This window comes from Eretmochelys imbricata, chromosome 10 (genome assembly GCF_965152235.1).
Source record: "Eretmochelys imbricata isolate rEreImb1 chromosome 10, rEreImb1.hap1, whole genome shotgun sequence".
In the NCBI taxonomy this organism is placed as follows: Eukaryota; Metazoa; Chordata; order Testudines; family Cheloniidae; genus Eretmochelys; species Eretmochelys imbricata.
This window is the reverse complement of record NC_135581.1, coordinates 58,615,075-58,759,253: the sequence shown is the minus strand read 5'-3', so window position 1 is coordinate 58,759,253 and position 144,179 is coordinate 58,615,075. Positions and strand designations below refer to the sequence as shown.

The window sequence follows — 144,179 nt, the reverse complement described above, 5'->3', positions numbered from 1 at the left end:
GGATGCATACTGTGGAAACTGCAGAAGACATGCATCCGATGAAGTGAGCTGTAGCTCACGAAAGCTTATGCTCAAATAAACTGGTTAGCCTCTAAGGTGCCACAAGTCCTCCTTTTCTTTTTGCCTTAGTAATGATTATTCAGATATTAGTTTGGAGAAACACCAAATGAAACTTGCTGAGGTCACCCTTTCTGTAACTAGGAAGCGTGCCCATTTGTACTGGGACTGCATTACACGACATCTGCATTGACTGGAAGAGATGTGCCTACACGTGCACCTTTGGAGACAGGGACTTAGCCCTGATCAGTTTTCCCATGGACCTCAACGGGCATTGCGACAGACTCTTCAAGAAATGTTTGGGGAGTGTATAGTGCATGCACACCACGCCAAACACAGCAGAGAAAACTTGCCTGTAGAAAAAAGATTTTAATTTGGCAAACGTTCCAACACCAGGAGACCACCAGTTACAAGAGTAGGGAAGGACAGTCAAGAGGTTGAACTTTGCCTGTGAAAGGCTCTATGCCAGCATTGTTTGCTGAGAGTTTGGTAGCATAATGCTATTTGTTTTTAAAAAATTAATAATAGGGAAAAAATCCCTTAAGGCTCTGACTTAGGCCATCTCTACACTAGCACTTACGTTGGCAAAACTTACGTTACTCAGAGGTGTGAGAAACACTCCCCACCCTCTCACTGACATAAGTTTTGCTGGTATAAATGGTAGTGTGCCTAGCGCCATGTTGGCGGGAGAGCTTTGCCCGCCCACATAACTACACCGCGTATTGAGGTGGTTTTATGTTGTCGACGGGAGAACTCTCTCCTGTCGGCATAGAGTGGCTACATGGGTGATCTTACAGTGGCGCAGCTGCATCGGTACAGCTGTGCCTCTGGAAGCTCGCAAGTGTAGACATGGCCTTGGTAATGAACGATGGTATTGTATAAAATGACCAAATGTTTAGAAGGGTCCAATAGCTCCAAACTGAACACTGAGTGTAACAGTAGCATACTGTGTTGCGGCAATTCAGCAGTATCTAGGTGCTTGGATGGCCAAGAGATCCTTTTTTCTCTGTATGATCCCTTGGAAAATATTCATCTGGGGTAAAATTTGCACCTGAACAGATGGCCAGCACAAAGTGAATATATTGCTTTCAAGTTACACATGGCCTGATTTTGAGGCTGCAGTGTGTTGTAGAGCTTCAGTTTTAGTATTGTGCTCAAACATATCAGCACGACCAGCTAGGTGCCTGAATATATTCTGCCAAGTAAGCAGCTAGGTTAGAAACAAAGCCTTGTCTGTTTTAATAAGGGTTGTTAATTACTGACTGCTTCAGCATATGAAAATGAACTTGGCTATTTCTTTTGAACTGTGCCTTTAGAAGTTCAAGATAGGGAAGTACAGTGTTTATTCAAGAGGCCTGTGAATCTATGTATCCTCAGCTAGATTATCACTTTGTAACATTCACAGATAGTTAACAAAACAAATGGCTTTGACTGTAATGCAGGAGCTGAGTTCTTCAACTTCTTCCCAGCAACCAGACCTGCCGTCTGATAATCTAACAAGGTGTGCTCCATTTCAGCAGTGGGAAAGGGGGCCCACTGTCCGTCATTTCTCTTAAGAATTAACTTTTGGTCTGAACGCAGAGCTAACTTCAAATATTCGTTACAAAATATTGCTAAACTCTCTACTCGGTTTGGAAGTGAATGCCATCAATCCTGCTCTGAAATTAATTTCTCAGTGTGAAGATGCTTATTATTAGAATTATGAGTCTTGAAAAGTCTTCCTCACAGGAGCAGCCCTGTTGAAGTCACCAGTGTAACTATGGGCAGAATCTGGCCTGTTGTCTGCATGCATGAGGAAGGGCTTTCTGAATCAGGTTCTAGATTAGGAATGAGCAAATGAGTTAATAAAAAAAGAAAATCTTCTTTTCTTGTAGCCCTGCTGGTTGGTACAGTTATCCCTAAAGTGTAAAATTGTGGCAGATATACACAGCTATCCTTTGGGGGCAATGCTCGTTTGGATGCTCCGTGAAACTTTCTGAAACATCTAAATATTACCCAAAATATCACTGCTATTGTCAGTAACATCATGATGTAAAAACAACAAGGAGTCCTTGTGGCACTTGAGAGACTAACAAATTTATTTGGGCATAAGCTTTCGTGCATGCCCAAATAAATTTGTTAGTCTCTAAGGTGCCACAAGGACTCCTCATTGTTTTTGCTGATACAGACTAACATGGCTACAACTCTGAAACCTGTCATCATGATGTCAAAGTCCCATATCTCATGAAGTTCCAGGGCTGGTAGCAATGCTTATCCTATTTCTAACCCAGACAGTTATTAGACATCATACCTGTCACCTTTCAGGCATTGAATATTGCTCTACTGGGGTTGGACATTTATATGGATAACCAGAGTTAGCATAATTAATGATAAAAATGTGAAAAGGGATAGTAAATCTCATGCTTCAAGGTTTAAACCAACCCCTGAGTATTAGAGATCAGGATGAGACCGAATGTGGAGGGCAGATTATCCCACATCTCCCTAGCGCATCTTCCTCTGAAGCATCTAATACTGGCTGCCGTCAGAAACAGGATACTGGGTTAGATGGATCTCAGGTCTGATTTAATCTGACAATTCTTATGTTCCGAAGCATTGCACCAGTATAATTTGGGGGGGAAGAACAAAACATTTTTCAAAAGTTTTAAAAACAAAGAGAAGTTCATTGATAATGCTTAGATGTTATTAAAATTTGGAATAAAATTCTAGTGGGGAGGGATTAGTGGGCAGAGTGCAGGTGAGAAAGGCAAAAGAGCATACTAAATTCAATTTTATAATGAGAATATTCCACCTTCACTTTAAGGAGAAAGGAGAATGACATGAGGTATCCGTGATGTGCAAGGTTTTTTACTAATGAAGGAGCAGAGGATTCTGGGAAGTTGGGGCTATTTTCTCCTTTCCCAAGTGTCTATGAAACTTACTCTTCTGTATACTTATCTAAATCTATAAGGTTTAGGTAATGGAAGTGGCTGAAATTTTTTGAATGAATTTTTTTTCATCCTAAAATGCCCTTTAATATAGTAAACTTCATAGTACAGTATAGTTTTTTTTTTTTGTATTTTTAAAAAATATTTAGTTGCAAAACCCTAAACCAAATCTTTTTCATATTCTTTTTTCCCTCTTCTTCTTCTCCCTTTTTCAGTGGCAAAATGGAAAAAAGAAGAGTAAAAAGGAGAGAGAGGGGCTAAAACTAAAAGTCCAACTATTTCTGAAACCAAAAATTTGATAAAATCTTCAAATAAACAAAAACTTGTTCCCTTTCAACATCTGTGGGATAAATTACTTCGGAATTTTCAAAATTTGTTGTGAAAACTCTTTATAATTTTGAGTAGATTTTGTTCTAAAGTTTGTTTATGCTTTTTGAACTCCCACCCAGATTTCGGGTAACTAGAGTGGGTGGCTAGGTACTTTTTATTTCCCCTCGTCATATTATAACAATTACGATAAACTATGTGGATCAGCTTTTCATAAGTGACTAATGGTTTTGGATACCTCAATTTTTGAGTGTCCAACTTGAGAAACCTTAAAGGGATCTGATTTTCAGAGAATGTGTGCACAACACTTTCTAAGAATTGGACTCCTTTTCACTAATTACTCCTGAAAATTTTGGCCTATAACTGTAAAAATCTGACCAGAACATCTCAAAAAACTGGAGGAATTTCAGACTGACATAACTGTTTTAGAATATTTTCAGTACATTCTAAATGCCTGAAGATAATACATACATTCCAGCTATGAGCCTTATTAAATGAAAAGTAAACTGTCTATGTCATTTGCAAGTCTGTTTTCTTGTGATGTTTTTTGATGAAAGGTTTCTGTGGCTTAAAGAGCACCACCCCATCCAAAGCTGGCATGTTTTCTGCAAATATTGATGCCCAGAAAATCAGCTCATAGTACAGAAATCCGAATCCAGCTTCTGATTAATAGCACTAGATTTTTTTTTTTTTATGGACAGCTCATGCAGAGAATTCAAAAGAAAAACAAACATTTCATGGAAAGCACTTGGTATTTTGGTGGATAGAATTCAAGCAGGTGCAGGTTTACAAGCAAATTCAAATACAGGAATGAGTAAACACTGCTGTTTTGCCTGTAGCAGAATGGATCACACAGACCAGCTGGAATTTAGATGGATTTTTTTTTAAATGAAATAATAATAATAGGCAACTTTTATTATATTACTAAGCCAGTAACCCAACAGAGGAATGGGAAAACACCATGGATTTCAGTATTTTTAATTTTTTCAATCAAATTACTTAATTTTGTAAGAAAATGAAACAGCACAAGGAAAAAGATTTTACGTGTGCTGTGTTTCCAAATAATATACCTCTCATGAGATGAACTTTAAGCAAAGGGGAAAAAAGTGTTTATATTTTTTTTCTTTATATGTTTGTGCGGTGTCTCAGGGTTTGCATGACAAGTTACATGTTTCTTTATCTGTCATAGGAATATATTCTTACATTTTGGAAGAGGGATTAGACTGCTGACTTTTCAGAACCTCGACATTTGGATTTTGAAAGTTTAAGAATACTATGTGGAGTAGTTTTCAAAATGGGTGAACAATAAGCCATCGTCTTAAACCTGGATCTCCCCATTGTGTGATACAATTCCTGCTTATCTGATCTTACCAAAATCACCTTCATGATGAATTTCGGGATCCAACAGACCTCCGTGAACTTTAGTTCAATATACACTTGGAGGATTTATTGTATCCGGTTTTGTCTACTAGAAGAAAATGAGAAAACCAGACAAATCAACTATTTGTTAATCATCTCAATAGCATGGGAATTTAAACAAATGTTACATATGCCTTCAAACAAATGGTCAGCTTCTGAAGCACATGTTTAGTTAGAACACTTCTGGCTCTCGGGTGATATTTCTCTCATGGTCTTTCTAAGAATACTGACTATGCCTAAATTTCTTCCGAGAGTTAACTTACAAGTGCCACTGAGCTAAAGAAATTGTCACATCTGACATTACAACTGTTCTTTACTATTCTAATGAAGTAAAAAATCACACTTCTTCCACGGGGAGAAATTAAAGTGCTTGACCATCTGCATATGCATCATTCACAGGTTGGGCCTTGTTCCCGTGGTATCTGATTTTGATGTTAACAAATATAGAGTTTTGTTCCTGAATTGATACTTTTTGAACTATGTTGATAGAAATCAACTCATGTTTTCTTTTTGTTCCCTGATTTATTTACAGCACATGTTCTTAATTTGGGTACATGCAAACATGTCAAGAAAGAACTGAAGACCAGCATTCCGAAATAGATGCTGTCTGCTTCATTTCATTACTTTCTTCTAAAACCGAAAAGAACACTCATGACAACAACTCAAAGCTTCCATCCTGTATGTTTTCATGCCTGGAGCAGGCTGAACTGTGCTCTTCGCCATGGGCAGGAGAATCAATGCTAGGGCATCTAGGTCAGGAGAAGTCAAGAGTAAGAATGTGCAGAGTAAGAACGTGCAGGATCTACTGTAATACATTCTCTTTTGTGTCGCCACTCATCAGCATTGCCATAATCTTCACCACCGAGATATCGTTTGCTAGAACCAATAGCAGAAGCTAGAGTTTCAGTGTCTCTTCTGTCAGGTCTGAACGGATCCAGATATTGACATTTGGGACTCTAGTATGAATCATTCAAAACTTAATCTTTCAAGAAGCTACGAAATACTAGCTTGAAAGGGCTTGTGTGTATTTTTGGAGGAATGATCATACATCAGACCCTCTCTTAGCCCAGTTCCTCCTGTTGGAAAAGCTACTCTATTAACTCCCCATGCCAAACTGTTATTCTAAATGAGCCTGACATCAGTCATTCCCCTCCTCATTATTTAATTCAACTACGCTCCATAAGACTTGCATTAATCACAAGTAATTCATGAAATGCAGATGTGTCATTAACTTAATGTCTAATAAGAATTACATCAGAAGATTATTTATATGAACAATAAAGTACATTGATTAATAAAACATTTATGTGTCAGTGACAATCAGTTCAGGCTCCTGCAACTTAATTCATTCATTATTTGTTTATATTGGAGGAGTGCCGAAGGAATCTTTAGTGATTTCTTTGATTTGTAAGAAAGTTTAGATACTTTGGGCCAAATTCCACTTTCAGGTACATGCCTGCAAACCCTCTGACTTCAATGTGAATCTAATCTTGGACAACATTCTGCCTTTTTTCCGTTAGCTGGGGAGAGGGCCACTTGGTTTGGTTAATTGCACCTTTTAAAATGTGGTGTGCATTGCTGTTGGAAATGAGTAAGAAGTGAGCGAGAACATGGATACTTTCACAACAGTAATTTCCCCACTGAAAGAGAGAGAGAGAGAGAGAGAGAGGATGTACTGGGCACATTGGCTTACTTATTGTCAGCTCTTTTTCTCACTTTAAATTGCAAGCTATTGTAGGAACAGTCAATAATTTTCCTATTTTTTGCACAAATTCTAATTTCAGTATGCCAGGATCAGGGGCAAAAATGTCCACCAATAAATACTTCCACATCTCAAAGGCAAGAAGCATTATGTATGGCAGTTCTTGAGGATCTTGCCATTTACAAAGCTTAAAACCACAAATTAGGGCACGGATATTTAATACTTCAATAAAACAAACATTAAAAATCACAAATTTATTTTATAAAATACTCTTTCCCTTGAACAGCAATTATGCTTCCCAAAGCAGGCATGCTTTCCATGCTAATGAAACCAAGGGGAGCAGATGGTTTCCTCTATAAATCCATGCATGGAGAGTTGTGCCATTGGAATAATGCTTTAAAAGCTTTACATAACATTACAGAGAAGGGTTAGAGAAGGAGCTTGCCCAGTATTTACACAGAGGAGTGGGGTTTGGGAAACCTGGCTTAGGAATCTCCCACTGACTTGCTGTGTGACCATGAGGAAGTCATTTACCTGCTTTGTTTCCCTATTTCTGCATCAGTCAAATGTGGCTCATTACACCTACTTTGATTAAGCTCTTTGTGCAATACATTCTTATTTATCACAGAAGGAGAGAGAGTTTTCTATTCAGCAATTAATATGCCTCTGATTGATGTGAGTCTCTCAACTAACTACAGACGGTGCTGCTCAGGGCTGCACTGCAGATCACAAACTTATTGTAAGAATATTTTCAACTTGAGTATTTTCAGTGACCATAGAAAAAGCATTTTCCTAGCGAAAAAATGCAAGAGGAGAAGTCACGGAGCAGCGGTTCTTTGTTGGGACTTAGTGAATATTTCTATAAATATATTACTTCAGGCCCTGACAGTAAGGTGCTTGTGTATATCTTTACCACTCTAGATTGCTAAAGGCCGTTTTAGATTGTTATTCTGAACATAAAGCAAGCAAATGGCAGAGAACAAAGATCTCGCTTCCAAATTAACATGCACGTAGACTGAACTTAGTACTACTGGGGTAGCTCCTCAGTTTGCTATCTATGAACCCACAGAGGAGAAGTCAGAACTGTGCATGAAGGCTAGAATTTCCTCGTTTTATGCCAGCTCCAGGACTCGCTCCCCATCCTATTTCTTTTCAGTGTGATCATGTGTTCAGGATTTTAACTGGCTGGTGTAACTTGCCGGAGGCTGGGCTCTACGTGTGCTAGTTAATGAATGGCCTGTTCAAAAGGCAAGGCGGGGTGTATGTGTGTTGGGGGAAGGGGTGTTGTAGCTGACAGGCTCTTTCGTGAAGCCCTGTTTCTGCTTTGGCGCCCCCTATGGGAAAGTACACAAAATCTAGGCCCACGTTTTGAAGCACTGGGTGGGAATGACATACGGAACTGGGACGGAGGGAGGTGAATTTACCTTACTGTGGGTTTATTATCACATTTTTCTGAGCTGGGCAGAGCACTAGGTGTCCCAGTGGTGGAGCCTCCACTGGTTTCTAGCCATTCCAGTGGGAAGGAAAACAGCTTAGGAGTGTGACTTTGGGGAGGAAAACTAATGCACAGAGGACAGTTGCTCTGAATGTAGTAGGTCTGCTCATGTGCTTAAAGTTAAGCACCTGTTTACGGTTTTGCCCAGATCCCCAGCTCAGGAGTCTTACTCCAGTGGAGTGACTTTGATGGCAGAAATCTCTCATTCAGTGAGCAGTGAAGAAATTATCATTTCTTTCTTTCATACCTAGGCCACTGTTTGTCTGGCTTATTTTTAAAGAGTGGCAGGAAACTCCATGCACCCTCAAGGTTTAGAAAAACCCTCAAACACATCTTGCCAAATATCTACAGCCATCTGTCTCAGATTGCACCCACACCCACAAACACACCATCCCAGGCAGCGTTCCATAGAAACCAAACTGTGATTGTGTGAATGGCTACAACCATTTTTTCCTCTAGCCGTGTGTTGATAATACGTGTAACTACAAAAAACCCCAAACATCCAGAGAGAGATTTTCACAGGATTTACATTCAAACATGTTTTAGGAAAAGTTGTATATAATCCATCCCATCACACCACTGTGGCTTTGACTGTGCGTGCACATACATCGCAGGCTTCTGATAGCTCCCGGACCAATCCAGCTTTGCTCTTGTGCTGATGAAAGCACTGGATCTCCCTGATGTGTGTGTGTCAAGCCTCTGATATTAGAACAGTGCTTTGCAAATGTAAAGCAGTGCACAAGTGTTGAGTGTGACTATTCATAATTAGGATCCTCATGTGCTTTACAAATACTAAACATCCCAGTGCCCCGAGACGTGGGTAAGTGTTGTTGTCTCCCTTTTACAGATAGGTAAATCTGATATGTGAATTGCCCAGTGCTACAAGGCAAGTCAGAAGCAGAAAGAGAAGTGAAACGAGGAGTCCTTAGTTAGCCCTGTATCACACACCAGCCACTAGACTTCCCACACCTTACAGAAAAGTCCCATAGACTGTAATGGGCTGAAACTTACAGGCTTCTATAAAAATGACTCTAAAACATGTACTTTTAATAGAGAATTATAAGTCCTGCTTGGTTTTTTTTAAACTATCTTCTAGAGTTTTGTGTAAGGGCTATAATTCTATATTAAATTCTAATCTATAGTATGGTTGGAGGGAAATAATAACCTAGAGAGAAGTTATCATTTTCTATTCTATTGTGTACAGCTTTTCCCATAAGCTTCTTCTCTCTGGTGTGAAATGGTTTAGTTTCTCCCCCTATGAAAGTTTCCCTTAAAGACACAGTTGGGGAGAGCAAATAGCACACCCAGAGGGCCGGACTTGGAGAAGACAAGGTCTTTGGTATGCCTGGTACATCCAGGCACAGCTGTTTGCATTTGTGGACAACTTGGCCCCACACCTCCATTCAGCATGTAGTCTGGAGGTGAGGAGTAACTGCTGAGCCGCCTGCTGATAAGAGGCAAAGCAGAGATAAGCATCTTCTGCTTCACAGCTTTTATCTGAAAACAAGTTAATGATTATGCTCTTAACACTGTTAGCAGAATGCACTCAGGCGAGCTTGTGAGGAGGTTGTGCTCCAGCAGAGGACTAGAACGACACCATTTGTCCACAATAATATTCCAAACTTTGTCCAGGGGGAAAATTCACCTAGGATGTGGTGGAGATAGGTAACGAATGAAATGTACATAGCTCTTTACGGGAGGGGAATCGAAGAGGAAGAGCCTGAAGAAAAACCTATTCACATTGACAATCCCAAGTGACACTACCATAATACAGCAGGGAAGATCATGTGTGAAGGTCCATTAGCAATGCTCTCAACATTTGTACTGAAAAAGAGGCTCAACTTGCTTTGCCTTGGAACAGGATAAAATGAATCCACTCTTCTTTTATGCCACTGAATTATTTTTCATAATCAGCCCTTGTTCTGTGTGGTTTACCAGCCCTGCGTAGTTATGCAATAGCTCTCATATGGAGGGGAAAGTGATATTATGGAAAACTGTGCAGGCTTCTTCAAGTTTCCCACTATTTATGGCTTTGTGCCTAAAAACACAAAGTGGTGGAGCAGCGAAAGGTGTAACCTTTTGCCAGCATGAGGGCGTGGGATTTCAGTCTGAGTCTTGCAGCACTTTCAGACAGTAAAATTACATTCTGGTACCTCCCACCATTATCCCTTGTCCAAATGGAAATAAATCCATAGGCAAAGAGCTGATGTATCCAATATACCAATAAGGTGGCACATGCTCATCAAATGATCCACACAGGATTGTAAAACTAGAATGGATAGAGGAACATACAGGCATTCTCCAGGGAGACGAACTGAGGTTGTATGCAGTTCTAGAGAACTGAAGTAGGGAGCAAAAAGTGATTACAGGGGTACAAAAAGTTTTATGCTGGGGGACCTATTGTACTTGCATATTCTTTGAGGTGCCTCTCATTTGCAATGGCTTCAGACACGGTTTTTGCTCTGGTTCTGTATAGTCATTGCTTTAGGGCTTGAGGAAGGAGGATCAGTACTGTTTTAAATAAAGTAGCTCTGGAATATACTTAGAATGAGCATTCTTAACACAATGCTCACGTATTCTTGGCTGTTGAATGGAAACAAACAACCTACCAAAGGCTCACCATATTCTGTGTAACTTCTGTACGTTTAGCTATTATAATTGTAATTAGTCGTGGGCATGCATTAATAGCCTCAATTCGGTCAACAGTTAAACGCTTGTACCCTTTGAATATTAGACACCCCAGATATGATACTTCCTCCTTTGCGATCTGAGCCTTTCTAGCATTACATGTTTCCCCACTGTCTGCCAAACACTGCAGAGTCACTTCTAAGTCTTTCATGTGCTTTTGGCGATCTGGTGAGGAGATAAGAAGATCATCAACATACTGTACAACATAAGAAGCCACGTCTGGCAACTTTGCCAGCACATCAGCTAACACTCTATGAAACAAAGTAGGTGAGTTATGAAAATCCTGGCTTAGGCGAGTAAAGGTATATTGCTTCCCTTTATCAGTAAATGCAAACCAGAATTGACTGTCAGGGTGCACAGGAACAGACCAAAAGCCATTGCTAATGTCCAAGGCTGAAAACACTACGTGATCATTAGGTACAGTAAAAAGAATTGTACTAGGGTCAGCAACTAGGGGGGTGAGCCTGTCTGCATGCATGTGCTATTTCGATAATCAGTGGTAAGCCGCCACGGTCCATCTGGCTTCTTAACAGGCCAGACAGGTGAATTACATTTTGACTGTATTTCTTTTACAACTCCCCTCTTTATCAACTCTTTGACTGTACTTTCTGCCTCTCTCAGGGCCTCTGGCTTAATTGGATAGGGACGTGCGGGAGGGGGAGGATTTCCTGTAATCACCACTGGTGGGACATTCATCAAACCACAGTCGAGTTTATCAGCTGCCCACACTCCCACTGGTCCTGGCAGCTCAGGGAGCAACTGCACAACGCACACACACGCCCCTGGAGAAGACTAGATCAGAGGCACATTAGCACTAGACTTTTGAGATGGAATTTGCAACGAAGGTGACTCACCCAAATTTAAATGACACCCCAATTTTCATAACATGCCAATTCCCATTACTTGTACCTTTGGCTTGTTTTGGCGCAGAATAAAATCACCCCATCCAAAAACGTTCTTCTGTCTCGATTAAAAGGGGCTTTGTCAGATATGCTTTCATACTTGCTCCCCACAACCCTGTTAAAGTAGTAAATTTAGAAGTCAAAGGTAATCCTGGAATATCAGTGATGGATACTGAAGCTCCCGTAGCTATAAGAATTTTACACGACATGCCCCCAACCCTAGCATTTAGGTACGGACATGCAGATGAGCCATACTGGCTCGCTGCAATGGGGGCCGAAAGCCCCTAATCAGAGGATTTGTTCATGGAGTTGAGGATTTTTATTAATTGGTCCCAAGACGTAGTCTCAAGAAGGTCTTTACCCTTGTTACTAGGGCAATTCTTGGACCAATGCCCTGTCTGGTCACATTTCATACACTGATCAGCTCTTCCACCCCCTTTCTTATAACATTCCTTTTTGTTATGGCCCAACATTCCACAGTTACTACAATTACCACCTCCTACATTTGCTGCTTTAACTGCAGCAACAAAGCTATCTTCCAAACTCATGTTCAGTTTTCCTTTTCCTTTCTGTCCTTGGGTTTGCATTCTGTGCACCTTTTCTCCTGTACCCTGTTTCTGATTGTGTTTGCTAATGTTTGAAGCCCATGTTAATAATTCACCATAACCTGGAGGCTGAAAGTCAGTTTTCAGGGCTGCCTTCTACAGGCCACATGCCCTGTCAAGTACCCCCTCTATGAACACAGCATGTTCACGAGTAGCATTCTGTTGCCCCCCATACCGTTGATATAACTCAAACTTGTCTTCCACATATTTTTCAAAGGGCTCATTTGGATGCTGTTTTCGGTTAGCATGTAATGAGTACAAATTGGTACCCGGCCCCAAAGCCACCATTACAGCCTGTCGGAAATTCCGCACTGCGGTTTCCATATCAGCTGAGGAGGCAAAAATAGCAGTTGCCCATGCAGAGTTATTAAAACCACCAGCAATCCTACTCCAGGCTGTGGCAGGACATTTTGCTTTTGCCATGGTGAAAACATCAAAAGCATGTAAGGCCTCCTACTACCATCCACTCCTGTGCCTTTTCCCAGAAGGGTAGGTTTGGGTTATTAAGCTGCAAAGATGGCAATTCTTTTAACATGCTCTGCAAGTCAGATGGACTCATAGGAGTGTGCTCTAGGCAACTAACAGTAGCAGGGTCTCCTTCCCCTTGATTAGGATTAGGGACAGTGTGCACTCTCACCAGAGCCATGAAACTAGACTGATATCCCCATATTCCACACGTAGGGTCCAAAGGTGCTGAGGGACAAGATCTCTTTCCCTGCGAGTCTGCTTCTTTATACTTTTTTGCTTCTGCTTGCAGTTCTTCTACCTCTGCTTCTAACTCTCCCACCCTTCCTTTTAGCAATCACACTTTCTAACCAGCTGTTCATAATCAACAATTAAACACATACCAGCCATTTTGTCCTTCTCTTTGCTGTTTTTTAACCCCATATACCAACAGGTAACATAATATAATTGTTTAGTCGGGTAATCATCATGTGTTGGATATCCTTGTTTCAATGCCTTATCATACTGAGACAGGGCAGATTTTACAGCCAGCAACCTTACATCTACACTGAGGACATCGTCTTCCTCTGATAAATATTGTGGTTTATGCACAAAATCAGTGTTACCCACCTGTAATGGGAGGTGGTCATCCTTCTTTATTTCAGTCATACAGCCAAAATATCTCAACAAGAGTGATGTAGTGGTGGGAGTCTGCTATAGACCACCGGACCAGGGGGATGAGGTGGATGAGGCTTTCTTCCGGCAGCTCGCAGAAGCTACTAGATCGCACGCCCTGGTTCTCATGGGTGACTTTAATTTTCCTGATATCTGCTGGGAGAGCAATACAGCGGTGCATAGACAATCCAGGAAGTTTTTGGAAAGCGTAGGGGACAATTTCCTGGTGCAAGTGCTAGAGGAGCCAACTATGGGGGGAGCTTTTTTTGACCTGCTGCTCACAAACCGGGAAGAATTAGTGGGGGAAGCAAAAGTGGATGGGAATCTGGGAGGCAGTGACCATGAGTTGGTTGAGTTCAGGATCCTGACACAGGGAAGAAAGGTAAGCAGCAGGATACGGACCCTGGACTTCAGGAAAGCAGACTTCGACTCCCTCAGGGAATGGATGGGTAGGATCCCCTGGGGGCTAACATGAAGGGGAAAGGAGTCCAGGAGAGCTGGCTGTATTTCAAGGAATCCCTGTTGAGGTTACAGGGACAAACCATCCCGATGTGTCGAAAGAATAGTAAATATGGCAGGCGACCAAATATGGTTGGCTAAATGGTGAAATCCTAGCGGATCTTAAACATAAAAAAGACGCTTACAAGCAGTGGAAGGTTGGACATACGACCAGGGAAGAGTATTAAAATATTGCTCGGGCATGTAGGAATGAAATCAGGAGGGCCAAATAGCACCTGGAGCTGCAGCTAGCGAGAGATGTCAAGAGTAACAAGAAGGGTTTCTTCAGGTATGTTGGCAACAAGAAGAAAGCCAAGGAAAGTGTGGATCCCTTAATGAATGAGGGAGGCAACCTAGTGACAGAGGATGTGGAAAAAGCTAATGTACTCAATGCTTTTTTTGCCTCTGTCTTCACGAACAAGGTCAGCTCCCAGACTGCTGCGCTGGGCATCACAACATGGGGAATAGATGGCCAGCCCTCTGTGGAGAAAGAGGTGGTTAGGGACTATTTAGAAAAGCTGGACGTGCACAAGTCCATGGGGCCGGACGAGTTGCATCCGAGAGTGTTAAAGGAATTGGCGGCTGTGATTGCAGAGCCATTGGCCATTATCTTTGAAAACTCATGGCGAACGGGGGAAGTCCCGGATGACTGGAAAAAAGGCTAATGTAGTGCCAATCTTTAAAAAAGGGAAGAAGGAGGATCCTGGGAACTACAGGCCAGTCAGACTCACCTCAGTCCCCGGAAAAATCATGGAGCAGGTCCTCAAAGAATCAATCCTGAAGCACTTACATGAGAGGAAAGTGATCAGGAACAGTCAGCATGGATTCACCAAGGGAAGGTCATGCCTGACTAATCTAATCGCCTTCTATGATGAGATTACTGGTTCTGTGGATGAAGGGAAAGCAGTGGATGTGTTGGTTCTTGATTTTAGCAAAGCTTTTGACACGGTCTCCCACAGTATTCTTGTCAGCAAGTTAAAGAAGTATGGGCTGGATGAATGCACTATAAGGTGGGTAGAAAGTTGGCTAGATTGTCGAGCTCAACGGGTAGTGATCAATGGCTCCATGTCTAGTTGGCAGCCGGTGTCAAGTGGAATGCCCCAGGGATCGGTCCTGGGGCCGGTTTTGTTCAATATCTTCATAAATGATCTGGAGGATGGTGTGGATTGCACTCTCAGCAAATTTGCGGATGATACTAAACTGGGAGGAGTGGTAGATACGCTGGAGGGCAGGGATAGGATACAGAGGGACCTAGACAAATTGGAGGATTGGGCCAAAAGAAATCTGATGAGGTTCAATAAGGATAAGTGCAGGGTCCTGCACTTAGGATGGAAGAACCCAATGCACAGCTACAGGCTAGGGACCGAATGGCTAGGCAGCAGTTCTGCGGAAAAGGACCTCGGGGTGACAGTGGATGAGAAGCTGGATATGAGTCAGCAGTGTGTCCTTGTTGCCAAGGTGGCCAATGCATTTTGGGATGTATAAGTAGGGGCATAGCGAGCAGATCGAGGGACGTGATCGTCCCCCTCTATTCGACATTGGTGAGGCCTCATCTGGAGTACTGTGTCCAGTTTTGGGCCCCACGCTACAAGAAGGATGTGGATAAATTGGAGAGAGTCCAGCGAAGGGCAACAAAAATGATTAGGGGTCTGGAACACATGACTTATGAGGAGAGGCTGAGGGAACTGGGATTGTTTAGTCTGCAGAAGAGAAGAATGAGGGGGGATTTGATAGCTGCTTTCAACTACCTGAGAGGTGGTTCCAGAGAGGATGGTTCTAGACTATTCTCAGTGGTAGAAGAGGACAGGACAAGGAGTAATGGTCTCAATTTGCAGTGGGGGAGGTTTAGGTTGGATATTAGGAAAAACTTTTTCAGTAGGAGGGTGGTGAAACACTGGAATGCGCTACCTAGGGAGGTGGTAGAATCTCCTTCCTTAGAAGTTTTTAAGGTCAGGCTTGCCAAAGCCCTGGCTGGGATGGTTTAGTTGGGGATTGGTCCTGCTTTGAGCAGGGGGTTGGACTAGATGACCTCCTGAGGTCCCTTCCAACCCTGATATTCTATGATTCTATGATTCTATGAACAAGAAAACTAATAAACTTACTGCTACAATAGTTATAAAAGCACTAATTATACACTCTTCATATTGTGGATCACTATAACCCTTCATCTTTCCCTTTTTTTTTCTTTTTTTAACCTAAATATCCTCCAATCTCCATATTTTTAAATACAATTCTGTTTACAGACTAATAACAATTTATTCAAATCAAACACCCCAGACTGAAATGCCCAATCAGCAGATTGATCTGTTTTCCAATTTATTTGATCTGCACAATTACAATTTTCAGTTAGGAGGTCTGGGCCAGCCAACATAGTAACCAGAGGTACTTATGGCTATACCTGCCCCTACTCTAACTGTTGGTCCTTATGGCCTCTTTGATTTCCCACTTCAACAACACTTAGTCAGAGGAACTTACAGCTTAACCAGCCCCCACACTAAGTACAATGTCTTAAGACTGTGACCTAAATGTTTCAGAACTGCATAAACTCCTTGAATTCCCCAGCGCCAAGACTTGCTTACTACAAAAGGTATGAGAGTCACCAGTCAGGTCAGAGACACACAACCAAATAAAAAATGAACAAACTCACCCTCTAATTGGATTGTAGGTTGTGATCCTGAAGGATATTTCTCACCCTGCTCGCTGTGCCAAGAAACTGCTGGGATTTTGTGGTTCCCAGTAATAACTAAATGAGTCAGATGCCGGGCAGAACCAAGGGTCTTCAAAACTTTACTCAAATCAATAAGACTTAATTCAATGTGCACAAAGGGAAAGCCACTGGTACAAAAATCAGCCAGAGTCCCTCCAGCAAGGAGCCCCTTCCATTGCTATTTTATAGCACATGGCAGTTACATAACACAAACCTCTAGCCAATCATATTTAACCTTTCCATATATAGATTTGTTCATCACATGCTTATACTTCTCCACGCCACATGTTGAGCTCACTCCCCTCCCCTTGGCCTTTTCTAGAATGTTCCTACAGTGGTGAGCCACAGCATGCTTCTTTATGCATACGTACTTTCTAAATCACATTTTGTTTAAAATGAACACAAGCATACCCTTCAATGTGCAGTGGCATCTTTGCTTACTAGCACGCTTGTAGTGCATGGCTAGCTCATGATCTATACAGGGATTGGTTCACAAAATTAGTAAGCCAATCAGAAAGTATATGATACAATGTAGAAGGTAATGTGATTATGTTAGTTTGTCTTAGAATATGTATATGGTCTGATTTATAATTGTGTAGTTTGTAGTTATGGTGCACCCTAACCCACTCCCCCTACACTTGAGCCTGATCACCTCAGATGTAGCTCTAAGAAAGACACCTCAGTGACAAGTCTGGATTCAAACTGAGTTTTTTTATGTAGGAGAACTGGATAAAGTCCCAGCTCTTCTCCCTTCTGTACGTAAATCAGGCAGCTTCCTCTTCCATGCTGCCTGCACACCAGCAGGGGGAGAACTGAGCGCACAGGAGAGACAGTTTCCCTGCTCTCTGTTCCTGTGCTGGGTGCCACAGTGGCTTGGAAGAACAAATGCAGAAAAAGTCCTGCTCGGTTCCTTCATCCCAGGGCTGGAATATACTCAGTTCATTGATAATCTTCAGTGAATTTAGCTGTCGAACTCTAACAAATGTCTACTGAGCATGTGCAAACTGAGATTTGTCAAGGGCTTTTAAATTTGCCAAAGTTGAGCATTTTTCCCACAGGAATAGCAAAAAGCACATCCCTGACACAAAGACAAGCCCTGCTACAAAACATGGGGGTGCAAGAGCTTCTCAAAGAAACGGTTTAACCAAGGCAAAACAATGTATTTTCCCCTGACCTCAGACACCTGGAATGTTCAATTTCAGACACATGGTTAAAGTTTTGCGAAGTTATAAATAGGCTTGGAAGGATTAGGTTTTCTATCAATAAATGTTGGTAAATGTCTATTCCATTGCGCACACACAAACCAACAAAAATATTTCCAATGATAATTGTCATAAATATAAAGGGAAGGGTAAACCCCTTTGAAATCCCTCCTGGCCAGGGGAAAGCTCCTCTCACCTGTAAAGGGTTAAGAAGCTAAAGGTAACCTCGCTGGCACCTGACCAAAATGACCAATGAGGGGACAAGATACTTTCAAAAGCTGGGAGGAGGGAGAGAAACAAAGGGTCTGTGTCTGTCTGTATGCTGTGCTTGGCCAGGGATAGACCAGGAATGGAGTCTTAGAACTTTTAGTAAGTAATCTAGCTAGGTATGTGTTAGATTATGATTTCTTTAAATGGCTGAGAAAAGAATTGTGCTGAATAGAATAACTATTTCTGTCTGTGTATCTTTTTTGTAACTTAAGGTTTTGCCTAGAGGGGTTCTCTATGTTTTTGAATCTAATTACCCTGTAAGATATCTACCATCCTGATTTTACAGGGGGGATTTCTTCATTTCTATTTACTTCTATTTTCTATTAAAAGTCTTCTTGTAAAAAACTGAATGTTTTTTCATTGTTCTCAGATCCAAGGGTTTGGGTCTGTGGTCACCTATGCAAATTGGTGAGGCTTTTTATCCAACATTTCCCAGGAAAGGGGGGGGTGCAAGTGTTGGGAGGATTGTTCATTGTTCTTAAGATCCAAGGGTCTGGGTCTGTAGTCACCTAGGCAAATTGGTGAGGCTTTTTACCAAACCTTGTCCAGGAAGTGGGGTGCAGGGTTTTGGGAAGTATTTTGGGGGGAAAGACGCGTCCAAACAGCTCTTCCCCAGTAACCAGTATTAGTTTGGTGGTGGTAGCGGCCATTCCAAGGACCACGGGTGGAATACTTTGTACCTTGGGGAAGTTTTGACCTAAGCTGGTAAAGATAAGCTTAGGAGGTTTTTCATGCAGGTCCCCACATCTGTACCCTAGAGTTCAGAGTGGGGGAGGAACCTTGACAATAATAATCAAATTTTACAGATAAATGAAGTAAGAAAAAATGCTGCTTGAGACCTCATTAGAATAAAAATCCAGTGATCTAGTATTTTCATAGAATCATAAGACTGGAAGAGACCTTGATAGATCATCTGGTCCAATCCCCTGCACTCATGGCAGGACTAAATATTATCTAGACCATCCCTGACAGGTGTTTGTCTAACCTGCTCTTAAAAGTCTCCAATGATGGAGATTCCACAACCTCCCTAGGCAATTTATTCCAGTGCTTAACCACCCTGGCAGTTAGGAATTTTTTCCTAATGTCCAACCTAAACCACGCTTGCTTCAATTTAAGCCCATTGCTTCTTGTCCTATCCTCAGAAGGTTAAGAAGAACAATTTTTCTCCTTCCTCCTTGTAACAACCTTTTATATACTTGAAAACTGTTATCATGTCCCCTCTCAGTCTTCTCTTCTCCAGGCTAAACAAACCCAATTTTTGTCAATCTTCCCTCATAGGTCATGTTTTCTAGACCTTTAATCATTTTTGTTGCTCTTCTCTGGACTTTCTCCAATCTGTCCACATATTTCCTGAAATGTGGCGCCCAGAACTGGACACCATACTCCAGTTGAGGCCTAATCAGTGTGGAGTAGAGCAGAAGAATTACTTCTCGTGTCTTACTTACAACACTTCTGCTAATACATCCCAGAATTATGTTTGCTTTTTTTTGCAACAGTGTTACACTGTTGACTCATATTTAGCGTGTACTCCACTATGACCCCCAGATCCCTTTCTGCAGTACTCCTTCCTAGGCAGTCATTTCCCATTTTGTTTTTGTGCAACTGATTGTTCCTTCCTAAGTGGAATACTTTGCATTCATCTTTATTGAATTTCATACCATTTTTCCAGTTTGTCCAGATCATTTTGAATTATAATGCTAAAGCACTTGCAACCCTTACCTGCTTGGTATTGTCCGCAAACTTTATAAGTGTACTCTCTATGCCATTATCTAAATCATTGATCACTCTCTGGGAATGGTTTTCCAACCAGTTATGAATTAGGCTTGTTACAAATGGAATAGTGAATGAATAGCAAAAACCTGAGGTCTGATTTAAGGATATTTACTTTGTATATTTTGACATGATGTTGAAAATTTGTGTTTTAATGGTTTATAAAGCTTTAACTTTTTGAATTTCAACATCTACACTCATTTAATAATTGTACGACCCCCCACCCCCGAATTTTCTGTAAATATGAACATTTAAATAGATTAAAATTAAAATTAAAAAAATTAAAAAATAAAATTAAGACTAAACATAGATATTATCCACCAAAATATAAAAAATAAAAACAGATTTCTCCCAAACCCAGTTATAAAGGAACTGAAATCAGCAGTTATAATGGAAAGTGTTGGGTCACCTTAACTGGAGACATTGCTACTTGTTCCACCCATAATGCATAGCTGATGCTTTCTGTATCAAGCATGTTTATTTTATTATTTGTTTGTATTTTCTTAGCCTCTACATTGTGCAAGGCGCTGCCTATACACATAGGAAGTCACTGTCCATGGACTAAAGTACTTAGACAAACAACATTAGGAAGCAGAAGAAAGAGAGGCTTGCAATCAAAGTCATTTGTATTCATCTGTTTGTACACATTGGTGTCTCTTTTAATTAAAAAAGACATAGCCACTGCTCCTCAACTTAACTGTGGCTGGTTGGCCAGTTTCTTGTGAATGTCGTGGAGGAAATTCAGGCAGTAGTTGTACACAGCATATTCAGGCCCTATCAGATCAGCATCCTGTTGCAGGGCAGCACTTAAACCTGGGATTATACACATGCTTCAATTCTGTCCTGAATCAGGACCTTATCAAATTTGGCGAGAGGGTGCTAGTTTGAGCAGCAGGTGGAATCAAGCAATTATGTCTCTGTCTATTGTGGTTGGAGGCTTCTCAAATAAGTCGCCCTGGAACCCATCTGTAGTTTATAAACTCTAAACAAACAGTGTCTGTATCAGCTAACTCCACCCCCGCAGATGACGACAATAGCCATGGTGTTACCACTGTCTGAGTCAGTGGGAGCGGGAGCCTGATTAGGTTTGCATGTTTGGTAGGTTATACGAAACACTTTCACTTCTCTGAGGGGTGTGTGTGCACCTTTCCAAGTAAATTCTGCATGAAAATCAAATCAGCAGTATGGGCATGTGTTGTGGATCAAGATCACAGTGGGAATCCGGGATGGGAGAATCTTTAAAAGGTAGGAAAATGAAGGTATTGCCCAAAATGTCATACCCTGAAATGCTGACACAGGATGCTTTGGCGAGGGAAATTTCTTTCCCCGTCACCTATAGTCTCTGCTCCTCTCATAGCCTTTGAATTTATGAAGTCGGTAGCAAATGGCTTAATCTACAGCCCAAACCTCGCCAGTCCTCTTGTTTCATGTCCCAGTCTTACTAGGCCAGTTTTCACACGGGGACTGGAATCATGAGCTGAGGTTGTCTTTCAGGTGTTAAGCTGATTAAGTTATTAGGGATACCAAACCCTCCATTCCCCAGAGAAACAAAATGCACCCTGGTTGAACACATTTCACCAGTCCCAGCCAGTCCCCATTGAATTTGGCCCTGGCACGTGAAGCAGAGGCAGAAGTAATTTGGCTCCTGTAAATGCTAACTCTTTTTACACCTAAAGTTATTGTTCTTTGGTGCCCCAAAAGGAGGAAGGTGTGAATCTCTTAGCATCCAACTCCTCACTATCAAATTCCACCTTCCTCCACCTGTAGGGACTCTGAGCAGGCAACAGGTGACTGGAAGAAGAACAGTTTAGAGAATGGTACGCTGCAGAACCAAATAAAATGCAGAACAATGAAATATCACCAAAGTACAAACATAACTGTTTATAAAGGGGAGAGAAAGGGACTGGAAAGGAACGTAACAAATAGAGGGCATGCTGAAAGTGTGTAGGGGGGAAACAAACCTTCCAGGCGCTTTGAAAAGTGCAGGATAAAATGAAATGGATTGTGGGGAGGAGTGAGTTCCACACCCAGCCCAGCTAACTCCAGTCAGCGAACACCCACTCGGAAATGTTCAAAGTTTGTCATTCGTGGTGGAGCTTTGACAGGAGCAAGAGACTGGCAACAACAATGAATGACGAGAGCACCCAGTGGGGAGGGACTTTAATTTCTCATGCCACTCGGGCTGCAAAGGCGGGCAGAGCAGGAGGGGTGAGTGACGCTCCCGTGTTGGCTGATCCTTTTCCTGTAATGGCAGCTATTGAGGAGTAAGGGACAGCTACTAGGCAAATACCCCTACAGCACAAATACTCTCAGTGTCTGTGTCCCTTTCTCTGTTGCATGGAATGCCATTAAGAAAGGAAAAAATTATCCAGAATATCAGGAAAACCTTCCTAGCAGTGAGATTTATTAGGATATGGAATAGTTTCCCTAGGGAATTGGAGGGGGCTCCTTTGTCTGAGGCTTTTTAAAACCAGACTGCACAAACCACTAGAAAATGGATGGGAACAATCCTACTCTAGCAGGAAGAAGACCTTCTTTCTCTCATCCAAAAGCTGGTGGACAAGCAATAGAAGCTACATCCTTAATGTGCTTTGGAGTGAGTTTGTTTTTCCCATCCCCAACTACGTCCATCTCTCGCTGTTCAATTCATTTCTATCTTGACCAGATTTATTTGAAAGGAGCTGAATAGTAAAGTACAGAACTTGCTGAAGAACTAAAACTACATTATTTGGCTGGACATTTTACAGTGGTTTTTAGTTTATGATAACATTTGTTACAGATCACTTGCCAGAGAACATAGGAATGCAGCTGAAAGGGTTTGGTGTGTTCCATTACTAGTATGGGTACACCCTGTATATGCTGTAAACCGCTTTAATGGTGAATACTTGCGCTGAGCAATTAGAAAAATAATACTGAGAAACTATGATTATAGGACCACCACAGACTAATCTGTCTCTCTTCTCTTAGTCTGTGGTTAAAATCTGTTGGCATGTGGCCCACAACATATTGCCTTTGTTACAACAGAGCAAAAGTATGCAGAAGTATTTCCTCTAACAATCAAAACTTCAGTGCAAAAGTAGTGACCCAAATTAACTGTTTGGAAGAAAAAGGTTAAAGGTGTTTTCAAAAAGCATTCCTGACCAAACTGAAATAAATCAGCCAACTTCACCTACACATCCCCCAAACCTGCAATCAGCAATAATTTAATAGAAATAAAACAAATGGATTGCCACATTCCTTCATGTCTATTACACTTCACTCTTCATTGCAGAAATTACTCAGAAATGAAAGGTTGGAAGGAAACTTGGCTGCTGGTAATGTCTTTATCACTTATGCTGCTGCAAACCTTCACAGAAACATCTACGATGCATTTTCCCAAAAAGTCGCATTTCTGAGGCTACAGAAATTATGAAAATGCTTTGAGTCTTTTAATAAAAAGTGTTGCGAATTAATTTTATATATAACAATAATAGTAAATAATTTATTAGGCCTCTGAACAATTAACACAATATTATAGGGGAGGTGAGTGGCATGCCCTCTAGTTGAAGTTCAGTTTCAATTTCCCTTTATCGGTAGAACATAACAAATTATGACCCCCCCTACCAGGAAAAGCTCTTAAGCATGTGCTTAAGCCTCACTAAAAATCAATAGGACGTAAGCATCTGCTTAAGTGCTTTCCTGAATTGGGGCCTATGCCTGAGTTGCAATTTTCAACGTTCTGTCTCAGGCCAAAGGTGAATAAACTATGTTGATCTGCTTTAAAGAGCTGTGTGTATACTTGTTTTAAAAAAATATTCCCGTATCCATTTGCTCTTATAAGAAATGTTATGTGTAGATGATATGTTTAAATATTCAAATGTTAGAGGCAAAAAGCCAATTTACAGAAGGGTTGCCAGAAAAGAAAAAAACAGATCCAGAGTACCATCCCATCCCACTGAAAAACAAAAAATTCACCCCTATGTTTCACACATATTCTAGGAAGGGAAAAAAACCCATGAGACTTGCGCAGAAGGAGTGCTCTGGCATATGTATTTTTCTAATCTACTAGGTTTGAGATAGGCTTTGTCAGCAGCTAACTTTGAAAGTTATGGTGTTCTTGGCTTGGGCTTTGCTACTGTTTTCTTCCTATAATACCTAGTTCACCTATGAGATACAATCCTAATATTTTTCATGACACAATGTCTTGAAAATTTCCAGAGAAAGAGGACAGGTTTTTTTTTATCTAATTCAAATCTTTGATCCTAAAAGGAAATACACTTTCTTATAGCCTTATGCAAAAAGAAAAGGAGTACTTGTGGCACCTTAGAGACTAACCAATTTATTTGAGCATAAGCTTTCGTGAGCTACAGCTCACTTATGCTCAAATAAATTGGTTAGTCTCTAAGGTGCCACAAGTACTCCTTTTCTTTTTGCGAATACAGACTAACACGGCTGTTACTCTGAAACCTGTCATTATAGCCTTATGACATTCTGTAATTGCTGAACTTCTACAACTATTTCTGCCCAGGTATATTTAATGAAAATATTTTTTCTGACTGATTTGCAAGTGACAGATTATTATAAGAAACATTAAGTATGCTTTTGGAGCAAGGAAATAATAAGCAACAGTAACAGCTGATTGACTTTCCATAGATATTGATGGTTTACAATTTAAGAAAAAGAACAATGTAATTTATGGTCATTAAAAAAAAATCCAATTCTTCATGTTCTGACTCCCCAGACATTTTTCATATTTAATGATGTTGCAAGGTCATGCTTTTAAAAGAAATTAAAGAAATTTAGGGCGTGCCATTCATACACAAATAGCATGATTTTTCTCTCCTACTATCCTTCCCCCCGCTCCTCTCCTGTGTGTGCTGCTGCTTGGTGTTGCCAGAAGACCTGTTGGATCAACTCTCCTGGATAAAACCACCCGTCGTCCCCTGACATGGATGATAGGATTAGTGACCAGCCAATGCCCCAACAAAGACCCAAGAGGCTTCAAGAAAATAGAGGAGATTGCTGCCCCACCACCATCCTGCTTTGCTGAAGGCAAGATAACAATCAGGGACCTGCCCCTTACATATCTGCTGGGCAAAGCTGCTTTTGGCTTTGAGAGTCAGAGAGAGGTGGAGCTGGAGGTCCCAGCCTGGGTGAATGGACTGTGAAACAAGTGCTGAGGGTGAGAGTGCTAGTTTGAGGCTCTGGGTTTAGAGAAGATAAAGGAAGGTGATGGTCACAAATCACCTGGGGAGAAGAAGAGGGACAAAGTGAAGAAGCAGGAAACATCTTTTTATATGCTTTAGGAATTATTTTGGGGAAATTCTATGGCCTGTGCTCTTCAGGAGGTCAGACTAGATGATCACAATGGTCCCTTCTGGCCTTAGAATTGATGAATCTATGAGATGTCAGAAGATGGTTTAAGGGAGGAATCCAAGGGCAGAGGAATTGGTTGGGCCTGAATAAAAATTTTGTTATTGAAAAGGAAGGGTTTAAATGAAATATTGAAGCTAAGAGACAGGAAAGCACAGAAGTCTGAGAGAAGGAATTGGAACAAACTTTGAAAAGCATTGCTGTGGATTTGTAAATTAAAGGGATTACAGCACACTTGGGATTGGACAGCAACATGGTGGCATCCTTATGCAGGACACTGTAACAAAGAGTGACTGCCCAGGGATCCATGGATAAATACACAGCCCTTTAATTTTTTTTGGACAGGAAGTGAAGGGTCCAGGAGCGATCATGGAGGCAGAGAGATTTGTGAGTGAAGGCCTTGGCCTCTGGCAGATCCTTGAGATCCCAGGATTCCATGGGTTGAACCTCTTTGCTTATCCTACAGGGAAGAAGACAAGGCCCCTGAACAGTTATCTGCCTGCAAAAAACTCCACAAGGGAAACCTCCCAGATCTGTTCTTCCCATCACACCTATCAATGTTCCCTCTAATTTTTGACAGGTCGTGTGTGCAAAAAATTTCTTCTGTGCAAATTGTGCTTCTGTGCAAATTTTTGTGCGTGTGGCGTTTCGCCGTGTGCACGGGGTTTAAGATCTGTGTGCGCGCATATGCACGCACAGCTTAGAGGGAACCGTACACCCTATCCATGGGTTTGGTCACAGGAGTGAATGATCTGGCCTCTCAGCATGTTAACATTTAGTAAAATACAATTCTTACAATTATACATCCTAAGCTCACCCCGGCCATAGAAAAGTCATAAACTCATCAGGGCTTTAAACAGAAACACACACAAAACCTTTTGAGCACCAAAAACCCAGCCCCTTTGAATACTGTACATTTACATATTAAAATATTTACATATTAATATGTATTTACATATTATATAATATAAATAATATTTATTAATATTTATATAATATGTATAAATATTTATATAATAAATAATATAATATTTACATATTAAAACAACAACAAAAACAGTGTGAAAACCCGAAATAAAAGAACCCATTTTATTACATTGGGGGCTGGCGAGAGGGTTTCTCTCTGTGCAGAATTATTATGTCTCCACCCCGCCCCTCTCCTGCACAAGCTCAGTTATATTGTTTGAAACTGCAGACAATGGAAACACAAATAAACACAGAAACACATGTGTTTCAGTTTGTAATTTGTGCCATTCTGTTCTGGTGCCTGAGACACCTATCCATAAAAAATTTCCCCAAGACAGCAGATTGTCAGTACAGAAACCATGTCTGAAAGTCTCCCTTCTTCCTTTAACTAGCATCAGAAAGAAAGAAGAAGGCCAATACATATTGTAGTAAAGAAAAATCTAAGGCCTAACAGTTTGAATATTTTGGAATTTGTGCTCTAGTGATAGAAACTCATATCTTGATCCCATTTCAGGATGGGATAAAATACTGAGGATCCTTATTTCAAAAGATGTTCTAAAGATCCCTTGGTTTCTTTGTAAGTGATGACCATAGATGGTAATACACTTTTGACTGAATGTATCCCTGGTGTAAACTGTTTAAATAAGGTTGCACTGATTTACACCAGGAATGAAGTTTGCCCCTTATATAGGCCATTTTGATAATACCGATGATTTGATGTTGTATGATTACTTGAATCTGTGAGTATGATCTTTTCTCAGTAATCGCTGGATATAGCACAATGTGCATCATGTGTTACAGACCAAGATTAAGACCATTTTAGTCATCTCCCTAGATTCCATTATGTAAGCAGTTAAAGAGTAAACTGAGGTCATATGGTTGGTTCCGCCCCATCCCCATATAATCCGGGCCCTAAATTTTGAAACTCCAGCTGTTTAAGTTCTGCTAAATGAATGTCAGTCAGGAGAGCGCAGGGGTTTGGCATTTCAGCTTTATTGATGCACCTTTGATAGGAAGGAACACCAGCTGTAACTGGAAAAAGCCCTTATGAGAGAGAAATGACGAGAAGAGGGATAGGTGGCAACACTAAAGAGCCGGAGTTGGAACAATTGGAGGAAATGCCTCTATCCTAGCAGCATCCCACTATGTATTCTCAGCTTTCACCCTAGTCTTTGTCTAAGCATCCTTCTTCCAATTCTCTAAGACTTCATTGAGTAGTGTTGGCTTGGAGCCAACTAAGTGTGAAAAGCCCCCTGTCCCTTTCAACAGGTGCAACAGCACAAAAACTTCATCTTCCAGAGAGGACAACAGACACTGCCTCAGACTTTGGCTATGAAGTATAAACATAACCCAGCTCATTCTGGAATGCAGCTCTGAAATGAGGCAACAGCAGAGCTGCTAAAATTACTGCAACATTCATTTGTTTCAGATGAATTTTCCCTGATGCACATGGAAGGATCAGACCCATGATACACTGTTCATCTTGCTGGACTTATTTCAGAGAACAAATAGTTAAGTGTGGTGTCATAACAAGGGATATGAAATGCCTATAACTTTCCTTTTGCATCAAGACGGTTGAAACTGCATTTGTGTTTGTTTCTATCAATATCAGTAATATCTCAAATGTACAAATTTACCCTTGACCTTTGAAAGTTATTGGCATAAGAGGAGAATGGTTCTTATTTCTATTATCCTGATGCCTTTAAACAAGTGTGTGTGTGTGTGAGGGGGGAATAGAAATGTATTGGTTCGGGGCTCCTTTTAATAAACACAAAGGTTCACTTTAAAAATTTGATTTGGTAGCTGTTTGTAATGTGTCTACAATGTTTAAAAATTTAAAAATCTGTCTTGCAACAGGGGCAGCCTCAATATATAATCCTGATGCCAGCAATAATGCTTGCTATGATCAGTAACATGTCTAGTGATCTTAACTGGATCATGGGTTTAATCTCAGAACAGCAATATTTACATTCATATTCATTTTAACTCCCCCCTCCCCCCAAATAAACAACTTTTATCAGAACAACCCAATGGGCCTGCATCATAAAACTGCTTTTCAGCTAAGGTTCTTGTAATTACAGACTGTGGCCCAACTCTTTGACTTCAGTGGATCCATGCCAGTTTACACCAGCTGAGGATCTGACCGAGTAATTTTCTTGAAAAAGTATTTTATGCTTTGGATGGTAAATCAGACTGTTGCTCAAAGGTCAAACCAAACCTGAGCAGAAACACTTTTGTGTCTTCAGTAAACTGTGAAGAGCTTTTACCCACTGGTATTACTTAATTACATATGCATGTGCACTTTCTGGTTCTGGCTGGCACTGGATTTAGAAGTGTCAAAATAGCACCAGAAAGGCTGCCTCCTATGACTTTTGCAGCACTATCAGGAGCTGGATGTACCATAACTTATGGTAGTGTAATTTACAACCCGGTTTTGCAGATCTAGAGTTCTGGTAAAGTCTGGGTGATCACCAGTGTAACTATACAGTAACTTTACCTCACTGACCAGGTCACATTCAGCATTCATAAAATTATTACATATCAATATTCTTAGATTATTACATAGATGCTCCATGTCCTTCACAGTTTGATTATTAGAATAACCTCAAGTCCACATATGATTAAAAAGAGGACAAATATTTGCCTACTCATATAAACGGAGTAGAGTGGACAAAAGAAACAGTAAATGTTACTGTCATGATCTATTTAGATGAGCTAGAGAATGCTTAGTTACTGACCACACTAATGTAGTTTATAATTTGATTGCATAACTAGCTGAGGGGCTGTAGTCTTTGGGTAGTCCTCAAAAACAACCTCTTTTCTCAGCAGGACTCCAAATGTGAATAGCAAAGTTCCGCTTGATATGATTCGAAATAGCAAAGATATTTATCCTATAGCCTGTGAATTCTCTGGGCAGGGACCATCTTCTTTATTATATGACTATCCACCACCTAACCCTTGACTGGTGTTTATAAGCACCAACTGTAATGCAAATAACAATAATTAACTAAAATTGAAAAGTCTAGATTTACGAGAGGAATGCAAATTGAATTTTACCTGTTGAGGGGCCATTGGGAGCAAGTGCAGAATGTCATAATCTACCATCCACACTTCATGCATTATTTCAGAGACAGGCTGTATGATATGACAACTCAGATCAACTGGATTTATTTAGATACTTTTGAAAAGTTAATAGAAATCGGGTTGCTTGGCACAATTTACTGACCCTGTCAAATCATTCTTTCCTAATCTACCACAACAGGGATTGTACGGAAAGCATAAATCTTGGGCATTCGTTTCAGTAATTAGATATGTGGTCAAAACAAGAAGATGTTAGGGATTATTTATGTGGTAGTGCAGGACAAAATTATCACTCTCTACAACTGATATGCATTCCTGGTAAGGTATTAAGCACCCTCTGCTGCTGCTGGAGATGAACATGCTCAGATGTGCATAGGTAGGATCTGACCCTGTGGATCTATACTTGTTTTAATTTTTTAAATAATATTCTGCATTTGTTCTGTTTGCTTGACTTACTTGAAAACGTGACCATCAGGAAATATCGCCCAAATCTACACATTTTTAGCTTTTACATCATCTGGACCCTTCTTTTGTTAAATCCGATAATGCACAATTGGCTGTAGCACTGGGAACTGGGAGTGAGTCCCACCTGTGCTAAGAGCATGTGCGCTCAGTACCAGTTAACTGCTTTCATCACCTGCATTCATGTTACAGAGAAACATCTGGATACTATTACAATTATAAAAGGTGCAGTGTTTATCCTCACTCCAGGATTGGACTCCGATTTCACAATCCTCCTAGAAGAGTGAAGCTCAAGTAAATACATCCTGTCCCATTTATAATCGACATATGCTTAACATCAATAAAACATAATAGATCTTTGTTAATTACATCATCATCATCATCATCAACTATAATTGAGGCAGCATTAATAAACCTTGCTGAAGAGTAAAGCTTGTCAGTGCAACTCTTGTCATCTGGGACAGAGAAGTAAAGATGTGGATTTCTTGGTCTTTTTTCAAGTAGCAAATAGCCTATGGAATTTTGTTTGCTGACTGAGAAGGGAGACACAAGAGGCTTGTCTGGCACATTAAGCAAAGTGACTGGTTCTTTTGCGTGTGGAATAGAGCAGTAATATAGCCCAATGCTGTTCCCACTGATGTCTGTTGTAAAACCTCGATTGACTTCCGCCAGACAAAGGAGAATTGAGTCCTGTTTGCAATCCTTCAAAATAATTCTGTCTTTCATTTTTTCTTTCCAAATGAAAATTGGAAGTAAGAAGTCCACACCTTCTAGTTTGCACATGGTAATGAGTGTTTGTCCATACAAGCAGGTGCATGCCCACTTTTTTGCTCACGCTTCGTTATGCACAAACAAATGGGCATACAGAAACAGAAGCCGGCTTGAGACAACCCCATAGAGTCCTTCCAGCATTTACAATATAAACATATGGAAGGGGACTGGAAATAGAAAAGGGAACGGCAAAAACGATTTACTAAATTCTGAATGGAAAGAGGAATGAAGCTTCACTCACTGCATGTGCTTCCTGTCTCTTTATGATGGTATTTTTGAAATGTGAGAGACTGTTACTTTGCCAAAGTGAACAAGGAAGCAGATATGTAACCAAAATGTGAAATCCTGGAGGCGTTTTAGCTCATTTACAAATGTGTTCACACCATTTTATCAGTCAGGCATGGCTAAGCAGGTGTGCTAGTTTCCTCCTGACATTATGATTTCCTTGTTTCCCACTTGTAGCTCAACTGTTTTCCCTGCATTTATTTATTTTGTAATAACAGTATCCATAAAACACAGGCAGCTTGTTCAATACAGTACCCTGATTACGCATGGGTGTCCTTGCTGATTGAAGGATTAGTAGGAAGAGCAAATTATATGCTGGGAGAAGCTTGATTTTCTATTGCTCCTTGAAGTGCCATGCCTAGAAAGTATCATTTTCATGAGTGACATCACAGCATTTCCAATCAGCAATAACCCACCTGTGATTGCTGTGAAGCGGGGGCATTACTTTCAGAAATGACTCTTTTCAGAATGAAATTGTCCAAAGGTTCAAAGATCTTGATCTGCCAGGACAGTTGGTTATAACCCCTCACATCAAATCATGGGCCTCCAAAACCTTTGTATCTCAGGTACTTATACATTTTTATACCAGTTTGGCCATTTTTTAGTGAAGAGTCTTGACCTGTGAAACATAATGGGAGCACTTACCATGCTTTTCAAATGGAATTCTTTGACGTGGGTCAGTCCCTCCTCCTGGACCACTTTCATCTCTGGTTACCCCTTGTTAAGGTTTCATACATCTCTGTCAAATGGCTCTGTCTCTGTATCTGATGGCAATCCTCTGTGCTAAGATGCATTCCTTTATGCAATCCCACCAGATTCATCTCTGCCTTGTTTAACTACCTTCTTCCTCTTCGTCATCTAATCCCCATCCTTATTCTTAAAGGCCACTTGTACACTGATCAGTTCAACTGTAAATCTCATTCCAAATTTTTAATAAATATCTTTCAGTTAACACCATCTAAATATTTCTCAGGCCAGAGGAACACCCTCACTATAACCCTGTCTCCTCGATCTCCCTTCTCTGCTCAAATTTCCCAGTTGCTGCCACTCCCTATAAATTTGGCCTCCTCTTTGAACTTGAAATGTAGTCCACCTCCTGCATCTCTTATGTCTGTCACTCCCCCCACCACATTGTTTATGTATGCCAGTGTCTTGACTCACTTCTGCCAAAAGCCTCATCTGTGGTTACTTTCATGTCTTCCCACCTTTGCTAATGCAAGTCCTTTCTACTTGGTTTCCCCAGTTTGCAGTTGTCCAGACTCCAGCATGTGCAGAATGGTGTCGGCCAGAGTCTCACCTAAACATACAAGTACCAGCATGTCTCCCATGTCCTTAAATGGCTCCCCATTCAACTCATGAACCAGTTCAAAATGGCATCCCTTGTTCCGGCCTGCTGCATAGACTGCTCCTCATCTCCTTGCCTCCCTCGTTTCCCCTCTCTACTCTCCCAATCTTGGACACTTGTTCTCCACAACTCCTGCCATCTCAAAGATCCTCCTGTATTTCTCTGCCTCATAGATTTTCCATCTATTTTCAAATGGTGGGCTAAGATTCTCAACATTGATGTCAATATAGCTACGCTCATTTACAACAGCTAAGAATTTGCCCCATTGTCTCTCCTTTGTTTCATAATTTCTCACTCTCGCTTAGCTTTCAGTTCTTATTTCAGCTTTTTCACGGTAATGTTTATTTCACTGAAATGTTTAATTCTTTAAAACAGAGCTGTGGAAAGAGGCAATACAAAATAAACTTGTATGTTTTGGGATGTATGGGAGAGCAACATCTGTCTTCCATCCCATGGGAATCACATTTACCTCAAATACAGGTCTGAAAGCTGGAACAGCCTTTACCTAACAATTTTATTGGGAATTCTTAAAATATGCTTAGGAAATCCTGCTGTCCTCCTTACTAGACAGAAAAGCCAACTTCACAGCTCATGTTAACCTGAGGAGCCTTTTAAAAAGTGCTCTGTGATGGCTTAACTGTGCACCCATTGAAATCAGGGGTATAACGCCAGTTGATTTCAATAGGAGCAGAATTATGACAATGATAAGTGCTTTTGAAAATCCCATCCAAGACGTGTATGCTAGTCATTTCCTAAGACATGTCTTTTTAAATTCATCCCTACGAATTAGCAGGGGGATGTCAGTGTGCGTACTGAGGGTCACAATAGACCCATTCCATAGCAAGAACCCAGAAATCCTAAGTAGGGGGCTTCTAATTTGATAGCATATAAGAACAGAGCCACATTACACTTGGTTGGGGGTTTTGTGTGTGATCTTTTAAATGTGGTCTCTCTCTCTCTTTTTTTAATTTGAATTTAGTTACTGTCAATTATATAATACCGACTAGTGGCAAATTATTATGCCATTAAAGTGGGAAAAACCCTTCAGGTCATGTGGAAGGCAGCACCATGAGAGAGAAACAACATTTCACATCCATAAGTTATTAAAGATGGCCACTGAGGACCACATGTTTGCTAGAGATGTGAGGAACATGTCATTGGTATTTACAATTCCAGGTAGTTAATAGGAATAAATAATGAGCAGAGATGCTGAAAAGAAGCGGGGGTAAAAAAGAGAACTAAAGAAAAACATGGATAGAGTGAGGGAATATGGAAAGCATTCAGCAGAGAAAAGGAATAGAAGAAAAAAATATTCTGTTCTGTCACCCATGATTTCTTCTTTCCCCCCCTTCACCTGACACGATGGGACTGGTAGTGAGGCATTTCATAGAACATCTTACAACATGGTGTGAATAGAATTACGTATCAGAGGGCAAGGGTGGAATTGCCAATAACTGCAATTTATTTGAAGATGACTCTTGCCACAAGATGAACTTGCCACTGCTCACCACAAACATGTGGCCAAACACTGAATTTCTTATCATACCTGCTGCTACCAACATGCGTTTAGGTAAGTGCAGTTGATTCATTCCTCTTTGGGAATTTTACTTAAGGATGTCCTGAGAGGATGTTTGTAGATTCCATTGTTTGGAATATGGCATGCTGCCCATTTCTGTGTGAGGTTTTTCAACAGGGCTTTAACACTTCTAAACAGATGTTTTAAAAAATGACTTTTTGAAATGTAATCTACATAGGTCTGACCATATTTTTGTTACAGATGTCAAACATATCGACGTGTTGTACAAGAAAGATAATGTTTGGAACCTAACCCTAGGAGATAATTGAGAATGTTTAGCTGAAAAATCCTGTCAACCTCCTTTACTTGTCTCTGCACATAATCCTAGAGGGAAGAGCCTAACCCTTCCCAGTCCCACATACAGATAGAGTTAAGAGACAAAGGCACTAGGCAAAATGAAAAGATGGCTTACCTGAGACAGCACTGAGCTAGCCTTGTTGCTTCAAATCTGTATCAATTGTCCAGGGACTTCTGCTTGAGCTCTCTGAATAAGATTCATGAGTAGAGGACATTTCTAAGTATAGTCTGGTCGTGGCTATGGAATTGGTTTTCTGTTTTTCAAACTCAGAATTATTCCTCAAGCCCTGGTAAATTTCCTCTGTACTCTTTTGACTCCAGATTAGTAGAAGAGAGATTGTGCCCATGGCGGAAGCAAAACTGCTGGCAACATGTATGTTTAAATATGATTGTTGCTTAGCAGGGTTCTAGCAAGGCTTCCCTGTTCAGTGTATGCAGATATTGTCTGTCTGAGAACCACACTATGGAACCATGGGTTGGTGAGGTTTTAGGATGGTTTGGTGAGCCTATTTCTGAGAAACTGTGCTAGAGAGTGCTGCCAGGAACCACTGGGTTACTTGTAGCTAGTGAGACAGCTGCCATCTTGGTTAGCACACCAGGAACCTCCGGAGTGCAAAGCATGTTTCTTCAGCTTGAGCTGAAAGGCCAGGCTCCGCAGCTTGAAGCTGTAACAGACTTGCCTCCTTTATGCAATTGGTTACATGCTTCCTTTAAACAGAGGAAGCTCTTTCTAAGCATCTGAGGCCAACAGCAGTATGAATCAGGCTGAGCCCCCACTTATGTGATGGCCACCATGCTGGCTGACACTGACTGAGCTAGGGACCCTACTGAGTTAGAAAGATGAGTCTCTGCAGCTTGAGCTATAGAGCCAGACTTGAGCTAAGACCTGTGACAGACCCATATTCTCTATGGAGAGGAGGCAGGGGTTGGGGAGAGGAGACACATAACTTTAGTACTGTTCTGCTCTCAGTATGGACAGGGGCATACTCTGTCCTTTAGCCAATTTAATTTGAAAAATATTTTCAAATAATGCATTGAAATAGAGAAAGTTTGTTTCTCTGTGTGAGATGTGTCCTAAAAGGTTTATTGCCAGTAATGACTGTGGTTGAACAGTTACAATGGAAACTATTCTTAGCAAATCTGTTTCCATTTGGCTGACCTGTCCACATTCGCCTTATTCTAAATTGTGTTTGCCAAGTATTTTCTAAGGTATCTGCAGGAGCTGTTCAACTTTTATGTCTACACCAGAGCTCATCCATTACTTCAAAGACTCAAACGCTAATAATGAAATGGTTTTGTGGTCTCACTATTGATTTTGAGTCACATCTAACTCCTTTCCCAGTGTGGGTATTATCAGCTGTTCAAAGAGATTCTTTAGTATCTTTCACCATTCCCATCTGTTTCTTGTGCCCTGAGGTCACCAAGATTTAATGGTCATCAGTGGAAGTTAAAGCAATTGAGAGGAGGAATGGAGAGGAGAAGGATATTTAAGCTGCCTTGAATTTGATCATCTTCCATATGAGGACTTTATTTTGGCATGTTTGAAGAGGTCTGATTGAAACCCAGGGGTTGTAGACACTGTAAAGAATCAGCCATCTGAACTCTTGACACAGTCCAGTTAACTTAGGCTGTTGGATTCTAGTTGTATCTTCAGTAGATTGCTGCCACGAGTTTTGTTGCATTCTTTGTGCGTAAGGATGAATAGCTTTGGCATAGACTCTCTGAAATGTGTGACTGAAAGAGATGCAGGCTCATGATGGAGTGCCTCCCCTTGGTTGTGTTTGACATGGTTCCCAGAAATTGTGACCATTCTTCACAGTGTTTAAAAAGATATCATTTTAGTGTTAGATAAGAGCCTATTAGCCATCTGCGTCATGGTGGACCTCTTTGTAGATTTTGATGCTATTGAACTTCATACCTTGAAGACAGGAGTCAATCAGTGGTGAAGGAATATTATATGTATCATGAAAGGATCTGAACTTCAATGCCCCTCAAAGATCCAATGTTGTTCAATTAATCTATGAGGCCACCAGCTGAAATCACTTCTTTACCTTGAAGTCTTATGAGTACTCTGATAATACACACTTGTGTAACTCTTACCCAGTAGAACCTGCATGCTACTGGAGGAAAGCTTGATGTTGCTCGCTGAACATCTCAGCACTACTTCATCCTCAATCCTGGGAAACAGTAGCCTTTCTATCAAGTAAAGTTTTTCATGATGAAGATTCTAATGCTTCCTTCATGTCTTCTTTAATGTGGGGGTTTGGTTGTAGTGAGTCATTCTGAGAAGTTTGTCACTGCTTTTGACCTTGCTCTTTCTATGCAAGACCATCTGTCAGACATTGTATCAGTGTGTGTTTCCCAGTTGAACAGACTGCACCTTTACTTATCTTGTGAAATCCTTACAACATCACCACTAGCCTTTGCGGTTGTGAGCTGTGATCATTTTACACCCACTCTGCATTCTTTGGAATGGTTACCTATAAGCTGCCTGAATGACTTTAAGTTCATAATACTGATTTTTAACGTCCTTTAGCAATGTAGGTGGTGGCTATATTCAAGGCTTCCTCCTTGAGCCTCATCCTGATGTGTATTTGCGCTCTGATGATATCCCGCACTCAGAGATACCACCGTCATATCTTAAGTCAGCAGGTAATAGGGTTTAAATACGATTTTAACCATTATTCATTTTTAGAATGATTTTATTCTATTGCTGTTCAGCACTGTGTGTGCTGTTGTGTTATGCAAGCTCATAGCAGTGTCAAGCACAGTTACCCTGCTTTCCATATGAGTTCCAGGTGCACAGTCACTGTTTATACTTCTGCACTGGGAAGTGGTTAATAAAGTTGCATCTCTAGGCATAAATCATTTCCCCCCGAACAATTATAGCTAGTAGCTTAATAATGAGATAACAAGGTTGTATGTACTTGAATGGGGTATTTTAGCAAACAGGTTGCAGTAATTTGTGGGGAATGTGACGCAGAAATTGTTGTGATATGCTCAGGGCTGAGAGAGCTCTGGGAGCTTACTTGCTAATCAAGGTCACCTTCTGCTATAACAGCCTGACAATTCTGGCTCTTCAGACCACACAAACTTAATTAAAGCCAGTGGAGAAATTGCAAGTAAAAGGGGAAAAAAGAACTAGGGCAATCAGAAATATTCTGTATTCTAGATCAGCTGAGCAGAGTCCAGGAAAAGAGCCTGATCTTGCTCATTATCTATATATCATGAGGCACGCAGAGAATGGGGCATGTCATTTATGAACTGTAATGAGACAGCACAGTATATGGGTGAAGGCCATCTGCAGGAGCACAGAAGAGACCAATCACTGTGGGACACCTCACTGTCCTAGCGAAGGCTCCCACCATGGGGGTAAGGGCTGCCATTGTGGCAGATCCTTCCCTTTCATTCAGATCACTGCAGCTGTAAAGTAGAGAATCAGAGTTCTGGCTTCTAGTCTCAGCTCTGCCACTGACCTGCTGTGTGACTCAGGGCAAGTCACTCCACTTCTCTTTACCTGTTTCTCCTCCAACCCTTTGTCCATCTTATCTAGTTAGATTGCAAGCTCTTCTCGCCACGGGTTGTCTCTTACTGTGTGTTTGTACAGTGCCTGTAACGGCCCCAATTGGCTTAGATTAGGAGTCTCAAACATGTGGCCCGCGGAGTTATTTCCTGCAGCCCACCATAGGCGCCGACTTCACCGGCAGCCAAGCTCACCTCCTCCACCCGCCGAGTGCACCACTTCCCCACTCCTCTGCCTACCTCCCACCTCTTCCCGCCACCAAACAGCTGTTTGGCGGTGCTTAGGACTTTCCAGGAGGGAGGGGAGAGCAGCAGGGACATGGCGTGCTCAAGGGAGGAGACGGAGATGATGTGGGGCCGGAGCGGGATTTGGGGAAGGGGTTGGAATAGGGGCAGGGAGGGGGCGGAGTTGGGGCAGGGACTTTGGGGAAGGGGTTGGAATGGGGATGGGGAAGGGGTGGGAAGAGGCGGGGCAGGGGTGGGGCCTCATGGAGGGGTGGAGTGGGGGTGGGAGTATAGGGGGGCTTTAACTGAAGTAATTCTAAAAGTAAATGCATGTTTTGTCATTTGAGTGAGGTGCATTACTGAGTGTTTATATTTTATTAAAACCCCTCTTTGCATTACAGTTTTAAAAAAGTTAATACATTGACTTTTAATAGCATACTATATTACTCTTCATATTTTTCATTTTTGACTATACTTTTGTATCTTTGTATGAAATGGTTTCAGTGATACGGCCCTTGGGCCAATGTACTAGTCCTCACGTGGCCCTCGTGGTGATTTGAGTTTGATCCCTGGCTTAGATGCTCTTTGACAGAGCCATCTCGAGCCCCTGAAAAAAGGCATGTGGTCATTTATTTATTTTGATCTGTCTCTCTTGTGCCTTTGGTATATAGTGACATCACTTTGTTCCCTTCTGTAACTGCCTTTCTCAGTCTTTTCCCCATCACATGGTAACCATAGGTTAGCGGGGGTTGATTTAAAGATGACCCATTACCCCAACAAATAAAATAACGGTTAGTTTGGGGGCAACAACACAGAGGACAAATGAGCTTCTAATGTCTATATAAGGTGACTGAGGGGTTTTTTTTATTACTACTCAGAACAAGTGAATAATAAGAGGGGCTGATATTTTTTGTTATTCTGCACCTGCGCAGGGCTTTTTACAGAGAAAAATGAGCATTCATGGAGTCGGTGGGATGGTTTGCTGGGTGTATGGGTTTATTTTCCTTTTCCTCACCCCCTCTCTCATCTTCCAGCTGGGTCTTCATCCTGGCTTTCTCTCAAATTTCAGTTTCTCCTTTACTCATTTTTATTTAGCGGAATTTTAGGTTTCTCAGTACACATTCCCCCCCCCGCCCCATGTTCCCCATGGGCCCCACTTCCTTTCTCACATTCCACACTGCAGCTTACCGCTCTGGATTCACAGTTGGCCAGTGGGCTCAGGGAAGAGTTCTAACCCTGCAAGTTCCAAGCTCGGTCTGTCATCGTCATCAAACCAAGGAGCGCACTCTCACTAGTGAAAATGCTAAGATAACAGTTCTCATGGTATTCTCAATTAAAAATTCCTGAAATATTTCCAGTGTCAGCCAGCAGAAAAGCAGGGTGATAGCGAACAAATGATGACAGGAAGGCAAGTGGGAAATGGGGAAGGGAAATATAGGGCGAGACAATAAGGAGAGAGAGAGAAATAAGCAGGAGACAAAAAAAAAAAAATAGAGAGATAAAAACCTAGTGAGGAGGCATCAAAGAATGAAAAAATGAAAAATGTGAAATAAAAGTAAATGAAATTAAGTGCACAGAACAAATATTTGGATAGTGGTCAAACATAGAGAGCAGATGCTGAATATGACTGAGAGCCAGAAACACAACAAAGATTAGAAAAACCTATAGGAAGGTTTGGGCAAATTTTTGGTCAGTTCTTATGTTATCTGCTCTAAGTCACCCATCTCCGATTCTGATACCTCAGCTCTTCTACTGGGAAGTTGGTTTGCCCAAAATCAGATGATTTACTAGTTTTGATACAATGCTGTGTTTTATGGAGGGTAATTTCTGTGGTGGTTTTTCTGCTTAATCAGAGCAATCATGTCTGTAGTCTGGGTATATTCAGGATATATATACTATGACCTTTGCAGGAGAGGGTTTCTTCCATCATTTATGTTCAGATATAGTCACGCAAACCCTGCCTATGTCTCAGGGCACACTCTGTTCTGAAAAAGGCTCTTTTTGCTGAATACCACACGTTCACTTCCCTACGCCAGCCTGCCATGGGGGAAAACCCACAGGAAAAAATAAATGTCTGTCTGAGTGCAACTTCTGCAAAGGGGAGGGCCCTTTCATAACATTCCACCCAACCAGAAAATATTGAAATGAAAGAAAGGAGAAGGGACTTGAGCAGTTCATGAGGATCTTTCCATCAGAACATATGAATGCCAGATACCATATAGCTTAATTTACAACCTGCTCTCAGTTAGTAATCACCGCTAGTTAGCAGCAGCACCTTTACCATAGAGCTTTTAATGAATGCCATCCATCCTGGTTTAGTAGCCATCCTCACTGGGCACTGTACTTTTCCACACAAGCTTCAGGGGAAAAGTAATTTTATTTAGTAGGAGCCATCCTTGCTTTAAAGCAGCCCTTGAGTTAAATCCAGAAGTAATTAAATGTAATGAAGCTCACAACTTGTCGTTGTTGCTAATGTGTTAATAGCCTGGTTTCCATAATCGATTTGGATAGTTGGTTTTTTTTCCCTGAGAACCATGCTGGCCAAACTGTGGTACAGCGTGTCTGTAGAGGTTAGGGTAGTTTTATAACACGGCTGAAAACAGTTTTTAGATTAAAAACCCTGCCTGCACTGGGAAAATGTGCTAGAACTGTATCACATTGCTGCTCATGGACTGATCCAGGCCTTTTCGTCTTTCTGTTGTATTGGTCTGTATAGCTGTTGGATATCTGTTTTACATCTTTATGTATATTTCCTTCAAATCCTACCACAAAAACCGATCTTTTTCTACAGCTGTTCTCTACTGCCCTTTCTAAAGCAAAATAAAGTAGAACCTGCATTTTCAAAAGAATTAATATGCTGCATTACTGTGCCACCTAAATAATCCCGTCAGCTCATTCTGGGTAGTCCTCCTTCCTTTCCTCTGTACCTCTGTTTTTGGGTTCCCAGGGTCCCTTCATGCTGTGTACAATTTAAATTGTTAGCTCTTTCGGGCAGGGATCTTGGGTGAAATCCAAATCCTACTCAAGTCAATGTGAGTTTTGTCACTGACTTGAATAGAGACAGGATTTTCACCTTTGTCTTAACTCCCTGGTTACAGCAACCATACACATCTACCAACATACCTCTCACCTACCAATGCCCAAATGTGGGACACGGTGTATGACGAAGACCTAAAATGAGGGGCATGAAAAAAAAGTCATGGAGGAATGCTGTGGGATTCACCCCTTCAGTGGAAATAATTGCAACCTCAGTGCAATGATTCTTTATTTCCAGTGTCAGTGACTTCCCACCCTAAGAGTGAGCTGACACCAAAGTGGTGTGGCTGTGCCTTGAAATGGGAAACATTTAACTATATTAGAAGTGGAAAAGGCAACAAGTATGTTATCGCTCAGGGATGATTCAGCCATCTCCGTCAGTCAGAGTAACTGGCTCAATTTTGCCATTAGTTTTTTGGCCACCTTTTAGGAAGGTGATCCTGAGAGCCCACACTATGGCATATCACTGAAATGAGAACCCAAGAAACACAAAGATGAGGCATTATGGGGTAAATGAATAGTTATAGAGTGTAGTGTGTAAGTGGAGTGACTCATATCAATTCATATCTTCCTGAAATAAGACGTTTGGGTGTAACAAATATAATGTTATAGTGAAAGAGAACTGCATGAGTTCGAACCCATATTAGTATAACGAGAGCGTTAGGACAGAGATTCATATTTATAAAGTGAATGAAAAACAAGGGAAGGGAGAATTCTATTTTCCCTGAATAGGAAACATTTCGATTGTTTTCAACTGTAAATGATGCATAAAAGTTCTACAATAGGCCCCTTGAGGGCTCCTGACTGCAGTTTCTTGAAACACGGTAACACTGGTTCTCTCCAATAGGATATTCAAAGTCAGTTATATTACACAGCATAAACAGGTGCATGACACCTGATCTGTCATACTGGGTATACAAGGCAGACAATGACAGACATGGTGATCAGTTCCACGGCACTTAAAAAACTGCAGATTATGTATTCGCTGATTACCGAGGTTTTCTTAAATTGAGATCAATCAATTTACACTTGAGTGTACTTTAACTTTTTAAAAGCCTGTACTGAGTTATTATAGTGCTTAACTGCAATTACACATAACATTGGCTCTGTGATAACAGATTTTTTTTAAATGATGTTTCAAGACTGTTGGAACGGTTACAAAAAAGCCCTTTTTGCTTAGCACCTTTTATAATTTGTACTAAAATCCTATAAGTACCTGCTGTAGATATTGTAGTTGTTTTCCCTGTTTATATCAATCTTACAGCTGTTGCTTTGCTGGGATTAATTTGTCTCCAAGGGGTTTCAGCACTATCCTCCCTGGTGCATTTTGAGAGCCTGTAATGTCATGTAATCAGGGCCATATTATTTTTGTCTAAATCTCTGGGAGTGATGTCAGAGGAAAAAGGAAACTAGCTAACTCCCAACCATTTGACCAAAGGTTAAATTAGTCTTGGCCTTCTCCCAGCTGGACTTGAAGCTTTTCAGTCAAACATTTGTTCTGCCCAGCTCAGAAAAATTGAAGGGTTTTTTCCCCCGTGTCTTCCCCCGCCCCCGCAAGAGTTTTATGAATTTTTTTGAAAGAGTTTTTACCAATATTGTCTGCTTTCCTAAATGTCAATAGACTCATTTGTTGTGGAATAGATCTCTGGAAATATGTGTTATCTACTGGTGGTTCTGTCTTATTGTTCTTAATTCCAGCAGAAGCTGTGGAATGACGTGGAAAAAGAACTAAGTGATAAAATGTCTGTATGTCAAACCACACCGTGAAATAGCTACATCATTTACCAGACAAACAGATATGCTGTATTTTGTGTATAGTAGAGGCATAATTCAGATACAGCCCAGTCCACAATATTGCAAAAAGCTCCTCTTCAACTTTGCACATGTTTGTGGTTCTGCTTTGGAGTGTGCTACACATTCTCACAACAGCAGCAGCAGTTACCTTGGTTTTGTTGTTGTAAAAAGACATCTTGCAAACTGTTCTGTACAGTTTCTTATACCATCCTCATCACTATAGTATCTGAGCACCTTCCACTAGTGTGTTAAGCAAGGTAACTGAACATCTGTGTTGTGTTTGTTTTCTGATCCTCTCCCCAGAGGGAGAAGTGTGTGCAGTGGAGTGGTTTTATTTTGGAATTTTTGTTTTATTTTCTATACACACATTGCTTTATGTATGTATAGAGAGCAAGGTGAAAGAAATGTGCCTTGCACTTAGCACAGAAGGTGGTGAGGGTTATGATGCTCCTAGGTTCCTGTGGGAGTTCATTAGGCAAGTATCCTGATCTGATTACAACAGGTTGTGATTTTAAATCTTGCCTTCTGATTAATGATAATGATAATGAAGTCCCAAAAGCTCAGATGTTGGGCTAAATTAGGTTGGGGGTAAGCTAGGTTGGGGTAAACTTTGAAAAGTTTGGATGCTTATCCATCCTCTTTGGTCTGGAGAATGGGCTTGGAATCTCCCAAAGAACAGGCTTTCCTTGCAAGGTTTCTGGTTGTTTGGACTAAATATCACAAATGTCCTTTATCCCACCATTTTAATATTTCTGCTCCCTGCTCTGCTTTAAACCAGGAAGTGATTCTGAAGGAATGGGCTGGTTCTATTAAGACCTTAAAAAAGGTTTGAGTGTAGTTCAAGCTTTGAGCAGAAGTTCAGGTTGGTTCATAATTTCTAAGATTTGGACACCCCGTTCCTAATGTTGATATCCCATCATTTCTACTGAGAAGTTCATAGAATCATAGAATTGTAGGACTGGAAGGGACCCTGAGAGGTTTTCTAATCCAGCCCCCTGCATCCATGGCAGGACTAAGTATTATCTAGACCATCCCTGACAGGTATTTGTCAATTAGTTGATCCAAGACTGGTATTCGGAGATCAGAATTAGTAAATCAAAATAGTCTGTTCACAGGTTCTAGTGGCTTTCTGCACATCCCTGCATTCATGGAGTGTTTTCAGATTCCTTCAGCCTCATTTCAGACTTTCCACTCTTGTCAGTGCATTACCCACTAATGATGGCTATTTGTGCTTGTGAAATATCCATTGCGTTGTAATACCTGTGCTTCTGTTTATGAAAAAATAATCCCTGGTCCTTTTATAATGCACTACTATGAGTCCAAATCACACCGAGAGGCTAATTCACAGATTAGTATTTTGGCTCTTTGATCCCCAATCAAAAGAATAATATGTGTATAATTTAAAAAGCCCATATCCAGATATTAATGGTCAGGCAATGATCACGTAAGGAAACTTTATTTGTTACAGGTTACTTTAAAGCACGATTATTGCACAAACCCTTTGGAATGTTATAACTAAAATCAGTCTCCCTCTTCCCTCCTCCCTCCAAAAAAGAGTATGCTCTACTTTCAACAAAGTTTTCAAGGGTCAAAACTCTGAGATAAAATTTGTCCTCGGGTGGTCATTTCTCTTATAGTTAAAACAAATTTGGAGGTATAGATTTGGTTGGGAGCTGCCAAAATATTCTCTGGAAATAATTAGAAAGCAATTGAGATTGATGCATTTGGAAAAGCACATGAGTTTAGCATTGGTGAACTATATAGTAACAATTGCAAATCCTTTGAATAAAGCCAAGCTATTTTAATGTTAAGCATATACCTTTTAAAGCTATTCATAAGAGCTTTTTAGCTCTTGCAAATGATATTGCAGCTAGTTAATGTGTTAAAATATAGAATTATTTCTTTGGCTAGTAGTGAGCATACTCCATTTTGATATTAATATAGACACTAGAAAAAATAGGAAATTGATTTGGTCTATGGAATTAATTGTGTTTTGCCTCATGGGAAACAAGGGTGACCTTATGAATTGTTCTCCTTGGGCAGAGAAGGATTGGAAGCATGGCTGAGGGGATGCCCTCTGCTGTGGGGAAGCGCACAGCTTGTATTTCATCACTTGTTTGCATCTTACAATGGCTGGCTGAAGCATGTCATTGCAGTTGTGGAGGAGGCTGGATCATCTTAAAAGGTACCAACTGCAGCAGGTAATAATTGCACTGAAGAAAGAAAATGCAAGGAACTAGAACCATCTAATGTGGCTTCATGGAGTTTGCTTAATATTTGAGAGTGAAAAAGGATTGGCTCTAGAAATAGAGAAGGAGCAGAGCAATAAGCATAAAAGGCAGCCGTATATTAGAATGAGTTACTGTACGAGGTCAGGGGTTGGCCAGATGGGGATTGGGGGATCCTTGCATTGCCATGGAAATTGTCTCCATGCCAAACCTGTGTGGGGCCGGTATGGAAGGTCATAGGGGAGAGGCTACAGACCCCCCATCTGTGTGGATCTTGTGGCCCCAATACCTCACAAAACCAGCAAGGAGGAATTGCATCTGCTATTCCTGTCCATAGCTGTGAGGAAGGAGGCTAAGCGGCAGCCCCTTGTTATGATCCTGGGTTGGAGGTCTTCATTTCACCACCTGCATTTCAAGCACATACACCCTGCATCCTTTGTAGAGTAGGGTGAATTACACTACCGGTACCCCGGTGATCAGGGAACCAAAAGGAATAAGCAGCAAGAGCTTAGAAAGAATGAATCATAAACAATTCTTTGATGAAATCACAAACTCACCTGTCACTAGGAATAGAATAGATATAACAGAGAAATTTCACATAGAAGTTTATTCACATGGGCTTTGGTCTGAGCGCTGTCAGATGCGGGGGACAGTGAATGTCCAGGCTTTAAAGAGACAGACAGACAACCCGGTTGTATGTGTTTGCTCTATATATCTTTATAAAACTATAGCTTTATTTTCGTACTCCATGAACACATTATTCATTCTATATTAAATGCTTGAGTATGGATGCCACTAGTTAACCTTTCTGATGTCATTTGTCAGGCTAATCAGAGATATATTATATACGGTCTCCTATGAATAATATTTTATGTGGAAATAGGCATTTCCCTGACTAGTGTGACTTTTTTCTACTTTTAAGTGTAAACAGTTATACAGCAAAACTACCAAACATTGCTAGCTCCGATTAGCTACAGCTGCTGCATGCCACATAACGCTTTCCATTTATAGCCAGGTAGCATTGCCTATGGTCACTATAGAGGCTCCTGTTGACTGGGTTGCCTTCAAGTTAGATAGAAGTGAGGTGGGGGAGGGAGGGATATGGAAAGGGTCAGTACAAAGGTTATAAAGAATAAAACGGGGCGTGAAAAATATCATGCCTTGCTCAGTTTCCCTAAAAGTCCCCATAGAAGTTAAGCTCTTCCATGATATATTCAGTACCTCTTAGGTCTTCTGGGACAAAGGAAAAGAGTTTCCACAATAGCCCTTGCACCGTCTTCCTTGCTGCCTTTATCTGTATATATTATGAGTACCATAAGTTAGAAAAATTATTTACATCTATTGATTTTAAAATCATTGTTGGTTCTGGAGCAGTCTCATAAGTACAAGAACCTTTGGGGTTTGCAGTGCAGAGTTATGGAGCCCCAGGAGGCTGCTCAGTCAGTACAAAACAAGGAGGCAGGAAATACAGGTATGTAAATGAAAGTGCTATTACCTGTTCCAGAGTAGGAGCCTTTCTCTCACTCTCTCTGGTTTTCATGAGAAAGGGTGACTTGTCTTAGGTGCCTAACTCCAGGAGAGGGTTTGCAGCTGAGAATCTTGAACAGAGGTAGGTACGTGCCTCTGACCTGTCAGGCAGATACCTAAGACCCAGGGAGTTAGGTACCTTGTGTACCTTTGAGGAGCTCTGCCCTAAGCCCCACCCCTGGCCTCTGCATATCACCGCTGGCTAACTTAGGCAGCTCTCTGCTCAGCTTGCTGTCTTCTGTGAATCCTTTACTCAGGCACCTAACTCTCTCCATATAATGCATGGGGAGACTGGGTGCCTAACTTGGGGCTGCGGGTTCCATTGGGCAACAGGGTGCCTAGGAGTTAAGCATTGCGATGCTCAGCACTGCAGTGTCTCAGTGCCAAAGACTGTGTGGAAATGGAGTATTTGCAGGGGGGCCTTAGTGCACTGTTAATTTGGGCCTAATCCACCAAAGCAGCCAATCAGTATTTCAACAAGGTTTTTTTAAATAAAGTTATTCTGCACATTTTTGGAGACTAATTGTATAAATTGGATAGGCTGTGTTATCTTTCAGCAACAAAAGTTTGCATATATAGAGAGATATGTACCTTTTCAGTCTATAACAGATATATTGTGTAGAACATCAATGGTTCTTTTTCGTTTAAAAAAATGCAGTTTGCTAGATTAACCATTACAAACATAATAAAGAGGGTGCATAGTCCTACATTTAGTTCTGCCTGTGCCTCTGTCCTGGGGCCATCATAAAATTGGAATCTTGTGGCTTTCCTGAAATGCCTCAAGATTCACACTGGGAGTAGTAAGAAGACTAGATCAGTTGTACTTTAAAATGATCCTGGAAGCTGTAGCAAACTGTTATTTGAAAATTGCTATGATAAAATGCTCCTGACTAAAGACGCGAAGCATTGTAAGTAATCGGAATGAATCTAGCCTAAAGCCAAAATTTACACAATAGGGTGCCTAAAGTCAGGTGCTTAGGACCCATCTCAGAAAAGCATCCTTATTTAAAACCAATGGGATTTAAGCATGTGCTTAAAGTTAAGCACATGCTTAAGTGCTTTCTTGCATTGAAGACCTTAGCCACTATTTAGGCATCCAAATAAGTGGTTTGACTCAGAGGTGTTGAACATCTGCAGTTCCCACTGAACTCAATGTGGGGCTGACGATGCCCCATGCCTCTGAAAATCAAGCCACTGATTTAGGTGTGTAAATGAGGGATTGGTACCTAATTTTATGCACTCAGGTTTAAAATTGTGGCCACAATATGGGTGTATATGTGTGAAACAAAACCAAAATATGTTATTTTTAAATTGCTGTCACTTCCAACTAAGGAACAAGCCAACTGGCTTCTGAGAAACAGGAAACAACTGAACTAAACTGCAGTAAATTGATACAAGTGCTGAAAAGATAATTTGTCCAAAACCAGGCTCTGGTGAAGCTTCATGGTATTATTTATTAGCTAAGAGATCCTGTATTGAGTATTAATATGTAGAAATGAATAGCTGCTGTGGCTACTAGTAGGGGATTTGTTTTCAGGCCATTACTTGAGTATCAAACACAATATCTTAAATAGTCTTTAGTCTTAAAGTGTTACAAGGGTTTTTTCCCCATTTGGATTGTCAAAAAAGAAAACTTTTTACAGTCTGCTCTTGCAGTCCTTCAGGCACATGAAATTCCCACTTATGTCTATAGTATTTCCAGGTGCAATGGCTGCAGGAGCAGGGGAGTGTATGTGAGCATGTGTGTGTATTGGATATACTTTGTCTTAAAACAGACTTAACACAGCAGTCTGTGCAGTTGGTACTGTTGGAGAGGAGGACTGATCTTGTGGTGAATGCACTGACTGAGGAATCAGGGGAGCTGGGTTCAGCTCCTGGCTTTGCCATAGATTCCCTTTGTAACCTGGGGTAAATTATTTAATCTCTCTGGCCCAGATCCTCAAAGATATTTAGGTGACAAAGGGCATGTCTACACTAAAAAGGTAAGTCGCCCAATATTAGGCTGACTCACAGTCTCCACAGTCCACACTACCTCCTTGGATCAGTGGTGTGTGTCCACACCAGGAGCGCTTCCACCAACCTAAGTTTGGGGAGCTGAGAGCTCAGTCTCTCAACTCCATTGGCGGCTCCTGACAGGCTGCTCCCCCATTCTGGTTCCTGTTCCCAACCAGGAATGGGGGAAGCCACCGGGGCTGCTCACCTGCCCATTCCTCACCAGGAGCAGGGGGAAGCCACCCAGAGCTTCTCACCCAGTAGGGAGCGGGGTCCAGCTCCTGCCGTGAAACTGACAAGAGAGCTAACAGCCAATATAAGGATCACAGTGTCTATGCAGACATTGTGTCACCCTAACTACACGAACATAAGCCTTATACCTCCCATGGAGGTGGAGTTATTATGTTGGTGTAGTACACTGGCGGCATGGGTGGTGGGTGGAGCCCCCCTTTGTGGAGGCTAGCCCCCGGCTCCATCCCTTCTGCCCCCCCCCCCCCCCGCTGCAGGCCGGAGCCCCACGGCTCCCCACCCCACTGCAGCTAGAGCCCCGAGACCCCCTGCCTGCCCATGGCCGGAGCAACAAGCACCGCCTGCTACGAGCCTGCCCCCTTGGCTGGAGGAGCCCTGGGCTGCCTGGAGGCCCAAGGGCCCTCGGCTGGAGGAGCCCCAGGCTGGCCAGAGCCCCAGGCACCGAGCCCCCATCCCACGACCTGCCCGGAGGAGCCCTGGCCGAGCCCCCCAACACTTTCCCGGAGGAGCCCTAAGCCAGCCACAGCAGCACCTCCCCTCCCCAGACTCCAAGCCGCCCAGGAAAAGCTGCAGCATGACAGCGTCTCTTCCTGAAGAAGAACCTGAGCTATGTAGGTTTTGGGGCAGCTGAGGAGGCAGTATCCACTACTCAGCTTCCTGAGTTCATCAGTAATCTCTCTGGAGTCCAGGGAGATTACTGATGAACCCCAAAAGCTGAATCTCATGCCTCCTCCGCTGCCCTGGAACCTGCATGGGGCATAATGAAGCAAAACTCCCCCCCCCCCCAACCTGCAACTGGGCATCCAGTGGCAGCGGCAGCGCCAGGGGAGGCAATAGCAGAGCCTCCTCTGGCCTATTATACCCACTGCCCATGATTGGTGGGAGGAAGGCTGTAGTGTAGACACTGACATAATTAGGTTGATGTAAGCTGCCTTATGTCAACCTAATTGTGTAGTGTAGACCAGCCCTAACTTCTATGGATTTCAACGGGAGTTAGGTGCCTAAATACCTTTGAGGAGCTGGGCCTTAGTTTCCCATCTGTAAAATGGGGGTAATAATATTTCCTTGCCTATTTAGCTTATATGCTCTTCGATGCATGGACTATTTCTACTATGTTTTAGAGAACCTAGCACAATGGGGCCCAGTCTTTGGTGGGCCTTTAGGTACTACCCTAATACAAATAATTCATAGCTAATTCATGCATTTTGTGTGCTCTGAAGGACATGAGAGCATAAAACATAGACAGAGATACTGCAAAAGAGAGAAAAAAAGTCATCCATTCAGATAAATTCAGAATTAATCCATTTCATTAGAACTGTTTTGAAACAACTATTTGTTTCATAGCGTTGACAGCTTCTGTGCTAGTAAACTTGTAATTAGTTCTGTTACTTCTCTTTCTAGACAGTGATAAAACTATTTGTGGACTCATAGGCCACACGAGCTAGAGAAGCGCCCAGCTTAGGATCTGCACACCCTTGAATACTGGGGAAAGTTCCAATCCAGATCTGGACTTCGTGAGTGGCTTTACACAGATAGTTGGCTGAACCAAATCCCCAGCTCTGAACGCTCTCAAACTGTGGAAATTTTGGACCTAGATCTAGGTTGTGCAGCTTGGGTTTTTAATATAAAAGGCAATGTTTTCATCAATAGTCTTCAGGTTGAATTTGATTTATCAGGTTCTTCACTGAATCAGCAGCATCTGCACATTGCTCAGCTAATAACATCAGCAGAGAGATGGTGTGTGACTCAAGATAATGGAAACAAGCATGTCTTCCAGAACTTTAATCAGCTTCAAAAACCGGGAAAAGTTGGATTGTATGTGGAAATCTAGCCCGTCTTTTGGGTGGTTATTTTTAAAGGTTACAACAATATTTTTGAACAATGTGTTGTGATAGTAGCTCCTTCACCACTGTCTAATTTCCTGGCAAGGATAGATGACAACGTCTGATGCTTGATAGCTATAACTGGAAAAAAATGGCAAGCTGGAACAGCCATTTCCAGTGTATTAATGTGTGAATTTTTAGTGGCGCAAAACCATGGTTTACTGAACTCTGGTGAACTGAAACTCTCTTCACGGAAGTGCTGTTATGTTCTCCAGCCTCGTTCTGTCTGTTCATTGAGTTCCAAGTTCCCCAAACCCAGAATGCAAAGAGGAACAGTTGACCAGTTTGCCCAAAGTTGACTGGCCAAGGAGGGTGCTCAGCACTAGAGCTGGGCAGGAAATGGTTTTCCTTGCCCAGAAATACTTTTGAGAGTTTGAAAGTTTTTCCCATTTTGAACTTGGATGGAAAGGCTATGGTGAACATATTCATGAACTGAAAAAATGAAGTGTTTAGTTTCAGTAATTTAAAAACATTTTGTTTCAATGTTGATGGTTTTTTTCAACTTTTTAAAGGCCCATTAGCTTAAATTTCAAAATATACAGTCATTTAGAACCAGAAAAATTGACTTTTTTCCCTTTGAAAACAGTCAGAATAAAAAACTTTGGATAACTTTGAAAAGAAAATTCTCAACATTATTGCTTTAATTGGGAAATTCGTCAAAACCACCCTGGTTTGACCCTGGTTTGTCAACAGCTTCAGTCTTGACAAATCAACACTTTTCTTCAAAAACTTTTCATCAAAAAATTCACAACCAGCTCTACTCACCACTTTGCCTGAGGCTAACAGGCAGAAAAAGATGCTAGCGGTGACAGTCTGCACTCTGGAGTTAAGCATCTGCTAAAATTCTTTGCTGAATAGGGATGGATTTAATCATGCTTCAGATTAAGCATGCACCTAGGTGCTTTGCAAAACTGGGGCCTCCAGGCTAGCACAACTTTGTATGTGCTGTTGCAATATGTAAACTAGCTAAAGTTGTTACGGAACATGGCTCTGAGCAAGTATCTGTTGAGCACAAGCACAAGAAGAAGAAATTGTTGAACAGAACAGAGAAAAATAATCTTTAAAAATGAACATTAGGAAAAAAGGGGAAAAAAATCCATTTTCTTCCAGAAACCATGAAAACAAGGTACTGGGAAACCAGCCATCAGTTTGTTTTTCTTTGTGAGTATCCGGCTGTCTAGGCACACCAGTCAGATCGTAGCATGCCGACTGACTGCGTTAGTGTTTGTGTTACTTAATACCGTGTCAAAAAGTTGCTTAAAAATAATTGATGCTACTGATGAAGTAAAAGTTTTGTGCTGTGTTTACAAAATGCTGAGATTACAGCGTTTGAGATGACATTGTTTTATTGCTGCTATGCTGCATTACACGCACAAAAAGGAAACAAGTAACATTAAGGGTAACTATATTTGTTTTATTCCCATTTTTTAAGAAATACAAGCACAGTGAAGGCTCTTGAACCTGGTAGAATCCCCAAGCTGCTAGTAACTTGAAACATAATGTCCCCAGCAAGCATTTGGGGCTAGAGTCTACAGTCCTTAATCGGAGTTCTGAATGTTTGAAGCTGCACATTATAAGGCTAACTGGTAATTACTCTTCCCAGAGTGGCCATTGTAAAAACAGAGCATGCCTCAATTTGTTGCTGTTCTACCGAGGAGCACAATTGAGAGACCTTCAGTGCCAAAAACCCTGAGGAAGAGCTCAGGATGTTCGGTTTTAAAACTTAAACCACCCACAAGCCCAGCCTTTTATCATAGCTAGTACCCAGCCTTGGGTTGCCAACTTTCTAATCACACAAAGCCGAACACCCTTGTCATGCCCCCTGCCTGCCCTTCCCCGAGGCCCTGCCTCTGCCCCACTGCTTCTCCGAGGGCCCACTCCCTGCTCACTCCGTTCCCCATCACTGTGTCGGTCACTCTCCCCCACCCTCACTCACTTTCACTGGGCTGGGGCAGAGGGTCGGGGTGCGGAAGGGGGTGGGGTGAGGGCTCTGGGTGCATGCTCCAGGGTGAGGCCGGAGATGAGGGGTTTCGGGTGCAGAAGGGGACTCCGGGCTGGAGCCAAGGGGTTCGGAGTGCAGGAAGGAGCTCAGGGCTGGAGCAGGGGGTTGGGGTGCGGGAGGAAGTGCAGGCTCCATCTGGGGGCATGCACTCTGGGATGGGGATGGCAATGAGGGTTTTGGGTGCAGAAGGGGGCTCAGGGCTGGGGGCAAGGGGTGTGGGCTCTGAGAGGGCGTTAGGGTGTGGGAGGGGGTTCTGACCTAGGCAAGGGGTGGGGGTGCATGAGGGAGTTCAGGGTGCGGTCTCTGGCTGGGCAGCGTTTACCTCAGACGGCTGAAGCATGTCCGGAGGGGCTAAGGGGCTCTGTGCGCTGCCTGTGACTGTAGGTGCCGTCCCTGCAGGCACCACCTGCCTTACTCCTGCTGCGCTGCCGACTGGACTTTTAGCGGCTCGGTCCTTTTCGACAGGGCATTCCAGATGAAAACCAGATGCCTGGCAACTCTAAACCAGCCTGTCTGTATTAAGGTGTGACATCTAGTGCACCTGAATAGGAAATTATCTTAAAACATTTGGCCCACAATGTTAGATTTCAAGCCACAGCCCATGCTGATTGGCATGGGGTCAGGAGGTGGCATGCTTAAGAATATGCTTCAGGACCTGTCTTTCTGACTAGGGGAGGGAGGGCTGGGTTCCAGTTGCACAGTTCCCAGTACAACATTCTGAAGCAAGGGGCACTTGGGAGATTTGGAAAGGCCTTCTGAGAGCCCAGGGGGAGAAGAGATCAAATTCCCATAAATCCTCTGGTACCAGTGGCACTCCTGCTGCTTTTCTCAAAATGGAGGCTTGCTTGGCAAAAGAGGTTTCTCCTTGGAAGGTGACTGCAGTGAGGGCAGGACCTGTGTAGAGCCAAAGTCAGACAGCGACCTGTCATGGAGAGAGTTTTTGATGCGACATTGGGGCAGACGCCACTCCTGGAGTAATAGGTTCCATGCAATACTGGTAGATGATATTCATGTGGATGATATTAGAAGCATAACTCTGTGAATGGAGAGACTGTTAACCTTCTGTGGAGAGCGCTATACATTGCTCCCAAATTAGATTGCAAGACTAGCTATAAACAGTATTTGGACATAATTACTGATGATTGTAGAGAAATATGGGTGAAGGCTAAGTGGTGTCTCTGCTAGACCTTTGTGTGTCTTTAGTGTCTGAGAGTAGACATAATTGGCAATGTGATTATTCCGCCAGCTGTCATGGCCTGGGTTAGTTATACATCAGTTTATTATCAAACTATGCCTAAAAGCCCTTTTCATGCAGTAAGCAGAGAAGAGCAGCATTTTAACTGTGTGCCCCAGTTCAGTGTCTGGCCCAACAGATACAATGCAAATGCTCTGGTCATAGTCCTCAAAATGTAACTTCCTGAAAGTAAAATGTTTGTTTTACAATTCCCTGCTATCCTCTCTTCATCTAAAACTTACACTGAACCTTTGTGAGATTCAGATAACCATGGCTAACTTTCTATGTATTCTTGATTATTGTTTGCCACACTATGTAGTGCTGGGTTACATTTGGGAATGGAACAAAAGTGCCAAAAGAGTGAGAGAGTGGGTATGTCTGTGATATTTTGGTCCAACGCAAAGTGGGAAGTAGCAGAAACCTCCCAAGAAATCCTGCTCTCATGAGAATTCCAGCCCCATCTTGTAGACTCAATGGATCAAACAAAACACGGGGAGGCATGCCCACTGCCACCTTTTCCATTTGCTGGGGGAGTCACTGGAATCCGTTTTGTTTTAGTTTTGCAGAGCAGCGGATCTGTCGTGCTGCACGCAACTGTCTTTCTGGTTTCGACTGCTGTCTGAAATCTGAACACAGATGTGCACTTTTCCAAACAGCAGGAAAAGCCACAAAAGAAATGAGTTGCTGTAAGCACGTTTGGCAATCAGGCCAGGCTATTGGCAGGGGTAAAGGACGGTGGCTAAGCAAGGTCTTTAAAAACGGTCAAATTTTGAGTGTGTGTGTTTTCTTGATACTTTAAAAGGATCTCACATTTAAATTGAACGTGGCCACTACAGCTAGGTTATTGGTTCCAGCTTTGTTACATAGATAAATGGCCAAAGGAAACATTATCCAAACAGTTCCACTTCAAAGGCAAAAATGACAAGCTTAGCGGAACTTGCAGTACTTTAAATCTGGCCGGTAACCAAGTGAAAAGTGTAAAATATACATGTTTAGGAAGTAGGACACATGCCGTTCCACACAGGCCTTTCCCATGCTCTTAGAGCAGGCCAGCTTCATTTGATGTGCAAATGCATGATGTGTGAGCTATCCTGGCAACACACTGCCTGCCAGCAGCACAAACACTCTTTTGGAACGCTGCAGCAGGCGACGCACACAGCAACTCTTGCCTGGTGAGGTTGTCTGTTGCAAAACCCAGGTTTATTTAGCAGGTCCCATTAGGGAGGCTGTGCACATGAAACCCACCCTCAAAAGAGCAAAATCCTCAATAGTATTTTGAATTAACAGCAAACAGGAAAGTTGTAACAACATTCTGGGAACTGTATTAGTAATACAAACTTCATTTGTCCTTTACCCACCCAGAATGTCTCCAGCAAGAACCCTGGGGCATGACAGCTAGTGTCACAACTAAGGCCCCAGCATAACAGCAGCAATGTGTTTGGAAACAGCCGCTGAAATGTGGACAAGTATTTTTCTTTTGCTTGGCAGCGCCCAAGTTACAGCCTCACATGGGAGAAGCTGATCATAATATAATGCACAGGGTATTTTTGTATCACTTAACTTTTGATTAACATGTTACATAACCCTACAAATATAAATGTAAATGCCGGATACAAAGATGCTGTAAATAGTGGTCCCGGTTCTTCACTCAGGCCAACTTTACATCAGTGACTTCAATGGCTGTATACAGCTGTAAGTCCAAAGTGCTGGTAGTCAGACTAAATCATTCCTACCTAGACCCCCCATGTGCACCATGTAATTCCTCTCCCTCTGCCTTTACAGTGGTTACGTCCTTCAAGTATTAGTTCATGGTTTTATGTCTGTCACGCGAAACATATTTAGCTTTTCTACAAAAAAACTTTCTCCATATGGTTTTCTCCCCTCTCTAACGCCCCCCCTTCATCGCTCAGGAGACCTGTTCCCAACTCAGCCACTGATCTGCTACATTGCCCTTAGGGCGGTCACTTCATCTTGCTGTGCCACCATTTCCCCTTTACCTATTTAAGCTCTTTGGGACAGGGACTGTCTTCGTATGTATATAGACTGTACCTAGCACTAACGGTGCACTATGAAAAGTGTCAGTTCCATTAAAATATTATCACCGCCCAGTTAGTGTGTGTGGAAGCCCCACGCGGGGGAGTATGCGTGCCTCATCTTCTAGCCTCCTCCCAAAGAGCTGCGCACGGAAATTCCAAAATCATTGCCAAACTCTGACTGCGCATCTTTTAAAACTAAGCATTTCTGCGGTATATTATGCATGGCAATGTGTTTACTCTCACTGTTCTGGCAGGCATCGGTGCTCATTTAGCATTTGTTAGTTTAGCTTGTTTTAATTAAGGGATCCATGGACTGGATTCTTCACACAGTGATGGTGAATGGCAACACTTCCATTGGTGTCAGAGCTACAGCATTGGGCTCTACTCTATCTTTCTTTACACGGACTTTCTATTGCTTGTGTGAGCAATTTGTGGCTGCACAGTGCAGTCAGAACGCTGCTGTAGTTAGCTTAACAGAACACACATCAGTACTGAGATACACTGGAAAGTGTTGATTGTCCAGATGTATGTCCATGGGGAATTATTGCCTGTTACTTACTGAAGCGAGTGGAAATGAAGGCCTGAAACATTTAAAAACATTCCTGATTCCCAGGATTTGTCAATAACTGCGTCCTTTTCTCTTGTATTGCAAGTTAGTTGCTAGTCCAATAAAGTATCAGGGGGTAGCTGTGTTAGTCTGTATCCACAAGGATTCCAGTGGCACCTTAAAGACTAACAGATTTATTTGGGCATAAGCTTTTGTGGGTAAAAAACCCCACTTTTTCCCCTTCCCCACCAAATGGTCCCTCTTTTCCTATCCTGTTAGAGGTTCCCTATGTATAGTGGTCGCCCTTAAAAATGTGTTTAAATAAATCACATTACCCCAGTATTTTCTGTTTAGTCTCGGTATTCTCAGTTGTTCGGCGTGGAAGGCTTAGATTTTTATTGCTCAGTGTCAGGAAACGTCAATTTCACCGTACACACACAAACTGAAAAAAATATTTCCATTGATCATGATAAAAATTTACAGCTAGGTAGAGAAAGAAAAATGCTGCTTGCAAACTTATTAGCATTTGAGTTAAGGATAGTTGTTGATATGTGAGGTTGACAATTTGTGTTTTACCAGTTAAAGTTTTAAAGTTGTTGAATCTCAATATCTATTGTGAGATTAAGTAATTATTGTCTGACCTCCTCCCTGGAATTTCCCACAACTGGGAAAATTTAAATTGATTAAAAAGCTTAAACATTGATATTGTCCATCAAAATTATTTAAAAAAATTGAATTCTACCAAGCCAAGGGCTAGGAAATAGTGATGTAACCGTATCTATTTTATCCTATCAAATAGGCAATTTTTCAAAAGATGAGCAATGCTCTGGGCCATGAAAATATGTGTGGAATTTAAGGGATTGTCCAATCGTTTGTGGGGGAGTTGTACATACCATAGAATGCAAATTCTACTGCTTGTGAAGTGCCTTGACATTCAAACTGCCCCTTTTGGCTTGAGAGACTAAAGGCCAGTGTAATATCAGTCCATAAGTGATCGCGGTGTTAATTTATTTGTATCTGTGACTCATTGGTGGGGAAAGTAAAGTCATCATCCTTTTTGTTTAAAACTTTATCCAAAACTCAAGCTGCGATGCAACAGTTTGCAAGGATGCCCCACTGCTTCAAATGATTTCAGCCCGTCACCGATAGCTAAACTTTATGAGCACAGAGGGCGAGGATGAACTTTGGCGGTGACCTGGATCCACAATTCACAGGGTTTTTTTTCCATACAGCTGCAATAATATTCCAAAAAACATAATTGGCCATTTACTTCATTCACTTTTGCAAATGAAAATAAAGCTACTGTGAGAGCAGCCCCTTCACTAATGTAACGCTTTTTCCTCCCCGGCTCCATCAACAACAAAAAACTCTCGCAGGCTGCAAAATCTTTCTCGAAACCTTTTTAATGGAAAACTTCATAGAAAATATTTCATATCCTTTTACTTTTTTTAATAACATAACTATATACATGATAAACTGTAACAAAGACTTGCAGGGATTGGAAAAAAATGTTTTGTTGACTACATGCATATGGTACATTGTTCAAAAAAAGATTTTCACAAACTCATGTACATCAAATGTAGCAACAGTGACAAAAGCTGGGGGGGAAATGTCAGCTGTATATTATTTACCTGAATTTAATTGAAATAACACGGAGACATACAAAACACACAAATAATACAGAAGAATACACAATATAAATGCTTATTGCTAGCACAGGTTTCTTTTCTTTTTTTTTTGTTTTGTTTTTAAGTAAATAGCAGAAAAGAAATAAAACCTCCCTTTTCACATTTTATACTGCAGTTAAAAAGATAACTAATTTGTTATTTGCTGTATGTTTATTTTACTCTGGTATACACTACAGTAGGAGTACATGACCTTCACATGTAACAACTCAGGAATACTGGGTTTCAGCTCTGTTTGTGAATGTACTGTCACTTGTGAATAACAGCATGTTACATAGTACTTAAAAACACACACAGGAAATGGCATGAATTATAAATACAAAATGCTTTTGGGGCTCAGTGCCAGAAGGTGCTGGGCACTTGGGTCCTGATGCACCAAAGCATTTAGGGACAGGGTTAACTTCACGCACAGGAGTATCCCTCTGAAATCAATTCGTAAAAATTAAGCAAGTGCCTAAATGATTTGCTGGATTGGGCCCAGAGCGCTCAGCAACTTGGCCTATGGAGCCTATGGTTAGTAAACAAACTGTTAAACACATGAGGCTATAATTCTGACCTTACCCTCCACATAATGTAGCTACAGTAGGATATTTACTATACTTTTAAATAAATGTTGTTATAAAACACCTCTCCTCCCCCCACAACTGGCGCTTGAGTGTTATTCTGCAGCTGGAAAGAAGAAAAAGACAAAGACTCGTGAGTTTATGTTCAGTTTGTTAACTGGGAATCAGGAGGGATTCTGGAACCATCAGGTGTGGCAGTGTACTGTAAACGTCTCACTTTTAAATAGGCCTGCTCTTATTCTGGTGCAGTGTCAAAACAAACATGGAATCAGTGAAAAGTCCAGTCGCAGCAATTAAGGTCTTCTGGGGCTCACCAGCAGGGTGAGGACAGCAAGCCATCTTTCTGTAAAATCAAGCTTGTCGGGTGGGTTTTTCCAACGCTAATGAAAACATCACAATTTCCCAACGTGCCAAACTTGAAACATCTGCTATAATCACGAGTAGTTTGCTGGCCAAGGAGCCTGCAGTGTCAGTCTATACAGATATTTCATGGCGCGGGGGGGACGCTCAGCAAATAATGAAAGCTAAAATAGTTCTGTAAAGCCTTTGGGATCTCCTTCCCATCCAGCCATGCACTTGTGGGAGGATGGTAAAACTTTCTAAAAATCTTATTATAGGTACCAACTCACTTATAAGACATAAAATAACTGTTAAGATGCACTATGAATATCAGACCATCTCTGTGTGTTCATGGAAACCAAATGTCAATGCTAACTAGAATCTTTCCAAATTTAGTAATCCATGCAATAAATTAGTCCCCCCGAGTCTAACCACTTCAAAACATCATGCTGATTGCAAAGTTGCCAATGTACCATATTGGCTGGCTCCAATTCAAAACCGTTCACTTTTGGTTATTAAAGAATGTCAGTGATACTTGATCAGTTGTGTATGCCTAAAATGGTATCCTCCAAATGAGATCTGTCGCAAAGCCTCGTATAAGAATATCAGCCCAATCCAGCCTTGTTTGAGAAGATGATTTTAAAACAACCTATCTTTTTTGCATATGTATGCAAAGGATTGTTGTGTGTGTAACTAACAGATGTATAGTGGTACAGTTATTAAATAGTATCCAATTGCAATTTTAACTCTTGCTGCCTGATTTGGTTTAAAAATAAGGGTGTGTGTGTGTAGGGGGGGGGTTTCCCAGTGGAGCGTTATGAAATAATGCAGAGTCGGTTTGCATTTTGTATGCAATTATGTGCCTGGTACATATGTTGTAACTTAATATCTTAAATATATACTGCGTAACAACACTTTTTATTCCTGAGTGCTGGTCCCATAAGGAATATTGAGGGTGGCATCACATGTTGTTCTGCACAACATGCTCCTTCATCTTCTTAGGAATTCTTTTGAGGAATCTTTATTGTCACAGTTTTAACTTCAGAATATTCTCTCAATCCACATTCGCCCCTAGAAAACAAATTGCAGCCTATCAACTCATGTCAATTCATTAGTTCCTTATCCAGCCATAAGACGTAGCAGAAGGTTATCTGATGAAGTCATGATATAACTTGAACACCAAAGCACAGTTTCATCACTATATTGTGTGTTTAACACTGGATTAAAGTTCATTTTATCTTCTAAAACCATTGACTGTCAAGTCCCGGTTTGGGACAGGAGGAGTATGGATGGCTCCAGGGTTTGGTAACGAGGTGTGGAGCCACTATAAATCCTGTCCAGGATGGTAGTGACTAGAAGCACTCACTGTCCATTGATGGAGCCATGCAAAATGAATTGATGGTCTCCATCCCTTCCAGGTCCTGGAGGAAAAATAGCCAGATGCCAAGAACGAACAGCACAACTGGCATCTGTGTTAGCACTCTACAAAGAGAAGCCAAGGACTGAAAGGCAGGAAAACCAGAACTCCTCATATCCCTAAACTAAAGCTGTGCTCAGCCCTGACCAGCCTGTCTCCTATCCCTGCGGGTTCCCGTCAGTGAGTGGGGAGGGTAGGTAGCAGCAGTTACAGAGGCTGAGACTGAGGAAATACCTAGCAGCAGGGACTTAGGGCATTGGCACATACTCCACTGCAGAGTTCAACCTACCCAGTCTTCCAGCAGCCAGAAACCCTTTTAGCCCTGGCACAGTGCCACGTAAGTGAGCCTATAAGCTCTTCAAGGTTAGTTATTCTTATCCACCTGGGATTGGATACTGCTGGATACATCCACTACTTGGGAAATATGGAGGTTAAGCTATTGGTGTTGTCTTGGTTACTGAATAGATTTTTCTGTAACCGGCTCTGGCCCAGCTCCTCTCTTGGGCAATTCTGCTAAGTCTCTGGAGTGGATACTGCATGACTCTAATCCTTTTCTCCCTCAGGAACAGCTCGTTTCCTTTTATCTCCATACATTTGGGGTGACTGACAAGTCATTATTTGGTATTGGCATTGTAGTCATGCCTATAGGCTCTAATCAGGAATTGGGGCCCTTTTGTTGAGACAAAAAATAGGCTCTGGCCCTGAGAGTTTACAATCTAAGTACATGAGTTGAGCATCTTTTCGGCCTCGATTGGTACTAGGAGTCTCACACATAGACTCCGCAGGCATAGTGCCATGTCTCCCTGCAAGAGGCTGCACTGAGTTAATATCCTTATTTGTAAGAATAAAACCTAAAGAATTCCTGTAACTGCACCTCATGTGAGTTTGTTTGGCATTTGGAGCTTCCCTTCTTCCTTATGCAACAGTACAGAATGTAATCCTAAATTGCACCAGTAAGAAAATTCCAAGGGGACTCTCCTGAACCCCCCTTTTAATAAATGTTGCTTTCAAAACAGGGAGGGGGTTATTATTCAGAGGCTGTCCACTATAAAACCCCTGGGTATGCTCCTGATGTTGCATAGCCTGTTCTGAATTTACTTCCAAAGTGTACATTTTTACACACAAATGTTTCCCCGGGGGTAGACCCTTCTGACCTCCCTTTGGAGTGTTAATTCATTTGTGCAGAGATGTTGATATTTATCAGGTCATTCCACCCCACCTGCAGTTTTGAAACCTTTCCAACGTGCCTGTTGGCACAGTAAAGTTTACACCTGACTTAGCCAGTTGATATTTAACTTGGTCAGACTGATGTTTCAGTCAGCACTGTATGAATTAGTAGAAACTAAGTACAAGAAGGGAAATGAACTAATGAGAATTCTTCATAATTAAGTCTCACATTCAATTGGACAAACCCCCACAACTTGCAACAGAGAGTCCCCAGATTTGTCTTCCGCACAATGACCAAACCATTTATCAAACTTAGCTGAGCCACAGAGCCGTTCCCCAATGGCTCAGTAGAGGCTGTCACAGAGAGCTCCAGGGAGCTGAAGAACTAATGCTAATAAGTCACTCTGTGTGAAAATTTCTGCTTGATTCAGTAGGGCTGAAACTTGGCTCCAAACACCCCTTAGACACATTTTTGAGTCAATAGTTAACCCAGCCAATGTAGAATCCAGTGCCTTTATATACCACCAATTGCCAGCCGCTGTCTTGTTCTGGTCTAGCAAACAAAATAATGTGTGTGTGTGGGGGGGGGGGCTGTCTCAAACTCAAGGTGCTATGGGCCTTCACAATCTTTTTTTTTTCTTTCCTGTTTTGAACTTGAGAAGGTAGACAAATGTGAAGTGTCCTCGAGCTACTGGGTAGTTGATGCCCCTTTATAAGCTTATCTTGATTGTCCCTACCTCTAATATAGCCATACAGGAGAGTACGGAGCAGGAAGAAAGCCCCAGTGCATGGCCATGTGCAGGCCTAACCAGATCATAGTTCTAGGAGCAAGGAGAGAGCTGGTGTTGCAATGCTTGCAGAGGGGAAATGGACTAGTCAATGTGCAGGTCATCGTCAGAGCCATCATTCCATTCCCCTCTATCAGCTGGTCAGGTTTGAGGGGGGAAGTAAGCTGCACTCCAAAAATGGGTGAAATAATGTATGCTCCCTCTCTCCCTCGCCCCAAGAAAAAGAGACGACCAGGGAAGGAACTGTACCCAAGGGATATTCCTTCTTAGCTCCTTCTGAGCAGTGCAGCTAGGCATTGCCCCCTACGCAGGACCAAGCTGAAAACCTCAATCTTCTAGACCTTACGGATTAACTCAATGATAAACAATGAACTTCCTTTGGGAAAGTTTGGACTGAAATCAGAAAGTCTTTCTTTGAGTCATTTTTAATTTAATATGGCCACAATAAATATGATGGGCCTGATTCTCATTTACAAGATGTCACCTTCACAGCACTCTGGCAGTGTAAAGGGGCCTTAATGGGAATGTAACTGTAACTTAAGACCACTTTAAGGCCTTTTTACACTTCCAGAGCATTGTAAAGGGGCATCCTTAGTAGACAATAGACCTGAATCTCATATGTATATAAGGTCTGGTTCCTCACGGCTTTTTACTTTGTGTCATCAGGTACACCTGTGCAAAGTGAGTGTAAAACTGGTGTAGTAGACCTTAAATATTGATTTTCACGCTTTCCCACCTATGAAAAAATAGCAGAAAAATCTAGGAAATGAAATGCAAAACCCAAATCAAACCTTGCTAATGCAACATTAAGGTAGCACGGTTATTACCTGACTCTAATATAATGTTAACTCAGCTGTGATGCACATATTATATGGCCTGTTTTTCTAGTCTGTGGTTTTCTAGTCCTATTTTTCTAATTAAATGTGTAGCTTACTACTGTTTATGTAGTAAAATATGTCCCATCAAACGTATGGATGCACAACATAGCAGATTAGCATTGTTAGAACATTCACTGTTTTCATTCCCTGACTTTGTGATTTTAACATTGAAACCTTGACACTGCAGTAAAATGTGTGTGTGTGTGCGTGTGTGTGTGCGTGTGTGTGTGTGTGTGTGTGTGTGTACATACACACAATGGACCCTGGTCAAAGGGATTCTTAAATACCTAGAATGATAACTCACAGCAGAGTTATCATCAGGTGTCTTTTCATGCGGGAGACAAATATTATATCAGACCTTAACATTATTTTCTATGGGAAAGATTTTCAAAGGCACAAATGGGAATCAAGCTGGCTTAACTACTCAGAGCTTTGAAAATTTTCACACCCTGTGTGATGTAATTAAGCTAAACTAAGCGGGGTTGAGAGGTGGTTGAGAGGTGAGATTTATTATGGTGATGGAAGAACCCCTGTCTACACTTCAGCGCTTCTGTGGCCCAGCTGCAGCATTTTCAGAGTAGGCACAGATATCCTGAGAACAGTATGACGAACTCATGAAGGAGTTCAGCTAAGTGGTTCTTAACAAGGGAAGATATATCTGTGTGCATGGAACCCATTTTATGGATCAGGAGCTACTTCACCATATTTAGTTTGAAAGAGTTTGACCTTATTTTGATTTTACTGCTGAATGAGTAGTCAGCCAAAAGCTATTTTCAGGGATTAAATGGGACTTAAGTGGTTCCTGTGCCCTCTGCACAGGAATTTTCCTGTTATACATATATATTAACAAATACATAATCAAATGTACTGCATACACAATTGATAAAATATCTTGCTATTTCCATGAAGGTTAATATTGGTAGGACGTTAAACTAGGTATGGAAGGAAGAGGATTAAGGGTGGGATTCCATTCCAAGAGATCTGCCATTTACTTCCAGCTGGAATAGGAAGGAAGACAGATAGTCCATAACAGAAGGGGAATATTTTTTAGGAAGTGTTAATAGAGTTGCCTTAGTGTAGACCTGATTTCATTTAACCTTGTTAAATCTGGTAGAGATAAATAGCACTTTAATTACATGCAGGTGGTCCAGTATTGGGAACTGTGGCAAACAACAGTGAAGACGGAAAAAAAGAATACAAAGAGTTGCAGCTAGCGAGGCAAGCAATATGGCAGAAGAACAACAATATGGGAATCTTCTCAGAAAATTGCCAGTTAATATATCCAAGGAAAAATCTCCTGGATCAGGGAGACATTTGGAAACTTCCATTCTTTTTAGTAATGAGAAGACAGTCCCACTAAATCACCTTGCTGTTCCAAAATCTCCAAGGGAAAAATACTAGTGCCATACAAGCCAAATGTATATACAACCAAGACACGAGTATCCCTGTCTTCTCATACCACGCTCATCAGTGTGGTACATGAGTATCTCTATCGTTTTCATTCTAAAAATTCACTAATATTTCCTTACTTGTATATCTGAGCAAAGTTTAGAAGGCAATAATATGATACTTACATTTCTCTCCCATTGCCAGACATTTTGAACCCTCCAAAAGGACTCTGGGCATTTAAGGCATTGTAACAATTTATCCTGTCAAAAGAAAAGGAGCTAATCTGGGTGCATTGTCAGTTATGTATTTGGGAATCCAGTTGGGAGAAATAAACTCATAGAAATAAGGATACTAGCCAACTATTTGTAGTAACTAAGTAATTTCAAACATATTAAAAGAAACATAAGCAGTTTATCTTTTAAAAGCATAATCCTACTCCCAGTGCAGACAATGACATAATTCCCATTTCGACAGGTTTCAGAGTAGCAGCTGTGTTAGTCTGTATTCGCAAAAAGAAAAGGAGTACTTGTGGTACCTTAGAGACTAACAAATTTATTTGAGCATAAGCTTTTGTGAGCTACAGCTCACTTCATCAGATGAAAGCTTATGCTCAAATAAATTTGTTAGTCTCTAAGGTGCCACAAGTACTCCTTTTATAATTCCCACTGTCTTCAAAAGGCAGCAGGGTCAGCCCCTTGGATGCTGACGGAAAAAGTTAAGTAGCTTGAATTCAGCTTCAGTAATGAACTGTTAATTTGTTAACAAACCTCAATGCCATCTTATAACACTTTGCTATTAGATTTGAAATGGTTTTTTTCCACCTGATTTCCTCTGGGCTCTTTAGTTTATCCAGTCCTGACATATCAAATTACATGCTTTTGTTAACCCTCAGAAATGGAGTTTATCAGTCCCTAAGGATTAGGGACAATGGGTGCCTGTTGTTTTCTTGATGCTTTAACATCAGCAACTGCATTATTATTGGAGCATTCATCAGAAAAATCTAAGAGAGTTTCCCCATTCTGAAAACAACACGGGACCTTATTATTATTTTATTAGGAGGATGATTATTATTTCCTATTATTTGTTTTCAGCAGTTCCTACCAGCATGCCAGCGGCTGAGTTTACAATCTAAAGAAGATGCGGGAAAGGGCACAATATACAAGTAAAGTGGGCGGGATGATGACAAAATACTTTTACCTCTACAGTTAATAGATATCTAGACTGGGCCTGGGAAAGGGTGGAAAACTAGGGTCGAACAATGGTGAGTCAAACCCCTTATCTCCAACAGCAGGAATGCATGGTGACTGCTGCCTTACCAGACTGTCCCAGCTTGCATTGCTGATGAGACTGTCAGGGCCTTGTTTATGTCATTTGTAAAGACAGCAGCTACCAGTCCAAAATCTGAATTGTTGGCTCTCTCTATAACTTCATCCATGGTTTTAAATCTCAGTATTTCTTGAACAGGCCCAAAGATCTGCAACAGAGATTAATGGTTAATTTTTAAAACAGCCTTGGGATAAAAATCCCCATTTTTTTCCAGCTGTCTCCCTTTTCCTGTTTTACTCTTTACCAATTCCTAAAGGAATATTTATTAGCGGCACCAGCTCCCTGCAAAACTGTGTGAGCTTTCCCAAAGCAGAGCCCTAGGAAGAGCAGCCACTGAATGAATCCCATCCACTTCCTTTTCTCTTTTCTCAGCTCTGGAACTTGGCTAACTAAGACAGATTCTTTACCCAAACAGGTGCTGAGAGCTTCTCTACCCCTAAAGGGTATTGAGATGCACACTATTGTCCAGCAAGACCCATATTCCATTTACAGCAGTAAATTCCAACTCTAAAACTTTTATCTCCTAAAATAAATAAAATAAATTAAATCCTGTTTAGACACAAATTTATGATGATTATGCCCCCGAGAGGAAATTTGTGGATACCTCTTCCTTGGCAATCCGCATGTCATCTGTTACATTGGAAAACACTGTAGGTTCAATGAAGAAACCCTTTCTTCCTAGTCCTTTACCTCCACATTCGAGTTTTGCGCCTTCTGTAATGCCACTTTGGATAAGTTCCAGGATCTTGTTATACTGTTTCTTATCAATCTTAAAGGTTGAAGAAGCTGTGTTAGTTCTACTGCTTGAGAGTACTCTTGACTACAAACCAGAATGAGTCTGAGAGCATGTTCACAAACACTCACTTTGGCTCAAACTTGAGAGGTACTAAATACCTGCCACTCCTGTTGACTTCCTCATCTCAAAGAATAGTGTAACCCACATTAACCCTGTATGGTCTTTGTCCTGCTATAATGGCTGGTCCACAAATAGCAGCTAATGAGTCTGCTACTGCCTTCCATCTAATGAAGCTTAGCCTTTTGTTCAGTTGGTAGACAGGTCATGCCTTTAGGTCCAGATGCCTTACAAATGACCCAACCAGGGGGGTTTAGTTACAATTAGGTATTTTTAGTATTTTTTAGTACAAATTAGGTATTTTTCCAAATCTGCCTAATTTTTGTTCAAAACTCACCCCTTTTTGGAGATCAACAATCACAATTATGGCATTATGAACTTTTTGAAGGATGACAGCCTAGAGCAGAGACTTCTGGGAGTCTGCCTCTCCATTGCATGTGCTCATTGCACAGCCTGGAGGTGCACAGTGTAGATTTAAGGACAGAATCTACCTTTAATTCTATGAAGCAAACTTTGTAGAATTTGCCAGTATGCTCAGATAATAGAACGCAAGAGTGACTTTTCATGAAGGGGGAGAGACCTACTTCTGCACTGCAGCAGATAAGGTTGGCCCCTTTGGAACTATAATTTTTAAAATGCTTGTTATTTCAATCCCTGTGTACCACAACAAGGCATGCATTCATTAGCCACAAAACATGCTGTGGTTTGAATGAGAACCACAGTGCTAAACAGGCACCACCATACTCTCTATGCAGCCGGCCCATGTGTCATGAAGAGCTGACACATTATTCTTTACCTGGGGACCTTGTTCCGTAGTTGGGTCAAAAGGACTCCCCACTACTCTCCTCTTGGCACGTTCGACACTTCTTCTAACAAACTCCTCGTAGATCGACTCTTCCACGTAAATCCGCGAGCCTGCAGTGCAACATTGTCCTTGATTGAAGAAGACCCCCTGGTGAGCTTGTTCCACAGCATAGTCCACTACAAAACCAAGACAGCCACACACTGCTGTGAGAAGTAATTCACACACTGCTATTGTGCCAGCATCAGACATATTATTTAGTGTTGAGTTTTTATAACTTCGTAGCAGAATTACAGGATTTGGTTAAAAAAACAAAAACAAATTAAAAACACATTACTGTGGTATGGTCCTTACACGAGGATTCGTTTTATTTTTTATAACAATCCTTGTGAAAACATGGTACACAATGTGTGTTTTAAGTTTAAGAGCTCAAAAGCTGTAGACTATTAGGGCATGATTTTTGTCTCATTTACATGAGATTTGACATCTCTGAAATGCTGGTGATTTCAGTGGAGTTACTCCTGGACACCAATGGGAGGAAAATCAGGTACGTAGGGACAAAAATTCTACCCTTGGTTATTTGGGTGCAACAAATGCCTAGAACAGAATTTGGCTCTCACGGTATTTCATGTGCCTTTATAAAGATTAAAAATACCACCTTATTAAGCAGTAATGTCCAACAGGGTAGCCATTATCCCACTGTGAGTTGCAGCACTTTGGAGTTTGGAGTAGAATATGATCAATTTGGGGATTTTAAAAACAACAACAATGCTTTATTTTCAGAACATTCTAGAAAACCCTGTCTAAGAAACATGTCAAACATGTTTCCTTGTCACCATCATCTTGAAAAAGTAATTCAGCCTGTTTCCTGAAACTCATTCAAAATCTCTCAAGAAGACCCCACAAAGATTGAGAACAATAGCATTTAGAACTGGTTAACTGATTTCCTTTCTCTTTTCTTAACATACTTTTGCACTCCGAAGGGCTGTAACCATCCTCTTGTGGCTTTTCAAAGAAAGTATAGTTTCTATGGCTTTGCCACACTATCAGCAAACTTTCACACACGTTGTTCTGTAAACAGATTAAACAGTTCCTTTGTAACAGCCAGCAAAAACTCTTCAATGTTTAACTAGTGGCTTAGAATGGTTGGATGCTAGTAGTGTACTTGCAAGGAGGCCAAAACTTGCTATTGATCCTCTGTTTTGTATGAAACACTGTGAACATACCTGGAATTTAAATTTAAATTTTTCTGTAGGACAAGCAGAATATAGGTTGGGGAAAGAAGCTCTTGAAACATTTATGGCATATGGGATCTGTAATAAGCGCTTGGCGGGAGAACAAGTTGCTGCCTGTCAATTGTCCGTGATTACTGAGCTTTGGGCAAGAACTGGACAACTGTTGAAGGTTGTTAATTGTAGAGATGGATTAATTAATATTTTGGCTGCTTGTTTCAGGTTACCTAAAATCACAAAGCTTTAGGCAGAACACTTTGTCCCAATCCAGGAGAATACTGTCAGGTTTTGTATACATGCCTAGTGGCACCTGCTTCAATTTAAGATGTGATTTCAGCCATATTAGTTAAACTGGTTGTAAAAATCATGTGGACAATTTCAGTTTGAATCACTTATTTTAATTTAGCATTTTATTAGAAATACTTTAAACCAGTTCATTAGGAATAGCTTTAAATAATTCAAAATAAACCTCTCAAGCCAAAATAAGGGTGTCCTTAAATGGGTTTGCACTGGTTGAGTTAAATCAGTGCAAGTCTGTGCGTAGCAAAACTTGAGGCCTTGTCTGCATGGGAACTTTTTTGGGGGTATAATCTAAGGTGTGAATTAAGGCAGAGTTATAGTTACATGGTAAACCCTTTGTGTGGATGCCCTTATGCCACTGTAGTTTATGTCACTTGGGAAGGTTTTTAACCTGATAAAAGCCACTCTTCTACCTGAATAAGTGTGTCCACACAGGATTTATACCAGGCTAACCGTAGTTGTATCACTACTGTATATCAGTAGAACTGCTAACTGTTTCCCATACCAACCAGCTCTCTGTAGTTGAGAGTTCTTCGACTTTATCCTAATCTTGCAGAGCCTATCTGAAGGCTTTGAAAGTGGATGTCAGGTTGTATCCTTCTGTTGCTTGGCATGGGGTCTAGTTAAAAACCCTAAACTTCTAGCCCTTATGGTTGCAAAGGCTTTGTCTACACAACGCACCTTTTAGCGACACGGCTGTGCCGCTAGAGGTGTGCCGCTCAAAGACGTGCAGGGTAGCCACTGTTTGTCAGTGGGAGAGAACTCTCCCGCCGACAAAAAACTTCCACCCCCAAGGAGTGGCCGTAGCTTTGTCATCAGGAGAGCGCTCCTGCAGATAAAGTGCTGTTCACACCGGCACTTTTCATCGACAGAACTTTGGTCTTGGGGAGGGGGGGTATTTTTGCCAGTGTAGACAAAGCCAAAGAAAGCTTTTCAAAGGTGCAATGAGTGCAGTGCGTCTGAACGGCAGCCTGAAACAATAGCTCAAAGCAAGGTGTGAACTGACCCATTCATCCTAATAAGGTGTTAACTTCAAAACCTCCTGCTGAACAATTTAAATGTCAACACTTTAACTACTTAATTGCTGATCATTTTAGCAGAAACTTCCAGCTAATGTGCTTATCCCACAATCCTAAAATGCTGCCCGCAACTTCTAAGGTGCCAAAAATCCTAAATTTCAGAGTAGCAGCCGTGTTAGTCTGTATTCGCAAAAAGAAAAGGAGTACTTGTGGCACCTTAGAGACTAACACATTTGTTTGAGCATAAGCTTTCGTGAGCTACAGCTGTAAATTGGTTAGTCTCTAAGGTGCCACAAGTACTCCTTTTCTTTTTGCAAAAATCCTAAGTATCTGGCCTGGTATGTGTGCGCCAGAATGGGCAAGAGGGGCTGGATCACTTGATGATTGCCTGTTCTGTTCATTCCCTCTGGGGCACCTGGCACTGGTCACTGTCAGAAGAGAGGTGGAACTTTGGTCTGACCCAGTATGGCCATTCTTATGTTCTAACTCCCAGCTGCACACACCTTACCTAGCTGCCAAACCTCCAGCTACCCTCTAAGGCTCTGACAAAGGCACTTATGCTTTGTCAATGCACAATTCTGCAGCACATTGCAAATCAAGAAATTTAGGAGGAGTGTAAAATGTACAATCAAATCACACAGCAAAAGGAATACTGCACGGATTGTATTATCATTGTCAGATTTAAGGAGATTGCGTAAGTGCTGACTTACAATCAGCATCTGCAAAAATGATGTTGGGGCTCTTCCCTCCCAGCTCCAGAGTTACTCTCTTCAAATTACTCCTTCCAGCTGCTTCTTGGATCAGCTTCCCAACCTGAAAGGAAATGGAGAAACATTTTACACACAATGCAGTCATACAGTTAACTGCACTAGCAAGCTCTGGATATCAGTGGGACACAGCTATTAAATAATCCAGCAGGTTCTTCAAATCCACAGATTCACGTAATAAAGAGACAACTTCCCAGGCCTTTCCCAGAACTGGAGGGTGGCCAAGATATGGGACAAACCTGGCAATAGGCACACCCCTTCAATAGCTGTGCTGAAATGGGTTTGGGTTCTTGTCACAGGGTAGCTAATCCCTGGGGATAGACTAAGCCTAGTGCCGCTGGAGCAGAGCAGGTGGGTCCAATCCAACCAATTAAAGAGGCCTGGGCTACAGCTGGGCCCATAAAGGGCTTCTAGTGGGCAGTTTGGATGGTGGCAGCAATGGGCAGGGGCAAAGAAGTTACATGGAGTAGAGCTCGCTTGGGTGCTGGGTCCCTAGAGCAAGGGGCCAGGTGGCTTGGGGTTGCTGCTCCAGGAAGGGAGCAGAGCTGACTGAAACTGGGAAACTGCCAGGAGCACCAGGGACCCCTCGGGGTAAGGGGCGGGGGGCAGCCCTGAAGCCTAAGGCTAAGGAGTGAGTTAAAAGACTGTTTTTGTGTTTGTCTGCTGGCTTCTCTTAAGAAAATAAACCTCCTTGCAAGAGATCGGGCATGGCAGCATACATTTTGGAGCTGGGGAAAAGCCTGGCTCAGTGATCATTTTCTTCTAGTCTTTCTATTGCCAGGATCAATAGGAGAAATTAAACTGAAATCTGTGTAACTGGAATGACTTCTTACACAAGCCAGTTATTTTAATTATCTATGGAGTTAAGTGCAAAGGGTTTTCCATACCATTAACAAGAGGTTTAGGCTGACCGCTTTCTGTTGCTACTGAAAAAAGGTCACTTGTACTAGCGCAGAATGCATTAAGTTCTTCTTTAGTAATAAGCACCATCATGCTTCTTTTATACAGTACAGCAGTTAGTAATACGATCACTTTAATTGTATTGTAATTTATTGCAATCCACTCCGAACACTGACATTTTCCAGATTGTTAGCCAAATAAGATCTGAGGAATGTGTGTGTGTGTACATATATATATATATATTATATATATATATGTACACACACACACACCCCCTCTCAAACATTCAATTTTTAGTCCCCAAAGAATTAAACTAATTTGAAGAGTGAAATTATAAACCAGAGAATATCACCTCATCTTAAAATTAGCGGCATTATATATAGGATTAACAGCATACAGTAGTTACAGAAGGATTGCACAGGCAAAATACAGCGCACACATACCAGGCCAGGTAGTAAGCTGCATCACAGCTAGAACAGGTAATAAGGGTGGGAATCAAAGGTGGTTTTGAGATTCCTTTGCACCTTCTCAATCCTAGGGGCCATTGGAGGCAAATGCAGCCCCTGGTGTAGTTTGGAGCAGCCCTAAGAGATGATTCTTCAGGTGAGGATCAATAAAGTTCAGCACCAGTCTGGCCACCCCCACCTTCTGCTAGCCATACGTATGACATGCCACCTATGCCAATGTCAGAAGGGTCGTGTAGCATGGAGCCAGAGCTGGTAACACCTGCTCTATGTTCCCTGGAGATTCCCCTGTGCTGGGGAAATCCCCAATAACCAGTTTAACTAGATTTCTGCTTGGTTTCCATTGTTTGAACTGCATTATTATGCCCATTTTGTAGGTTTGGGAAACAGTCACGGGGAGAGTAAGGCCCTGATATAGTAAAACATGAGTACAGGGTTCCGTGCTCTGCTGAAAAGGGTTGGACTTAAGCATGTTCTGAAGTGCTTTGTTGAATCAGGGCCTAAAGTTCAGATCCTCAAAGGTATTTAGGCAACTAAGGAGTTGGATGCCTAAAAGCCTATGAGAATCTGGGTCTAAATTACATGCCCAAGGTCACACCGCAAGTCAGTAGCTGGCTGACACACATGTACACATGCATTTTGATTCCCAATCCTTCTCTCTAGCCATTAGAAATCAGTCTTTCCTTGTGCAAAAATCCCATCGGCAGCTGAACTTTCATCTACACTTTGACTGTGCTGCAGGACCTAGCTGTTGATATTTCTCAATGTTAAACTTCTACACACAGGGCCAGGTGACTGTGACTGCCAGCATTAAGGGGTTAATGGGAGAGACGCTGACCTACAGAATTAAAGTCAGTCTGCTGGAGAAAGTTAAGTCAGCACTGGAGTAATCATAAATGAAATAGAAACCCAGGGCCCCCACCAGAAAAAACAAAGAAAAAAGCCCACAGGATAATTAGGGAATTGTCAACCATTCCATGTAACTCAGTGATTAACTGTGTATCTGGCGATACCACTATCAAGTTTGACTGTGGATTTTTTAAAAATAAATTAACTTCAGCATCTTTTCTTTACCTCTATATTGATGAAACAGAGTGCTGACATTATCATGAAATTCCTTACATATCCCCTTAATTGGAGCTGATTTTACCACTATGTTTAACTGACAGCCGGGCCACACTGAATATGTTTAACATGTCACTTAGAAATTCCAACATCTCCCAAACAGGTATGAAATGTACGTTTGAAAATCAGCTAGAGCCTGGCCGTTATAGTGCTCTAGCCAATGGCACTCTGCAGCCTTATGGCTTCAGCCTCCCTCTTTGAAAGACCAATAATTAACTAGTTCCACCCCAAAATCACAATACAAACAAAAAGCAGAACATGTTAAGGAGGACAAAATTTATCTTTCCTGCCACCCCACCATTTCCACTTTAATGTCACAATAATATTTGTGACCAAGTTAAAAAAAAGATTAAAACACCTGGCAAAACACGTGGTTGCCAACAGGGCCGGATTTACACCTTACGTCCCCTAGGCACAGAATCTTCAGCACCTCTCCCTCCCCCCGCCCCTGCCTACAGCTGACCTTAGTGTGTGCTGTAAAAAATGAAACTTTTAACCCACTTTTAACTTTAAGGAACCCTGAGAATGCTGGTGCCCCTAGGCACATGCCTATTGTACCTAATTGGAAATCTGGCCTTGGTTGCCAAATGTTATAGGACCCAAGGGGCTGGAGACCATGGTCCTAATTTGGAAATGTGTTGTCTTTAATATACAGAGGTTGTCAACATTGCAAGAATAAGCTTAACAGAGAGTCTTACTTCAGCCTTAACACTGGGAATAAAAGCACGTTTATGGGTGGTAGGGCACAAAGCAGCTTACTACGGGGCACGCTCCTGAGTAAGCACTGGCATTTTGTTCAGTCGGTACAGTGCTCTGTGCACTCATGGCATGAGGGGAGCCTTAAGGAGGGTACTGAGGCTGTGATTATTTATTGAGAAAAGGAGCCTTTTTCATTTCTCTCTTCATCCACAGCGAGAGTTACCAAGGGATAAGTGATAGCGTTCCAGTCCCTGTAGTCTTTTAGTTCATGCTCCCTGTGGTGTCTCTTAGCTCTATCTGTGAACTTCCAACAGGCAATGCAGCGTAGCGAGGGAACTTTGGAAACGAGGACTCCCCCACAGATAATGGAGCTGAGCTGATTAATCAGCAGGAATGTTGGCACAGAAAACCTCAACTCCCCATCCTTGTTTTGAATAGGCTGCAAGATAGATATCAGGAGTATCCCTGGATAAGTTGTGAAGTACCATAACCCTGTAAACTGCATGGAGGGTGTGGGTAGATGTAATTTGGCTCATCTCAAAGAAAACAATCTGTTATGTGGGGTGAGGGGTGGTGGTGGTTGGTTGGTTGGAGGGGGAGGGGAACGGGACACCCAGCTGTACAGGACACCTCTGTTCAAAACAGCTACTTGAATCGCAGTCCCTAAAAGTATTCAATTATTAAACTGATGGCTGTTTTCTTTGTATTAATTCAATAATTGACAGGCGCACTCAATAGTTTGCTTTGTTTTTGAATGATTAATCTTTCTTATCAGAAGAGACTCATCTAGTCACATATTAAATAGGAGTGTGCAAACCAGTTTGGGATGAGACCCAAAACTTTACCCAAATTCTTTTAGAGGGTGAGGTTTCGGGTAAGCTATTGCACCCATTAACTTTTATTTTCATGTGCCTCTGCGCTTTCTGATTCCAGACAGAAGTGGAAGTGCCAAAATCATACAAGAAAAGCTATAATTTCTAATCTTACTAAAGCCCTGGAAATCTCAAAACCTCTTTCCCCCACCACAAAAACCAAAACAAAGCCCTAGTCCTGTGAGGTTTCCACTCCAGTCCTGAATAGTGCATTTGAATGTTCAGGTGCTTCTCTGACCTGAAGCTCCCAATGTTTGGAGGCTGTTTAGTGGTTTAAGAATCAAGTAAGCACTACCTATAATCCTTGGATTCACACAGCAGGGTCAGTTTAGCCTTTTAAACTTCTGAGGTAAAAGAATTCAGTGGGATTTTTCGACAAAACCTTTAAAGCTGAGATGTTGCTTGCTTTGTGTGAACTTTGATTCCAGATTGTCTCCAGAGCACTCAGTATAACCCTATTTGACCACATGAGGTACTCTGCTTCTAAAGTGACCTTGGGGACTGTCCCCAGGCCAGCAAAGATTAGTGAACTTCACAATCCTGAAGTGGACAAGAGTAGCTTTTGGTATGTAGCCTTATCCTGGAGGAAGGACAACTTCCTAGCTCTCTACCAAATGCAATAAGGAAAAAAAAAAGAATGATTTTATTTCGGGTATCCTAGTTATTCAGGAAGCAAAAGTTGCCCAGCAGAATGAGTGACAAAAATTATCAAGAGGGCTTAAGCTAAAATTATGAATGAATTATAATATATCCTTCCCAAAGCCTCCTGTATTGGGCATTTCAGTAGTATGATTAACTGACAGACTTTTGGAAAGGGAACACACAGCCTTTAAGAATTTTATTGTTAGTGGAAGAAAAACCAGGACGTAATCCTGCAAGAAGATCCTAAAACAAGGAAAGATTTTATGATAGAAGAGAGCTGACACAACTCATTACTCATGCAGTAGGTAGACATGCTGTCTATATCATGCAACATGACATTCATCTCACTTAGGAAATGAAAGGAGAATCCTGCTGAGTAAATTAGAATAAATGGTAATACAGCTGTTAGCTACAAACATTTGTTTGGCATGAATCAATCTTGACTCTCCTGTAGCTTGCTTTGATGGTCTCTCTAGTCTCTTGTTGACTAATGATGAGATCATGGTTTGTTAATCTAACTGCATAAAGAAAACACTCTGCCAAGCAAAATGCAGACCGCTTTGTTGGGTTTTATTGAAGTTGTTTATGGACCTTGTGTTTACATAGGCATCCAAACCCATTTATTGAATATTTATTTGACTTATGCACATAACTGCATGAACATAGAACTGAATCATATCTTTAATCTGAGTTACTCTGTCTGCTTTTTAATGGGATTTAGCTTGAACAACATGGAAACCAGCCACGTAAAATACATTTCTTGTTGGCCAGCGCTTCAAATGTTTAGCATGCTATCTGTGATTCCTATCATCCTGAGAGCATGTAAAAACTGGATGGAGTTGCAAACCAGTTCAGATTTGGAGGAAACACATTTGTTTTTGAACAGAAGTTATTGATACACATTAAGCATTTGCTGAGCAAACTGCTGGGTAATATGTAGCAACATGAATATTTATATTAAAACCTTCCCCTTGTCAATACATTTCTGATCTATGTTGTATTATTTTCATCCTTTGTATTGACTATATACTTACCAACTACAGTACTATATGTTTTGCTTGAGTCATTAGATATTATTATTAGTCCTATATGTCCTTACAAGAACTCATGCTTTGTATACACATAGACATTGGATTAGTTGTGTTAGTATCTTATAATGATAACACTATTACTAGTTTAGTAAATGTAACATAAAAGGCCTGATTCTCAACCTGGCCTCAACTCCCTCCATTTTTGAACAAACAGTGTGTTATGGGTGTAAATATAAAGTTAATGTTTTAGTGCATTCAATAATGCCTCCCTCTCATGGCTGTGAAGTACAGGCTGGGACTAGCTGGTTAGAATAGGCAATATAAGCTTTGTTGAGTGTATTGTTGTGTGTATTTGTTGGGAGATAGAAGACCAGAGAGAACTAGATAGTCCTATGTGTCCGGTGATCTCATGGACTGTTGCCAAATGCTTATGACTATATCATGAGTCTGTTGGTTTGGTGGGTTGTTTTTTGTTTTTTTTTTTAAAGGCCCAGGACCTTGAGCCATGGGATTAGGTGAGAATCACAGCTTTCCTTTTTTAAAATGAAATAAGTTTCTAGTCCTCCTGGCTGTAGAGAAAAACTTGAAAACGTGACCCCCTAAAGGCTCAAACCCACAAAGCTACATAAAAAGAATCCCAAATGTATCTAATGTGTTTAAGCCAATCACGATTTTTTTTAAATTCAGGGTAAGCAAATAAGAAGCTGCTGCCTCCGCAAATCATGTGCAAAGTTTGAACCTGTGTGCTTCAGATATTTATTGGCTTTTACAAACATTTTAAAATCAGATGGTGTTCTAAAACTAGGATAATGCTATTTTTAAAATGTTCCACTTATTGGCCTCAGCCATGGTAACTTAGCTGGCTGTCTAAGTACTGCGTGCAAAACACTTACACAGGCATTTTTGGTGGCTGCAGAATTTGGCTGGCAACTACAATAATGGCTTTTCTGTCTTTCTGAGCCCTTTCCCGCTCACTATTTAGAGAACCTGTCTTTAAAGAATGAAAAGATCTTAGGAAGAGGAAGAACTGCCGCTCAGCATTTGAGATATGTGTAAATTGCTGCCCCCTCACAAGAATGTATGTTGTTGTAAACAACGGCTGCAGCAGTTCATTTTACTATAGGGAAAGAAAAGATAATGGCTCAATTAATACATGACCTCATTCCATACAGTGAAAAAAATGTTTAAAGTGCTTTAGGAGCAGTCTTCAGTTCTCACTTCTGTCCACCATTAATATTGCATTATCTAGTGTTGACAACCTACAGGGATCTGTAAAATGATAAAAATGAAGATATCTCCTGCCCTAAAGAAGTAGTACTCCAAAGGCAAGTATAGGGACACACTAGGAAATCCAGAGCTTGGGATAACTTAGGTTCTTAAAAGATCATTTGATTGTATGTATCTTTAACATAATCACTCCTTGTGGGCCTCCTGGAAGAACTGTATTTTTAAAAGGGATGTAAATGTGCAGAAGGTAGTGAGATGGTGAGGAAATCAAACGGAGGCTGGCATAGAAAAAATGCATGCAGATGGCTATGGGAAACAAGGCAACAGGGGTAAAATCCTGGCCCAACTGAAGTCAATGGCAAAGCTTCCATTGGCTTCAACAGGGCAAGGATTTCACCCTGGACTGGCACCAATGGTTGGGCAGAGAGGGTGAGGGCAATATGACAGGAAACCAAACCCATGAGGTAGGTGGCAAGAGCCGAGTCATGAAGAGCTGAGAAAGCGAGGAGGAGCCCTGTAAACTCAAAGTAGTGGAAGCCCATGAGGAAATACAAATAGGTGGTGACATGGTCAACTCAATTGCTGAGGAAGGTCCCATTTGGCAGCTAAAGTTTGACCGATGGGGTGGATGGAAAAAAAGGGTGTCAATGAGGTCAGAGAGGAGAAGGTTGCAATAACTGAAAAGGGACACGATCGGGGCCTGGTTCATTAAAAAGCACCTAATAGAAACAACCAATCTTGTTAGAAATCCCTCCATCAAGCAAGCTGTTGAAGAGTATCAACCAGTGCAAGCAGATAAGCCTAAAGGGACCATGGCAAAATGTTCCAAATCTGGATCTTGTGCTCAGTATGATTTTTTTCCCCTTCAGTGCATTGGTTCTCAAAGTGTGGTTCATAAACCACCAATAGTCTGGAGAACTTTTCCTAACGAGCCATTGAGAACCATGTATTGGGGGATTAGGAGAGGAGGTGATGCATGGAGGGATGTTTCTCTTGTAAAGTGGTGTAAAATGAGATGAAAGAGATGAAGGAAAACTGTTTTGTGCATGAGATGAGCCATGAAGGAAGGGGGATGGGGGAAGGGAATAGTGATAGTATCAGGGAAAACATGATTCATGGGATGGGAAGATGAAAGGGAAGCATAGGCATATTTTGACTTTATATTTGGGGGTGGAGGGGGACAGCTCCAGTCAGGCCAATGGGGCCATGCATGGGGTAGGCAAATTCCACACCTGTCCAAGGCTTTCAGTTTGGGGAGGGGCAAAACTCCCTGGTCTCCCCAAACTATGCCCATGAAGGGAAGATGGTCTTTGCACACACATGACATTTTAAAACAATTCTCAAAGTGCCCAAGAGTCTGAGACAGAAATAGAGAAGAGCTGGAGAGTACAAACTGATCAACAAAACAGTCACAAACCTCACACCTGAGCCATCAGGAAGTGACTAGTTCATATTTTGATTGATTCAAGTGCTATAGCAAGTTCTGCATGGATTCTTCTCCTCTCTAATCTGAATTAAACTCCCTGAAAGAGACAAATGTCCCCCCTTCCACTTAAAGATCCGTGAAAGGCACACTTGCAAAAATGTCTGCCTCATGGTTCCTTGGTTCTATGAGGTGAAGCCAATGGGCATGCAGACCTTCAAATGGATGGGTTGAGGGGCTTATGGAGGCCAGCTATCCATTGGCTCTTCCACTGTGGTTAGGCATTACTTGCTTGACTGAAGATTATGGAGATGCAGTCAATGCTGCTGAGTACATCAATAATTTATGTGTCAATTTGAAATATAAACTCGCTCTGTCTCCTGCTAGCAAGTCAAACCATGCACCCCAACTTGCACAGAGAAGAGCTTGTGTAATATGGCATGCTGGTGGCTTTACAGTGGGAGAAGACAAAGCATCTGGCCACCTGACCCGTATGTATTCCCCCGACTCCTTTTCCATGTGATTAATTTGGTTTTACTGAGCTAGGGTTGCCAATTTGGTTGGACGTATTTCTGGAGATTTCATCACATGACATAATCTTTATTTAAAGACTAATCTTCAATTCATGGAGACTCCAGGACAATCCTGAAGGGTTAGCAACCCTATTTTACTCCCCTTCATGCTGTGCTGCAGAAGGGAGTGAGTGGGGAACTAGGTGGACTGAAAAGTGAGTTTGGCTCAACCAGCAGATTCTGCCAAGTTCTTGACGGGGGCGTGTATTCCTCTGGATTCAATGGGCATTCCATTGCCATTATCATGAATTACACTTGTTTACTGAGAGAATAAAAGCCTTTTATCACTCCATCAATTGGGATCATATTGTCTCTCTCAGGTTAGGAGAGGGAAATGAGAGATGCAGTTTATAGCCCCGATTGAGGAAAGCATCTCTATTCAAGACAGAACTTAAGCATATGCTTAAAGTTAAGCATGTTCTGATGTGTTGTCTTGAACAGGCATGGATATAAAGTACGTTCTTCAGTGCTTCCCTGAAGCAGGGCCTAAATGAGTTAGAGATTGAAGTCAAAATATGAGAAAAAACTTTTCATCTTTGTATAGACCTAGACTTGAGCCCTCACAATGGACTCCAGCATGGAGTCACAGTCATGCACTTGGTCTCTCTTAGTCTTATTTCTTTTGTTTGTTGAATTTTTATTATTTATGAAATTGTACCAAGAATGACCTCTTCCCCCCACCCTCCATAAAGGAACGCTGCTGAAAAAGAGACAATAAAACCCAATTAATGCTGATTCTGCAAACATAAGATTTTTTTTGCAGGCAGTTGGGGAGCTTAATTAGCTTTTACCGGAAAATATTGATTGTTTACGGTATAAGCAAGAGGTTCTAGTGGTGGAGACTTGAGAAAAACCCCATGCTACAGGCACTTAAACTGGAATAACTTTGCTTTTCTTCTGATAGGTTTTATCATTAACTTGTTGGAGCTAAAATAGTAACTGCCTGTGCTAGCACCTGGAAGAGCTGTGGGACTGGAATATTCTGGCTCTGGGTATATCTGATGGCTGTAAGAAACCACATCACTGGAATATACAACTGACCTGCTGTACGTAAGAGTAGACACACAAAATATTTCCATTTTTATTTCATTAAAAAATGTGAAAACTGTTTCTGAGAAGTCTGATGCTCTGTATAACCATTGATATTACAGGACCATGTCTAAAATGTTACAGTGTTGACTTGCTGTTATAAGAATTCAGTGTTACAGGAAATCAGAAACAATATGGAACAGTTTACACTAACTCTGCATTAAAATGTTCCATCTGTTCTTGCTTTAGGTTCTTAGAGAATTGCTTTTTCATCTCAGTAATGCTTTTCACTTCCTATTAGTAAGGCTTTTAAAGGTAGGCACTGAGTTAGTATAAAACCCACAGCTTTTGAGTTTTAAGCGCCTATTAAAACTAAAGCTGTCTTGAACTACAATAAAAATTTATTTTGGCTACAAAAGACAACTTTGAAACCTAACCCATCTGTATTATTTCTCCTCCAAACAGCGCAACATCCTGTATAATAGAATATTTATCTTAAACACACACCACATACCTTTGTGAAAACAATTGTTTCAACTTAATTTATTGGGGGGGGGTGGGAGGGAGAGACAGAGCTCATATTAAAATTTCCAATATTCTATGATGCTAATGTAAATCGCTAACAGAACAGGAGTTGTAATGAAATTGTTGCAATTTTTCAAAGTAATCTGAAATCTGATGTTTGTTGCAATTGACTTTGTTACTTTTTATATATTATAACCTAAATTTTCATAAAAATCCACACATAATTACACATGGTAAATTTTCTACAAGGTAATTTTGTGTGTAAACTAGGCACACAATTGCATCCACATTATACTGACAATTTAGGCCCATACGCTGTGGTACCTACGATTCATTATAGATTTTATTGTACCAAAAAGTACTGAAAGTAATAGATTAGCTTGATCTCGCAGTCATTGCACACACAAGTTTCCCAGTGACTTCAGTGAGAGTTACCATGCATGCACATAAGGATGGCAGGATCAGGTTATAATCTCACACCAAGAGTAAATCTATCTCACTATGGAGTGTAGTCTACCCTTGATGCACACAAAATGTCCACTGAGCCTAGTGGGAGTCATGTGCACATATCAAGGAGGGAACAGACCCCTAGAATTTTAGGATCCATCCATACAATAGTTTGTCAAAGTCTCAATGGAACAGGGCCTGTTATTAGTACTCTCTAAATATTACCAATCCTGAAACTCCCATTGAGATTCCTCTCCTTCTGGTTTCCTTTTTTCCTCTCCTCAGACTGAGAGATAAGGACCCTTCTATGGTGGCATCAGCCTGTAGCACCTCTATTATCCCCAACTCCTGAATGATAACAGCGGTCTTTGTACATATTTGATAGTTAGGCAAAGCCACTGTTCTGGTTGGTTCAGCCCCCTTTATGTAGATTAAAACCATTCTCTTCAGAGTTAACCTCTTCAATAGCTTCTAGGTCACACAGATTATGGACACCAAAGAGGGACTTGTGCACTGTATGGCTTATACTACACAATCTATCTACCCATGTGTCCTAATTCATGTCCTCACAAGCCCATAGGAAATCCTACCAATATTTTTCCACATGTGCTTCTTGTGCCATGGTATTTGGTACAGCAGGTGTTAAGGGGAAAGTGACACCTCTGCTTTGGTAGTGTGATAATATGTAGATTTAGCTGGGAAGGACAGACCGTTCTGGTGTGAGTATATCCTTTCTGCTGGATGACCCAGAGGAACTTCAGTCAAGAGCTTGGCTATCGTTCCCTAAATATTTTCTGGATTGATATCTTACAGTAACATATTTTAGAATACACTTACCTCAGTAGATCCAGTAAAAGCAATTTTATCTATGCCAACATGAGAAGCTATTGCTGCGCCTGCAGTTGGACCAAATCCTGGCAAAATATTGACTACTCCCGGCGGAAAGCCAGCCTAGCAAAACAGAATTAGAGGAAACATGGTTTGTGAAAATTGACCAAGCAAACTAAACTAGACGTGCTGTGGTAGTTCCTTAGCTGCCAGGAGAGCAGGAGACATTATTCCTGTCAATTATTCTTACCTCCTTGACGAGGGCTCCCATATAAAGCGCGCTGAGTGGTGTTTGCTCTGCTGGTTTAATAACTACTGTATTGCCACAGCACAGAGCTGGGGCAATCTTCCATGCAAACATCAGCAGGGGGAAGTTCCACTGTAGGAAAAAATAAAAGTTGATAGATGGAAAAATATTGCAGTGGTGCTTTGTTTTCAAGATGTCAAGCTGCTACCTCACTGATTTCTCAGGCTTATCCTCCACATAAATCTTTCCCAGCACAAAGCAAGGGTTTTTTTTAATTACCACCATTAAGAAAGAGGCAATAGTGACCTTTCAATTCTTCTTTCTCCTCTACTCAAAGAATTATAACCTCCGCCCCCCATCTTCTCAAAAAGAATTTTGGGTTTGACGTCAATTTTTTTAATCCGAGCTTTTAATTTCATTGACTATTTTGCAATTGGCACCTCTTCCCCTCCGCCCCCCATTCAGGACAAATAGCTGCTGGCTCTGTGGTGTTCAGAAAGAACTATTTTGCATCAGTGCCAGATTATATAGATAGATTTCTAATCCTTGAATGCTTTTTAAGAACTCCAGAGCATTTCTAGGCAAACCCATACATAATTAACTGATGGGATTATAAGAAATAACTCCCACACACACACACACACACATCCCTCCCAATATCTCTACAGTGTCAGCACTCTGTATTATCTATTTATTTACCAAGGAAGTTTTAACATGTTTACAGATCATTACCATGGAAATATCAGAGACAAAAAGATAGTCAACTATCTGTGTCATTTTCATTACAAGTTCTTCTTGAACAATTGGTATGAAACACACAAGAAAAAGAGAGACAATAAATTGATCCAGACAAATTATCTGCTGGTGTAAGCGACTCCATTGACTTCAACTGAAGGATGCCAATTTACTGCAGCAGAAAATTTGGCCCATTGTATTTATTTGCTGAACAAAATGGGTTAGGATTCCATCTGGTAGCAATCATCAAATGTATCGGGCCTTCTGCATTTGGGCCTGATCCTGCAAATACTTATGCATGTACATTATTTTACTCACATGAGCAGTCCCATTGATTTCATGTGAGTAAAGTTATTCACATCTGCGGTTGCAGCATTGAACTCATAGATGTAACTACAATAATCTCACTTGGAAGAAAATAGAAATATCAGTCATGAAGAGTCAGCCACTAGCTAGAAGGTGTTACTGCCTGATGCACATCAGCTGCCACTCTCATAGACCTCTCGCTGGACCCTGGCAAGCTTGAAAAAATACACAAATGTCTTTCCTTCACCAAACACCCAATTTTTTCCCCCCTCAGTTGTTTATAAACTTTGGAGACAGAGTGATGTTTTAATTCCATCACCAGTATATAAGCCTGGGAGTGGAGACATTGGGCCAACAGTATGCTGACAGCCTGCACTTCTGTCGCCTCTTGCGGTAAAGCTCTGAAGAGTTGTATAGTGCAAAATGTGGCAGGGTGAAAATAGGCATTCCTAGTTAGGAACCTTGCAAGGTCTTTCCTCATTCTTCTCCAGGAAGGTTTTGCTACGTAAGACACTAAAAATCAAAATAAATACAGCTTCAACCTACGTCTCTGCACAAAACATATGTAACGGATTATGTGTTTGGACTGTGCTGTTAGTGCCTAATTTACAGCTCGATCCTGGCCTAGGACATATCTACCTACTGGATCTCCTCTCTCCTTATGTCAGGATGCCACAGCTGTGATCAGCAGAGGCACCTGAGCTGGATCCCCCTCCATTTAAAAGAGAGGAGCTCAGCAATAGAGCGTTCTCCATGAGGGGAATCTCAGGTCTGAGAAAAGCTTTGCACCCCTAGCCCCAAATGGCCCGGGTTTGTTAACTTTCAGGGTATGCTGCAGGATTCAAGGCTACAGTGGAGGGTAGGTTTTGATGGGGGTTAGATGTGGAGCAGGGAGGGGAGTTTTGTGCAGTGGTGGCTGTTTAGTTTTATTTTTGTAGTACATTGCAGGGGTGGTTAAAGCCTTGGATAAGGTTCCCCTTTATACTTTTGTACAAATCTAAATCAAGTAAATAAATCCTATATTCTTTAAGATCTTGGGCACCTCCAGCAGAGTGTTCAGTATCCGCAGTGCCCAGTCACTTCAGCAGAACATGTCCATTGAGGGCACTGAGCAGCTCCCAGGAAATTAAGGGCATTAAGGTTCTGATCCTGCAATCACCTACTCACATGCTTAACTTTACACAAGTTTATTGCCATTGAAGTCACTCATTCCGCAGAGCTGCTCATGTGACTAGAAGTTCAGAACATGTGTAGGTGCTTGCAGGATGGGGCTTAGACTGTGAGCTCCTTCCCATGGTGTTCATATAGAGTGCCAGCCACAAGAGTCACCCGTTACAAAGAAATATAGTAATAAATAGTAAGAGAAAAAAGGCCTTGACACTGTTAAAAATCATCTTTTTTGGGTTGCTCCTTTTTATTGAAATTGCTGCGTATTACAAACACACCCTGGCCGCTCAGGGGCTTGCGGTAGACATGAAGAAAACAAAAACCAACATCAACAAAAAATTCTTGATTAGTTCCCCAATGCTTTGTAAAGGAAAAGCTTCCGCACCATATTTTAATAGCTGTACATGAGCCTCCCATTGAAATTTCTCCCAGAAACCATTAACCAGTACTTTTGAAAAGAATGCTTGTTCAATGGAGTTCCCATGCAATGTATCACAGGAGTTTGCCGAGGATGCATACAGGGGGGTGGGGGGGGGGAGGAGAAGGAAAGAAAGAGTATTAAATTTAATGAAATAATAAGTGTCCTTCTCTCTTGCAACAAATACAATAAACCCTTCATGTTTTTAATAATCTGCACAAAGTTAACTGTAATGACGTGTCTTCTGGAGTTTCTTCTTTTCTAAAAGCTTTGTAAAAAGAAATACCAGGAAAGAACAGAATTAAAATACATAACATTGTCCCAGGAACTTGGAGGCGTCTGTTAAATTGCAGTAAAAACTAACTAAATAAAAAATGACTGCCACAGCAAAGCATCAATTTTCCATAAGTTGTGTGAACATCCATAACCAATGACAGCATATTAACACTGTGTTTTGCTTTGCTTGTTTTAATCATGAGAATTCTATGACTTGAGAACTTAACTCCTAATACCAGAGCTAAAACCCTATTAGCGTGTTCAAATAAGCATTTGCAGGGAGACTGTTAAAGATATGTCAACAATATGAGCTCAGCTTTTTTTCGTAATGGAAAACACACATAGCTGAGGTCCATGTTTTATGTGTCTTTTAAAGAGAACTGGTTCAAATGAAAATAAATACAAGGCACTAGCAGAGATACTCACAGGGATGATCTGTCCACACACTCCGATGGGTTCATGTCTTGTAAACGTAAAATAATCTCCATCTGAAACAGATGAGAATGGTTACTCTCAAGAGCAGTTTGACTTGGCAGAACAAAAAAAAGGGGAGGGGGGAGAGCTTTAAGGATCAGCCTTTGATGGCAGTAAAAGAAATAGTTACTGAAATATCTTTCGTGAGCCAGCGTGGGAAATCTGGAGCAACCCAATTGTTTGCACCACATGCAAAGGTGACAGGCTTGGTTCCTTGGGAAAGAGGACAATCTGTGCACAAAGGGTATGTCGACACTGCAGTTAGACACCTCTGGCTGGCCTGTGCCAGCGGACTCAGGCTTGTGGGGCTTGGGCTAAGGGGCTGTTCACTGCAGCACGAGTTCTGGGACCCTCCCACCTTGCAGGGTCCGATAGCCTGGCTCCAGCCCAAACCTGAATGTCTACACTGCAAATAAACAGCCCCTTAGCTGGAGCGCGAGTCAGCTGGCACTGGCATCCGCGGGTTTTTAATTGCAGCGTAGACATACCCACAGAGGTTTTGGCAGTGACCTCAAAGGAAGCCATTTACTTACCTCCTCTGCTTCCAGGCTCGAAGAAGAGAAGAAAAAAGGAATCCTCTGAATCACTGAGGAAGAGCTCTGTGTGGCTTGAGAGCTTGACTCTCTCTCCCCCAACTGAAGTTGGTCCAATAAAAGATATTCCCTCACCTACCTTGTCTCTCTGAATCACTGACAATTATTTTTAGAGCCTTGAAAACCAAGATGGCAAAAAACAAATGTGGTAGGTACCAGGCTTTAGAATGAGACCTATGCCCAGCCTGAAGGTTTCATTTAGTGGGGGGCAGACTCCTGAGCTAAATCACTACAGTGAAGGGGGTGAGCTGACTCATTTCAAGAAGTAAACAGAAACCTGAAAGCTCCCTGATTTGGGGGTCTGATCTTTCCTCTGTGCCAACCTTTCACATTGCCTCTGAGCTGCTGGTCTCTGAGTGGGCCTGTGTCTATAGGAACACATAGTATTTACAAATGTAGGCATCTGTTTATGCACTAGAATCACCTCAGCTAAATATGGGTAAGACTGGTGAGAAGTGTACCTGGGCTCAATCTCAGGGGAAAGGGCGAAAATTAGAGCTCGGAGTGCTTTTGGGAACCTGCAGCAAACTTTGGTCCCGTACATCTGGTAACAATAAATGGGTTAATCCAGAAAGTTTCCTGGTTTTAAATATGGGCTTCAGCTTGGCTTTAATTAAAAACAAACTTTTTTAGGTTTACTTGTTTCTGTAAGTCTATTTCATTTTGTGTAGGGGAAACATACCCATAAAGCACTACTGTACATTAATCAGCTGGGATTTGGCTTCAAAGTTTTCAAGAGACCAGAAACTGAATATTAGCTATAAAACAGTTATCAGCAGGCTATGTGCAGCAGAGGGAGACAAAAGAGGAAAAGGGTCAGTGAGAGAGAGAAAGAAAGATTAATAGAATAAGAGAGAGAAACAGAGTGTAACACAGGGGAAGGAAGAAGAAAGATGGTTGATGAATCAATTTGGTCTGCTCTGCCTAGACAGAAGGAAAAGAATAGGAGGAACTATAGAGACCGGGTTATATTTCAAATGATCAAAATGCTTTATTTGGAGCATATTTTTAAAAGAATCATAGAAGTGTGAGGTGAAAATACCAGCCTATGCTCGGTAACACCAAGATAAATGGCTCCTAGGCAGAAAACCTCAGACAACGTCACAGTAACAGGCCATCCCTGTATCATCATTACTGCACTACTTCATGCCCCCTGAGGTAAAGCTGCAGTGAACCCAAACATGGGTTGCGAAGTCAGCCAAATCATGGTTAATTTGATTGGACATAAAAGGCATGTTCTTTCCTCACTCAGAGTTTTCTTCATAGTGTTACCTCCGATGCTTGCACAGCTTCTGCCAGACTCCAGAATAACTGCCCTTTTTCGACACCTACTTTAAATGTTGGTCATCCACAGACCTCACAATTCTGGTGAAATTTTTGGGGATGTTTAATAACATTTCCTTCAGTCATCACTGCAGATGTCAAATTACCCAGAGGATGAAGGTGAAGTTGGAAATGCCAAAGGTGTATCTGTAGGCTGCCTGGTGCACACCATAAAACAAGCTTTTGCAATAGCAGAATAACTAAGTTTGACGAAGTGAATCATTTTAGCTAAACAATGATAGTTAAAAAGTCTGAATCCCATGTGCTCAGAAACTACACAGGCAACAATGAAACTTTTACAGTTTTAATATAAACTTATAAAACTAGCAGTAATGAAAACACTTCTACTTTAAGCTGGTGTGAAAATGTGCTAATTCTCACTCACTCTCCTCAGCGCTCTCCTAGTAGCTGTCAGCAGGCAGGAGACTATCAGAGTGAGGTCTGTATATCTGACACCCACACCGAGGTGACTGAAAGAAGATCCATCTATGCCAGACCACAAAGGTCTTGACTTTAATCTCTGCAGCACCTGAACCTGTCTGCAACTGCTTCAGGAGTGTGAGCTGTTGTCACTTGAGACAGCTTACTCTGAATCCCCATGGGAGGGCAGACCGGCTGTCCACTAGCTCTGGCCATCCCTCCTGAAGGACAAGCTTCCCACTGGGATCTCCTTAAATCAGCTAAATTAGCCCTGGTGAATTAGCCCTGGTAGACAAGGCTCTGGTATGCTGTACTGCGGCTGTTATTAGACATCTTTGTGTGCATTATTAGCCCATTACTCAGCAGAAAACACACAGATTTAGGTTTGGTGAGAAAGCAGATCCTAGCAGACTCCAGGGACAGCTGTGAAATCTAAAAGGATCATCCCTGTTAACCAATTTCATGACTTCTAAAAAAATTATTGTGTTGAAAAATACTTTAGAAAGTTACCATGAGTGGCTTGAGGGAATGGCAACATGATATGCCATTCCACATCTAAGGCTACTGATTCCAATCCAGTCCCGATTAGTAGTAAATGGAAGTTGTCACTGCTTGATGACTTTTGAGAGCTGAAGTAGGTTACACTCTAGGTCTCAGCTGAGGTCCTCTAGGTCTGTATCACAAAGTTCACCACCTCATTCATTATCAATCAACTTTGTAGACAGTAAGCAAAGAAACTGGAGATCATATGGGTCTGGTGACTGAGAGCCCAACTGTGCGCCCGTTTACTCATGCTAGCGAACACCTACACGAGTCATCCCCTTGGTTTCAAAGGGGACATCTTGCAGGAGTGCGTGTTCACCAGCATGAATAAGGATAGCACATGGAGTAAGAAGGGAATGCAGGACCCTTAGAGTTGGTACCTCCAGGTCAGGGTGGAGGCATATGGCAGGACAATGTGTGAAGCTTGCACTGTTGCAGTACATACTGTAGCCATTTGGTAGGTAGCGGACTTCAGCCAGGCTGCTAATCCGACACCTCTCCTATTTTTTTCTATCAAATCATTAAGGTAAATGCGGAAAAACAAACTAATTTGTCTCTTTTTCAAGTTGTATTAAAACAGGGTTAAAGAAAAGAGCATATATTATTTTTTAAAAAATATATCCTCAGCTGGTGTAAATTGGCCTAGCTCACTGACGTGAATAGAGCCACCAATTCACAGCAGCTGAGGATCTGGCCCAAAGATTTTTTATTATTATTATTATTTCCCAATTAAAAAATCCTGTTTATATTCAGGGATCTCTGCTTTGGTACTGGAACACCTTCCATAGGGGTATTCGACCAGATCTCTCACAGGAGTCGGACCATGTCCTAGGTATTTAGTTTTCACATATCTGGTAATGTGGCAGGTCTAATATGTAACCATATGGCTTGTACAGGGGCACGTAGGAGATAGAGATGAGAGATTCAGGAAACATTGGAAACACATTGTGTGATAGCCCGGATGTAACCAGAGCAGAATTGGTCCTATAACTTGTGATATGGCATATGCTGTAGCTACAGCTACATTTTGGACTGTGATAGCTTTATTAATCTAACCGTTTCCAATCAGGGCCTGATTCTGCTGTCCTTGACATCAGCAGGGTTTTGCAATAGGGAGCAAAGGGCAGGGTGGAGACCTAACACTGAGACCAGAACAAATGTAACTCTAACAAACGCTCTTCCTTCTTAGCCACCCCTGTATCCAGTGCCTTCCTCCCTGTCTCTCCTTGGACTGTAGTTGTTTTAGAGAAGAAAAACCTTGTCAAAAATAAACATCAGAGGACTGTAGGGTATCTAATTCATGATCACATTTAACAGGCGGGGTGGAGGAAGAAATTTAATAGTGGTGTTTTTGTGGTTTTATTTTCATGGCTGATTTCCTTTAACAAGTTAACTGTAACTATGAAAAAAGAGTCATCCCTGGGTAAGACCAGCTTTAAATTGGTATAACTAACTTCACTCTGGTGTAACTCTACTGACTGCCGTGAGTTTACCAGAGTAACACAGTGGTGAATCAGACTCAGGGAGAAAATCCTTGCTAGTTAAAAAGGGCCAAATTGCACCCTCAGAAATTGAGATTTCACCCATTTGTGTCTTGAAAATCCCACGTTTGCACAAGGATATGGATACCAGTAACTGCAGGCCATTGTGGTTTGCACTTAGGGAGGCTTGCTGAAAATGCAGCCCCAGGAACTCAGACCACTTCACTAACAAACTCAGTTTTGCAGCTGCTTCCCTGCAGCGTGTTGGTTGTTTGCATTTTTAAGGACTGGAATAAACAGAGTATTTGTTCTCCCGAGTTGGCAATGCCTCTTACTCACCGACTTAACTTCTGTATTCCTGCTGGGCTCATAAGTGAGAAGGAGGCGTTCACTGACAAGGGAAGAAGGGATTAGGGAGCAGGAAATTTGCTGAATATATGAATTTATGGTGTGCTCTGCACTATTGCTTGTGTCAATTTAAAGTGAAAGCAGGACACAAAGAATTTGGTGCTAATATTTTCTTTAGTCCTTACATAAGAGCTTTTATGCAATGTTACAGTGCCATGTCTTTAGTGAAAATACACTGACTCATAGACTGTAAGGCCACAAGGGACTGTCATGGATCATCTAGTCTGGCCTCCTACACATTGCAAGCCTCAGAACCTAACCCACCTACTCCTGTCACAGATCTATAGCCTCTGGCTGAGTTACTGATGTCCTCAAATTGTGATTTAAAAGATTCCACCATTTACTCTAGTTCAAACCAGCAAGTGACTCATGCCCCATGCTGCAGAAGAAGGTGAAAACCCCCAGGATCACTGCTTATCTGATTCTGGAGAAAACTCCTTCCAAACTCCAAATATGGTGATCAGTTAGACTCTGAACATGTGGGTGAGACCCACCAGCCAGATACCTGGGAAAATATTCTCTTTAGTAACTCAGACCCCTCCCCATCTAATGTCCCATCTGGAGCTATTTGCTGGAGATATTTGCTAATCGCAGTCATGGATGGGCCATACGCCACTGTAGGCAATCTCATCGCAGACCATAGATTAGTATGCTTTCAGTAGAAAATGGAAGGGGAGTAGGTTGTCAGCTAAATATGAAAGCTAAGAAAACTCAGCTTCATTTCCTTACTTCTTTACTAAAATAGAAGAGCAGAATAACTTCTCCCCACCACTTATGCCCCAGCTTTTCTCCCACACATATTATTAACTACTGATCCCACTGTACATCAGAAGGAAGCAGATACCATAAAAAAAGTCTCTTGTATTTATGGAAGTTTCTTGCTAATGAAATTACAAACTCTCTCAAAGTATCTGTGAATTTGGATCCAGTTTGAAAAACATGTTAAATGAGTTGGACAGTCACATCCTGGTCCATGCTGGGTATTACTAATCCCCATTTTAAACCACACAAATGAGCACAACTAAGGCTACAAGGTGGGAAAAGCAGGGGCAATAGGGGTGAAAAGTAAGGAGTAGCTTCAGTAGGAGAGCTACATGAAGGATTATGCACAGAATTTGCCCAAATCATGCCTATATTTTCAAATGCATCAGGGTGCATAATATTCATCTCAACAATTATATTTATATTTAAATATAGCTATAAAAAGCTATCTGTAGTTTACTTCATGGTACACATACATAAGGGTCCAAACATTCCCGTGAACGTGCATGTGAAGCTTTCCATTGACTTTAATCACAGTAAGTTATCTAGTTATCTAGTCCATCCCAGTGCCAGTTTAATATTGTACCCAACAGCATACTATCTAGTGATTTTTCCAATATGATTTTAAGAAATCCAATTGTAGGGCTTCCCCCACCTTCTACAAGAGGTTATTCCATAATCTAATAGGTCTCCTGGGTGCTCCATTTGGCCCAAGTGTGTTTGTGTAGATATATAAACAAAATTCCAAAGAATCATCATATTGTAGGTAGAATCTGCTGCTTCTGTGAATTCTACTTACCCACAGGAATGGTCATTCCATGAATCTTGTCTGCCCAACCTGCATAATACCTCAGAGTTTTGATGACTCCCTGAAGATCTACATAGAAAGCCTGCAGAAAGGGTTTGCCACTATTCAGCGATTCCATGGTCTGGAGGACAAGAGAAAGTGAAGAGAATATGAACAAAGTAGCACATCAGGCTCTGCAGACTGCAATACTCCAACTGCTCATGTAATGACATTAGTGACAGATGAATAGAAACGAGGATCAAACCAGGCTTCCCCCAACATCAGGAACTTCACAGTAGTGTTTAAGACCCCATTTTACTGCTACTGTATTTTTTTGGGGGGAGGGGTGCTATAATACTAGGAACAAAGACTTCTCAAGAGTTGCATAGTGAAACTTTTGTCGAATATTTCAACTGATCTGAAACATACAGAATTTTTCTTGAAAAATCCTAGTAATTTTAAAAGTCCCTAAAATCCCTATGATTTTAAGTGTGTGTGTGTGTGCACCTAATAGTCACTGTGTTTAGTTCAAATACATCAACACAGCATTTCTTTGATCAGGAGCCAAGATAAAAATGCCTGTCAAACTAGGTTCTGCTATGTTCATGGTAACAGCTGAGAAGGGACTCTTTGTAACTTTACATTAACTATCTGAATTCATAGAAGAATGGACGTATTCCTCTTTATATAATTGATGGGAATATAAAATTTTCTATAAACGGCTGCCAAAACCCCCATTGAGGCCTGAGATATCTACAGTGTACAGCCAGCTTATTTATTACCATCAAATACACAAGTTCTCCTCTAGGGAAGCTCATAATTTAACAAGCGAAGGGCCTCATTTTTAATTCAATTTTCCTATTGACAACAGTATCTTATTAGGCATCCTCTTAAGAGTCCCTAAGATTGTTTAGTGAAAAGAATCCAATAAAATGTCCTTAGATGTTGAATAGCTTAACTAACTTTCAACAGTTAGCATTATCTAATAGAAATTGTTATGAATGAGCACAGTGGAGATAAGATAGCAGGTATAACACATGACTAGATACAGACCATAAATGTAATTTGTATACAGAAGAGTAGCGGCCTAATTCTGCACTGACTTACATCCCAAACTGAAGTCAGTAGCACTGCCTGTGATGCAATTCAGCAAAGAATTTGGCTCTAGACATACAAATCAAATGACAGGCATAATGAGCTTGGTTTGTTGTCCACTTCCTTCTCCCCATGGCGATTTTACAGCATACACTGGTGGTAACATGATTTAAGTGTTGACAAAGCTGGAATTAAGATGTTCACCAGCTTAGTTCCAAAGCACTTGACATGCAGAAAACAACATTAACAATGCTTCAGTTTATAAGCTTAATGTATGTGCTAAATAGCATAATTTCTAAACTGTGCATTATTGGTTCAGTACTGCACAGCATTTCATCTATCATTTTATTAAGTAGTACCGCACAATTGGTTTTATGCAGTTATCCATTTTTTTATATTAGAACATAAAACCAAGTTACAAATACACACACACACAGTCTGATCCAAAGCCCATTCGAGTCAATGGAAAACCTATTCAGACACACTAGCCAATCTGACACCAACATCATGCACATTTACACATCTATGAACTTATTTGCTCTCAGAATATAAAGCTCATACATGAAACAACTTCTGATTTCCCCCTACACCACTTACAGCAAGAATTGCCCTGTCTCTTTCAACCAAGTCCGCTAGTTTATCCAGGAGACGGCCTCTTTCCGATGCATCCATTCTCCTCCACACTGAGCCTAGAGAGAAAGCAAGGCGAGCTGCCCTCACTGCTTTGTCCGTATCAACCTGTTGAGGAGGAAGGAACAATAAAGCTTTGGGGTAAACACTAACAGAGTATTAGTTGGTATCTGAAATTTCTGAACGGACAATATACCATAATCATACTATGAGGGGCAGGAGTTAATAAAAGTTTGGTCTATCATCAGTGAAGATTCTGGAGTGGACTAGTCAGAGGTGTGGGTTTTGGTCTAGTGTACATTTGTAACCATTTCACAGGGATACTTTACCTTGTCAGCTTCCTGGATCTCACAGATTTGCTCTCCTGTCGATGGATTATATACTGGGAATATGTTCCCACTCTCAGAATTTTGCCACTCATTATTTATGAAAATCTAAAAAGGGGAAGAAGAAGAAGAAGAAGAAGAAAAGGCACTTTAAAGCTTTGAATCATTCTGTAGTACCAGTCATTTAGCAAGTAGCATTTTACTCATATGAGAACCTCACTGAAGTCACATTAAAGCCATCAATAAAGGTCTGCAGACTCTGGCACCAAAGTGCTGAACTTGTTTCTGCTTTACAATGTTCAAAAGTTAAGATGAAGGACTGATCCTACTGTCACTGAAGTCAGGGGCCTAAGGCCTAGATCCTCAAAAGGTACGTAGGCTTCTACCTTCCGGTGATTTAATTGGAAGTTAGGAGCTTAAATACCTGGGAGGATCTGGGCTTACGTGGCATGGTTGAAATTGAAATTTGCGACATCCACTGTACAAAAACAATCACATATCACTGACTTATGGGAGCAAAACCTTGAAACTACCAGGACTAAGGCAAGATGATGGATTAGTCACTCAAATCCCCATCTCAGCAAGTAAATGTTTCGTTACTGAAATAACCCCAGACAATATTAAGTAATCTCAAACATCACAATTCTCCAAGAGATAGTCAGTTGATTATGACCAAATGGAAAAGTCACAGCACAGAATTAAATATCTGCACAGAACAATGGAAAGTACTGTTAAGTCCTGTTAGTAATGATATCATCTTAATTGTCATGGACAAATCAAATGCAGATTTTAATTCTGCCTAGCAGTTGCTATTTTGGCAAAGGTTCATTACTGCGGGGCTCTGTGTTGGTAACTACATAGTAGGGGGTCCAAATTTCTACTGCATGACTTTGGAGAAAACAATACAAATTTTTATTAGCAAATATGAAATGCCCCCTTACAAATAATTTACTCTAGGGGGAAGTCCTGGACTCAGTGAAGTCAATGGAAGTTTTGCCATTGACTTCAGTGGGGGCAGGAGTTCCACCTTAGACTGGAGCGACAGGATTAAAGTTCATAGCCCGTTTTCTGCAAGGCAGTTTAAATTGTGATTATAGGGTAGACCCCTTTCTTCGGTTACAGCACAGAAAGCCCCTTCTGAGCCCTTTGATCTTGCAAGAAGCTGAGTGACCCTTTGAGTCAATGGGAGTGAGGAGGCTCAGCATCAATCCTTCACTGCACACAGTGAAGGGACCAATCCTGCAAAGTGTTGAACATCCGTCCACTTTGCCAGGAGGCCTTTAACACCATGGCCGATGAGGCATATGCTGTACAGAGCTGTCTCTAAATTGTAGACATCCCTACTCTACTGTTTATGGTTTATATTAAGATTTTTTAATGACAACTGATTTTTCTGGTATGCTGGGAGACCACAATGTGGGTGGCCATTACACAGTGGCACATGGAGCTTCTCATCCCATATAAAGAGTTAATCAGAATTGCTTCCTTTCTCTGGCTCTGGGTCCAGTCCACCCCAAAAGGGGATAAGGAGAACATTGAGCCATGCTCTCCCATGTGTGCTAGCCCACAGAGCAGGAAAGCGAGGCAGATGGGAGTATGTTGCACTGCTGAAGATAGGATTTCTGTCTGACCACCCCAGGTATGGCGTGAGCACATTTCACAGTTTACTCAGGATTGTATGCACCCTGTACACGCTAACCATGAGTAAGGCACTCAGGATTGGACCCTTCATTCATAACAACACGAAAGATCTATGTTACTCAGAGAATATCTGAACATTTGTTTTTATGTAGAAATCTGCAGAGTTCAAAATACATGGGTCATGATAGTTTGCTACTAGTAGACTGGAATGTGGCTGTCTCTGTTAGTGCTGTTCTCACCACCCAAAATACAAAAATTCAATGGTGACTTGGGCAATGACGTTGGGTGGAAGCCATAAGTTTCCATGAGTTTTCAGTGTGAACCCTTCTTCACTTGAAAACAGTCCATTTTCACTAAGAAAATCCACATCCCTCCATGAAATTCTTCATGAAACCTAGCTCATTTTCACTGGAAAAATACACGCATTTGGCAACAACTGGCCCACTTTTGAGTTCATAGCTACATGACAGGAGATGACTTCATGACACACATTTCATACCCTTCTCGCTTCCTCAGAGATCAGTTAATCCTCACTGCTGAGCCTGCTCGGACAAAAATGGTACTTCCTATTTAAGTAACCTAAACATCATAGACTTGTCTAGACAAAAGTCATGACTTTGTCACCCCTTTTGATTGCTGTTACTGCCATTGCAGGAGTCTGCGCTCTGACTTCTACACCTGGGAATCACGTGAAGGGATCGCTGTCATACTGACAAATGTGCCTCTGAAGCTGTGCTCTGGACATCCACCCACAGAACATGCTTAACAGAGATGGCCAAGGGCCCTGACTTCCCTAACAAATGATGTGCCTGGATGATGGAGCCACACAAACAGATAAAAGAAAATTTAGAGAAAAATCTGGTGAGACAAACCCATGGCCTTATTTATCATGGGCAGGATTTTCCTGTAGGCAGGAGGCAGATTGTTATACTTTGCGACTTTCAGTTCCTCTGCTTCATCGGCCAGGGAGTTGATTTAGATCTCATGGTCACATCTTGCCATGGCCTTGAAAATGCCTTTCTGCCATTTATGTTCTCAAACATTTCCCTGCTTATATGCTTCTGCCTTTTTCACTAATATATCAAAGTCCTCTTCAGAAAGTTCAGGTTTGTTGCATGACCATCTGAAACTAATTGTTCCAGCCATGGCATGTGACATAGCATTACGTATACCACTTTAGGCGATCACCCATTCGTCCTAGAGAATCTGAAGTTTACATATGTGATCATCAACTGCCTGTGTGTATTTCAGGGTTTCAGCAGGATCCTCGGACATTGGAGACACTGGACATTGACTGTTGGTGGACATCTGGCTTTTGAGGAGTTGGGAAATACAGTGAGACCTGAGGGAAGCTAGTCTTGGTCTGAGTTTGCTGGTGCTTCTGCACTGCCAAAGGCCTCATAAGATCTCACTATGGAGCAATTTCTGATGAGGATGTGGTCAGTTTCCTTCATGGCACATCCATTGTTTGAAATCTAGTTACTGTGATGGTTGTTAAGGTTAAAGTAAACCAGGAACCCATACGAGACAAGCCCTTTGCAGCACACATCAAAAGCTGGGTGGTGGTGTCATGATTTGGGGAACCTTAACCAAAGCTGTCACAGTATCATACCGAGTTTGATCACAGCCAGTCACGGCACTGAAATCTCCAAGAACTAGCAGTGTGTCATATGGCGGAGTTGACTGGATTTTTGCTGCTAGCTGGTGATACAGTGCCACCTTGGCACAGAGCCATCATGCACCTGGCTGGCAGCCATAAACAGCCTTCTAACATCCCCATCACAAAACCAGACAGTTCTCCCTGCTCATCAGTGGACGAGGTCCTGGACAGATGGAAAACACATTACAAAAATGTGCTGAACCACATACATGCTAATGACTGTCCAGAGCTATGTAACCTGGCACACCACAAAGCTGCAGAGCCAGAGATGCACACTGATCCTTCATCATCCAAGGAAGTATGAAAGGTCATCCAAAAGTTACAGAATGGACATGCTGCTGGACCTGATGGCATTCCACCCTAGCTACTCAAAGATGCTTTGGAACCAGTGAGCGTTGGCCTGCATCAGCTGTTCTTAAGTGTGAGCATCAGCAGAAGGGAAAGATGACATCTTAGTGTCCCTGTACTAGGGCAAAGCATCTCACACCAAATGTAGCAACTGCAGGTCAGTCTCATTATTATAAGTCCCTGGAAAGGTCTTCACTTGCATTCGGCTTGGCAGGATGCAGCTGCTCCTTAACAGACATTGTCATCCACGCAATCAGATTTCACTGTTGGGTGGTCCACAATGGATGATGACTTTACCTTCTGGCTGAGCTGCATTTCTGCTTCATGTGGCATTTATCAATATCAACGTGATTTTTGATTCAGTTGGCAGATCAGGATTTTGGCTCACACTGAAAAGAATTGGTGTTCCAGATGTTTTGCTAAATCTGGTACATGATCGTCACATCAGTCCCACTGTAAGAGTGCGCATTTGCTCTCAGCTTTCACAGCTTCTACCCAACCTCAGCTGCATGGCAGGGATGCATTCTCACCCTAGCACTAGTCTGTCAAACTATCAAGTGGATATTAGCACTTGCCGTGCCACATGTTGGAATCAAGATTGGTCAAGAAGTGTTCACTGACCAAGACTATGCCAGCAGTGGTGCGATACTTGTGAAAAAGCCAGAGAATTTCAATCCCCAGTCTCAAGACACTACCTGCACTGTGGAGGCATCTCATGACAGAAGGCCAAGGTTCAGAACCTCAGATCTGGGCCAACAGAACCCTTGGTGCAGGTGGGGTTGAGTGTTGACTAGTTTATCTACCTAGACTGCCAGCAGAGTCAAACAGTCACACCAAACTGGACTTTCTTCAACAATTAGGTCTCACTGTCTTTTGCATGAAGTCCATGTCTAACTTATGGATGGAAAAACGTCTTTGCCCTAAGACAAAGTTCAGACTCTATCAAACTTGTGTACTACCTGTATTGCTGTATGGGTCAGAAACCTGGACCCACTTACAGGCAGACACAGAGCGTCTAGAGGCATTCCATATGCACTGTCATCATCAAATTCTGAGGATAAAGTGGTTTGACTTTGTGCAAAATGTCATAATCTTGCAGAGATCTGATCTTCCTTCAACAGCTCATTATATTCCAAAGTGGTGTTGCATGCTTTTTGGCCACGATACCAGGAAAACACTGCAGCACACTATGCTCTCAAACTCTTCAACAATGTGCAAAGTTTTGCACACCTTACCCTGCCTGACACTGCCTGCAAAGACACCCCAGAGATTTGTGAATTTGCAGGATTGAGCCAGATCTGGGCACTTCCATATACCTAGTGTGACATCATCCATTGTAATCACTCTGGCTGGCACAATACTCCTCAGTTGACTTTGTGTGTTTGATAATTCCATGGGGGTTTGAATTTTGGTGAAACTCATCTGACTACAAATAGATCCATAATTCTATTTTTCACTGTGCAAAGAACATATAAGATTAGAACTGTTGTGGAGCTGGCTTCTACTAGAGAGACCAGGATCTAAAAGTCTGTACACATGGCTTGGAGCCAGGAACTCCTCCATTCCAATAATGGCTTTCACAATGTCTTCCACTGTCGCCTTGGGCAAGTCACTTTGCCTTCTGTCTTAATTTCCCTGTCTGTAATGCAGGGCTAGTAACACTTGCCTGCCTCTCTGGGGTAACAAGGGTTAACTAGCCAATGTTATAACTTACTTGGACCTTAAAAAAAGCACCAGCCTTAGAGGTCTTTGTAACATTGAATCATTGACTAGTGAGAAAGATCATATAAGGCTGCAGTCTGTCTCCTGGGAAGTGAGGGAGTGAGAAAGATAGTAAAGAGATAAGGAGAAACCAGATACAAGGAAATTCTTAATGAGAAAGGAAAGACAAAAGGATACTCTTCAAAAAATAAACTGGAGAATTATAAATTATTGCTATTTTAGAAAACTCAATGAGGAACCTACAGAGGAGGCATTGTCATACAGAAATAAATAAAGGCCTATAAACCGAGAGAGAAATGTGAAGGACAGTGTTGTGGATCTGATTTTTTTTTTTAAAGTCAAGGGTGAGACTTGGACCTGGAGAGAGAGAGAGACAAACACACACACATGTTAATTGTGCACACCAATGGGCAATTACAAGCGCAAGATGGATCTGCATGTACATGGATTTGGTGGATCTCAGCTTTCTGGGTTTTTATGGACTGGGCCACTGGAAGGTAATTCTGAATGACTTGATGTGAAAATATTGTAGAGATGATGGATGTGTGTTCTGTATTCACAGTGGCCCATAGCAGAGAGGGACTGAGCCCCAACTGGTCCCTTCCCTGCACCCTCCATTGAACTCATCTGGGGACACCTCCCGTAACCAAGACCCACCCTGCCTCCTTTTCCTTCTCCCAGACAAGGCCAGCCCTATGAGCAAAGGAGACTGCACCCCCATAGGAGCTCTGTAGGCAGTGTCAGCAGCAGGGCAGAGCGGCAAGGCACTTTCAGAACCCCTGGACTCTGGACATCCTTTCCTCACTGCTAATTTGTTGCTAGCTGCAACCTCCTCACACTGCTTTCCTTCACATTCCCTTTGCCTTCAGCCTCACTCTCTTTGCCCTGCTCCTCTCTATCCCACTGCAGTGTCCCCTTGCCTTTCCTTTCTTCCTTCCGCTCCCCTAGTTCTAAAAAATTCACCCCCTCCACCAGCTTCACCTTCACAGTATAAATAAGCTTGGGCCTAACATGGCATTTGCCAGATATCATTTTGTTTGGATGTTGCATCCTTGGTCTGGCAGGGGTATTGACTGTAAGCTCATTAGACGAAGGACTGTGTTGTCCTACTGGTTTGTACAACACCTAAAAAATGGGGCTTTGCTCCCAACTGGGACACTATGGTGCTTACCCAACAGAAATAATAAAACTCATCATCTGTAGTAACACCACGTGCTGGACTCATCTGGCATGTTATTGTCACTTCTTAGCGTATATTTTAAACCAGATTTGATATTACAAACAAAGAGCTGGCTATGACCTGTGTAGAACAAGGATTTTGCTGGCAGCCTTTCCACTGACTTTAATCGATTTTACATTAGGCTCATACTGGGGCGGGGGGGGGGGGGGGCGAAGGAGGCTCTCCAGAAGCAGATGGCCAGGGAGGTGGCAAGGATGTTTGTCCAAGGTTGCAGAGTGCACAGAGACATGAAGCGTCTTACTTAATTTTTCTGTCTTGAAGTAATAAAACATTTGGACTGAATAAAAGAAGTTGAGATGGGAGGGAAGGAGAACAGGGGGCAGGAACAGCAGTTTGGTTTTCTTCCCGGATGGAATTGCTCTGGTTTTGTAAAGAGCTTAACAAATGCCGCAACATGTTCTGCTGGGACCAACAACAATCATCAAGTTCACCAGTATGTAGGACATGTATATATTGTTAAAATGCATTTCAAAGCAGGGACTGGATATAGCAACACAGAAGTCACAAAACTAACTTGACCTATCTGATGTAATATTTTTATTCAATACTCCATTTATCCCCATAGTGTTTAAAAAGCAGCACCAGAAAAGATTCTTAGATAGGGCACGGGAAAGATCTGTTTGGCATAATGTTGAGGTAGAAGGCAAAAGAAATTGCTACTGTTAATGGTTAATGTTAGTTTCTTCCTGTTCCACTTTCTATAAACAAGGTAATGCCTATACAAGCTCATTACTGTAAACTGAGCACATTTAAATTGGCAGTAAAATCAGAGTATTTACTCTAGTGCACATATAAAGTACCTCGTCCAATGTTTTGGAACAGTTTCAAGTCTTGAAATCCAGCAGCTGGCGGCTTTACAAGCAAAACGTTACACTTAAATAACTCACTTTTGAAAGTTTTAGGTGTTCTGTGTCAGGTAGTACCATTCAGCAGACATTCATACCACCAAGACCCAGATTCTTTTGCAATAAATTTGCATTCACTAGAGCTTTTATAACTCTTCCAGCACTACTGACTCCAATGGCTGTTGATTAAATGTATATATCCTGTACATTTAATCTGACTTTCATTATGGCCACTTCATAAAAATGCCATGGAATGGACAAGTGATGACACATTGCAAGGACAAGGAATCCCTGCAAAGCCTCAAATTGGGTTTTTTTTTCTTCCTTATTTATAGTGACCATTGTAGTGGCTCGCTCTAAATCAGGGAAAATATTTGACAGCAAATGTTCCTATCTATGGATTATATATAACCCATCCTAAACACCAGATGAAAAAAGGGATAACCCTAGGAAAAGAAGGGCTTGCTTCCATGTAAATCATGCTACAAATTGGACAACACCCAGCGAGCTCATTGTTCAACCTCAATTGTGAAAGCTATTCACATTTACTATTCCCCTGGAATCAATGTTAATTAAGGCTGAGTGAGGCCATAAATCAGCCCTTGGTTTTTACAACTTAATTCAGCATTAAGCATATATATTTAAATAAAAGGTAACTGATTAACCACTTGAGTTTTCCAGGAGTTGCTGAAGTAATTTGTTTTTGTTTGAATCCTAGTGTTCACTTTTGTGGTTTGCAATAGGGAAAAGAATAAGTATACAGTATGTCATGTATTAGCTATGTGGCAATGTGAGTAGTTAAGTAATCTAGCCCACTGGGTGTTGTCAATGAAACTGTGCCAAACGAGGGGGAAAATAGTGGAGAGATTTTGGAAGCAATGCAGTAAGCATTAAGTTTGCCATCTACCCTCATTTAAGTGAGTACTTCAGCCATGTCAGACCAGTAAGAGAGAATAGAAACTCTCCCATTTTATTCGTATTCCTTGTCAAATAGCCCGCAAATCTATCCAGTACAATGAACTGACCAATCATAAGGCATCAGTGCTGACGCCATAATGTAACAGGTGGGGGAGGTTGTTATTCACTGTTCAAAGTGCCATCTATTCACAAGGGGCATCAACAAGAGGGCCCTCTTGCCCAACTCTTGTGATGGGCTCAAAACACTTTTCCAAAAGAGTAGGGATATTCCTGCTGTCATCAGAGATGAAGAGAGGGGAGGAAAAAGAGGGGGAATTGTACTGGAGCCCTCAGCTCAGGTCCCTCCACCCCCCTATCCCAAAATCATCTGTAACATCTAAGTAAAATGAAATGGGAGAGGGTGTGTCCCCATATTTCTCTTGCCAGGCCAGGGTTTCGTGGTTAATATTCTCACTCACTCTCATGCACACACACATAGACAGTTTCTAATCCAGAGCTTTGAATGCCTAATGGTTGCCCCAATTTTTGCCTGGGGAATCACGTCATTAGTAGGGCCTTGGTTAATCACATACAAATCCCATTGACTTCACTGGGCGTTGTAACCAAGGGAAGCATTGGCCCATTGATTAGGACACATGGCTGTCCCAAACACGACGGGATACCTAGAAAAATGAAACCTGTGGTATCATCCTGAATATTATAGAAAACAAGCACTGGATTTCTCGGTGTCACCTGGAGATACTGCAGACATATAATCTCAGTCCTATTTTTTATTTTGGATCATGCATTATGGTATATATGGCCTGAATTTTAAAGCTACTGAGAACTGGCCTTAGTAGGATTTGTGGATGTTCATCGTTTCTGAAAGATCAGGGTAGTAGTAGCAGCTGTTTTAGCCTAACGCAAAGCAGTCTAAGCTTCACGAAGAAACCATTATAATAGCCCAGTTAACTAGTAGTCTGTCCCAGTTGAGGCTTGATCATTATTAGTAACAATGTTCACCTCAAAACATCGCTGTAATTCATTTCTAGAACATGATCGGTAAGCAAATTTATGTTTACAAACTCCTATTAAGTGACACCCCCCGCTTCCCCCGCACCCCCCCCCCACAAATATGCCACAGAGCTAATATCTTCTGTGCTGCTCTGAATCGAAAGAAATTTGTTTTTGTTGAATTACAAATTCCTTCTGATGTTTACCCTGGGGCTAACTCTGGCTTTGGGAAGCGGAACTGATTTTTAAATCCACCAGGGATTCCTGCATGTTCATTGCCTCTCATGCTTACTGTCTTCTCTAAAAATATGCAGGAACAATAGCATTGGGGTTGTTTTAATTCAGCAGAGCAATCAACACAGGTGGCAACAATGTAACTTTTCATTTCCTTTTTTTAAAATGTTCTCAGATGATGTGCTAGTGAAATGGATGATTTACATTCCTAATTCAATATTGCTTAGTGATGATGTCATCAGACTTTTTCTATAAGATCCCCAGGTGCACAAGTAAGAACCTCCGCCAGTGGACAGACAGTGGCCTAGCTTTCAGTTCCTTTGAGATAGAATTATTTTCCCATGGATTTAATAAACAGTGTTTTTGTACTTTTGCTGATCCAAAAATGTTTTTTTGGTACAGGAAGAGGATTTTAACATCCAAATAATAATGGCTTCCCACAGGAGACATGGTTCTGGATGAATGCAGGAATGAATGGGAATTTCCTAACTCAATTGATTTAGTAGCTGGTTATAGTTTTGTTCTATCAAAGTGATCCCTTTTTCATATGTGGCTTTTTTCCTTGGAGAGCCTTCAACGCCAAGGCTACAAGAGAGGGGGAGGGGGGCATCAGATGCCAAAGTACTTTATGAAGGAATCACAGCTGTTTGGCCCCCAGCATCTTCTCATAGCTGGAGGAATTAAGAAATACATAATAGCACTTTTCGGGAGTGGGGGTGGGGGGAGGCACACTTTTAGAGGCATGCAAAAAATTCAGCATCAGTCCCTTGGTAAATGTTTCATAACATCACAGATACTGGGCACCTGTACCTCAGTCTGGTCAGGAAATTTCATATCCTTTCCCATCTCAGCAACTTCATTTCCTCTCCTTTGGACACATTTCAGGAGTTCTAACAGTTCGTCATTGGGAAGGGAATGAACTAGACGGGATTGCCAATCAGAGGTGCAGCTTGTTTATTTTCTCAGGCTTTGTTTTCCTTCACTTTTATGGCTGCCTTGATACAACAAGCCTCCAGCATTCTAGACAGTGTGTCACAGGGCATTTCTGTGATTGCCTGGGAATCGACAGGTGGCTACAGAATCCGGAAAAATCCATATTTTATAAACTAGCGTCATGATGGCAAAATACAATCTTGGCATGTCGGTGGAGAACTTGGTGATTGGTCAACAAACTAACTATAAATAAAATAAGGTGTAGTGCAGTGAATGAACAGAGTACACAGTGCTTTGCAGTGGCTGCTAAACAAACGATATGGGCTATGCACTTTTAAGCAATGTGGAGTTCTGTTTATAAAGCCAGTGGCACGACATGGTCCAATGTTTGGGCCGTGCCAGTGATGGGACCACTTTTGAACCTGAATCAATAGATGGATAGAAGAATCACAGCTAGAGGCAGGATATACAGATTAATGGTATAAACTGCCAGTGGCTATTCTGTTGTTCACTAAAGCAATGCTGAGGGAACAGTGTGGCTCCCATTGAAGTTGTCCAGCGTTTGTTTTCATAATAAGGTGTCTTTCAAATGGGGACTGTTTGTAATCACTTTAATTAGAGTGACAATGAACTGTGAACAAGATTTAAACTCTGGCAAGCAAGCCAGGACTGCCAATGAACTGCTGTTCCATCATGAGGGGACCAATCCCATTTGCACTGAAGTAAATAGAAAAACTCTAACGGACTTCAAAGGGAGCAGGAGCAGGCCCCTAGGTGATGAAAAGGTAGCTACGCAAGCAGCCAGTAGGGAGATGTTTGTATTGGGAGGTTCCATTGCTTTACTGGAGACTGAAACCAGCCAGAAAGACTGCGAATCCCACACGCACGTTGATTTTCCTTCTTTGGCTGCCTGTCTGTTGACTTTTATTCAGCTCTGCCTGACCTCCCAAATAAGAAGAGATTTCTAAAGGAAGAAGAGCATTCTTTTTTTTACCAGGTGGGATTTTTCCCAGCTCTAATTTGGATGTAGAGCCAGGAACAAGTTGTCATGGCCCTTAAGGAAACACTGCCATAGAATGGGGTTTTCATTCGTTAACTCAAATTTAGGTTTTATTAAAAAACACAAGATACAAAATATCTAAAATCCAAAATGTATCAAGTGGGAAATTTAGAACATTTGCAACTAGGGACTAAAGTATAAGAACCAGAATGGGGAATTGCCTAGAAACTGACACAGTGAAAGTGACATGACAAGCCCAGTTTCATTGTCACTACTGGATGAAATGCAAAACACTTGAGGTGAAAAGTAAACTATTTTTTAAAATTTCTCTTTTGAATAATCTAAAATGTTGTGCACAACAGATAAGATCTTTATGAACTATACTGGGACAATTTAATCCTACTGTAACTTCATTAGCTTCGTTAGACTGGGAAAGGATTTGGCCCACTATTTTTGTTTTAACATTGTCCTTTAAGTCCTATTTCAAAGAGAAGAATCTAGTTTCCTACTGACAAAGACAGTCCCCCCCCCCCCCCGCCCATGTAAGAGTGATTCCATTTTAATGTGGTTCAAGTCTCAGAGATTTTATTTTAATTAAAAGCAAGTGGGACATTAAACTATACACAACTGATGGGACAAACAGCTTCTCTCTCTCTCTAGTGTTCCAGACCATCAAAAGAAGCCTCATACTGAAGCCTTTATTCAGCCAATAATTCCCAGATAAAGTCCGTGGGTGAAGTTCTGGCCCCACTGAAGTCAGTGAAGGCAAAACTTTCCTTGACTTCAGTAGGGTCAAGATTTCTCCCAAAGAGACCATGAGCAAGGACAAGGACTGGGCCCAGGGAAAGCCTTCCAGAGTCAGACAAGATGTCTTGCACCAAGCTCTGCAGGCTAGTAAATTCAGGATCAAGTCATTCCATCTCTGAGCCAAATCCTCAGCCCTAATAAGGTGCTTTGCACCATAATGGTGAAATAAATAAGTCTTTAAGTTGGTCTAGGGATCCCTCCAGTATAAGGGGCGCATTAGGGGCAGGTAGCATATGGCCAGACTCATGATCTTTGGGTGCCGCAATGGCCACAGAAGCTCTGCTAACTTATGCTGAGAGCTGAACTGCCTGCCGCAGTTCCATGGATTGGGATGGATTGAAATGGAGTAGAGTCACCTTTACCACCCCTTTGAGGCTTATCCCAAGTGCTGTGTGTCTGGATAGCTCTGATTGGGGCCTATCGCTTTTCTGGATATAATCCTCAAACAACAAGGGCTTGATCCAAAATCCATTGAAGTCAATGACGGTCTTTCCATTCACTGCACTGGGGTATGGATCAGGATTTAAGTTTTTAAAATAGTAAAGTACATCAATATCTTAAGAACAGAGTTTCAGGGCCAGATCTTGCTCTTACTTATACCAGTGTAAATCAGGAGTCACTCCATTGCAATGTCCATTGAGTTAAAACAGTACAGCTGGAAGTGGCTGTGGCTTGAGCAGAAGTTCTGTGGGAAATTCAACTCCTGAGTAGTAGTGGGAGACACTGATCGGGTTTGACAACCTCCTGTCAATCGGTTGTGCAAGTGGAATGTAACATGATTTTTCTTCTCCCTATGAAACAAAATCCTCGCACCAAATGTTTGATCTGCCTATCTCCCTGGCTTAATTAGTCTTCTGTCTTTCTGAGAGTTGAGTCTGCTCTTTTGCAAATGGCAGCACATCAGACAAGGGGAGACCTGTCGTGTTTATTTTCTAAGCCATAGGGGACACCTATTTGAAAAAACATCCAGCTTATCTAAATGTTTTTGTTTGTATGATTTTGAATTAGGAGGTTTGGGTAATTAGTTGAGGAGATTAAGTATGTCTTAACAACGTGCAGTAGTAGCATGCTTACTTAACTTGTTTCCTTCACAATTATTTCCTGCATAAAACCTAGTCTGCCAAACACCGATTATATCCTTTTCTATTTGAGTTTCTCACTGTGGCACATGCTGATGAAGCAGCCGTTATTTTAATTCAGTCACACTAAAGGGATTAATTTTGCATTTGGTTCTTCCAGAAAATTACTCTAGGAGGGAAAAAATATATCAAAGTGCATTGTTTGTTACACTGTCCTTGTAACAGATCAGAAACATCTTATTAGTTTTGGTTGTATTATTGCAGCCTATAAACACAATTTTACACGCAGCACTGGAAGTAATTGCTTTTCTCAAAGTAATTTGCACCTTTTCATTTAATGAAGAATTTATCTGCTGATAGTAGCACAATACAGGGACAATTACACTTGCACTAGTCCAGCTAATATTTCATGTAATCCTAACAAAACTTTCAGTCATGCTTTCAGTAGTGGGGCTCTCTTTAATTTCTGGTGAAACTCTCCGCTGTCTTAATCTGCCCTGCATCAGAAAGGGTTTTGTTGGAAACTAGGATTCCTGAAACATTTATTATGCACTGGATCTGCCATTTAGAGAAAAGAAACGCCATTCGTGAACAAGTAACTGCAAATTTGGTTACATGTGAGGGGAAAAATTATGTTTAGGTCACACAGTCCATCTGGTTGATTGCACTTACTGAGACCTAAAAATTAAACAATGAGAGATTTCTAAAAATTCATTGTCAGGAACTGGGGGGACGGAGGAGGTATTTGTTTTGAAAATCAATTATTGAGCTGCCAGTTCACTTTAATGAAGTTGTGGCAATTAAGAAACGGATCCTGGAAACCCTTCCTTTCACCAGTATCCTTACACAAGGACTTCCATTTTAGGCAGTGGGTATAAGGACTATTCAGATAAGGATTTTTTTTAGAAATGAATCTAAAATTGAACATCATGTTTTTTCCTGAATCATGCATAGGTGCTTGTGTGCTGTGCTTGTTGTTGTGCATCTCAGCACTGATTTGGTAGTTAAATAATACTACAAAACAGAATTACGTGTTCATTTTTGCATGGGAGAATGATTCTAATATTTAAATGAAGACGGCAACATTAGTCTTCAAAATTGTTTGTAGTTAACTATTTGCTATTTCACATGTTCATTACCAAAGTGCAGGGTGTTGCTTACAAACTAGGCCACATTTTAGCTGCTCTACATAAGTATTTCTCCTGCTAAGATCTTGAACATTACAGACAACTCTGCCCTCAGAAAAATGTCATGGAAGAGTTCAGTTTGACTTGAAAGTCCCACATGAGAAAATCACTTTATAACCACATATGAGAAATTGCTGGAATGTCAACTTCGTTTGCAGTGGCCCCATATGGCCCGATCACTCTCCCTGGCATGATAAATCACTGGCAGAATCCTTACCTTAGCACGTTTGATCTCAGCTCAGCAAGACTTGGTTTTGATGTGAAGAACTCCAGATCTGTTAGGTCAGAGACAAATAGCAGAGCCACTGACCTGCAAAGTGCTAAGTCTATATTAGACCCAAGTGAACAGTCATGGCTTCTGGAAAATTTGCCCCCACTGGTATCCCACTAACCTACTTAATGTTTGCAAATATTTCTGTTAGAGCATTTTGAATGTATTTGCTAAATGATACCGATGAAACTTCCTTTTATTGTAGGTCCTGCAGTGCAAAAATTACCTAAAAGTGAAAAACCAGACAGCCCAAAAAGCATTTAGGAATATAACCTTGGATTAACTGTTATAATTGTCAGCACTTCAGGGATATATAAAATCAAGCTGAATATTTATCAGCCTGATTGGATTTCTGTGGAACATCTATACATTTTAAAGTTTACACTAACCCTGTTCTACCCAAAGTGCATTCACTGATATATCTAGTAATCATGATATTCACTAATACATCTAATAAGATACGTGCAGGTGATTATTTGACTTCCCAGACTGGTTATAACTGAAGACCCCAAGCCACAAAGTCTTGATCTAAATCTGAACTTTCCCAAAGTTCTGGAGGCCCTTATTCCTGGGGCTCAGTTCTGGGTCTGATACAGGTTAAATTGTCACTTGTCTCTAGGATACTATGCAGAAACATTAACCTTCCTGAAAATGGGACATTATTAATGGGCTTCAGAAAGAGAATAGCTTGGCACCATCAGCATTAAGTTACGTCACATTATGTACCACTTACACTGTAGGGAATACCACCCATGACATCCTTGGTGAAAGCCTTTAAAACAAGTTGTTGTGTTTGGTAGATGCAGGCGTGAAGTAATTCCCAAAAGACTAATTTGGAAACTCTTTCATCAATTGCTCTTCAAAAAGATATAGAACACATCATCTCTCCTCTTCTCCAAAATGACAGTGGAATCTCTTTGCTCACAGGCACAGATGAACAGGGGCTTTTCTTTCCAACAAAGGAGTTTGCGAGGGTTTTGATTTGTTTATTTTAAACATGGTTTCTCTCTTGAAGGAAATAAAACTTTAGTTAGAGTCCCTTGCCTCAGAGTTCAATTTTGATTCCTCCTTCAGTTATTTCAGTCAATTAGCCATTGAGTCCACAAATAGAAAATTGGAACAGTCCATTCGACTTACTTTCTATTATCCATAAGGCTGATTGGGGAAGGCTGGGATTAAGTTGTCAAAAGTATCCCACTGTGTTTGGATATCTGACAGATTTACACCCCAAGGTACACTGTGGTGCTAAGACGAAAATTGGATGTGAAGAGTTCTTGCAGGAGTTGATTACAGTGCTGAGCAAATAAAACACTTAGGGGTATAACAAAATAATGCCAATATTTAATGGTGTTTAACACTAGTCTTTTTATAATTGTGAGCTATTCATTATGACCTGCATGAAAAATGAGCTCTTTTATTTACCTCTAAATAGAAGCAGACCAATAATTTTAGGTGTGTAAATTAAAAACATAAGCCTCACCTTTTGCCAAACAAACAGCTTTTACAATATGGACTAAGGCAAAACCAAAACCCCACAACCCAGAGATTTCCCTAAATGACCAGAGTGGGTTATAAGTCTTGTGTGTGTAGCCTTCCCTACACACACATGTTCATTTATCTAATCCTGAGAATTTTTCCATTTGCTTTCAAATCACTGTTTCTCTTCCTCTTTCCAAACGACTCCCCTTTTACTCTGCTGGAACCCCTTGTAATGATACCAGAATGTGGGCAAAGCTCATTAGTCTCCCTGCTGTTTACAAGACAGGATTTATGCTCAATGTAGTGAACACAGTGACACTTGATCACTAAATGGCTAGAACCACCATCAAGGCTTTAATCTGAGAAATTTTTCACCCAGACAGTGCAAATACCTATCAGCATGTAGAAGCATGAAGAGCCATATTAATTACAGCTAGCACATGTAGACCAATAACTAACCTTCTCTAAAGAGCACACCAATAAATACCCATTTGCGAAGGTTAATTTAATACAACCCTTGGCTGTTATCTGGTATAGGATATGTCGCCAATTCAATCCATTAAGTAATAACTGAACTCTCAGGGGGCCTAGTTGAAGTCAAATGTTGTTATTCCAGGTTCACTGCTTTTAGTCTCCCTAAAGACCATTTAGGCAAACAGATGGAAGAGCTGACTACAAAGGCTCTCAGTCACAGAGAGCCACTTTGTGAAAACAGGTAACTGATTTCCTGGTCAGAAGCCTTTATCAAGTACTCTGCGTGTGCGCGCCCACACTTGTATTTAGAGAGACAACCCAAAAAAGAAAAGCAATTTGTTCTTGCTCCATGTGTAACCAGAGGGAAAGTCAGGCTGCCATAAAAACAGCTTTCTTTCAAAATGAGTCGATTAAAAAAAGCAGTGAGAGATACAGAGACTATCATAGACTGAGCTAAAAAAAATATCAGGGACTAGATGGAGTTATGTCGATTTACACCAGCTGAGAATCTGGCCCCAAAAGCTCTATGCAACCTGGCCCACCTGGGTAGATGGGGGTGGGGGACGCTGAGCTGTTCCAGTTGCTGGATGTCTCTGCCTGTGGGGTTGGGGTATTTTTCATATTAAATATCAGGGCCTCACCTCCCCGCATCCCTTTAAAAAAAAAAGGAGGACCTTATTAAGCTCTTTGGAAGACCTGAATAGTGATGTCACAAGTGGGAATGACCTTAGCTGTAGGTCATCTTCTCCACACCCTGTCACTCCAAACAATTCTGATATTCATAGAAAAATAAAAAGGGGGGTAGCATTTCAGGGTACAGCCTCATGCGACCTCATTATTCAGATCTCCCATCAAAATCTGAACCTAATATCTCCAATAAACAGCAGCAGCAAAACTCCCAAACACGGAGTCCATCTTCATGCTACATCAAGAAGCAGCAAAGAGCAGAAAGCAAATGTAAGATTGCGTGTGTGTGTGTGTGTACACACAATATATAATACATTAAGTTCAGCCTTCTGAGCATTTGAGGAAGCAGCCCAATTCCAAAAGTGCATTGTATTGTCCAGGGCTCTCAGCCTGTTAATTTGTCTCCAGTGTTATGACTATCCCTGAGGTCTTCGATATTCATGCATCTCTGCAGGGGGAGTAATTTAGAGAACTCACCGCTTAGACTATTTAAAATATGCCATTTCTCTGTTCAAAGACAAGGGAAGCGCATGGCCTAATTGATGCAGTGAAGGATGGGGAAGTCAGGAGCTCTGGATTCGAGTCCTGACTCTAACACTGACTTGTATAACCTTGTGCTGGTCACCATGACCACCTTCAGGCCTGAGCTTCCCTATCTGTAAAAAAGACCTAACGCTCACCAGTCTCCCAGGAATGGTGGGAGGCTGAAGTAATTGATGTTTGTTAGAAGCTTTGAGATCCTTGGAGGGAAAGTGCTGAGTATTATTTATTGCACTAGAATGACTTTAGGTAAAAATGTCTTTACCAAAATAACAAATGGTTTTTAAATGATTATCAAAGGGCTCAGACCAGTAGGACCAGGTTAGTATAGTACAGACATGTTGCTCTGGAGACCTGGGCTGCTTGCCTAAAAAGTACAGGTGTGGAGTTAGGGCTTGCTCCAGTTCAGTGAAGTCAATGGAGAGCGTTCCATTGACTTCAATGGGCTTTGGATCAGACCCTTAGTAGAAGTGGCTGGGGAATTATGGTAAAGACAAGGAAAGACCAAGAAAGCCTCATGGGTGATGGAGAAGTCAGGGCTGAAATCTTATTAAGATCTGTCACAGACACAGTGTAATGGTAGCCTCAGCACCTCAGGCATCTAGGAAGAAAAACGGCTGGATCAGGTATTTTAAGTTTGCAAAAATTACAATTAAATAAAAACAATGTTAAACAAGTGAAGACTATTGTAGGTCTCTGATCAGGATGATCCTGGGTTCAGTTATTGGCTCCTACTTGGGCTTACCCCTCTGTACTCAAGTGGGAAGACTCGCTCACTTGCAGCGGCTTTGGATCAGCCCCTTTGTTAGCTTCAGGAGCTGTAAGTTCTTGTCAGAACTTTCAGGATGCCCCAGTACAGGAACTGCTAGAACCACACTTTCCAGCCTGAAAGAAGCGGTAACCGTTAAAGAAGGCTCTCCTTTTTCCTTGATCTGAACAGGTGAACAGCCCATTAAACTGTTCATTTCTACCCACTCCATTAAGTTAACCTATACAGATGGCTTAATGTTGATTAGTATTCAAAGCTATTAGGAGGAAATAGAGATTTCATATGATAAGGTAAATTGGTGCCTGGTGGAGATGTACAGTGACAAGTGCTGGGATCCAAGGAAGGCACTTCTAAAATGGGTCAGAAAGAGCAGGGATGACAAACTCTTGTTAGATTTCAGAATGCAAAATAAAATGGCTCTTTTCAGGTCCATGAGCCCTGATTCTCATTTACACCAAGCCCCATTACATCACTGTGGCAGCATAAAGGGGGCTTAAAGTGGCTGTAAATGTAACTTACTTCCATTTTAAGACCATTTTCACTGCCAGGGTGGAAAATGAGAAGTAGGTCCTATGTCTCGGGAAATGCCATAGTGATCTAGTTGAAGAGGCTTTGTAGGCTTTTCAACTGGTCAGCCTGCAGCTTTCATCCAAGTCATCTTACAGTTATAAAAGTACAAGTGCCTATAAACCAATGCAAAAAGCTTAAGAGAAAAATGGGTGATCTGGACTGTCTCACTGCGAGAAAAAAACCCTGGCATGTTTGAAACATGGTGGGGTGAGAATAATCAGTGGCATACCATAATTTTTAGCTATAAACTTCATAGGGAGGACAGGTTAGGCTGCAAAGATGAGGGGAGTAGCCCCATACATAAAGAATTCCATGAATTCTATTGAACGAAAATGTCTGGGTAGAGAGGACCCTGAGGTAGACTCAGCGGTGGATAAAAACCTGTGGTCATAAAGTACAAACACAATAGCAGGGGCATAGTTCTGACCTCTGGATCAGAACAATAATCGTGAAGTTAAATTTGAAAAAGAACAGGGAGGCAATAAAAGCTATTAGAATAATCACCACATATTACCCAACTGAATATTATGCTGTGAAAGAGAGTGTAAGAAAAATAATTCTCTATATTCTAACCCACACTTGACTTAGTCCTGTCACACAGGAGTTGGTTTAAGAAGTAATTGTAGCTGGACCATTGAGTAACAGTTACCACATAAATAATTTCAACATCATTGCAGGAGAGGATCACATGAAGAAGCACTACGCTCTGGGATACTAAAACTTCAAGAAGGGGATTTTTTTTTTTTTAAAGAAAAGGAAGGAAGTTAGAAACCTCCTGCTTGAAGTTAGGAAATTAAAATCCATAGAATCAGCATGGAGGCTTACGAATGTATACGAGTCACAGAAGATTTGCATTCCCAAGGCCAAAAAAAGGAAGCAAAGAGACAAGAAAATAAATGGGATGGTTAAGAAGAAAGATACAAGGGTTTATGCAGGCCAAAAAATATCCTTTATAAAAGCAAAAGCAAAAGAAATCCTGCCTAAGTGATGCTAATAGAAGAGAACATAAAATGTAGAGGCAGCAAGATATAAAATGGAAATTAAAAAACTGCTTTGAGATATTTGACGAAAAAATACCAAAGATGTAAAGGCAAATTAAAAATTCATAAAGTGTAGTCTTTTTTTTTTTAAGCAGCTTTGCGAGAGTCAGCGGGATCACAAGAGAACCTGGCTGTGAAGGGCAGAATAAAGGAGGCCGCAGACTAAGCTAAGACTGACATTTTCAGAACTGGCCCCTGATTTTGTGTGTCTCAAGTTGACCATATTATAATAAAATAATAATAATACCCATATCTGGAAGCACACAAAGCTAGGAGACTTTCTAGGCAGTCAGGGCCTAAATTAAAGAATGGGGACGTGGAGGAGGGGGGTCATAAGTCTTCACCACAGAAGAGAATGGGGAAATACCTGTCCTAGGGACTGCTCTTTACTTCTCTATTTAAACAGCATCCATTGAAGTGAGCTGTAGCTCACGAAAGCTTATGCTCAAATAAATTGGTTAGTCTCTAAGGTGCTACAAGTACTCCTTTTCTTTTTTTGCGAATACAGACTAACACGGCTGTTACTCTGAAACCTATCAGTCAAGGGTGCCACTGTTTCATATATGTTGTAAAGAGATTAATTCTGAGATCTTACAAGCAGCCCCGAATGCTAACCTACCTCAAATCTCACAACCTAATCAGGCTGAGGCCCGGCCAGTAATTGCATGAGAAACCTCCTCGGAAATCCCAGGGTGCTGCTAAAAGTGGAGTTGGTGATTTAGTATGTGGCATACTTCCCATTGAGCCAGTACTGAAACAATGCCCCAGCATGGTGCTGCTAGGGATGTCATATTTCAGATGAAATGAAGAATTGAGGTCCTGACCAAACACTGTCATTTAAAATCCTGTGGCATTTTCCACCCAGGGGTGGTAGGGTTGTTAGCCTTTGTATTATGGTCACATTTTAGTTTGGGTAATTACATTTCACCTTCCTAAAATCCTCTCCAAGTTCAACTGACACTAGTATTCTTCACTTCCTGTCTCAAACTGTTCAGCCTTGTGTTGCTCTGCATTGTTACGCAGCTAATGTGTTGCACCCCAGAAGTGGATTCACTTCAGTGACGGGTAAAGTATTTTACAGAGAGAGGTGTGTTTGGAGATCCTTTGTGTTGAAAGGCACCTTTTATTACCCACATCTGCAATTTTGGGATTGTTCAGTCATTGCCTGCTACTGGATGTCCAGAGAACAGCAAAGAGCGGTATTGACCCAGAGTGCTTTTTTTTTTTTTCATCTGAGGCTGGCAAACAGGTGGCAACCGTTTCATTCAGAGATGGACTTCACTACAATTCTCTATGCCCCTGCCACCTCCAGCGTGGATTACTGCAACTGAGTTACTCCACTATGGACTACGCCTGAAGACCACATGGAAACTGCAACTGGATTAAAATGTGGCTCAGTGCATACTTAGTGATATTGTGTATAGGGACTGCATTACACCTTTGCTCAATAGGTCACACTGGCTTCCACTTAGGTTCTGAGTGCAATTTAGAGTGTTGACTGTGACCTACTAATTGCTTTATGGAGTAAGTCCTGTGTATTCTAGAGACCACCTCTCTCCTTGTATTTTATTGTGAAAGTTGAGATCAGGTGGGGTGTGAGGGAATTTTCACTGGAGGGCCTTTCCCTCTGAAAATTACTCCTACTTCAGTCCAGCAACACCTGAATGCATTGATTTTCAGGTCATGTTGCAAAATCTAGTTCACCAGGCACCCTCTGGGCAGGGTTCGGAGTGCTACTGAAGGGGGAGGAATTCTGTTTTTGTTGTTGACTTTGTTTCATCTTTTATGTGGCGATTTGTACAGCATATTTAAGTAATGCATTGTTTGTGCACTAAAAATTTGATCACATTGTATTAATTTAAATAAATGTCACACTTATCTACACATAGTGTAGATCATTATTAAAAATAATAGAAAACACTGGCCAGGGGTGTTATAATTTTTGACAGATTCCAAAGCATGGAAGTTCTTGTGTTCTGGGTGAAACAAGCTGCTTATATACAATCAGAGCAGCCAGCCCTTCACTAATAATGAGTGTGCAAATAATGCAGGATTAGGTCCTTAAAAAGCAATCACTTTTTAGGCTACATCATTTTAAAATATTATATAAAATACAAATAATGTTTAAAAGTCTTTAAGTAGCCAATTTAGCCACTTATTTGTGTTTGTTCCTAGGTACCCACATCACTTGACTGAGGATGCCTCTCCAAAGGAGAAGGTGGAGGGAGATTTATATGCAAACAGCATGAAAGTGCTCAAGAGCTTTAATTTGCTGAAGAAATTGACTTTCTTTGATAATAAATAAAAATACTTTGTCTTTACATAGCCCCATGATAGTGGTACTTCTCTATAAATATACGATTTGGCTGTCACAATGCATCTCTTTAAGCCAGGTTGAATTTTGATGCATCCATGTTGATTTATAATAATGAATTAGTCACATTAGCCTATGCAATCGTTCATTTTCTTGAGCTGTGTATCTTTGTCTCTGCATCTGTGCTTTTAGTTTTGTTTGCTTCAGGGAGGAAGTGGTACTCTTATACTGGAAAAACTAAAACAAACCAATGAAAAACAGTCATTTTTAAAAAATGAGGTGATGAAAAATTAAATTGCAAAATGTCTTGTTTCAGTACTAGGAAAAATAGTTGAGAAAAATCATAAAAAACCAGTGATATTTTATGAACCATTTGGCTATACAAACAAACTGATATAGATTCTTCTACCACTGTGTCTCTGTAACCCGTTAAAGAGTTTTTTTAAAAGAATTATCCAAATGATGGGCAGAGAAGAATCAGTGATTATAATTTATTTAGACTTTAAAAAGGCTTTTGATCATAAAGTCCTTCGCAAGAAGCTATTAAGGAAAGTTAGTAACCACATGGTCAGAGATAAAGTCCTGTCATGGATTAAAAACTGGTTAAGAGATAAGAAGCTAAGAGTGGAAATAAATGGACAATTCTCACTTTGGAAAGAGGTTAATAGAAAGGTGCCCCAGGATCATTACTATGATTAGTGGCAATCAATATCTTTGTTCACTAGATCATTAACAGTGAGGTGCATCGGCTGCAGATGAAAAATATTCAAAGTAGTCAAGAGACTGGAAGGGATTGTGAGAAATTCCATCAGGATCTAACCTAACTGGGTAATTGGACAACAATACAACAGATGAAATTCATCATAGGTAAGTGCAAAGCAGTGTACATTGGAAGGAAGAATTTAAATTACTAGTACAAATTAATGGAATCTGAATTAGTTGTAACCTCTGGAGAATTAGCCATTACTGTGGACAGTTCATTGAAGACATCTCTTAATGTGCAGCACAAAGAAGTGAATAGAGGAAGATATATACAATGGAATTAATGTGTTCGCCTGGAATACTACATTCAGTTTATTGTAGATAACAACATGTATAGGATCTGATTAAGGAGTGGTGGGCAATTCTGCATTGTCAGGCAGATGGATTAGCTGACTAACTTAACAGGCCTTTTCAGGCTCCAACTTCTATGAGTCTAAGAACAGATAAAGATATTTATATCAAAATAATAGCATTTTCAATGATATTATCTATACTCAAGCTTCAAAGCATCAGGGGTCAGGAAGAAATTTCCCCTTTAGACCACAATATAGTTTTGCACAGTTCAGTGCACCTTTCTCTGAAACATCTAGACCTGGTCACAGTGGGAGACTGTTACATACCAGTTGGTCCACTGATCAGTTCCAGCATACTCCTAGTGCAGAGAGATTAGGCCTGTGGATCCACATGGCATCAAATCCAATAGCTACTTTGCCAGTCCATGCTGGCACAGAGGGCAGACTGGCAGAGATGTAGCCAAACCCCCACCCAGGCTGGCACACAGAAAAGGGTTCTATTTGTCCACTTCTCAGATCTCATCTCTGGTTGTCTTTCATCCAGGTACCCCCTAGTCCTGGAATCTTCCAGCTGAGCTGACCCACAAGGCCACTAACCCCTTCCCATTCAAATGCTTCCCTGGGAGCAACTTCTACCAATAAATCTACAAGAAATTAGCCAGCTAATAATGGCCTGTTACACGGATAGAATGATATTTTTTATATGAAACAAGACACGTCAACCCAAAAAGGATCTGCTACCACAAAGGATAAAAATAGCTAGGGAGAACTCCACTCACCTGATTATTTTCAAACCTTATGCTTCAGTTCAACACATTCTAAATAAATCATCTTCCCTGCCACCCCTAATCTGAGTTTTGGTCAAGAAATTACTCTGAGAATCTCCAGCAGGGAAGAAAACCTTCAGGAAAAGGGTCTAGGCAATGTCACAGAGTGGAGATGGGCAAGAGAATTTAGCAGCAACCAATAAAAACCCCAAACACTTACTTTTTTGGAAGCTCAAATGTTTCTGTTCAGTTCTTATTTCACCAGAAGTCGCTTACCCATCCCTATTACAAACTCTGTAATTTTACTGCTTTACTGTAGGGCTGGGCTTACAGTTTGGCTAAATTGTCTGAACTGTACCTGGTCTATATTTAGTTTATAGTTTAGGAGTGGAAGACGATCCCTGTTACAGGTTTAATATGGCCATCAGTCTATTCACCTAATCCTAATGTATAATTCTTTCTGAACAAAGAGCCATTAATAGAACTATATACTCACTCCTTTCCTAATAAAGCAACTTCATCCTGTTAGAGTCCTTTTATCAGAGGATCTCAAGAGACCTAATTTAGCAATTCTTACTCTTACTCAAGATCAAGCTAAAAATGCCATGCAAACAAGAATTAGAACTCAACATCAACTTGAGTATTATCATCCCCATTATACAGAGGTAAAGTGAAACACAGAGAGGGAGAAGCTTTTCACTCAAAGATATGCAAGCCAGTGGCAGAGCTGGGGAAAGAACCCAGGAGTCCTGGCTCTTTATTCCAGCTCACAGCACTTAACCACACCCTGTCCTTTCTTGTCAATGTGACTTATTAAAATCACTATGACAATGCTCTGCACATAGGGCTTCTATTTAACAGGATTTATTAATTTTATTTTTCAGGGTTTATTTTTAGCAATTTTTGAGTTCTGTGTAGATGTTCAAAAATCAGGTTTTGGGGATTCTCTCTTTAATACGGTAATGAAGATTTTTTATGGAGATACTTCCCAAAATTCTTGACTAAACAGGATCTACTTTAATTTTTATTATATGTATAAAAATGACTTACATGTTAGTTTAAGCTTTATCCTTGTTATTGAACCGTTGGTTTTAGCATTCAGTGCATTTGTTCCCTACTGACCTTTAACATAGCACTGTTTCAAATGGCACTACAGAAGAACCTCAGAGTTACATACACTTTCGGAATGGAGGTCGTTCATAACTCTGAAATGTTCGGAGCACTGAACAAAACATTCTGGTTATTTTAAAAGTTTACAATTCAACATTTTTAATACAGCTTTGAAACTTTATTATGCAGAAGAAAAATTCTGCTTTTAACCATTTTAATTTAAACAAAACAAGCAGAGAAACAGTTTCCTTACCCTGTCAAATCTTTCTTTTTTAAACTCCTTCCCCCCTTTTTAGTAGTTTACGTTTAATACGGTACTGTACTATATTTGCCCTTTTTTTTTTTTTGTCTCTGCTGCTTCCTGATTGCGTACTTTCGGTTCCAAATGAGGTGTATGGTTGATGGGTCAGTTCGTAATTCTGGTGTTCGTAATTCTGAGGTTCTATTTATGTTAAAGTGCAGTAAGGAACCTTTACTGCCCACCAACAGGGACTACACAGACCAATTAATGTGCAACACATTAGTACACTTTAGAAATCACATCCCCGTTACTGCTCCATGTAGATACAAGCCAGGGACCAGCAATAGTGCCCATATAATGACAAACTGTAATGGGAAAGGGGTGAAGTCAACATAAATTGAGTAACCATTTCTGATATTTTTCCAGTGTTTATTAGATAAACACCAACATTTTTTTTTTCAAATTGGGGGGTGTTTTATTGGTTAAAACCTAACATCAGAAGTCCTTTCTATAAAACAGGGTTGATTACACAACAGCAAGAGATCAAGAATTCCTGCAGAAAAAACCACCAGAGGTGGCCTGAGGGGAGGAAAACTCTGCAAGGGGAAATAGTTCCATTGGAATAATTCCATGTCTATTTTTAAACACTGGAGAGTTGCTCAGATATTATTGTGTTGGCGAAGCCATATAAATATCTAGATAGGAGAACAGATCAAATGATAAGGAGGTTCAGACTCTGGAGCCCACAGAGTCCTCACAGATACACACAGATCTCCATGGTTCCATGCTCAGAACGCCCAGACGGCATAGCTTCACTGCAGCTTCACTGCTGCGGCTTCCCTCAACATCTGATGCTCCTGGAACACCCCATTTTAGAGGAGTTCCCAGCATGGAGATGGCACAATTGGATTGATTGCTTGTTGCCAGGGAGAGGGTGTGTATCAGCCTGGCATTCCCTCCTGCCTGCCCCTTCCCTGCTCATGGATCCCTGGACTGACAGAGGTCTCCACAGGTTTGGAGCAGGGGGATGAGGAAGGCAGAAAAACAGAACTGCAGAATGACTTTGCTTCTATGCAAGAGGGGAAGACCCTCCTCTCTGGTGAGCCTGGGGGAATGATTCCTCCCCACATATTTATATGGGGCTCAGAAATGAAGAACAGGTTTAAAAAATAATAATTATATTGAAAATCTTAAGTGACTTGCACATAGCAGTTTCAGTTGGTGTCATCAGAAGGGGAGATATTTAACCCTTAACCTGTAAGCCTGTCTAAATGTGGACATTAATCTTGTTTAAGTTTGGACAGAATCTGGCTGTTTCTCTTCCAGCATTTTCCTATTATTTACATATTAAATTAGTCATTTTCTATAGTGCCTGATCTAGGGCGATATATTTCTACAACTAGTTTTTAAAAAGAAGACTACATTCCCTTCTGAGGATGGAATGCAGAGTAAACTACAGCATACATTAAAAGAAAACTGCACTTGTGCATCAGGAAACTGACAGTCATTGCAAATATTTTTTTTTCCTGATCAGTGAAGAAATGTACAGTGTGCATGTTCCAAAACATGGAGCAAAAGTATATGTGATAGAACGCAAACATTCTCTGCTCCTTCATTTCACTACATCTAGCATTTAATACTTTAAAGAAACAATTTTATGATATTTGATTGCTAACTAGTGGAAATACACCCAACTTTAAACACACAAACACAAGCAGTGTTTATTTTATGTATGATGACAGGTTTCAGAGTAGCAGCCGTGTTCATCTGCATCCGATGAAGTGAGCTGTAGCTCACGAAAGCTTATGCTCAAATAAATTTGTTAGTCTCTAAGGTGCCACAAGTACTCCTGTTCTTTTTATTTTATGTATGTCACTCAACGGTCCTTAACAGTGTGGTATTTTCCTAGGAAAATAATATATGTCCTACTATTTTAAAGATTTCTGGGTAAAAAAGTAATACTTTCTTTCAATGCACATTTTTTAAATCTATATTGATTCTGACTTAAGGCTCCCTGGAAATCTAATAGCTTTTAGACTTAACAAAATTTCCTCAGCATTTTTCAAATTTAGAATTTAAAACACAGCAGAAATGCAATCCTTAACTAGAAAAAACATTTTCAAGTAACTTTAATTTCTCTGCATTACCATGAGTACCTTTATTTTATGTAAAGAATTAACTCCGAAATGGTTAAGACTTTACATTCAGAGAGAACTGTAATAAGAAGTTCAAGAATTCTGAGCACTGCTTGTGTGTTTAAAAGTCTCAGCTAACAAGCAGGAGGCGAGAGGCTGCTGGAAATGCTCACAGATGCCTGATTTTACAAGTTTTTTGTAAAGTGCTTTAGTCTAGCATTATTTATTGTTTATGGAAGTTGTTTGTCACTTAAGACATGAAGTGACCCCTCCCCCAAATGAAAGAATCAAGTTTCAATCCATTATTTCATTTCTGATTGTTTTTCTTTGTAATAGGTGGGAAAGTGGATCCTGGATAAAAGTCCTGCCCAAGACAAGACTCTAAATTGAAGACTCCAATTATCTATAAATCACTTGTCTTTCCTGCAGAGAGAAAGAAAAGGGAGGGGGAGGAGAAAGAGATAGAGACAGACAGAAAAACAGAGACAGACGACATGCCAAATAAAATACTAAAGGTACCTTTTCTATATCAAACTTCTTTCTTCAAGGGCAATCACGAGTTACCTGATAATTCAGATTCTGGTGAAACATTTTTGTTGTTGCTTTAATACTGAAAAATGAACTCTCTTACTTCAACCATTAGGCTAAAATCTGTCAGAACTCTCACACTTCTGAGATTATGGCATTTGCATTCTAAATGATTAGAGTTTATATTCCTTGGTAATGTTTTCAAACAAAAAAGAGGCACATGGCCACTCACAAGTTTGCATTATACTTTAGAAAGATTTTTAAACCAACTTCCCAGTTGCATAAAGTTGAGAAATGTATACACAATTACTATACAAACTGACTTGGATAAGCACATCATTCAAAGAGTACTCATAATACCAGACACACATTTTATAATACAAGAACTAATAACTTTAAGCGGTAAATAAAATTCATGCAAAATATTTGCTCAATATCATTGTTCTTACAACGACACAGCAATCACCCTCGAACACCCATGTACTTTTTTTATTTTCATTTAAATTACCTTCTGGAAAATTATAAGCTAACAAATATACGCACTCTTAATTTGTATATCTCGTTTCTCATTAAAAAATTATGAAGCCTAAAGTAGTTGAGTTTCCCCTCAAACGTACTTCTAAAACATGGAATAACTAACAAATTAGAGAACAAATTCGTTTTGGCACTAGCTTAAAAAAAGAAAGACAAAAAGCTTTTAAAGTGATAATTGGAAAGAAAATATTACAATGGATTGGCCAACATGGGTTTCCTATCAGTGCTAAGACACCTGAAGGTGTATTTCCAGTAGATAAAAATGTTATCACCTTTTTCTAATGTTAATGTGTTTTCTTTTCCTATTAAGTTACTCAGTAATTAGGAATAAAATCTTAAACATTGGAATCTATTTATACAATGCATTTGATATTTCTCCAGCACAAATGAAAACATACTTCAGTTCAAGGTACTAAAGGTGTAAAGATTAAAAACATAAAAACAAAATTTAAAAATTGAACTTGCATTTACAAACAACTGGTCTAAAAGCCTGTTTTAGCCTCTGGAAACTGTTCAGTTCTATAATGTAATATAGAAATCCTGAGTATGTATCTACCGTGACCCAACTGGATAATTCTTAACCATGCCTTAATGAAAATATAATATGACACTATATGTCTTAAATGTTAAGATAATTTGCCCTCTAAACAATGTCATTTCAAGGGCATACTCAGATACTGAGGAAGTTAGTCAAGAGACCTGTTTCAAGGCTGTAACAACCTGGTAGGATTAAGAGCCCTCCAGGAATTGTAAAAAAGTCCCAGGGGTACATGGACCATTTCAATAAAGAAAACATTTTTATTTTCTGATTGAGAAGTAGAAGTATGTATAACCTCCTCTGATTTCCATCAGGAGCAACTGAAATGTATAAGGGAAGCACTGACTGCTACACTGAAAATAAAACTGATCAGTTTTGTGGAAAACAACATTTAAAGAAGCACAGAAATGGTTCAGCCAACCTCAGCAAATCTCATTTGCTTTTCTATTATCCTTTGGCTTTCCAGATGGTTACAGGGCTACAACAATCCGTTTCCTTTATTAGTGTTTCAAGGCAGTTTTTTTATCTCTGCACTGAAGTCGGTTAGGGCAGATTGGAACCGATGTTAAGCAAAATCCCTCTTCTGGAGGGAAAGCTGTGAGCTCCCTGCCAGAATAAATGAACACAACTTACCTTGGTGTATTTGATTTCAAGGTTGAGAGTGGGAGAAGGCAGCAGATGCAGAGATGCCATCAGAGCTGCAGGGTCTGCCTTCACCTCTCCTGGCATCTCAATTTTACTGGAAGTCATAGTCTTTGGGGATTTTATAGTACAAACGTTCCCCCTTATCTGACCTGGGCTCCCCCCCCCCTTTTTTTTTCTTTTTTTCCTCCCCCCACCCCCCCTTGCACAGATCAGTGCTGAAGCTTTTGCTCTCGTCCTCTGTATATAGGCAGGTGTCAAGCCGGGTCTCTTCTTATTGGCCATGAGGGCAGAGGCAGGGGGGCAGGTCCATCCTACCTAGGCTGAGAGAATTAAAATGCTCTCTCTTTCCATCAGCCTGAGCGCTCAGCCTCAGCCCAGTCTGGCAGAGAGTGCAGGAGACCAGCCCGCAACAGGTCTCTTCTCTCGGCCCAGGCTGGAGCCCGAGCGGGCTCCGCCCTGGCTCTCACCCATCCGCCGGGTAGCCAGCAGCTGGGCCCCCACGTGAAGCGCGCTCTGGTGCCGGGGCTGCGGAGGCAATTCCCGAGGATTTCCCTGCAAGAAGGGCAGGGGAATTAGCAGCCGGGTGCTAGGTGCAGCCCGGCGGAAATCAAAGCGGGTTTCCGAGGGGCGCACAGACTCTCGGCCGCAGGGGGGCACTTGGGAACCTCATTAGAGCCGCTCTGCCAAGGGGGGGGGGGCGGACAGGGCGATGCGCGCCCGGCCCCAGCGGGGCAGCCCCTCCGGGGGAGGCCCGGCTCAGCGGACACCCCGCGCCAGGGGCGACCCTCCCGGAGCGGCCCCGCAAGTGCAGAGAACCCCGCGCTCCCGGGCACGGAGCAGCCCACACAGCCCGGGGCCGGGGCAGCTGCTGGTCCAGCTCCGCGGGACAGGCTCAGCCCCGTGCCAACAGCAGCTTCCCTCCCTCCCAGCCCACGGTCCCCCGGGCAGAGCGCCGAGCAGCGGCTCAGTTCCCTGCTTGCCCTCCGCCGGGGTAGGGCAGGGAGAGCCAGCCGGACACACGGACACACACGGAGAGACGGAGCTACAGCCAGCCAGGCTGCGCGAGATACACCCCCCCGACAGAATCGCATGCAGAGATACACCCCGCCAGACAGAGAGACACGGATGTACACACACTGAGAGAGACAGTCATACCCAGAGATACATCCCGCCAGACAGACCCACACGTACACACAGATACACACCGACAGATATTCAGAGAGACACACACAGAGAGAGATACTCATGCCCAGAGATACACCCCGCCAGACAGACCCACACGTACACACAGATACACACCGACAGATATTCAGAGACACACACAGAGATACTCATACCCAGAAATACACCCTGCCAGACAGACCCACACGGAGAGACACGAAAGTACACACAGATACACACCGACAGATATTCAGAGAGACACACACAGAGATACTCATACCCAGAAATACACCCTGCCAGACAGACCCACACGGAGAGACACGAAAGTACACACAGTTACACACCGACAGATATTCAGAGAGACACACACAGAGATACTCATACCCAGAGATACACCCCGCCAGACACACAGATATACTCATACACGGAGGTACACACACAGACCCAGAGACATACACCGACAGATATATGTATACACACACAGATACACTATTTTTATATACACACAGACACAAAAGTACACCCCGAGGGGCACAGCACAGACGCATGCCGACGCACGTTTTGTTTCCACCTTAGGAGAAAATAGGGGAATTGATACCAGTGAAGATGCTGGTAGTCCTGCCTCTTTGCTAGGACTAACCTCTTCCCACGCTGCCCTGCCCTGAGCAAAGATGGGCAACCCTTCCACTCCCAATCAAAGACACAAGGTGGGGGTGAGGTAATAGCTTTTACTAGTCCAACTGCTGTTGGGGAGAGAGGCTTGGAGCTTACACAGAGCTCTTCCTTCTGTGTAAGCTGGAAAGCTTTTGTCTCTGGCCAACAGGAGTTGGACCAAGAAGAAGATACTACCTCACCCACCTTGTAGCCATGTTGGGAGGCAGGATATTAGAGGGACAACAACAGGGCACGCTCCCAAAGTTTCTTTAGAACTGGCCTCCCTCCTGGTCTGTTTCTAGGTGGGGATCTGCTCCCTTTGCCCTACCTGCATGACACCCCACTACAGGAAAGGGGTTTCCTTGTACAACCCAGCCTCTTGTTCTCATCTGCCAGTTATTTTATTTACCCTCCTTCCTCCCTCTCCTTCAAGCGATCTAACCAAACGGATTTCCACTCCCCCTTCATCTACTTTTGTAGAACAGGGACCCTGCCTCTCCTTGCATTGGTCTCACAGGATGCCGCAATTTGGGAACCAGAGTTTTTAAACAGGTCCTGGTGTTTTTCCCCTTCTATATCTCTCCCACCTTTATTCTCAGCATGTACCGATTTTCTCAAAATCGCCTCACTTTTTTGCGGCTACTTACATCAAAGAGGCTGGATCTCAGGGTGTGACAGTGATAAACGCAAACCAAATATCCTCCAAAGAAAGCGGCCGGCAGCAGATACCTGGTTACAGGCAGCAGCATCTTCTGTTAGCCTGCTGCCCTCTGCTGGGCCACGTGGCTCATATCCATCGTCCGGTCCCCCAGCAGGACTATCGCCGTCTGTTGGAACTGAAGACAAAGAATGCACATCAAAGCAACCAGGAACATAGCAGGTTATTCTTTTTATTGAACTAGCTAAGAATAAACAATAGAATCTGGGGACACTCTGGTTTTGTTAGATGGACCCTTTGCAGAGTCCACAAATCCTTGTTGCTCCTTGTTGTACAAACATGGCCACAGTTCATGGACAACTTGCAAATACAAATATAGAGTGTCAACAGGGGTTATGTAAGGACACACGGTGAACTTCACCCCTCCGCAGAGAGCCAGCAAAAGGTATATGTCACATGAGGGCTAAATGTTTAGCGTTTAGTGGTGTATAGGCCACAGCGCTGATCTGTGAATTCACCCACAGTAGTGGTTCCAGCTGAGTAACAAAAAAGTAAGGTCCAAATATATTTGTCTAATTTCCTTCTTTTCTTTATTCTCCTCCCAGTGAAGATGGCTTCATAATTTTGTGTGTTTTATAGGATAGGCAGGACTGTGACAATTTGAATGAGTGAGATTTCAAAAATTTAGCAATGCAGTTTATAATGCCACATTAAAACACAGAGCCAGCGCTTTATCATATCAGTGATATAGTCTATAAACTGCCTTAAAATGAACCAAATGAGGGAATCTTCCCCCGAAATGAGTGAAACTCAGTGGGGTTTGTATCTAGGGGGGTTTTATTGGGAAAGATTTGAGAGATAGAGCCTGGGTGGCTTTTTCATTCTTAAGCAATACAGGCTGCTGGAGATTAAGCCAGAAGGCACTCATTTCCCCAGTACACACTAACTGAAGTGGGAAAAACTGCTTAAATGCTGCTCAGTCTGGGCTGGGACAGTCTGCACAGAGGCCCTGTGCCTTTGCACTACCTCCCAGCTTCCTCCAGCTCCATGGCAGTGCAGATCCTGTGCCCCTTGTTGCTAGAGACTCCTCCGTCTATCACACAGACCCTAGACCCCAGCCACCTCTTAGTGTGCTGAAGGCCCTTGGGCTGGCTGCTAGCATTACCTTTTCTGTGGTGGGGGGGTGATGACTGGCACCACCCTAGTCCTGCCTGAGCCCACTGTCTGTGAACAGATTGTTGAATAGGGAATCCCAAGACAAGAGGTGGGAAAGACCGGCATTCACTCTTCCTACTAGCCAGGGGTCTGCAAAGGCAACGATTTGGGCCTAAAACAGAGTGTGATTGTGCTCTCATTGAAGTCAAAAGCAGCTTGGCCAAATGGGAGTAATAGCAAGGTCTAGAATACAAAATGCTACACTGGGCATAACAACAACGTTGCAAGCATAACTCAACACTATGAGTGCTTGATTATAATACCATAGGTTGTTCAGCTCCCACTAAAGGAATACAAATATTTCTTCTTGAGTGTAATCTTTCGGGGCAGGGACTCAGTCTCCCTATGTGTCTCTACTCACCATATTTTGGGTGCTATCACAATAAATAAGTAGAAATGAATATAGAACTAAACTTGATTTGCTTTCTCATGGGAGAACAAAATAATTCCAATAAAAACTACATTGCATGGAAAAGGAAGAAAACACCATCTGTGTTTAAACCTGAGGAGTTCCACAAACGACAATATTTTACTGAACTCTTGCAACTTCTATTCTTTTTCTGAGTGGGAGTGTTAAGTACACTGGTAATTAAATCAGTGTGTTTTACTTTCTTCCATGTGAATGGGTTTTAATTAAACACCTATTGAGACAGCAACTTCAAATCACTTAATCTGGAAACAAATTTGTTCTGTGTCAGGTTGTAATGACAAAGATATTACTGTCCTTCCACACTTAGTAAAGAAATAATCATCGGCAAAATGGAGAAAGACCTGAGTAATTGTCTCCCTTATTTTCAAGGGAAGGATTTCAGTTAGTATCTAGCCAATAACAAATTCATTCTGTAATTGTCACAATTCTTCTTTATTATCAGTTCTGCTCATGTGGATCTAAAAGGTAGGTAATATTTAGAAAAAAATTGGACTCCATTTCCAAACCTTAATGGCCCCCCTTTCAAATTATGCTGTTCACAGTCAAATAAGTGGCATCACTTATATAAACGCCAACTGCCAAAGCTCAGAAATAAAGTATTGGATAGGGCACAGGCGACAGGAGCCAGTGCTGTGGCATGGGAAGCAGTATATTTCCTGACCCAAATGTAATAAAGGTGTGACAGCCAGGAGTCATGGTAAGGCTAGTCTTTAGCTTGTAGCCCCACTCACGTGACATGGATTAGAGTTACAAACGGTTCCTTGTCACATGGCTGAGGTCAGTATTCCCAGAATGCAATGGCTCCTGTTACATCTAGTAAATCAAACTTCACAAACATCCTTTACATTAGCAAGTGGGGACTCTTACTGCCTAGTGTCTTAGGGTATGCCTACACTACGGAATAAGGTTGAATTTATAGAAGTCGTTTTTTTAGAAATCGGTTTTATATATTCGAGTGTGTGTGTCCCCACAGAAAATGCTCTAAGTGCATTAAGTGCATTAACTCGGCGGAGTGCTTCCACAGTACCGAGGCTCGAGTCGACTTCCGGAGCGTTGCACTGTGGATAGCTATCCCACAGTTCCCGCAGTCTCCGCTGCCCATTGGAATTCTGGGTTGAGATCCCAATGCCTGATGGGGCTAAAACATTGTCGCGGGTGGTTCTGGGTACATATCGTCAGGCCCCCGTTCCCTCCCTCCCTCCGTGAAAGCAAGGGCAGACAATCGTTTCGCGCCTTTTTTCCTGAGTTACCTGTGCAGACGCCATACCACGGCAAGCATGGAGCCCGCTCAGGTAACCGTCACCCTATGTCTCCTGGGTGCTGGCAGACGCAGTACGGCTTTGCTACACAGTAGCAGCAACCCCTTGCCTTGTGGCAGCAGACGGTACAGTACGACTGGTAGCCGTCATCGTCATGTCCGAGGTGCTCCTGGCCACGTCGGCTGGGAGCGCCTGGACAGACATGGGCGCAGGGACTAAATTTGGAGTGACTTGACCAGGTCATTCTCTTTAGTCCTGCAGTCAGTCCTATTGAACCGTCTTATGGTGAGCAGGCAGGCGATACGGATTGCTAGCAGTCATACTGTACCATCTTCTGCCGGGCAGGCAAGAGATGAGGATGGCTAGCAGTCGTACTGTACCATCTTTTGCCGAGCCCGAGCAGCCATGAGATGTGGATGGCATGCAGTCCTTCTGCACCGTCTGCTGCCAGCCAAAGATGTAAAAGATAGATGGAGTGGATCAAAACAAGAAATAGACCAGATTTGTTTTGTACTCATTTGCCTCCTCCCCTGTCTAGGGGACTCATTCCTCTAGGTCACACTGCAGTCACTCACAGAGAAGGTGCAGTGAGGTAAATCTAGCCATGTATCAATCAGAGGCCAGGCTAACCTCCTTGTTCCAATAAGAACAATAACTTAGGTGCACCATTTCTTATTGGAACCCTCCGTGAAGTCCTGCCTGAAATACTCCTTGATGTAAAGACACCCCCTTTGTTGATTTTAGCTCCCTGAAGCCAACCCTGTAAGCCGTGTCGTCAGTCGCCCCTCCCTCCGTCAGAGCAACGGCAGACAATCATTCCATGCCTTTTTTCTGTGCGGACGCCATACCAAGGCAAGCATGGAGGCCACTCAGCTCACTTTGGCAATTAGGAGCACATTAAACACCACACGCGTTATCCAGCAGTATATGCAGCACCAGAACCTGGCAAAGCGATACCGGGGGAGGAGGCGACGTCAGCGCGGTCACGTGAGTGATCAGGACATGGACACAGATTTCTCTGAAAGCATGGGCCCTGCCAATGCATGCATCATGGTGCTAATGGGGCAGGTTCATGCTGTGGAACGCCGATTCTGGGCTCGGGAAACAAGCACAGACTGGTGGGACCGCATAGTGTTGCAGGTCTGGGACGATTCCCAGTGGCTGCGAAACTTTCGCATGCATAAGGGCACTTTCATGGAACTTTGTGACTTGCTTTCCCCTGCCCTGAGGCGCATGAATACCAAGATGAGAGCAGCCCTCACAGTTGAGAAGCGAGTGGCGATAGCCCTGTGGAAGCTTGCAACGCCAGACAGCTACCGGTCAGTTGGGAATCAATTTGGAGTGGGCAAATCTACTGTGGGGGCTGCTGTGATGCAAGTAGCCCACGCAATCAAAGATCTGCTGATATCAAGGGTACTGACCCTGGGAAATGTGCAGGTCATAGTGGATGGCTTTGCTGCAATGGGATTCCCTAACTGTGGTGGGTCCATAGACGGAACCCATATCCCTATCTTGGCGCCGGAGCACCAAGCCGCCGAGTACATAAACCGCAAGGGGTACTTTTCAATAGTGCTGCAAGCTCTGGTGGATCACAAGGGATGTTTCACCAACATCAATGTGGGATGGCCGGGAAAGGTACATGACGCTCGCATCTTCAGGAACTCTGGTCTGTTTCAAAAGCTGCAGGAAGGGACTTTATTCCCAGACCAGAAAATAACTGTTGGGCATGTTGAAATGCCTATATGTATCCTTGGGGACCCAGCCTACCCCTAAATGCCATGGCTCATGAAGCCGTACACAGGCAGCCTGGACAGTAGTCAGGCGCTGTTCAACTACAGGCTGAGCAAGTGCAGAATGGTGGTAGAATGTGCATTTGGACATTTAAAGGCGCGCTGGCGCAGTTTACTGACTCGCTTAGACCTCAGCGAAACCAATATTCCCACTGTTATTACTGCTTGCTGTGTGCTCCACAATATCTGTAAGAGTAAGGGGGAGACGTTTATGGCGGGGTGGGAGGTTGAGGCAAATCGCCTGGCTGCTGGTTACGCGCAGCCAGACACCAGGGCGGTTAGAAGAGCACAGGAGGGCGCGGTACGCATCAGAGAAGCTTTGAAAACCAGTTTCATGACTGGCCAGGCTTCGGTGTGAAAGTTCTGTTTGTTTCTCGTTGATGAAACCCCCCGCCCCTTGGTTCACTCTACTTCCCTGTAAGCTAACCACCCGCCCCTCCTCCCTTCAATCACCGCTTGCAGAGGCAATAAAGTCATTGTTGCTTCACATTCATGCATTCTTTATTCATTCATCACACAAATAGGGGGATGACTACCAAGGTAGCCCAGGAGGGGTGGTGGAAGAGGGAAGGAAAATGCCACACAGCACTTTAAGCACAGCACTTTAAAAGTTTACACAGCACTTTAAAGTTTAAAACTTTAAAATTTATTGAATGACAGCCTTCTTTTTTTGGGGCAATCCTCTGTGGTGGAGTGGCTGGTTGGCTGGAGGCCCCCCCACCGCGTTCTTGGGCCTCTGGGTGTGGAGGCTATGGAACTTGGGGAGGAGGGCGGTTGGTTACAGAGGGGCTGCAGTGGCAGTCTGTGCTCCAGCTGCCTTTGCTGCAGCTCAACCATACACTGGAGCATACTGGTTTGGTCCGCCAGCAGCCTCAGCATTGAATCCTGCCTCCTCTCATCACGCTGCTGCCACATTTGACCTTCAGCCCTCTCTTCAGCCAGCCACTTACTCTCTTCAGCCCGCCGCCTCTCCTCCCGGTCATTTTGTGCTTTCCTGCACTCTGACATTATTTGCCTCCACACATTCGTCTGTGCTCTGTCAGTGTGGGAGGACAGCATGAGCTCGGAGAACTTTTCATCACGAGTGCGTTTTTTTTTTTCTTTTTAAGCTTCACTAGCCTCTGGGAAGGAGAAGATCCTGTGATCATTGAAACACATGCAGCTGGTGGAGAAAAAAAAAGGGACAGCGGTATTTAAAAAGACACATTTTATAAAACAGTGGCTACACTCTTTCAGGGTAAACCTTGCTGTTAACATTACATACATAGCACATGTGCTTTCGTTACAAGGTCGCATTTTGCCTCCACCGCGTGGCTACCCCCTCAACCTTCCCCCCTCCCTGTGGCTAACAGCGGGGAACATTTCTGTTTAGCCACAGGCAAACAGCCCAGCAGGAATGGGCTCCTCTGAGTGTCCCCTGAAGAAAAGCACTCTATTTCAACCAGGTGACCATGAATTATATCTCACTCTCCTGAGGATAACACAGAGAGATAAAGAACGGATGTTGTTTGAATGCCAGCAAACATACACTGCAATGCTTTGTTCTACAATGATTCCCGAGTACGTGTTACTGGCCTGGAGTGGTAAAGTGTCCTACCATGAAGGACGCAATAAGGCTGCCCTCCCCAGAAACCTTTTGCAAAGGCTTTAGGAGTACATCTAGGAGAACCGCGAATGCCAGGGCAAAGTAATCCTTTCACATGCTTGCTTTTAAACCATGTATAGTATTTTAAAAGGTACACTCACCAGAGGTCCCTTCTCCGCCTGCTGGGTCCAGGAGGCAGCCTTGGGTGGGTTCGGGGGGCACTGGCTCCAGGTCCAGGGTGAGAAACAGTTCCTGGCTGTCGGGAAAACCGGTTTCTCCGCTTGCTTGCTGTGAGCTATCTACAACCTCATCATCATCATCATCATCTTCTTCGTCCCCAAAACCTACTTCCGTATTGCCTCCATCTCCATTGAAGGAGTCAAACAACACAGCTGGGGTAGTGGTGGCTGAACCCCCTAAAATGGCATGCAGCTCATCATAGAAGCGGCATGTTTGGGGCTCTGACCCGGAGCGGCCGTTCGCCTCTCTGGTTTTCTGGTAGGCTTGCCTCAGCTCCTTCAGTTTCACGCGGCACTGCTTCGGGTCCCTGTTATGGCCTCTGTCCTTCATGCCCTGGGAGATTTTGACAAAGGTTTTGGCATTTCGAAAACTGGAACGGAGTTCTGATAGCACGGATTCCTCTCCCCAAACAGCGATCAGATCCCGTACCTCCCGTTCGGTCCATGCTGGAGCTCTTTTGCGATTCTGGGACTCCATCATGGTCACCTGTGCTGATGAGCTCTGCATGGTCACCTGCAGCTTGCCACGCTGGCCAAACAGGAAATGAGATTTAAAAGTTCGCGGTTCTTTTCCTGTCTACCTGGCCAGTGCATCTGAGTTGAGAGTGCTGTCCAGAGCGGTCACAATGGAGCACTCTGGGATAGCTCCCGGAGGCCAATACCATCGAATTGTGTCCACAGTACCCCAAATTCGAGCCGGCAACGTCGATTTAAGCGCTAATCCACTTGTCAGGGGTGGAGTAAGGAAATCGATTTTAAGAGCCCTTTAAGTTGAAATAAAGGGCTTCATTGTGTGGCGGGTGCAGGTTTACATCAATTTAACACTGCTAAATTCGACCTAAAGTCCTAGTGTAGACCAGGGCTTAGGGTGACATCCAGGAAGGGACTTAGGCATTGCAACACTGAGCATTATGACACACAGAAAATCCAGCAACACCACCATGATCCACAAAGCCAAGGCTCCTAGGCTCCCCATACAAAGCATGAGGAGAGAGGCATGGAAGAATGCAAGCCACAAAAACCAGCATGCTAGCAGGGATCTACCTAAACTAGCCAATAGGAGACGCTGCCTGGAGGGCTGCATACTAAGCCTGCCCCTCTTTCAAGTCCAGGCTGCAGGGAGGTGCCTATCCATGCCTAGTGATCCACAAACAGGAACCCACTGCCTGGAGTTAAACTCGTTAGGCACCAGAGGTGTTTCTTGTAGGAATGACTTAGGCACCTGCCTTGCTCCATAAGAAACAGGAGGAGGCGGTGGTGCCCACCATGTAATTTTTAGCAGAGTGCTTCGACCGCTCACCTGGGATGGGGGAGATCCAGCTTCAGTTCCCCACTCTGCCTCTCTCTCTGGCCCAAGGACTGTTCCAGTGTGGATAAATACAGTCACTGGGTGAGAGCAAGAGGATTAGAATGACTCTGTAGCCCAGTGGTTAGGATACCCCTCCCACCCGGGAGGTGGGAGAACCTGGATCCAGTCCCCTTGCTCCAACCACACTGTCATCATTTATTCACAGTGGAACAGGAGACACGGAGGGTCCCCCACATCAGAATATCCCATAGCTCAGTGGTTAGAGCACTTTCCTAGAGTTGGGAGACCCCTGTTCTATTCTTTTCTCCCCATCAGGCAGAGGGGGGAACTGAAACTGGGTCTCCCCTATCCCAGGTGAATGCTCTAACTACCAAGCAAAAAGTTATAAGATGGGCACCAGCACCACCTCCTCCAGCCAGATTTTGAATTGGACCCAATCCAGTAGGGGCCCTCTGAGCACACCTACCAGATCCAGGTGGGCCTCACACACGACTTATGTGACTAATCGCCTGTGGACCCCTGGTTCATGGATTGCTCTGGGATGGGAGGCAGGTATCTGGTTGGTATAGAGATGTAGCAGCATGCCCAGAGGCAGAAACTTAGGCGCTTAGGGAACTTTTACCCTGAAAAACTTAAGGCACAGAGTGAGTTTAGGGTAGGCTCTGGTAGGAGTTTGATGGATCACGGTAGAGCCAAAACTGGACTCTGGGTACCTAAAACAGGGACTTTGGCACCTAAGTCTGGGGTTTATGTGCTTAAATGCTTTTGTGGATTCCACCCTTACTACCTATTGCATTCCCACTCGGCACCTTCCAGGTTTGGCCATTGCAGTGTAATGGGCTCACCCCTCCAAGGATTAGGTATTAGGGCACATCTACACTTGCAAAGTTACGGCGCCAGCAGTTACAGCACCACTCAGAGACCGCCGAAGAGAAACCACTATTATGTGTTCACACTGACAGCTGCCTGCGCAATAGCATGTTCACACTTGCCGTGCTATTCGGAGCGGTGCACTCTGGGCAGCTAGCCCACAGAGCACCTCTTTCTCTTTTGTCGCTAAGTCTTGTGGGAAGGCGAAAGGGGTCACGGGGCATCCTGGGTCCTGTCCCAATGCCCTGTGATGCACTGCTTCACATCCCAGCATTCCCTGTGCTTCTGTTTGCATTTGGCACCATATTTCAATGGTTTGTTTACTGTGCACCCTGTCCTGCCTCTTTCGGGCTGCAGGAATGGATCCTGAGCTGCTGACCACTATGCTGCTCGCACTAACCAACATGTCTCGAGTGGCAGTGGAGTTATTAATTAAACTACAAAGTCAAGAGGAGTGCAATGTTGATCTTGCCACATGTAGTAGCTATGACACAAGATTGCTTGTGGCATTCACGGAGGTGCTGACCACAGTGGAACGCTGCTTTGGGGCTCAGGAAACAAGCACTGAGTGGTGGAATCACATCGTGATGCATGTCTGGGATAAAGAGCTGTGTCTGCAGAACTTTCACATGAGGAAAGCCACATTCATGGAACTGTTTGATGAGCTCGCCCCCGTTCTGTGGCACAAGGACACAAGAATGAGAGCTGTCCTGCCACTGGAGAAGCACGTGGTGATTGCATTGTGGAAGCCGGCTACTCCAGACTGCTACCGATCAGTCACTAACCAGTTTGGAGTGGGAAAGTCAACGGTTGTGTTGTGTTGATGGAAGTGTGCAGGTCCATTAATCATATCCTGTTCTGAAAGACCATGACTCTGGGCAACGTTCGTGACATTGTAGATGGCTTTGCACAAATGGGCTTCCCTAAGGGGTGATCGATGGCATGCACATTCCAATTCTGACACCAGACCACCTAGCCATCAAGTACATTAATTGCAAGGGGTATTTCTCAATGGTTCTCCAGGTGTTTGTGGATCACTGTGGGCATTTCACAGACATTAACGCAAGCTGGTCTGGAAAGGTGCATGATGCATGCATCTTTCGGAACACTGGCCTGTTCAAGAAGCTGCAAGCAGGGACTTTCTTCCCTGACCAGAAGATCACCATAGGGGAAGTTGAAAGGCCCACTGTGATCCTGGGAGAGACCGCCTACCCCTTAATGCCATGGCTCATGAAGCCATATACGGGGCAACTTGACAGCAGCAAGGAGTGGTTCAACAACAGGCTGAGCAAGTGCAGAATGACTGTAGAGTGTGCATTTGGCCGTTTAAAAGCCCACTGGTGATGCCTGTATGGAAAGCTGGACATGGCTGATGACAATATTCCTATGCTTATAGCCGTGTGCTGTACGCTCCATAATATTTGTGAAGGGAAGGGTGAAAGCTTCACTCAGGGCTGGACTGCAGAGGATCAGCACCTGGATGCTGAGTTTGAACAGCCAGAGACCAGGGCTATTAGAGGGGTACAGTGCGAGGCCATAAGGATCAGGGATGCTTTGAGGCAGCAATTTGAAGATGAAAGCCACTAAGTTATTGCTATGCTCAGGATTGCAGTGCTTGTAACGCTAGACCAGTGACTGGTGCACATGATGCAAGAAGGGACCTTAACATAACTTTAACTTTGCAGTGCTCTTTTTGCTTTCACTTAATAGAATAAAGATTGTTTGTTTGAAAGCAATTCTTTTATTGAAAGACAATAATCAAAGGAGAGAGTCAAATGAAAAAAATCATCAGCAGGGAGGATGATGGGGGAAGGGAAGGTATCAAGAGGAGGAGGGGTCCCGGGATGGCTACAGATCTGTGTATGTCCAAGGATCATACCCAAACTTCTCCTTTGGAGTACGATGCAGTGGGTGCTGGACTTCAGCAGGGCCAAACTGCAGAGGGATCGGTGTTGAGTGCAGTGGGTAGAGAGAGTCCACACTGCTGGCTGGGAGGAGGGAGGAGTGGAATGCTGCGGGTAGAGAGTGGAGCCAGGAGGTTGATAAGAGTGTGTTGGTGGGGTTGGGAGGTGCATGGGAAAGAGTTTTGCGACAGTGGCTGCAGGGGAGAGCAGGCGTGGAGCTGCTCGGTTTGAAGAGCTAGTATCTCCTGGAGCGTGTCCGCTCGGCGCTCCATAACTGTTAAGAGCCACTCCATGGCTTCTTTCTGGTGTGCCGCATTCTCCTTTCAGTCCCTCTTCTCACTGTCTCGCCACTCCTTCAATTCTTTTTTCTTGGCGGTGTAGTGCATCATAACCTCATGCATAAAGTCCTCCTTAGTTCTTCTTGGATGCTTTCTAATTCTGTGCAGCCGTTCTGCCACCCATAACAAAGAAGGAGGCTGTGCTCCCAAGGTCATCTCTGTGACGTTTAAATGCAACATTTTACAGAAGCAGTATTGTTTGCAACATAGACAACACTGTTTCAGTGCTTTAACACACAGCCAGTGCTCACACACCTATCGCTAACTGGCTGAACTCAGGCAAGCACACATGAGCCACAAGACCCCAAAAATGGTGAGTAGCCGCAGGGGCAGGGTAAATCACTGTTCCAAGACCCTGCTGTACACTGGGCATGTGGCTCTTGGGCACTTGAAGAGAGTCAGCACTGTAGGGTGGGCCTGATAATCATTCCTGTCCCCACAGGAGGTGATCATTATCAAAGATATCTCGCTGCTGAGGGTGAGCAGGGAATCAAGGGAGAGTTTTCTCCAAGCCTGCAGCTTCTGCCCTGGTGCCTATGCGGCTAGCCTGTGTGCAACAATGATTCCCTCACCCGTCACGGTAAAGTGGCGTGGAAAAGTTACTGTTAATGGGTCAAGAAACAAAACAGCTCTGCCGAGCAACCTGCGGCAGTGGATTGCCCAGTATCTCCACGAGTTTCCTGAAGATCTGTAAGGGAGATTACCGTGAAGTGAGGGAGTGTATCAACAGCCTGTTCTGCCACTCAGGCTAGGCATGAGGTAGTAGACAAGTCTGCTTTCTGCATCCATCCTGTCCCCAACAACTCACTTCAGCAATTCCCAAAATCAGAGGCCTCCTCTCCTGTTTGCACTTCGCCAAGCTCCAACTGCTGTGACTGGCTAGGCTCCTCCGGGATAGAAAAGAGCTCCTGACTGCATACATCTCTGGCCTCTGAGTCATCCTCTGCCTCTGGGTCCTCCTCCCGCTCTTCGTCCAGGATTGCCTCCTCCTGGCTCGGTCCACTCTTGACTGGCATGCAAGCCAATGAAGTATCCACAGGGTCCTTCGTAGTGGAGGTGGGGTCGCCACTGAGTATCGCATCCAGCTCTTTGTAGAACCAGCAGCTCATGGGCACAGCACAGGAATGGTGATTTGCCTCCCATGCCTTGTGGTAGGCTTTCCGCAGCTCCTTCACTTTGACCCTGCAGTGCAATGTGTCCCGGTCATGGCCCCTTTCTATCATGCATCTAGAAATCTGTCCATAGGTATAATTCCAACGGCTGGAGCGCAGCTGGGACTGCACTGCCTCCTCTCCCCAAATGCTGATGAGGTCCAGCAGCTCGGCATTGCTCCAAGTGGGGGTTCGCCTGGTGTGTGGAGCAGGCATGGCGACCTGGAAAGATGCGCTGAGACCACTGCATGCATCACCGAGCAAACAGGAAGGGACTTTCAAATCTGCAAAGGAATATACAGTGTGGGGCTGAGGGTTGGTCACCTGAGGGCAGGGCAGTAGAGTTCAAACCGATGACCGGAGGGGTGAGAACAGACATTGCAGGACACCTCCCGGAGGCCAGTTGCAGCGCTGTAATCACCACGCTGTCTACACTGGCAAAGCAGCACTGTAGCCCTGGAGCAGAAAGCTCTTCGCTTCTCGTCGGGGTGGTTTTTTTACAGCGCTGCATCTGCGCACTAAGTGGCTTGGCAGTGTGTACACCTCGGGAGTTACAGCGCTCAAAGCTGCTTTACTGCGCACAAACTTGCCAGTGTAGACAGGGCCTTAGACCTGTGCTGCACCAGAAGCAACAACAGCGCAAATTACGGTCAGCAAGTGTGAATCATTAGAAAGTAAAACTACTCAAAAGATGTAGGTGGCCATCGGTGGTCCAGAAAGCACCTGGAATGCTTCCCTAATTGGGCCTCCGGTGATCGCTCATGTAAAGAAATCCCAGGCATAATGCCAGCATAGCAGCTCTGCACCACCTACTCCCCCACTCCCAGGGAATGTTAGGGCTGGGAGGAGATGTGGCTAGAGTAATCTGTGCTGCAAAGATTCTGGGCTGGCAAAGCAGCCCCAAAGGGGCCAAACCAGCACCAGGTTGTCTTCAGGACCAGGGTAGCAGAGAGTCATCTATGATCTCATGCTGACCATCGCTCATATGTAGGACCCTACCAAATTCACAGCCATGAAAAATGAATCACAGACTGTGAAATCTGGTCTTTTGTGTGCTTTTACCCTATATTATACAGATTTCACAAGGGAGAACAGCATTTCTCAAACTGGGGGTCCTGACCCCAAAGGGAGTTGTAAGGGGGTTGCAAATTTATTTTAGGGAGGTCATGGTATTGCCACCCTTACTTCTGTGCTTCCTTCAGAGCTGGGCAGCTGTAGAGTGGCAGCTGTTGGCCAGGCACCCAGCTCTGAAGGCGGCGCCCTGCCAGCAGCAGTGCAGAAGTAAGGGTGGCAATGCCATACCATGCCATCCTTACTTCTGCTCTGCTGCTGCTGGGGCTCTGCCTGCAGAGCTGGGATCCCGGCCAGTAGCCGCCACTCTCCAGTTGCCCAGCTCTGAAGGCAGCGCTGCTGCCAGCAGTAGCGCTGAAGTAAGGGTAACAGAACCTCACCCCCCTCCAATAACTTTGAGACCCCCCCTCCACAATTCCTTTTTGGGTCAGGACCCCTACAATTACAACATGGTGAAATTTTAGATTTAAAAAGCTGAAATCATGAAATTTATCATTTTTAAAATCCTGTGACTGTGAAATTGACCAAAATGGACCATGAATTTGGTAGGGCCCAACTCATATGTCCTGAGAGTCTAGCTCATACAGAGAATAGCTAAGCAAGCCTACCAAATCTTAGGCAATGAGGTGGATTTGTAGTTGGGCATTATTCTGACAGGAGTTTCATTAATATCATTATCCACTTGAGATCCTGGTCATCTTAGATTTTGTTCACTTAAAGCCCACTAAGTATTTTGTACAAAAATGTGTAATAGTATTCCACTATCATTAGAAAATAACACAGGGTATGTAAATGCTGACCCATCACTGACATTTATAGGCACTGCTTCACCTCCATGGCTGTTGAGGTTCTCGTCTATGCCTTCATCTCCTTGATCCTGGACTATTTCTATTCCCAATGGCTTCTCCTAGACTCCCCTAGCAGCTCTAGACTGTTTATCACACAAAAGAGTCTGATCACATCACTCTGCTACTCAAACAACTCTGCTTGGTATTGGTAAATATATACAAGGTGTAAGTCATTTACAGATGCTCCCCAGGTTACGCAAGACCCAACTTACACAAATCCGCACTTACAGAAAAAGTTCCGTAAACTAGAAATAGGAGGGATTTTTTGTTTGTTTTGTTTTTTGGCGTAACGGTTGGGTTTACGATTCCGACTTACGCAAAATTCGAGTTACGCAAGACGTTCCGGAATGGAACGATTGCATAAGTCGGAGAGCATCTATACCTTTTTGTACTTTACAGTAAGAAAAGGAGTACTTGTGGCACCTTAGAGACTAACCAATTTATTTGAGCATAAGCTTTCGTGAGCTACAGCTCACTGTAGCTCATGAAAGCTTATGCTCAAATAAATTGGTTAGTCTCTAAGGTGCCACAAGTACTCCTTTTCTTTTTGCGAATACAGACTAACACGGCTGTTACTCTGAAACCTGTACTTTACATTGTGTTTCTTTATAAAAAATCAGTAAAAAGAATGATAAAAACCCTACAACTCTACTGGCTCCCCATTCATTTCAGGACCCAGTTGAAAACAGACCTTGTTTTCAAAGCCCTCCACAGATTGATATAAGCCTGTTTTATGGACTTCCTCCACTCCGGTGTCTCTTGCCCTCCATACAATGTCACCATTGTGGGTGTGAGAACCTTTTCCTCTGCAGCTCTTGCCATCTTGAATAACCTGCCTCATTAAATCTCTCTCATTTCAAATCTTATCTGCAAACATCTCATCTCTTCATATTTTTCACCTGCTCCCCCACCATTAACTTTGTAATTATGTCATTTAACTCCATAAAGCTTTTTGGGGATTCAGTTTGTATAAAGACACTATAAAAAACAATATTGTATAGTGCTGCACTTTGTTTTCCGGAAAAATAATTTTACTTTTTTTCTTACCCTTGCACTGATTCAGTATAGCTTCATAAGAGCAAAACAAACTCATCAACCAAATTGCCAGCAAAACTCTAATTTCAGACTGTTAGTTGTGGGCAATGCTTGGTGCTGATGTACTTGCAAAGTAAGAAAAAATACAGGCTGATTGGTTTCAGTTTACAGTTTTGGCAGTTTAAAAACAATTCACTTGGAAAATTGATCAAATATGCTTCGGAATTAGAACTGGAAAATAAATAAGGACCAAAAAGCCACTTCCACTAAGTCACTTTTCTGATCAAATTTCCACTTTAAAATTTGAACTTCATGCAGTCAATGCTTCAGCCTCAAGTGTCTCATGCTAATTGCCTGGTATTTTCATTACTGGCCATGATGGCAGCAAATGCTCTTCCACAGATACTGGTATTGTAATTTATCTGCAAAAATAAATCACACATTATAGCATTTCCCCCTCCCCCCAAGTTAATTGAATCACTTCTTTAAATGTCTTCAAGCCTGATGATTTGAGAGAGGTTTATTGTTTGAAATATTTTAAGAATTATACTCCTGGAGTCGCATGCAAAATGATCTCATTACTTACTCCAGATAAAAGTACAATCCTAATACTCTCCTAAATAAGATTACTAAGGGGCACCTGTTTGAAGTAATTCCTGTAAAATAGCATCCAAACTTACTACAGGGATTTTAAAGAGAAATATTAATTCACTATAAAAAGATTCTACATTCCAAAAAGGATCCACTGTCTGCCTATTACATATCTGTAGTCGTAATTGCTTAATGAGGATTTTTGGATCTGTCGTAAGTTCTACAAATGCTACTAAAACCATACTTATATTTTGATTTATCTTTTACACTAATGGTTTCAATATAGAATCCAAAATAGATGGTGATGTCAATCTTCAGCAATGATTCCTGATCACTGGAAGTCCAGAAACTACCAGTGACGAAAACTTTGATATACTATTTACTGCAAATGAGACCAATGGATCAGCTTTCAAACCTGTGATAGTGTCCATTTCATGCTGGACAGATCTATTCCTCACTGCTGCAGTCATCTGATCCTAAGCCTAAAGTCAGGATTTTAATCAAACCACAAGTTACTTAGTTACCTATAAACCCATACCTAGGGTGCAAGCAGAAAGAGTCTGTAGGGGTTGGGCTCTGCGGTTTTGGTTTGGCCTATACTAGAAACAGGAGTCAGTTGCAAAGTTTGGTTTTATCTTTTTAAGTCTATGATTTAAACATAATGTTCTCAGCACAGATGTATGACTTGAATAGTCTGTAGGGGCCTGACGTTGCCCCCTATGGAATGTGCACGAGGAGTAGCCTCAAAATCTGAAGGTCTCCTGAGATCTGCCTGAGAGACCGTCGTCATCCGGGTGGGTGTCCTCTGTCTGCTTAGCAGGGGAAGAGCCACATGCACAGTCTGTCCCACTGTTGTCAACTAAGCATCAGTAAAACTCACATAGGGATGGGGACAATGTGCAATGGCTTGGGTCAATGCTCTACAAAGGGTGTGCTAATATCTATGCAGTTATGCCAGGTGTGCTTTTGGTTCCACATACTCTATGCTGAGCCTTCCTACTTTGAATGTCTCTTCAATTTACTTTTTTGAATTTACTATTTAAAAAAACACATCAAGCCTCAAATGGACTGACCTTTCTGCTAACGTATCTCACCTAATGAACGGATGCAATTAACGAATTCATATTGGAATATTGCACTTTCCAGTTCACATTTATCATCTCTAAATGCTCCATCTGGTTTGCCAGTTTCAATTTTTTATTATTACCCTTTAAACTAAAGGAATAAGTCTTATATCTAATTAACTGAACTTACATATTCAATTAATAGATTCATTATACCTTAATGAATATGGATACAGCACTGGGGCAACAGCAGATTGCTGTGTCGGAGTGTTCCTACCTATATATCCTGTAAAGAACATGCTATGAAT

The 144,179-nt window shown here is 42.1% G+C and overlaps 1 protein-coding gene across 2 annotated transcripts; it reads right to left on the bottom strand.

Moving 5' to 3' along the window:
- Positions 1-59,680: 59,680 nt before the first annotated feature.
- Positions 59,681-124,804, bottom strand: ALDH1A2 (aldehyde dehydrogenase 1 family member A2). Of its 2 annotated transcripts, XM_077828029.1 has the most exons (13): positions 124,688-124,804; positions 94,399-94,503; positions 94,037-94,177; positions 92,357-92,486; positions 85,980-86,041; positions 82,655-82,783; positions 82,414-82,527; positions 70,564-70,666; positions 67,297-67,481; positions 66,252-66,416; positions 65,638-65,795; positions 64,507-64,581; positions 59,681-59,753 (listed from the first exon to the last, which is right to left on the bottom strand). In XM_077828029.1, the coding sequence occupies exons 1-13, from the start codon at positions 124,802-124,804 to the stop codon at positions 59,681-59,683; spliced, it is 1,557 nt and encodes a 518-aa protein (XP_077684155.1). The 2 variants fall into 2 exon arrangements, with proteins under 2 accessions (XP_077684155.1, XP_077684156.1); XM_077828030.1 differs by lacking the exon at positions 82,414-82,527.
- Positions 124,805-144,179: the final 19,375 nt, after the last annotated feature.

Coding starts and splice junctions, on each gene's coding strand:
- ALDH1A2 (XM_077828029.1), bottom strand. CDS start 124,804: ATGACTTCCAGTAAAATTGAGATGCCAGGAGAGGTGAAGGCAGACCCT. Junction 92,487..94,036: donor GAGACAGGGCAATTCTTGCT/GTAAGTGGTGTA, acceptor CTTGTCCTCCAG/ACCATGGAATCGCTGAATAG. Junction 86,042..92,356: donor TGGAATGACCATTCCTGTGG/GTAAGTAGAATT, acceptor CATCTGTTTCAG/ATGGAGATTATTTTACGTTT.